This window comes from Sciurus carolinensis, chromosome 19 (assembly GCF_902686445.1).
Source record: "Sciurus carolinensis chromosome 19, mSciCar1.2, whole genome shotgun sequence".
Classification (NCBI taxonomy): domain Eukaryota; kingdom Metazoa; phylum Chordata; class Mammalia; order Rodentia; family Sciuridae; genus Sciurus; species Sciurus carolinensis.
Window position 1 is genome coordinate 14181436 of NC_062231.1, and position 114454 is coordinate 14295889.

At 48.3% G+C, this 114454-nt stretch overlaps 1 protein-coding gene across 1 annotated transcript; it reads right to left on the minus strand.

Moving 5' to 3' along the window:
* Positions 1-25719: 25719 nt before the first annotated feature.
* Slc6a1 (solute carrier family 6 member 1) lies at positions 25720-69462 on the minus strand. Its single transcript, XM_047534898.1, has 16 exons — positions 69298-69462; positions 44272-44327; positions 42969-43298; positions 42056-42187; positions 41497-41597; positions 39767-39876; positions 37437-37569; positions 34321-34455; positions 33983-34086; positions 33511-33635; positions 32590-32702; positions 32083-32214; positions 30632-30734; positions 29768-29868; positions 28673-28840; positions 25720-26659 (listed from the first exon to the last, which is right to left on the minus strand). The coding sequence occupies exons 3-16, from the start codon at positions 43204-43206 to the stop codon at positions 26555-26557; spliced, it is 1800 nt and encodes a 599-aa protein (XP_047390854.1). The 5' UTR covers positions 43207-43298; positions 44272-44327; positions 69298-69462; the 3' UTR covers positions 25720-26554.
* Between the last annotated feature and the right edge of the window lie 44992 nt (positions 69463-114454).

Below are 114454 nucleotides of genomic sequence, written 5' to 3' on the forward strand. Positions count from 1 at the left end.
AGCAAGGCATGGTCTCCAGTTGGGGTTGCAAGACAAGGATCCACTTGAGAAGTAATTTTTGTTGTAGTTGTTGTTGTCTGTATTGGCACTGAACCCAGCAGGGCTTTACCACTGAGCTATATCCCTAGTCTTTTTTTGTTTTGAGACAGGGTCTCACTATGTTGCTGAGGCTGGCCTCAAACTTGTGATCCTCCTGCCTCAGTCACCCAAATCACCAGAATTACAGGCATGCAACCAGCATGCCCAACTTAAGAAGTGTTTTAACAGGTAAAATAAACAAGGAGTGATGACTGGATATGGAGAGGGAGGATGTCCACCATCATGTTTGGGTTCCTGAAGTGGGAAGCTGAGTTGGAGGGGGAAGCTGTTAACTAAAATTATGAACAACTATTGATTCTATCTTCTTCAGGATCCCCTCCTCATTTGAATAAATCCCTCTCTAGGAAGCAGAGATAATTAGCAGACCTCCAAATGGCAGGAGAGGTTTAAAACCCTTATAATTTATGGTCTTTAAAAAATTATGCCAGTTCAGGGGGCTGGGGTTGTGATTCAGTGGTAGAGGGCTTTCCTAGCACTTGTCAGGCACTGGTTTCAATCCTCAGTACCACATAAAAATAAATAAATAAAATAAAGATATTGTGTCTATCTACAACTAAACAGTTTTTAAAAATTAAGCCAGTTCAGTAGCATAGAGCAAAGAGATGGCGGGGGAAGGAAGGAAAAGAAAAGGTACTGTGGAATGAGATTGATCAAATTGTGTTATGTACATGTACAGATATGACATAAGGAATCCATTATGTATAATTATAATGTACCAATACAAATAAAAAGATTAAATCAGTAATAGAGGTTCATTGTGGAAATTCTACAAGCAGTGTAACATCTATCACTAATCTGATTTTCCTGAATACTTGGAGGCTTGTGCTTCCCTTCCCTCTTGGAGCCTGGCGTGGGCCTGTGATGAATTCTGGTTGGTGACATATGTATGAGAGGCAGTGACATATGTCACTCCCAATCAGAAGCATTAGTTGCTGTTCCTCAGATTCTCCTCACCCTCTCCCCTTGGCTTAAAACCTCATATGAAAAATAACAGCATCATAATTTGGTGGCCCCTCTATTAGCTGGACCCCTAGGGAAGGGCCACTACCCAATCTGGGCCAGATCTTTAACATATAATGTGAGCAAGCAATTAACCTTTATTGCTTTAAGTCACTGAGATATGTTGTTATTTTCCACCGCAGCATAATCTAGGCAATCCCGGTGGGTATAAAAACCTATAGTTTATTGAGCTTCTACTTTGTGCCACAACAACTAGAATTCTGTTAATATATAAGTCAGAGTCATGTCACACCACTGCTCCACCTCCACAGAGGCAAAGCCTAGTTGCTTCCACCATGATTAACAGGTGGGTTCACACTGAGCTCATCTCCCTCCTACCTTCCTTCACTCCAGTCCTGCTGGCCTCCTTGCTTTTCCTTCTGCCTAGAATATGGCTCCTCTGTGAATTCTTGTGATTTTCCTCCTCATTCCCTTAGCTGTGGCATTTTCAGCAAAGCTTTTCTTGGCACCTAACTCTAAATGCCCAACACCCTGACAACATATTCCCGACCTTCTCTGCTTCATTCTTTCTTCCTCTTCACTTTTCCCTAACATAATACACACTTGATTTTCCTTGTTTACCTGGTGTCAAAACAGAGCTCCTCCAGGAGAACATGCATTTGTGTAAGCCCCACCCCTACAACCACCACCTTTCCACCCAAACCCCAGAGCTTGGCAAATATTAAGTTCCCAAGAAACACTGTAGAATGAATGACACTGATACTCAAGCTCATCTGATAACACCAATAGCTTCTGAGGAAGGGATGTGTAGACCCATCTTCAGAGCAGGAACCAAGATATCATTTTGCCAGGGATCACACCACTAGAAGTGAACAACAGGGCTGAGAGTTGAAAGCTGGCGTGTCTCACTGCAGTGCAAGAGCAATAGTGTGAGATTTTTCACCTTTAAAGCCTCCCACCCAGGGGCTCCCCAAGCTTGGTGGGCCTGAGCAGCCAGCTTGTCCTGCTCTGGCACCTGCTCTGGGCAGCAGTGCCACCTGCTGGGCACATGGTTGATTTATAGGAAGGAAAAAAAAGCACACCCTGGGGCTTAGCCTTGAGATCCTTGTCGGGTATGTTGGTCTTTGGTTGAAAGATCCAGAGACTCTATCCTACCTTTACTTGTGCATAGAATGGCTAGGAGCTCCAAGAATGGTCTCTCACAGACCTGGGTTCATTCAATTCCTGCCTGAACCACTTCCTGTGTGACACTGATCAATTCCCTAAGTCTTGGATGCCTCACCTATAAAATGAGGATAGAGTACCTACCTCTTAAGAGTTGTCACGATGATTAAGCAAGTAAGGCTCAAATATCACCTCCTCAGTGAAGCCCCCCCCCCCGATTTTTTCCATCTGAAGAGCTCCCCCTTCTCCTTCAAGTCATTCTCTATCCTTTTACGTTGTCTTATTTTTATTTTCTTGACAGCACATTTTACCATCTGACATTTAAAAATTCCCTGTTTACTGCCCCTCCCACAAAAATGCCAGCTCTATCATGGCAGGGGCTTTGCTCACTGCTATATCCCCAGAGCCTCAAGCAGTGGTTGCCACAGAGCAGAGTTTTAAAAATACACTTATCTCTTGAAACACATTGCACAATGACTGGCACATACAAAGTATTTAAGAAATGCTTTCATTATCATAATTATGCATGCATTTATTCACTTATGCATTTATTCATTTGCTTATCTCTTAGTTGATTCACATTTCTATTTTGGTAAAATATACATCACAAAATCTACCATCTGAACCATTTTGAAGTGTGCATTCTATGGCCTTCAGTGCATTCACACTGTTGTGGGCCATCACCACCATCTATTTTTAAAGCTTTTAAAATCTTCCAAAGCTGAATCTCTGTATCCATTAAACACTAGCTCCCCGCTCTCTTTCTCCAGTCCCTGGTACCCACCATTCCACTCTTGATCTTTCTGCATTTTACTGCTCTAGAGACCTCACATAAATGGAATCCTAACAATACTTGTCCTTTCGCCACCTATTATTATGAAGCATCTATTACACACATAGGGAGGGAGTTTTGTAGAGATAAAGTGAAGATCAACAAGAGCCATGCAGGTAAAGCACAGGGCCAGTCACAGAGGAAGAGCCCAGATGAAATGGGTCCCATCCTCTGCAACGCCCTCTCTAAGGCTATTCCACCCTGGGCAGAGAAGTGGCTGCTATACTCTGCAGAGACACGAGATGGCAACCTCGTACCATAGGGATGCTCTTGGCTACTGCCAGCAGAGGGGAGCAGAGAGATGCTGGGGAAAGAAAGTGCCTCTGTGGGGGCTCCAGGGCCAGCAGGAAAGGATTAAGAAGGTTCTTGGGAGTGGGGTACAGGAGACTAAGTCCTTTGCCACTTTTCTGCTGCGTGTTATTTAATGAATTTCTTAACCTTTCTGAATCTCTGGAGGGTTGCTGGGAAGAATAAGTGAAAGGCATGCTAAAGCTTGTGGTGCACAGCAAGCCCACCATGTTGATTGGCACCGAATACAGAGAGGCTTCCTCTGTGACCATTCCAGAGCCAGGAGGTAAGGGGGATCTTCCTTGCTCACTGTTCAGTTAAGGTCACTTACATTATCACTACAGGCTCCTGAGCTGTACGCTTGGTCAATCACAGGTCAGCACGTTCTAAGCTCATTTTTATTCTCCTTCTACAGCTCTGGAGTCCTCTTACATGCTCCTCAGACCCACCTGCTTCTGGGAGCTCTTGTATCTTCTAAACCGGGGCAGGCAGGGGCAGGGGTTTTCATATTCCCATTTTATAAATTCCTCTCTTGACCTCAGAAGAAAACTAGTCTTTACTGCCTATAAGAAGTCCAGTTAAGGGCTGGGGTTGTAGCTCAGTGGTAGAATGCCTGCCTAGCATGTGTGAGCACCGGATTCAATCCTCAGCACCACATAAATATAAATAAATAAAGGTACTGTGTCCATCTACTACTAAAGATATCTTTTAAAAAGTCTAGTTTAACCAGTCAGATGACACAAAAGGTCACATTATCTGATTATATTTTAACAAAATGTCCAGAAAGGACAAATCCACAGAGACAAGAAACAGTGCTTACCAGGTCATGGGGGAGGGGAGGGAGGGGAGAAACTCCTTTAATGGGGTTTCCCCTGAGGTGATGGAAATGTTTCAAAAGTATATAGAGTCGGTGATTTTACAACATTTCAAATAAACTCAATCTCTGGAGGGTCCCAGAGATTTGATTATTTCACTTTAAAATAACTAATTTTAATTTCCCCTTTCAGAATATGTTACTGCTTTTGAGACAACTGGGGATGTGTCAGGTAGAGTAACCGTCCAAACCCTGAAATCCAAAAACTGAAGCTTTTCTCCCTCTGATGAGAAAAGGAACAGCATGTGCCCATCTTTCTGTGTGTCCAATCATTCACATACTTATCTACCCATTTTTCCATTATTTATCTATTAGCCTATATATTCTATTATTCATCCATCAATCTATTATTCCTTCTGTCTACTCACCTACTTGTTCACCCATACACACACCTACCCATTCACCTACTTATCCAACCACCCATCTATCCATCCATCCACCCACTCATCTACCAACACACACACACACACACACACACACACACACACACACACACACACATATTAATCCATCCGTCCACCTGTCTACCTATCCATACATCCACTACCCATGCAACCACCTGCCCACCCATCCACCCAGCAGATCCTTTCTTACCCTCTTTGCCTCAGGCACCATGATTTTAATAATAAACACCTCTAACTCAGTCCCTGTCCTCTAAGAGGCCCCTATGTCCAACAGAAGAGAAACACTCTTAAATAAGACAACATCTTATGGTATGCACTCAGTGAGGGAGGTTTAGGAGACTGTGGAAACACTCAGCAGGAGCAGCTAGATCAGTTTGGAGTTGGGGAGTGTTGGGTAAGTTCCCACAGGGAAGCAATATCTGCATACAGACATGAGGACTAAACAAGAGAAAACCAAGGAAAATAGCTTTGGCAGTGAGGTGGAGGAAGGAATGAGAAGGAAGCCTCTTATAAAGGGAACTGTGTGGTCATATGCCCAGATCAGAGCAAGTACAAGATTGTTCAGTGTGACTGGTATAAGATATGGAGAATGACAAACCCAAAATAGTGTGACCTGGGAAGAGGGAGTGAGGAAGAAGGCAACATATTGATAACATTGATCCTTTCCCAACACTTTCTTTCCCAGTGACAGGACAACCTCTGGGAAAGAAGCAAACATCATCCAGTGACAAGACAATCCCTGGAAAGGAGATATCCAAAAGCTTAAAATGACAGTCTCTGGAAGGAAGCCAAAGCACTGATCCTTCCCCAAATAAATCCTTTCCCAATGACAGTACTTTGGGACCCTCAAGGGCAAGATAAGCACTGAACACTGACCCAGAGCCTCCATTATTCCCCAGGTAAAAATATTGCCCAGTAAAAACAAATATCAAATTCTCACAAACTTGTTTCCTGAATGCCCAAACTCTGTCAATAATTAAGTCCCCTCTCAGTGTAACATATAAAAACACAGATTCCTCCTTTGGCCAGTAGCTCATTTTCCATCGGGAAAGTGGGCCCACCAGAGGCATGACTCCATTGCTGAATAAAGACTCTGCTGATCCATGAAGTTTGTATGCAGCTCCATCATTCTGTGCTAACAACTGGAGCTGACTATCTGAGCCATGGTCAGAAAGGTTGGAAGAGGGATGAATGACAGTCCCAGACCAAATGGACGGGCACTTCATGAGTCATAGGGGAGTTTGGACTCTGTGGGGGACAATAGGGAGTAATGGGGGTTTTATCCCAGAAAGAAACCTCATCAGATCTGTATTTCAGAGTTTCCTCCATGGCCAGATTGGAAGGGGTGGGGTAGGAGGTAGGAAATGGGGAGAAAGCAGGTGCAAGAGGAAAGGGCCCTGGGATACAGGCAGTACTCCAACAGGAGTAAAATGGTCCCGCAATGGGTGTTCTTATTGGTCCCTTCCAATCTTCAGCTGGCTTAGCAGGGAACATCCCTTCCTGACACCTTGAAGTCCAGGTCTGTTGGGATGTATTGCCCTAGGGGGCTCCTACTTCATCGCTTGGCATTAGGTGATGGCTTGAGCTGTGGTTCCTTGCCTCCAGGGGCTCTAGGTTGCTGTGGAAGAGGAGGTAACGGAGGAGGGAGGGGGCTGTCTATTCAGGGGCAGGGGTCCAGGATCACCAGGGGACAGACCTTTCCTGGTGTCTCCTTCCCACCCTATGATCCCTTCCAAAGACTTCTCTTGCACCTCTTATTCTGTTGCTGCTCTAGGAAAGAACCAGAACAGGTTTATTAATCTATTTCACAGACGAAGAAGTGGGAGCACAGAGAAGCAAAGTGACTTGTCCAAAGGCACCAGCCTGCAAAGCAAAGGAACTGAGGACTGAACTCAAGTGAGCCTGATTTCTGAGGCCCTGTTTGGCCAACTCTAAAACCACTCCCCTCATATCCACCATCTTAAAAATCTTTGCTACAAAGCACCACACCTGTTTCCACATCTGCATATCCATATCAAGAAGCAGAATAAAACAATGGCCAAACATGTGGGCTACAAAGCCACAGGGCCTAGGGTGAATCCTGGCTCCTCTAAGAACTGTGTGACTTTGGGCAAGTTACTTAACCTCTGTGCCTCTGGTTTTACATCTACCAAAAGGGATGATGAAGGCGATTATCACATGGGATACTGGGATGGCTTAATGAGTGAAGCTGTATAAATACTAAGTGTATTAACAACTGCTATATTCACTGAGTGCCGGCCATCCTCACAATAGCATGTGATCAGTCAGTTTTCCACCACTAAAATGCAATTCCAGGCTATTCATGAACTACAGAGAGGTTTACTTTAGTTTCACATTACTGCACATTCAAGTCCAAGATTTGGCAGCCCCAGATGTTAGGCCTCTGGCAAAACAGGAAGAGAGGGAAAAGTCAGTACTGGGGTCCTAGGATCCCCTTCAGGGACATGGCCCCAGTGACCTAAGAACATCCCAATAGCCCCCACCTCTTAAAGGTGCACAGCTACTCTGAGGCCCAAGGCTTGAACACACAGACCTCTGGGGGCACTATCCATATTCAAATAGTAGCAGTAAGCATCACTATCATCCCAATTTACACATTAGAAACGGGTCAAGAGGAGAATTAGGTTGCCCTCAACCACGCAGAAATGGATTCACACCCACAAAGACCAAGCTCCAAAGTCCAGGTCCTTAGGATGCATCCAGGAGCAGAAGTTATGAGTAACAGATGCTCACTATAGTGACCACCACCACTACCACCCATCTTCCGGGAACCTCCAGTTCTGCTGCCAGGAAGCCATGTGAGCCACACACAAGTCAAGTCCTTCTCTGTTCTGGGCTGTGGGACTGTGAGAAATTGGCTCAGGAGAAGTGAGCAGGGTCCTTCTTCCTGTTTGAACAGGCTGGTCCCTGGAGCAGGAAACATGAGGGAACCTGCAGGCTCAAAGCTCAGTGGAGCCAACCCAGAGCTCCATTTCCAAACTTGATCTGCACACATGCTCCCCTCTATCCACCCTAACAGCTAGTGTTAGCATGGCAGTGCTCTCGGGGGTCCTGGGTTCTAATTACCAGGGCCATCTGACATCAACTGCCCTTCCTCAGTGCAATTAGCAGGCTCTAGTCCTGCAGGGGCCTAATGAGAAACATAGGGGTGGGAGGGTGGCTCCCTCCCCACGCTCTGCCAGCCCTGCTCTACCCGCTCCTTTCCTCTCAAGGACACCTCCCTGGACATCTTCCCGTCTCATCAGAAAGGGGTTTTAGAGCTGTCTTGATTCTCACTTTAATTAAAAGAAAATGTCCTCCTGGAGCTATTGGGCTGGATTTGCTTTCCCTCCTTGGAACATTTGTTCAACCTCTGAGCCGGAGCCTGGTGCCTGGTTAATTGAAAGTTACAGATGAGCAAGGACATGGCCCTCTTGGGAGGGAACAAAGAGAAACACAAGCTGGTGCTGGCTCCAAGCTTTTCCGGTGGGGAGGGGACACCATTCCCCAGGCTGCTGGGGAGAAGGTAGGACAGAGGTCTGTAGATGCCACCCCCAATCAGAGAAGGGCCCCAGCCACTACAGACTCTAATAGAAACCCCAGGTGACAAACATACTCAAATTCTAAATAACTCATGGGCTTTCTACAGAAAAATTACAAAAGAGAACAAAATGAAGGACCTGGAGTGTGACTGTCCTCCTGCCAGCTGGAAATAATCATCGTTAACACCTGGGGATGTACAGCCTTCCGGAACTTTTTGGACACTTTGCACAAACAAATTATTTTTATTGCTTCCTCCCCCATCATGATTATAAAAGTCATAAATGCTCACTGAAAACAGCTTGGAAAAGAGTTTTTAAAAGTATGCAAACATTTTTAACCATCTACCCATAATGTCATGCCCCAGACTGTGTGTAGGAGGTGCGGGCATAAACAAGGGCTCTGGAACCAGACAGTCCTATCCTGGGCATGGATGTCAGTCAGCTTCCCATTACTATAAGGAACACCTGAGAAAATCAACATAAGAAAAGATTTATGCCAGGTGCAGTGGTGCACACCTGTAATCCCAGTGGCTTAGGAGGCTGAGACAGAAGGATCACAAGTTAAAAGTCAGCCTCAGCAAAAGTGAGGTGCTAAGCAACTCAGTGAGACCCTGTCTCTAAATAAAATACAAAATAGGGCTGGGGATGTGGTTCAGTGGTCGAGTGCCTGAGTTCAATCCCCAGTACCAAAAAAAAAAAAAAAAAAAAAAAAAAAACCAAAAAACCCACAAAAGATTTATTTTGACTCCCAGTTTTAGAGATTTCAGTCCATGATTGAGAAGAAACACTGCTTTTAGACCTCTGGTGGGGAAAACACATTATGGCAGGAGTATGTGGTGGAGCAAAGTCATTCATCTTATGGTCAGGAAGCAAAAGAGAGGCAAAGGAAGGGACTAGGTTCCCAACATCCCCTCAAGGGCATGCCTCTCACTAGACCCACCTCCTAAAGGTTCCACCACCTCCCACACATGTGAAGCTGGGGAACAAGTCTTCAACACATGAGCCTTTGAGGGGCATTCCAGGTCAAACTACAGCAGTAAGAAACTCAATTTCCTGGACCTTGCGGGTCCCATTTGAGGAATAAGAACCAAGCGACAGCAGCTATGTCAGGCTGTTTATGAACAGAAATGACATTATCACGTATCTTGCCTACCTGGTATTGCTGCACACACTGATAAATCCTGGGGCAATTTCCTTCCAGGTGCATATCAATACAATACAATACAATACAATACAATACAATACAATACAATACAAATTATACTGTGACCTGTCCTAACTTGAAAATATTGTAAGTTAAAAATGCATAGTCTCTGTACAGGGCTTGGGGAGGCTGAGGCAGGAGGTCGCAAATTCAAAGCCAACCTCAGCAACTTAGTGAACACTGTCTCAAAATAAAAAAATAAATAAAAGAGGCTGGGAATGGGTTTAGTGATTAAGCACCATAGTTTCAATCCCTGGTACAAAAAGAAAAAAAATGCATGGAATACATTTAGCTTATTGAACACCCTGGCCTCGTAACACAGCACACTGTAGCATCTCAGTGGTTACACCCCACTATCATGTGGCTGACTGGGAGTAGCAGCTAACTGACCTGCCCAGCATCACAGAAGGCTATCATAGTGAATAGTGCTAGCCCAGGAAAAGATCCAAATTCAAAATAAGAAAATTCAAAATATGGTTGCTACTAAATGCATACTGCTTTTGCATCATTATAAAGTTGAAAAACCATAAAGAACAGCCATCAGAAACAAGGGGCTATCTGTATGTACAACTCTGGACTTAACATATACTCATCAATGAATTTGGGACACTTGTAGATAACTGCCATTCACTTTTCCTTTAAAACATCACTGTGAATGGCCAAGTATGTTTCATGGGCTGGGAAAGTCATCCTTTGTCCCACAAACCCTATAGTTGAACTTCTGGATGATTCCTTTCTCGTTTGTATTGTTATATGTAATACCGCAATGAAATTTCTTGGATACAAACTCTAGCCAATTAAATAAATATACATTCTTAATCTAAATTATGTCCAGAAAGTTTTGAAAAGCAGTTTTTGCACCTTTCCTGCACTTATTAATATGTTTATTTCTCTACAACCTTGCTGATACTGCCAATTATGATTTTTTTTATTGCTTATAGATTTAATGGTTGAGAAAGATCTGATTACTTTAGTTACTAGATGAAAAGAATGAGTTTTTGGAATTTGGTGATACGTTGCTGACAGCTGAGACAGCAAGTTTCTCATCTCTGCACATCCAGTTCCTTCCCAGTAAACTAAGATAATACTAACATCTATTTCATGGGGATGCAGTGAAGATTAAATGAATTAATACATATGAAGCTTTGAAAGCGCTTCCTGGTAAATGTCGATTAAACTTCAGCAGGTGGTATTATCTTTATTGTTGGGACTGACAAACTCCACAAGCCTACTTTAGATTCTGTCTTTTGATGGAAAAAAATGATGTGTGATTTTACTTAAGTCTCTGCCCTCTGTGGTTATGAGTTTCTTAGATCTGTCCACTGGGGCTGAGAAGGCCCATGTTGCCTGCCTTGATAGGCTGTTGGAATAGCTGAATGAGAACCTGCCTTTTCATAACTGGGGATGTATAAGGGTTTAGTGCCTCTTTTTTGGATGGATCTCAGGCTCTAAAGAGAGGTGGGTATACTCTAAGAAGCGTTCCAGGAAGAAGGGCACCAAAGCCAAGACCTGAGAGAGAACTCGAAGTCAACCAACTAGAGGGAGTGATAGGTACTCTGGGCAGAGCAAACAGCATGTGCAAATGTTGAAGGGCTTGGAGGAACTAGTTATAAGATTGAGCCTGCTGTGACCCAAGTAAAATTGGGTTTCATTAACAAGGAAGAAGAGAGAATGGCTAATGGTGGGCAACCCTCAGGGTCAGTCCACACTTGTTCTTATAAACTGATCAAGACTTCCTGATCAACATTGCTAGCAATTAGAGAAATACAAATCAAAAATACACTGAGGGGCTGGGGCTGGGGCTCAGTGGCAGAGAGCTTGCCTAGCATGTGTGAGGCACTGGGTTCAATTCTCAGCACCATATATAAATAAGTAAATAAAATAAAGGTCCATCAACAACTAATAAAAATATATTTAAAAAATTTTTTTTTAAAAAACTACACTGAGATTCCATCTCACTCCAGTCAGAATGGCAATGATGAAGAATACAAGCAATAATAAAAGTTGGCAAGGATGTGGGGAAAAAGGTAAACTCATCCATTGCTGGTAGCACTGCAAATTGGTACAACACTATGGAAAGCAGTATGGAGATTCCTCAGAAAACTTGGAATGGAAACACCATTTGACCCAGTTATCCCACTCTTTAGAATATACCCCAAAGACTTAAAATCAGCATATTCTACAGTGACACAGCTACAATGAAGTTTATAGCAGCAAAATTCACAATAGCTAAGCTATGGAACCAACCTAGGTACCTTCAACAGATGAATGGATAAAGAAATTGTGGTATATATACAAAATGGAATATTACTCAGCCTTAAAGAATAATGAAATTATGGTATTTTCTGGTAAATTGATAGAACTGGAGAATATCATACTAAGTAAAATAAGTCAATTCCAAAGAATCAAAGGCCAAAGTTTTCTCTGGTATGTGGATACTAATTCACCATAAGGGGGGCCTAGGGAAGAACAGAGGTACTTCGGATTAGAGGATAGTGAAGGGAGGGAAGGGGACATGTGGGTAGGAAGGACAGAATGCATAGGACATTATTACCCTATGTGCATATATGACCACATGACCTGTGCAACTCTACATCATGTACAACCAGAAGAAAAAGAAGTTATATTCCATTTATGTATGATATATCAAAAAGCATTCTACTGTCATGTACAACTAATTAGAACAAATAAAAAAATAAAAACCCAACTTCCTGAATACCTTGATCTCCAGAGATTCCAGCTTTATAGGAGTAGGTGAACTGCTCAACAATGAGAACTAACAACCTGGTTGCCAGATGCTTGGTAGAGGTAGGTGCAGGGAGGAGAGGGCAACCTCTTGGCCTTGGAGTGCTGGCCTGGGGTGCAAAATAAAGGTGCTGGTGCCCCAGACCTATGATACCCCTCCTCTGTATCAAGCAAGCCTGCATCTGCCTTCCTATGCCTGTTTCCCCAACAGTAAAATGAAGGCTCTGTACAGATGGACCATGATTGTGGTCCTATTCAGCACCAGCAAGACCTGAGCTTCCCTCTGGCCTTCCCTGTCTGCTCAGTTGGGATCCTTCTACCTACTCTACCAAGCAAGGGCATCTGCCATCTAATACAGAAACCCAAGGGCACATCAATGTCAGGGTCGACAAAGTCATTGTTAAGGGTCCAGGTTTCATCTTTCTGGTCTGCAAATTTGGAGGGTTGACTCATCCCCTTGTAGCCATAAGATGAGCAGCAAAAACTCCAAATATCACCAACCCACCCAGTTGTACAGAGAGTCAGAGATGGGGGACATTTCCCTGTAATCATGTACATCTTAAACTCTTACTGAAGTATAACAGACATAAATAAGAGTACAAAGTTCAGTTACTTCTCTGTCACGAGCACCAGATCAATAAGCAGAACATGAGTTCCTTTTGCTCGCCCTTCTGGTCATTATTCTTGACAGGCATAATCAATACCCTGAAGCTAACACCAGAGTTCAGCCTGCTTATAAGCTTCATATTGTGATCATATACCACGTACTTTTAGAATCTTGGCCCAACATTATATTGGTGAGATTCACCCCACTATTGTGTCTAGTTGTAGTTTGTTAATTATCATTGCTATATAGTATTTCACTGTATGAATACATAATAATTTATCCATTTTTCTATTGATGAACATTCCACAGTGTTAAGCTATTATAAATAATACTGCTATGATCATTCTTGCACACAACTTTTGGTGAACATTAAGAATGTATTTGTACGGGCTGGGGTTGTGGCTCAATGGTAGAATGCTTGCCTAGCACACATGAGGCATTGAGTTCCATCCTCAGCACCACATTAAATAAATAAATAAAGGTATTGTGTCATCCATGATTAAAAAAAAATTTCACAAAAGAATGCATTTTTCAGGTATTTACCTTACAGTAGAACTGTTGATTCCATGTTGATGCATGAATTCAGCTTGGTGAGATACTTAGGCACCATTTTTTCCAAACATTTTATGATACAAATTTCCAAACACATAGAAAAGTTAAAAGAATAGTGTAGTGATCACCTGTATACCTATCAGCTAAGACTCTACCATTAGCATTTTGCTATGCTTGCTTTATTAATGTCCATCAAACCATCCATCCATTCATTCTTTTTTATTTCTTCCATCCAGCATCTACTTAAAAGACCAAAAGACATTGCAGCTCCATGCTTCCAAATCTGCCTCTCACACCTCATTGGCCACAATTACCCCCTGCACAGGGCTCAGTCACTCACTGTCCAGGAGAGCAGAATCACATGATTGGCAAAGATCAGTCAAGATTCACTCTGGTCTGGAGCAGAGCCCTGCTCCCCTGTAGCATGAGGTTGCCTGGTATTGAGGAGGAAGTGAAGAGAGCGGGGAGCCATTCTTGGTTCACCTGTCAACTATCTTTCACACCATCTCCACAGATCAAGTTGGTAGGCAGGAAAACAGGCTTTGTGGGAACAGAGCATCCCCCAAAGCAAGGGAGCATCTCCTATATGGATGCAAGCGGGGAACCAAAAATTGGTTTCCTCTGCCTCATTTGCTCCTCATTAAGTCCCCTAGGCCCAGGGAGCTCAGGCAACAGGGTGCAGATATTCATCTTCCATTAGGGCATGTGGGGAGCAGGACACCTGGCCCAGCTGACTTTCTTAGAGGCCAGGGGAATTGAAGCTCAGGCCCCCACTAGGACCCTACCATACAGAAGGCTGCTGGCATGAGTTTGGAAGAGGTCGGACTAAGCTAAGAAGCCTGCTCCTGAGCACATGAAGTGGAACACACCATAATGCTCAATAAATACTCAGTCAGATCCGTTTTTCTTAAAGACTGATCCCAGGCTTTGGGTAAATTACTGCTCCTCCCCAGATCTGTTACCTGATCTATAAAAATGGGAAAGTAAAGAAATAGGAGAAAAAAATGATACAGCAATCTCTGTCCCACCCTCACAGGGCTTCCTGCCATACCCACCTGTCCCACCTGTCTCTCTTATAAAGAACCAGTGAGAAAGAAGACCTCAAGGTCTTCCCAAAGTGCAACCCCATCCAGCGCAGCAGCATCACCTGGCAACTTATTGGACACACAAATGATCAGGCCCACCCTGAGCTCCTAAATGAGGTGATTACAAATGTCCCTCCTGACAGTTTACCAGAAGAGCAGTTATTTCAGTGGGAATATACAAAGTGGGAGAGGTCTCAGACCACAGCCATGTGTCCTCCTCCATCCCCCAACCTGTATAGATCTTTTCCTACAAAGCTGACATCCCCATTCTTCCCAAATTGTCCTGTGTTTAAGTAATGCTAGATTTAGAAGTCACAAAACTAGTAGACTGAATTTATGTGTGCTCACAACTCAGAGTTCTCAAATGGTATTTTTTCCACATTTGCCTGTTTTATCATTCTCTCTCTCTCTCTCCACGCACTCAACATTTATTTGTGTTTATCTGTTTCTGAGTCACTGGCAATTAAGTTGTAGCCATGTTATTCCTTACCCCTGCACACCTCAGGATGCACTTCCTAAATGCAAGGACATTCTCTCCCATAACCACAGTGCACTGATCAAAACCAGGATATTAACACTGAAACAATATTATTACCTCACTGACATATCTTATTCAAATTTCACTAATTATTCTGCCAAAGCCCTTGAGAGCAAATGAAAAAAAAAATTCCTCCCTGATTCGATTCAGGAACATGTGTTACACTCATTGGTTATGTCTCTTTAATCTGAATAATTCTTCAGACTTGTCTTTTAGGACCTTGACATTTTTCAAGAGCACAGGTCAGTTGTCATGCTGACCATCCCTCAATTTGGGTTCCTGGATTGATCTGAACAGCACATCTGGATGTGATGGGTGGCTGACTCTCCCTCAAAGGCTTGGGAGTTGTTAGAATGCAATTTCTGGGCTTTAGCCCAGACTTTCTGCATCTAAATGACTGGGGTGGGACCTTGGGACAGCTTCCTATCCAGGATACTCTCTGGTTCTCACATGCACTGCTGATTTAAAGCTTTCTTATTCTGTATACACAAATAAGGTTCTTCAAGCTCTGGTCTCTGGGCTGGTGCTTCCTGGTCTGGTCCTGGTGAAGTCTGCTGTGCATCTCTATTCTGGAGACCACTGCAGGTTTGCTGGGTCAGCTCAGGGCACTCCAGTGGGGCTGGCAGAAGAGATGGGTTTTATCCCAGAGGCTCTGGAGAAAAATGAGTGAAAGACCCTGGGTCCTTGCCATGGGCTTTTTTTGATCTCCCTTGCCTTAAACCTTGGCTGGGTGTAGCTCTTCACTTTGTACACTGTGCTTTGTCTCTACCCACAGAGGCAACTGGGGTGTAGAGGAAAGATCTGGACTCAGTCATCCAGTCCCATGACTGGCAGCTATGTGTCCTTGGGGTGTTGCTTTCCCCGTCTGGACCTGAGGATACTCATCAAGTAAAGAAAAGAGTAACATATACCTTTTGCAGATTTGTGGGGAGTTAACAATATTCCATGATAAAGCAGGAAAGTACTAGGGTCTGCATATTCTCCAGGGTGACATCCCTTTAATGATAGTCTTTGCACCAGGAGTCCCCATTGGTCTAACTGAGAATGTCCCAGCACTGCACCATGGTCTAGGGGTCTTCCTACCCAAGCTGTTTCCTTCTCCTTTCACAGAAGCTCAACAAAATGGCTGAGTACCTCCCTGCCCACTCATGCCCCTTTTTTCCTTTGTCATTTAAAGGAATCTACCTCAAAAAGCTCTTGCAATGCTACTTCTGTCTTCTGCAGTCCCTAGTGGACGTGAAGTGATAACTAACCTCAAGCAAAACACCAAGACATTCTCTTGAAAACATCAGGTAAAAAACACCCAGTGGAAACACAGCTGCAACTGTGGATCTCTCCTGAGACATGTTAGATATTATTAGAGTTGTCCATCATCATTGTCTCCCCACTCATGTCCGATTAGCATTTTTTATCACCAGAAAACTTTCCTCCAAAAGCAAAATAGGCACAGTCTTAATTGTATGTGCATTGCAATGAGACATTCTTGTCAGTAAATTGTCCTCCTCCACAGTGGCAAGCCTGTGAGACTTTGTGGGTTTTATTTTTTAAAAAATATAATTTATCACGTATTTATTTCTCATTATAAAAATAATACTCATACCCATGTCTGCGACAGATAGAGAAGTTGGATATATGTCAGAATGTTCATCAGGAGCCAGTGTGCACAAAAATGAAAATGAAGAAGGAACTGAGGGGATACGGCTGGAGTGCTAACCTGGGGTTTGTCTATACCCCATGAGGCTGTCTAAGGCTTAAGAAGGGTATACTTGGGAAGTGGCTGGTGAAGGGCCTCAAACTTAGAAGGGCCTCAAGGAACAGTTATTGTCACTGTCATGCCTACTGCCATTACTCCAGTACCCCACACCTTCAAGCAGCCCTGACAAAAATTCAGTGAGTCTGAATTGTGTCCCAGGGAAGGTTGTAAGAGCATAATAAACAGGTTGGTTTGTGATGACACAGGAATGAGCAGCTTTCACTATTCTGATATCACAAGTTGCCACAAAGGCCCAATCTGAGCACTCACTGTGTACCAGGCCCTGTTTAAGCACCTGACACTTGCTAAGCCACCATTCCTCTGTCCTGTTAGGGAGATGCAATAAAAGGGAGCAAAACTCCCACATTTCCCACTACTAACACAAGATTAGAAAAGGAGATGGCTGGAAATCTTGAACCACTAAACTAAAAATCCATGTCAAACCAGAAAAGGGATGGAGCTGAAGATGCCAACTGGGAAAAGATACATTGGTATTAAAAGGAAAGTGAAACACACGCAAGCAGCACAGAAACCAGGCACAGAGATCCATAGTTAGGAAGCTTTATTTGTCAGTCACGGTCTGACAAAGGCTATCACTCAGAAGAAAGTGAGTGAGGCAGGCAAGGCTTAACTTTAGGGTATTTTATAGGGCAGATCTGGGTTGCTTGTGTAAGGACGTATGAGTTGCTTGCATAGAAGCTTGTGGTTGGATTGTGGTGGGTCGATGGGACAAATAAGGAGATATGTCAGTTAGGTTGGTTAACAGGTGGCAAGGGGTACAGGAAGCTATCTGCTAACTTTTGTTTCCTCTGTAAGCACCTCTCTAGGGCAGAAAAGTGAAGCTTAATTTATAAAATAGCAGTAAGGATTTAAAATGGTTGCAGAGCTGTTAAGCTTTGGACCTAAAAGGTATACATGTAATATGTATGTACATACAATATACATATATATATGCATCCTGTGATTTTTTTTAACCTAAGATTTAATATGTATTTTCAGCATAGGTAAGATAATGTTAATTTCCTCAATATATGCTATAGTTTGGATCTGGAGAGTCCCGTGAAGGCCCATGTATTGAAGGCATGGTCCTAGCCTGTGGTGCTAAAGGAAGTGTTTGAACCTTCAAGCGGTGGGCCTAGAGAAAGAGAGTTAGGTCATTGATGACAGGCCCTTGAAGGGATACTGGGACCTGGACCCTTCATGTCTCTTGGTTTCCCTGCTGCCATGAGGTGACAGGCTTCCTCCACCACACACTCCTACCATAATGTACTATGACACCACTAGGCCTATTAACCATGGACTAACACTTCTGAAATATTAGTTAAAATAAACCTTTATGTTAATTATCTTAGCAAAACATAAGGAAAAAAAGATGTCTATGATCTATAAATTCACTAAATAAAAAGAGCAGAAAGAACATAAAAAAAAATCCATTATCACTAAACTTCAAAGAACTGTAAGCTCACATTTAAGATATCTTTAGCTGTGCAACTGAAAAAGATCTTTCAAAATAATGAGATATGGCTTGGAAAAGGCATAGGGGAAATTCTTCCTGCCTTATATTTCTGGGGGAGTAAAAATAGACACAACTTTCCTGAGGGCAACTCATTACAAAGTATGAATGAACTTAAAAATCACAGTTTCAGACTCAAGTGATTCGGTCACTGCAAACGTATCTTAAAGAGAGAGATGTGAGCCTTAAGACCATAAGCCATTTGTGTGATCTCTTCTGTTAGGTGGATCAAGAATTGTGGTCAATGTCTGTCCCTCAAAGCAATCTACATGGCTTTAATTTTAAAGAGGAGTACTATTAAATCTTTAGTCAAACTTTTTTTTAATAAACTTCTTAAAATATTTCTTTTAGTTGTAGATGGACACAGTACCTTTATTTATTTTTATGTGGTGCTGAGGGTTGAACTCAGTGCCTCACACATGATAGGCAAACGCTCTAACACTGGGTCACAACCCCAGCTCAAGTCAAACATTTTGTGAGCTGAAAGAGCTGTAGATCCTGAGGACCTAGACCTGTGAGAATCTCTGCAGAGATCAATAGGGCATCTGGAACCTCTTTTTATTTTTTTTATATTAGAGAGACCAGAGGAAATCACATAATCACCCACCATCAGGGAAAGTTGGGAACCCAAAAAGCCACATTTCTTTGCTTCTGCCTGGAATGATATCAACTCAGTGCTGTCACCCTGGTTACCTCATGCTAATCAGAAGCTCTAATTAGCAGCCACATCTGATTAATAATAAAGGAGGAGAGAAAGAGCTTAATTATTAAGTGACAGTTTGATAGACAAAATCCTTCAAACCATAGGACCCTGGATGGGGGATGGATACTGATTAAGAGGAACATTCCAGGAACCAGTGCTATAATAACACCTGCTATTTCCCAGTACTGAGTTTGGGACAGGCACTATGTTATTGTCCTTTCCTACTTTTAACCACTGAACTTTAATAATTTAGTGAGGACACTGGGGTGCCAAGAGATTTAAGTAACATGTTCAGGGTGGCACAGAAAGTATGTGGCAAAGCCAAAACTCACAAGGTGGGGCTGTCTGACCCCAGAGTCAGTGCCCTTGATAGCTGTTACACTGCCATTCCCTGTCCACCCACTCACCCATTCATCCCTGCACTTACCAGTCCATCTACCCACCATTCACCGATCACCCACTCACCTATCCACCTACCTGCCAATCCATTCATCTATTTACCATCCATCCATCCAGCATCTATTCATTCATTCACCATCCATCCAATATCTATCCCTCTATTCATCCATTCACCATCCATCCTCCTTTATTGAACTTGTACTATGTATCAGGAACAGCAAAGATAAAGGCTTAAGATCTCCCTAATGTAGAAGAGCAGGTATTGAAGGCTCAGACCTCTGTGTTTCAAGCCCCTGCTGTCTCTCTTATCAACCCTTGCTCATGCTTTAGCTGTGGGCAGGCTTGGGACCACATTTTGACCAAAGTTCCTGTGACTAAGTCATCCTTTGGTTCCCAACATAGGTGGCTCCTTCTTTGGCAATTCCAGGTCTGGCCATTCAGTACATTTTCTCCTCCCAAACGTATCAATTAGGAGATGGGCATGTGTCACAGGCTGGTTGAATGAGACCCAATCCCAGAAGTGTGATGGCCGTATTAGGGACAAAATACTTACTGCTTAAAGCTGCTCAAAGACCTTTTGTTTTCCCCATCATTAAAAGTAAAGACAATATAAGGGTAAAGTCAGGGAAGAGATGAGCATAACTGAGAGATGGAGAGAGAGACTGATTCCCAAAGCCATCCTTTGAGCACCTGGATCCAGCTATATCTGAAGTCAGTCCCTCTGGAAACTTTTATGAATTGACAAACTCTCTTTTATGCTTTACAGTCTGAGTTAAAGATCTGCCAGTTTCCTAAGCAGGTGGCAAATTCCCTATGAGTATTTAAGAAGAAACTGGATGGCTCTTCTTTGACTCTTTGTTATGTAAAGTGCAAATAAAGGACCATCAGCAACACCTGAGCATCTGTGAGAAATGCAGAATTTCAGATCTCATCTCCCACCTACGGAATTAAAATCTGCATTTAGACAAGCTCCCCCAGAGGATGTTAATGTGCACTGCCATTGGAGAAATGCTTCCTTAAAAACAATTTAAGCTTCAAACAGAAATAAATGTCTTTTAAGATTTCTCCCTAGCCTGAACCCTGTGACCAGTTTTCAACTTTCCTCCGAAAAGAGGAAAAGAAGCTGGGAAGAAGTGTGGAGAAAGCACCTTGGTGTAGGACACAGTGACCCTAAGGGAAATCACTGTGCTTCTGTAGCAAGGTTCCCACTTCAGAATTCCTTTACAGTTTGAGCTTAAGTACTTATGGTTCTGGAAAGTAAGTCCAGGAGAGAGGAAAGGAGAAATAACCAGAGGATGAAAGGTAGGCTGCCTACCTTCTAGGAGGTGGTTTCTTTAATTTAAACCTTTGTTTACTCGGGGCGGGGGTAATGCCCACATTTTTAATTTAACCCTCTGTTTGCTGGGGAGGGGCAATTTTTGTTTTAAATGCCCACAACAATGTTCTGGCTTTTGTTTCAGATAAGAGCAGAGGGTGGTAGAAAGAGAGAGGTCTTGCTACTTTTCATTCAGAGACTAGAGAAGTGGTGAAGTGGTGGCAGTAGTAGGGAGCTGGGGAAGAAGGGCTGAGTTGCCAGATTAATCCTTTTCCAGTTCATGAGGCTGTGTCTATTTTGTGTGGCAGATAATAAGTGCTCAAAAATATCTGCCCAGGACCAGTGTAATTCCACATCATAATCAACCACAAGAATGGGATCCTAATTAGAATAAGTTATATTCCATGTATGTAATAATATGTCAAAATACATTCTACTATCATGTACATCTAAAAAGAACAAATTAAACAATTCTAAAAAATATCTGGTGAGGGACACAACAACTCAGTGTAATGTGTGATACTAGACAGTGGATCAGACAAGTCACTATAATGGACTTTACTGAGACAATTCTAAAAACTGGACACAGAATGTAGATTAGACAATAGAACTATTGCAGCATGAGTTTCTCTGAATTTGCAAACCAATCCCTGTTATGTAAGGGAATGTTCTTGCTTGGAGAAGACAGGCTCATTGTTAGAGGTGCAGGTACAAATGTCAGCAAGTTATTCCTGAATGGCTTAGCAAAATAGTAACAATAAGCTGGGTGCCTGGCGCACGCCTATAATCCCAGCAGCTCAGGAGGCTGAGACTGGAGGATCACAAGTTCAAAGCCAGCCTCAGCAAAAGCGAGGTGCTAAGCAACTCAGTGAGACCCTGTCTCTAAATAAAATACAAAAGAGGGCTGGGGACGTGGTTCAGGGGTCCAGCAGTCCTGAGTTCAATCCCTATTACCCCCCCCCAAAAAAAAAGTAATAATAAATAAAACTTCTGCTGTGCCTGTGTAGGACAGAGAAGGAAAACTAAGATTAAAATTGCATTTCCCAGCCGAGTGCAGTGGCGCATGCCTGTAATGGCAGCGACATGGAGCCTGAGGCAGGTGCATGGCAACTTTTGAGTTCAGCCTGGGCAACTTAAAAATAAAACTACACACACACACACACACACACACACACAAAAGGCCCCGGAAGTGTAGCCCAGTGGTAAAGCTCCCCTGGGTTCAACCCCAATATCCCCCCACCCCAATCCCGCCCCAAAGAAAACGTTTCCCAGAATCCCCTTCTCTGTAGGGCTCTAGGTGAGAAACCACCAGTGGGAACTTTTGCCCACACTCTGGACGGCAGAAGTGAAGCAAAAACCTTACTCAGGGGATCTCCGGCGTCCCATGCAGGGAGAGACATGCTCCCTGAGCCGCAAGAGCTGTCCAGCCTACCTTTGCTCACCCCAGCTGATGGACAGAGGTGTTAGCTACCCAGAGCCCTGCCTGTGTTACCTTCCCACCGCTGGGGCCAAAATACCTAAAAAAGTCAACATAAAGGAAGAAAAGTGTGTTTTGATTCACGGTTTCAAAGGTTTAAGAACGACCACGGCCTTGGGCCTGAGGCAAGGCAGCGCAACATGGCGGCAGCGCAACATGGCGGCAGCGAAAGGCAGAGAAAAGCCTGTGCCTCCAGGCTGGAAAGTGAGAACAGGACAGGAAGGGGCGGACCCTGATGGGCGTCAAGGACACGCCCCCCAGTGACCTCACTTCCTTCCACTAGGCCCTGCCTCTTAAAGGTTGCACCGCTAATGCCTGGGGTTGGGTATCAAGCCTTTAGTGCGATAGACTGGAAGACCGTGAAGATTGAAACTATAACTCTTGCCTAGACTCTTCCCTGGGTCAGCTACATAAATTGCAGGATCCAGTGCAAAAGGAAAGCGCGGGGCATCTTGTTTCAAAAGCAAGGGGAAAAATTGCTGTTACAGGTACCCAAATATAAAACTTTCTTTCCGCCCATGGTCTTTCTCTGCATTGAGCTTAGTGTTTCTTTATTTGCTATTTAGTGTTCTAAATAAAGGAAAATTTAAACTGGTATCATAATGCTTCCAGTTCATCTTTACAATATGCAAATACATATATGAGATCATGTAAATTATTTGTGAATTACAGTATATGTGTTTCAAAGCTTGTACATGAATGTGTATTTCATTCTTAGGAGAGCAGTGAAACTTTACACAAAATTAAGTTGCTCTTCTTGATAGGCACACATTGTGCCAGCACTCATTACCTTTGGCTAATTGATATGTCAGAAAAATAAAGTGTGGGTTGCCCTCTTTTCTTTTCCTTCACGGCTATGCCATCATTTTCAGTGTAAAAGCTACACAGAAGTAACTTGCTGTTTTAGTGTGTTTCCTTGCTATAATGAAGAACCAGAAGCTAAGTAACTTATAATGAGAAGAGTCTTAGTTAACTCACAATCCTGGATGCCAAAAGTTCAAATAGCTTGGTGCTAGCTCTGGTTAGAGCTTCATGGTGGTTGGCATCATGGTAGAACCAGGTAAGAAAGAACAGATCACACAGCAAGATAGGAAACCAGAGACTGGGGAGGGACCAGCCCTTGCTCTTTTATACTAACACTCCTGGGAGAAATAATTAGGTCCCCATGAGAATGACATTAATTCCTTTTGAAAAAGGTGACATTCCCAATTACTTAGTCACCTTCCACTATGTTCCACCTTTTTACACTGAGGGACCAAGATTCTAGTACATGAACCTTTGGAGTATATTCTCAAACCATATCCAAACCATAGCACTTGCATAAAAAGAGGATATCAGAGGGTTCCTTGGTTGTTATGGTTCTTAGCTGCCTTCTCTCTGGCAAGTTGAAAGCAAGTTCTTGATCCCAATGGAGAGTGTGACCTCTCAGGATTCTGGGGAGGCCCCAATAACTCTTTGTGGACATAACGTGCTTACCACATCCTAACTTTGAGTGTCGCTCAACTCACATGCATTGTGGACCTAGTGGAATTCTGTATTCATTCGGCATCTTGAAGGCAATCTGCAAAAGAGGTGGCAAGGAACGTAGGGGACATTTGCTCTGATCCCCCAAATTCCCCTTTCAGACTCTTGTGTCTCACAATTGTCTAAGGTCTTGTCCCTGTAACAAATCCCTATTCCATAATATTTATAGCAGTTCCCCTTTCCAGGCTGAACCTTGTCTGATAGAGAGGAGAGAGAGTGTAAATCTTAACAATTGGAAAATCTGGGTGAAGCATATACAGGCATCCTTTGAACTATTCTCATGACCCCTCTGTAGAGGTGACATTTTTCAAAATAAGATCGAAAAAAATTAAAAATTTTGAGGAATGATTCATGAGTGAACAAACATCATTGTTAATTAAGCATGCTACTACCACCCTTCAGTTCCTTCAATTTTAGATCTTTATTTTGTTGACCAAATGCCCCTCCTGTATATAGCTCAGAGTCATTTTCTGTCTACTGGTTTTAAGACTATGGGGAAGTCCAGTTCCATTTTACTAAATTTTGAACCCAAATCTCTCCCTGTTAGGGGGGAATAAAACCAATTTTGTATGTTTGTGCTGTTGCTCTGATTAGAGGCTATCCTTCCCGCCCTCAAAAGAATTGAAGGTCTGATGTTGTATATCATAGAACCTTTATTATTTTTCCTCTAAATTCTTAGAAGCGTACATAACGCCCGTGCTCTGGTTATGACACCATTTATAGACATTTAAAATGTATCTTCATTTATAAATATTTTACATTTGGTCCATAGAACAGATAATTATACTAAATAATACTGTAATTTTTTTTAAAACAGGCTCTGTATATAGTTTGAATATGTATATATTACATATATTTTTATATAGAGATAGATTTACTTGGTGTTCTGAGAATAAATCCTTATTGCAAAAAAAAGCATATATGATAATACAATATCTTCCCCCCCCGGGCAAGTACTAAAAAAAAAAAAAAAAAGAAAAAAGAAAAAAAGTTACACATATTCACAGTTCTCACAGTAAATGTACGACACTTATACTATTGTGCTCTATAAGGTAAGTTTGGATGGAAATCAGTTAGGGGATTTCTTGCCAAACATCTTAGTTAGAATTGCTTACAAACATTACATATGCTTAGAAAGACTCGGTGTCAGTTTCACATTGAAGAACAAAGAGAAGGTTAGAAGCCTCCCTGCCCTTATGCTAAAGGAACTCACACATGGATGGGGTGGGTTGGGACCAGGAGACACAGTGCAGGGTCCTTTCATTCTAAACCTAGGACTTATACATATGCAGCTTGAACATGGCTTTGCCACTCGGCATCGGGGATGCCTTAGCAATGAGACTATTTTTACACACAACCTTCGGAGAAGGTTGTAGATTTCCTACAAAACATCACATGGGACCCTATGTGCCACACGTGAGGATGAGTGTGCATGTGTGTGCATTTCTAGGTGCATACATATTATTATTCTCTACAATAATGTGCTTAATACTCTGAGGGTAATACCTTATTGCAAGAACTGGTATGCTGGTCACTTTCAGATGAGAATGACAAGAGATTAAAAAAACCCACAGTCACAGTTATTTATCATAGTTATTAAGGATTAGTCATAATAAAACAGCTAACGAGCTAAGGAGCTACGGGGCACGACATACGCTTTGCTACATGGGAACCCATCTTCCTGGCAAATGCAAAAGGCTGAGCTGCTGGAACTTTCCAGACACTGTCTTCACCCGCTTCGCTGCCAGCACCATGGAGCCAAAATTCCAGAAAGGAATAAATAACACTTCCCAATGAAGCACTTTTAAATCTCGGAAGCACATCGTCTGGGCATCTGGGGGTGGGGGTGGGGTGGAGTCTCTGGATTCATACTGGCTCCTTGGTTGGTTCATGGGCTGGGTAGATTTGAGTGGCAGTGAGGAGACCCCTGCTGAGGAAATTCCAGGAAAGAGAGGAGGTGGCAGCTTGGAACGGGGTTGGCAGTGAGAGTAACAGTTTAAGAGGGAAACGGAAGGACAATTGGAATGGTCTCAACCCTCCGACACACCCTTCACCTTGATTTCAACTCTGCAGTGGTTTTTGTGCTACGTAAAACTGGGCTGCTTGAGAGAAACTAGAGATTCTAATTGGGGAGTGTCCCCAGGGAGGCCTCGAGTTTTCCTAGGAATGGTGATCAAAAGAAATGAATTGTGCTCGAGGCAATTTTTTTTTTTTTTTGCCCCAGCAAGTGGGTCCTTCTGGGGCCTAGATGGTAGTTGGCCCAGGTCCAATCAGAATTGCCTGGCTGGCAAGGACAGGGACAGGGACATGGAGATGCAGAGATGTCTATTCCCTTGGGAAAGAAGGGATGCTGTGCGTGCTACTCATGAAGCAGCTCTGGGAATACATACAGACTGAGGTCTTTGGGGGTTGTTGTTTTGTCCAGCTGCCTCGGGAAGGAGGAAAAAAGAAAAGTCAGAGTTCCGCTGGCTCCCTGCCACCTAAAGTAAACTCTCCCTGGCAGTCCCCATGATACAAAATGCCCTGTCCTGTGACCAGAACAGCGTCTGGTGGAACCGACCTCCTGCAAAGTCCAAGATAACAGTCACAGGGTTCGGCAATAAAACAGTCAGGAATACGACTAAAAGCCAGGAGTGTGTGTGTGTATGGCCTGGCCGGCTCACACTCACTGGCGGGATAAAAATGAGCTACCACGGCAGTTACAAATGTCAACGGACCGCTTGATGCTTATGGGGCCCCGATGAGAAAGGTCACCAGCCCGCCGGATGCTGGAAGCCACTGGGTTACATGGTCCATGGCAGGGCCCGCCCAGGGGTTTGACTGCCCCCCCACCGCCCCTCTCTTGGTGTGGTGATGGAGTCTGGACTCGCCACTTGAGGTAGGTGGAGATAGAAGGTATCTTCAGTCATCAAGTGGTGGTCGCCTTCAACCAGGTTGGGGGGTGACAGTGTTGGGTCGGCGAGCGGCCCTGCGCCCCTAGATGTAGGCCTCTTTGGTGGCTGAGCTGCCGGCCTGGGGCTGCTCTGGACCGTTCTCTGGGCGGACGATGTCTTCACTAGGCTGGATCATCACCTGGATGCGCTGTGGGTACCAGTGAGGGAGGCGTTAGGCTGGGATGGTGGGGGATGGGCTGCTGCCTCCTCTCCCTCTCCACCCTCACTTATCCTCTGGCCACACTGTTTTTCACATACACCAGGTATGCTCCTGCCTCAGGGCCCTTGCACACACTCTACCTCTACCAGGCACATCCTTCCTTTCAGGTGGTTCTGCAGCTTGCTCTCTACCTCCTTAGCTCTGAGCTCAAGTGTTTTGTCTCCTCACTTACTTTTTTTTTTTCTCCATGGTACTTACTCCTATCTCATTTCTACTTGTTTTGTTAATTGTTCATTTTCCTCTGCTACACTGTCAGCTCCATGAGGGCAGAGCTTGTTTGTTTTGTTCATGGCGGTGTCCCCAGCACTGACAGAAGGGTCTGGCACATTGCATATTTGCTGAGTGGATGAATCCCTGGCTGCCTTTACCACACACATCCCCTGCAGCTCTGCCCTGTCAGCTTTGATACCCTGACCCTTCACCTTTTCCACCACTGGGCCTTTGCATGGGCTGTGTTTTCCAATGCACTCCCTTGGTTTCTCTGCCATTTCAAGACCCAATTACTCTTTGGGCTCTGCAGTGGAACGTGGAAAACAAAAGCTTCGGACTTGGAGTCAGAAGAAAGGGCTGCATGCCCTGGCGCTGTTAAGAACTTACTGCAAAGGCTGGGTAAGCAACTTCCTAGCTTGAGGCCTCAGTTTCTCCATCTGTGAAAAGGGGAGGCTGGCCCAGCAACTCAGGGTCTGGACCACCACCCACCACTCATCTTCCCCAAGCCTTTGGCGGTGGAGCTCCCCCTTCTGGCCACAATTGGTAGGTACAGCTTCCAGGGGAACCGCTTGACTGGGCCTACGGTCTGCTCATCCCTCCTCCTGGGTTAAGTGAGCTCTGCCTACACTATCCCACCAGGGTCTCTTTTCCCTGTGCACCTCCAGCAGTGCCTGACTTTACTCAGGAATTCAATGCAATTCAACAAGACCCGGCAGGGATAGAGTTTGTGTTTCACTCATCTAAAAATCTGAAATCGGCAATGCTCCTGAATCTGAAACTTTTTGAGCACTGATGTCACACCACAAGTAGAAAATTCCACACTTGACTTCATGTGACAGGCCGAAGACAAGGCACAGGTGCACTAAAAATGTTGTATAAGATCACCTTCAGGTTCTGTCTATAAATACATGCATATGAAACCTACATGAATTTCACATTTAGACTTGGATCCCAACACCAAGATATCTATATATCTATGTGTCTATATATCTATATCTACATCTATACCTATATCTATATATGCATATATTCCAAAACCCCCCAAATTTCTGAAATTCAAAACACTTCTAGTCTTGAGCAATTTAGATAAGGGATCCTCAACCCGTATGTAACGATGGTGATAATGTACCTTTCCTTGAGAATCAGACTACATTTCCTATATATCAAGCCCACAAATGAGATCTAGAGAAAAGCCCTCAGTAAACTTGAGCCCACCCTTTGTTGGCTCCTCATGATCCCTCAGGATGAAATCTAGAGTTCTTGTCCTGATTTTCAAAGTCCTTCATGATCTGACCTGGTTTTCATACATCCCCAACCTCATCTCTTATTGCTCTTTCCACCCCTCCTCATTCTTCCCTGCTGCTAATGGATCTGCCTTAAGTTCACCAAATGCAGTTTATACCCCCAGATCTTTGCACATGCTTCTTCTCTTCTCCTCCCTCCCTTTCCCCTTCTAGAAATATTCTTTCGCTTCTGTTGCTGTTTGGTCTATCTTCAGATCTCCCCTCTTTCAGGAAGGCTTCTCTAATCCTCCTCAATCCAGAAAGGGCTAAGTAGGGCTACTTGCTCCCATCTCCTTCCCATCTCATTCCCCAGTGATGACCCTCTAACACTCTCATGACTTGTCTGGGCTCCTCAGCTAGACCTTGTGTTCCACAAGGCCTCAGGCTGTGTCCAGTACAGAGGGAGAAGAGAACTAGCAATTAATTCTAAGAGTAGGAAAGCACTTACCTGTTTCAGGGAGCCCTTTAAGGTGAGGAACATGTAGGCCATGTACCCCGGGATGAGGACCATGGAAGACAGAGCCATGAGCCAGCCCACACCCTGGCCCCACTTGGGGAAAACATAGCTTCCCATGGTGAGAGGAGTCATCTGCACAGCACTGAAAATGAACACCCCCTGGGGAGGGTGGAGGAGAGGGAGCAGTCAGTTACCCAGACCAGACAATCAAGGCTCCTCCCTAGACCTTCAAGCCAACTGACTCACTTCCCTCTGCCCCGCTCCCAGGGCTGACCCTTACAAAGGCCCAGCATCCTGGCAGTCCTGTACCCAAGACCACTGCTTATCCACAGGATGCCTTTGTGCATAATAGAAAATGCACCCTCTGGGCTGGGGCTGCAGCTATAGCTCAGGGGTAGAGCACTTGCCTAGTATGTGTGAGGCACTGGGTTTTTGATCCTCAGCGCCACGCTAAAAATAAATAGATAAAGATATTGTGTCCATCTACAACGAAAAACATATTTTAAAAAAAAGAATGAAAGAAAATGCACCCTCTCTGGAGAGGCCAGTGGGAAGTCATGTCCTCTGAGAAGATCCATTAGAAAGGGGGGCCCCTCCCTCCAGAGCAAGGGTTAGGTGTCAGCTCCCTGCCTGCCAAGGCTGGGTGCCCCTGTGCAGGCACAAGGTACACAGTGGCCCAGCCTCCACTTCAAGGACCTGGAAGTGGCTTCTTTCAGGCCACCTGGACCTCAGCTCCTCCTCGTGGGAGGGAATGAGAGCAGCTGAAAGCAACAGGCCTCCTGGTGCCAAGAGCTTGGGCTTCTGGGTCAAGCCGAGCTGCTTTGAACCCCAGCACCAACTGGCTGAGTGAGGCTGGCTGGGTGAGCCCCGGTTCCCTTGGTGGTGGAGTGAGACAGTAATGCCTGTTTCACTGAGGACATGAGGGTGATGTCAGGTCCCAGAGCAGGTACTCAACAAATGGTAGGGAAAAGGGGTTCCAGGGCCCCTTCCTCCTGCCTTTGCCCACAGAAATTTCCCTCTGGAGTTGCATTGTCTCTAGACCCAAGCTAGCCTCATCCTAATGGGCCGGTCAAGCCTTGTCCTTACCGCCACGATGATGGGGGTGAAGAAAGACCAGCAGAGTTTCCACCAGATACAGGGTCTGGAGCCCACCATCTCTTGGATATTGTCGTAGAATCGGTTGACACCTGAGATATTCAGAGCAAAAGCAGGAGGGGTGGATGAGCTGTGGGACTGCAGGTTCAAAACCCAGTTCTACTACTTTCGTGCATTGTGACCAGAAGTCAATCACCTAACTTCTCTGAGCCCCAGTTTCCTTGTCCAGACCATGGAACTAACGCTATGATTATTGAAGCATTTTTCAATAGTTGAATCCCTACAGCAAGTAAGAAAGCAAGACACATGAATGTGAAGATATCTACCAAGAAAAGGATACTTAGAAAATGTGTCTTCCAGTCAGGCATGGTGGTGCATGCCCCTGTAATCCCAGCGGCTCAGGAGGCTGAGGCAGGAGGATTGCAATTTTGAGGCTAGCAAGGTCCTAAGCAACTTAGCAAGACCCTATCTCTAATTAAATATAAAAAGGGCTGGGGATGTGGCTCAGTGGTTAAGCACCCCTGTGTTCAATCCCTGCTACAAAAAAAAAAAAAGAAAGAAAGCAATAAAATGTGTCTTCCCTATTCTTAATGTCCCTCCTATTTGACATCCCTCACAGTCACTTCTTCCATGGTTTTACTGGGTGAAGAAATGTTGGCTCCCATTAGAAATGAATTTATTTGGCTGTTCTTTTCAAATCTCCTAAACTTGGTGGCCTCCTGTGCTAATCTCACTGAATGGTTGGGAAGACTAAATCAATTACTGCGGAGAAAAGGGAGTTGGTGTTCAAATTGTGCTGTTGAGAGATGACTGAAGAAAGGAATGAATGAATGAGAGAAGAGGGATGATACTCACCGTAAAACCAGGAAATGGAGACACATTCAAAGAACACGAGGAACAGCAGGCTCATGCCACTGGCAGAGTAGTAATCAAAAAGTTTGAAGACATAAATGCCCCCCTGCAAGAGGAAAAGAGGGTGAGTGCAGATCCACTTCCCCCAAGCCAGCACTAAGTGCACTCAAGCCCCGGACCCTGGAGAGGTTGGGATTAGGCTGCACTGCAGCAAGAAAGCCCAAGGGTAGCAAGGACTAAGGCCCTTTGAGCATGACAGGATGAGGATGTTCAGTTTCTGGGGATTGGGAAGAAAATGTCCAGGTGGTAGAGAGATGCCCTATTTCTGGTAGGGCTGGAGGGCAGAATGAGGATTAGATGACTAGAGCTATCTTTCTATAAAGAAAATCAGTCATGCCTCTTTCCTGCTTAAAACCTTCTCTGGCTTAAAGAAGACAATAATATAACATAAATATGTGAGATATCAATTCAAATCCAAATGCCCCTAAGGTCTGGCATGGTCTAGTTCTGCACCCCCCATCCACTGCCCTCACTCCCTCTGGGTTCACTGTGATGACCTCCTCCCTGTCCATCAAGCTTCCCAAGCCCATTCCCACTTCCTGGTCTTTGCACATGCTCTGCTTTCTTCCCCCAAATCCTCCTATACCCAGCTCTTTCTCACCATTTAAATCTCAGCTCAACCTTCTCTGACCACCATGTTCCAAGTAGAGTCCCACTCATCCCTTCTGGTCACTTTCTATCCCATTATCCCCTTTTCTCATGGTATTTACTCTCTGGAATCATCTCATTTGTGTGTCAGTCTTGTCTACCAAAATGTAAGCTCCAAGAGAGCAGACACAGCAATGCCCATCATGCTAATGTGCATTTCCAGAGTCACACCAGGCCCATGGTAGGTGTTCAGCAAATACACATGAGTGTAGGAATGGGGAAACAATGACTCTGGATCAGAACCACGTTTAGACCCAGGGGTGGTTTGTGGATCACAGATGAGTCCCAGAAGCTGAGCTTACAGTCTTAGAGCCATTTATATTTATTGTACAATTCACCTGTTATGTGTCTATCTCCCAACAAGACTGGAAGGGCCTTGACTACAGAGCACATTCTTCATTAACATCAATTAAAAAAAAGAAAAGTGATAATGAAAGGAAGGTTTGGGTAGTGTCAACCTCAAAGGTCCAATTCCAACTTGATTATTTCATTAATGAGGGCCTTTCACAACTCAGCTCCAGGAAGCAGATACTGGTGCCCAGGACAGGTGAGGTGCTGCACTCTCTAGCTTTTTCCTACACTTTCTGGCTCCATGCCTGTGTCTGTCACCAGCCTGGGGCCCCATCTAACTCATTGCTCAGTCCGCATGGAGCACAATTGAGCACAGATGGAAGATGGGATATGATGGGCTGGTGATGGACGCTCTGGGACAGTTCTGGTGTGTGTCAGATGCCCACTGAGACTACCTGGGTGATGTTAGACAGGCCAATTAGATAGGAGATGATGCAGACAGCAGCAATGAAGAGCTCTCTGCGGTTGCGGAGGAGTCTGGGGTACTCATCCACCAGGGCTGTAATGAAGCCCTCCACAGTACAGAACTGCAATGGAGAATAGAGGTCAGCTACCTGCAGCAATCCCAAGCCCCAACCCGCCCAAAGCCTAGCCCTGGAGGAGGAGACAAGAGGCCCAGTAGCACAGAGACAGCAGGGCCAGAAGGTCCCAGGATCCAGCCTGATTCTGCCTCTGGCTCACTTCACAAACTCAGGACGGCATTGTCCCTCTGGGCGTCAGTTTCCCTTCCAGGAAATGGGGGAGTTGGCTGAGCTGTTTCCTAAAGTCTCATACGATGGAATATTCTAGGGGTCTGGAATTTTTGGTCATCCTCACGGGGTCACCTCCTTTCTCTGTTTTTTTTTCCTGGACTTAGGAGGCTGCACGTGGGGAGGGGGTGCCCCTGAAGGGGGAGCTCTCACCTGGCTGTCAATGCCCAACATCAGCAGCATGGAGAAGAAGAGGATTGCCCAGAGGGGAGAGATAGGCAGCTGGGTCACTGCCTCTGGGTATGCCAGGAATGCCAGTCCGGGACCTGTGGGTTGGAGGAAAGAGCAAACAAGAGAAAAGGGTATTGAGCACCTACAGGATACGCACACACACTCACTTTCCAAGTTTCGTATCATTCATTTTCTCAGTGAGTGTTGTCAGCCACTTAGGAAACAGAGTAGGTGAACCAAAGCTGTGGTCCAAAGGTAATAGGATTGGTAAGGAGCTGTGACTAACATCCCAATGAAGGACTGCAATGATCTGGCCAGCTGCAGGGATAATGTAGGTGCAGAGAGGTGGCAGATGGAGAGATAGTGAGGAGGCAGGGGGCAGGGTAGTATTGGTCCTGGTAAGGGCTGGCTTGTGGGGTGAGGAAAGAGTCAGGGATGATGCTGAGATTTCTGGTCTGGGCACTGGATGGTGGGACCCCTCTGGGATGGGGAACAAAGGGAAGATAAGATAGATAAGATAGGGGAGATGAGAACCTCGGCCAGGAACTGTTCCTTTACACATGACCAGCCTAGTTCTCTAAGGGACAAGTTCTGTGTGTCACCTCCCTGAGTCTCAAGGACCTCTGTAGTGCACACAGTGAGACCCTCTCCACTGCTTGCGCAGGGAAGTGGTGGGGTCGCCTGGGGTCCTCTGGCCCTTGCCATTGACAACTGTGTAGGGAGCAGAATAGGCACAGTCCACGTGGTGAGAACATTTTTCAAGCCAGGACAAAAGCATGAATTTGAGGGACTTTGTATCACATTCCAGGTGGATCAAAGTGTGTATTCCTAATGACCACAAATGCCAGCGGGGTTAGGTCCTCCTTCCCCAGCAACCAGGGCCCTCCACAGTGTGGCGCTGACCTGAGGCTGCCACATCAGCAATGGATCTCTTGGTGACATGAGCCATGAAGCCCACGATGGAGAAGATAACAAATCCGGCGAACATGCTGGTGCACGAATTGATGCAGCAGACGATGATGGAGTCCCTGGAGAGACAGAGGGGCGGGGTCAGGGAGGGCGAGGCTGGCAAGAAGGCGGGGCTAGTGGGCTGCCGTTATCCAGGGGCAGGGGAGGAGGGTACCTGGGAGGGTACCTGCAGGTTAGGGTGACCCCAGAAGCTCAGGTCCCAGAGCAAGCCAGGGTAGGGCACAGCCAGAAGGGTCAGGGTCAGGGAAGGGTTGAAGCTGAAAGGGGTGATCATGAGGGACTGTATTAGAAAGTAACTGAGAGGGCAAAGTGGTCAGAGAGGGACCTCACAGACCACCACCAGGGGGCGTGGCCACAGGTGGGCGTGATGGTCGAGGGGCGTGGCTGGGAAGGAAGGGGTTCGCACCTGTAGACGTTGTTGTGGAAAGAATTGTAGCTCCCAAGGGCAATGAGGGATCCCAGGCCCAACCCATAGGAGAAGAAGATCTGGGTAGCTGCATCCAGCCACACCTGGGAGCAGAATGATCAAAAATGGTCCACTTACAGTAATAATTACAGCCAGAGCGCCCCCCGTCCCCCGGGGTCTTTTTCACTGTGCTCACCGACCTGCGGTATCTGACAACAACCCCAGTTTGCAGGCGCCCATCAGAGAGGGACGGTAACTTGTAAGCGGGGGCTCAGATCAGGTTCGCTCTTAACCCCGGGGTTGTACCTTCCAGCAGCCCCGCCAGGAGTGCAGCTCACCTCGGAGTCTGACAGCTTGCGGAAGTTGGGGGTGATGTAGAAAAGGATGCCCTCCTTGGCCCCGGGCAGCGTCACTCCGCGGAAAAACAGGATGATAAGCATGATGTAGGGATACGTGGCGGAGAAGTAGACCACCTGCGAGGAAAGTGACAGGGTCACGCCTGCTCCAAAGCGCCCGAGCTTCCACCCACGTCACTTTGCCTACATGGCTACCTGTTCTGGCTCGAAGCTTTGGGTCCAGTTCTTCTCCCAGGAAGCCCTCCTGCATTGCTAACCTGCTCTGCGCAGCCACTTTTCTGAAGCCCCTCCTCACAATCGGAACCAATCAGATCAGCACCTAGTTTTTCCCTTCTGTCTCCTTCTGGTTTTTGAACTGTACATTATCCAAGTAATACATGTGATGTAGGGAACATTTTAAAATTACACCCCGCCCCCCCCCCCCACACGTTGCCTTCAACAGCCCCAAGAATAAAAGTTCCATGAGAGACAGGATTTATATTTTCACATCTCTGCTCTCAAATACCTAGTAGACACTCTATAAGTGTCTGACAATTATGTAGAGGTATGGTTGTTAACATTCTATCGGCCTCCTGTGCGACTCCTCTGTTTACATTTTCTTACAAAATGAGACTCAAATTTTGCAGTTGACTGTTGTTCGCTTAACAGGTTTAAGGTTAAAAAACGCAGTCCCTACAGTTTGTTTCACTGTTTCATGAACAATATGATTATTCATTATAGAAAGTAGTCCCTGGGGAAATCTATCCATTTTTTTAAGTATGCCCACCCCTGTTGTTATCATTTAGGCTACTTCCAATTTTTTGTGGATCTAAATACTACACTGAGCATCTCTGAATATAAATCTTGATTTACAAAATTATGATGCCACTCTTAGGAAATCTCTCTAGCAGTGGAATCACTGATAAAAAGGAATATGCTTCTCTAAGGCTCTTGATCCATCTTGCCTGACTGGTTCTAGAAATGGAATTCTATTCAGCATTAGAGAGGCTTCCTGGCAGTGCCCGCACTAAGTAGACTAATATTAAAAATTATTTTTGTCAAATTGATAATCAAAAGGCTAATGCTGTGTGAAATTGCGTTTCTTAGCTCACTAGCATAGAAGAGCAATTTTCAAGCTCAATGACCTTTGGGTCTCAGAGTCTGATATGACCCTATTTCCATATTAGCATGGGTTGTTTTCTGTACTACCTTCACCTCCCTGATTTGACTCTAGGATCCTTCAGGATTGGAAAGGCAGTCATGATGCTGTAGAAAAACCACTGCATTTTGAGTTAGGCAAAGGGGAATTCAGAATCATTTGTAATACCTACAGTCTTGTGTGACTTTGAGTTGAATAAATCTTATCCTCTGATCCTCACTTTGTCTTGCCTGGCAAATGGGTATCATCACCCTTGCAACTCAGAAATGTTGATTGTATGAGGACATACAACACCTTTAAGGTATGTTGGCTAGATCTTGTACTTCCCTGTGTCTTCCACGTTCAGTACGGAGCCAGGCACATAGTAAGCATTTAATAAATGCATATTGGCAACACCTCCAAAAGATGCAGCTAGGGGGCCCTACTCTCTGTCCCCAAGAAATACAGTTTTCTAATGTACAGGTAAACAGGAATACTTTTCCCCCCAATATTGTAGATCAGCCCAGGGTGTTGTGCATGCTGAGAAAGTGCTCTACCACTGAGCCACACGCTCAGCCCTATAGCATGAACCCTTGATACCACAACCAAATGATTATAATTAATACCATGTGTTGAGCGTCAGCTATATTCTAGGCCTAGGCTAAGCATTCTGCACAGATTAGCTCTCCCTTATGACAACCCTGTAAGATACTGTTATCATGATCATTTTAATAGGGGAGGAGACCAAGGTTCAGAGAGGTCAAATGACTTGCCCAAGAGGACAGCACTAAGAGCAGGGGGACTGAGATTCAAATTCTCTTCCAAAGCCCTACACTCTACACTTTTTTGCTTCCTAAAGTGAGACTGGGAGATACATGTGTCCTCCTCTGACCTCCCTAGTCCTAGGAACAGAGCAGAAATGTCTGACATTAGCCTTGGATCTGAGGACCTGGTGGGTTCAAAGTGTCCACTAGACTGAAACAGGGTAATTTTATTGGGTGTTGCCCAAACGTGGAATTTGCAAAGCTTCTGTTTTGCTCATTTCCAAGACCTCTTCCAGAACCTCATATCAGCCCCTTACATGGTTCTGATTTTCCAGTGGCCTGATTCAGTCGAAACTCCTTCTCTGTCCTTTACTGTAAAACCTCAGCCCACACACTGGCCCTCCTGGTTTTCTTCAGAACAGGGTCAGGGAGAAACCCATCTGACTTCTGTCCCTGGATGCCTGGGGTGGGGCTTGGAAAGGGGAAGGGTGTGGACTGAGGCCAGTTCCTCTCCTCCCTGTTTGACTGGTCAGCGCCCAACGCCCCCCAGCTGGACACCCCAGTTTGGCCTTGCTCTGCACTTGCTGTGATAAAACAAAATGAATGATAATTTCCCTCGTTGGAAATTTTGCTCTGAAAAATTGCTGGTTCCTTTGGTTCTCATATGGATAGGCATTATTATTAGCCCAATTTCACAGAAAAGGAAACAGAGGTGCAGAGAGGCAAAGTGTTTTGCCTGAGGTCATGGGGCCCACAGATAGCCAAGTCAGACTATTTGAATACAGAGCCTGAATCCTTAACTATTCATGTATCTGTCCTGGGTCAGGATGTGAACTTTTTTCTCTGGGGTCCCAGCACTGAGAATAAGGCTTGGCACAGAGTAGATGCTCAGGAAAAGTGTGTTCAATAGTCCTTGAGCAACATATGGCTCCTGTTTTGTGACAGCCACCAGACTCATTGGAATCTCGTGGGACTCATGGTGAAGATGAAACTGAGCTACAGACCGGAATTGCATCTCTGTCTTCAACGCTCACAGCTGATCTAGAAGGTAGGGGATCTTATTATTCTCATTTCACAGAGAAGGAGACTGAGACCCAAAGAGCTAAAGGGACTCCCTTTTGGATGGAGCATCCTTGCCCACATCACAAATCCCTCTGCCGACCCGTCTCTTGTCCCGTTCCGTCCCTCCATTCCCTCTTTGCACCCACATCCCCTACCTTTCCAGTCCAGCCAACACCCTTCCAAATACAAAAATACACAAGGATCCAGGCAATGGCCAGGGTGATGGCCAGTGGCCAGCGGATCTGACCTGGCTTATCCAACCCATCCGTCATCTGATGCATGTTGCGCCTGGTGGAACAGAAGAGGGAAGAGAAATCACATGGGATGGAGGGAGCTGGAGTGACCCAGGGGTGCCCTGGGCATAAGCACAGACAATATCCTCCCTGGTGCAGACCTGGTGATCCCTGTGATGTGGACGAGGACTATGAAGGTCATTACAGAAATTACTAGAAAACTGCTGTTTGGTGAGGAAGTCAAAGAGAGCAGGACCTGCCAGGGCCTTACTCAGCAGCCATAATTGCTCATTGGGACCTGGGTCCACTGCAGCCTTCTACGGGGACCTGAACTTTGCTTTCACTCTGCCACCACTGTGGCTCCAGGGATCCTTCTAAACTACAAGCCTGACCATGTCGCTCTCTTGCTTAAAATCCTGCAAAGAATAGCTCCCTCTTGTTCAGAGAATGAAGCACTAACTCCCGGGAGGCCTCCCAAGGTCATGTAATCAGCCTCTGCTTCCCCTCTGGTCTCGGCACTTACCACCCCAGCTTCCCCCGACCCCCATCAGGCTGAACCCCCTGTTATGCCCTCTCTAACCTGCCCTCTGCCAGCACCTGCCTGGCCAGCACCGTGGGTCATACCACTCCTATCCCAGGCTGGTCCAGCAGCTTCCCAGGGACTCCTGCACATCCCTCCCCTCGGCCCCCATCCTCAGGTGCTGCTGTTTCCTGTTTGTGTATCTGGGTCTATGATACACATAGTAGGTACTTGAGAAATGTTTAAGGAATAAAAGGTTGAACTGAAAGCCGGTGGAGCAAAAAGACAGTCAGGGTAAGTAATAAATGATTGGGTCAGATAGAGAAGATGGGGGTCAGTTGGAAAGGAAAGGAAATCAAAAGCTAATACCTCTGGAGCCCTTCCCCCTCCTCCTCCACCTGTTGCCAAGGTTACCTGCCTACTGGGACCTCTTCCTCCTGAGAGAAGCTGTTAATGAAGTACCTCCTGGGCGGCTCCTTTCCTGCCCGTTCGGGCAGACACGGAAAGGCACCCCTGGAAGGCTTCCTTCCCCACCTTCTGGCCCACCTTTGGGTCACTAGTCAGGTAGGCAAGATAAGGGGAGAAGAAGGGGCCAAAGAATAAAGGAACTCTGAAACCCGGAGAAGGGGCAGGACACCCCCACTTCTTCAGACACCCAGTTCTGTGGAGAAGCCTATCTCTGTTTGATCCTTCAGATAAAACTTGCTTTCTACGCTTGCCTCTGCTGCTCCTTCTTCACAGCTGGGGAAATGGCCCTGATTGATTCTCATCACCGACATCAGAATGAAGAGCCTAAGGGATCTGAGAGAGCTCCAAGCAGGAGCTGCTCCAGGACCAACCAGAGCAGGACTCGGGTTTTATTCATAAGGAAAGAGGCTCGTCAAGGACGTCGCCCCGCAGAGAGACCGGCCATTGCTTGTTCTGAGGACACCTTCTGGGAACAGCTCTTTCCTTATTCCTGGCATTCTAGAACCTTCTGGGTTGCTCCCAGGTCCTTCACAGAGACCCAACACAGGAGCTTCCTTTACCCCAAAGAGATGAACCCAGGGGTTGCTGGCCTCTCCAGGTGACTCTTTGGGCTAGCTCGGTCATTCCCTTCCATTTATCTCTCTGGATCCACTATCCGATCTTCTCTGCCCTGCTCTGTGCCCCGAGAGGCACATACGGGGGGGTGTCCCCTTGCCCTCTCGTTTCTCACTGGGTTGTCCAAGGGGAGGCACTGGCAGGAGATGGGCAGACTGGAGGAGAGAGAATGGGGGAGTTATTCTCCCTGCTGGACCCCGGCTTTGTCGGACTTGGGTTATCTACTGCAGGTCACTGGTCATGCCAAGCGGGGTCTGGCGTCCTCTGGAGGAGGAAGCAGCTTCAGCTCCCTCTGCTCCGCCCACACCTCTGAAAACACTGCTATGACCGGGCTCCTGCATTACTCTTTTTTTTGGGTTGGGGGATGTGCCAGGGATTGAACCCAGGGGCACTCGACCACTGAGCCACATCCCCAGCCTTACTTTGTATTTTATGTAGAGACAGGGCCTCACTGAGTTGCTTAGCGCCTTGCTGTTGCTGAGGCTGGCTTTGAACTCACGATCCTCCTGCCTCAGCCTCCCCAACTGCCTGCTGGGATGATTGGTGTGCACCACCGCACCCGGCTTGCATCACTCTTTTGAGGGTGCCTTTGCTGCAAGGCCCTGGCTGACCCTTCTTCCCCCCACCCCACGGACAGTCCTGTACTCACTCCCAGAACTCCACCACGGCGCTGGTCATGTTGGTGGTGTTGACCATGCTGTAGTTGGAGAAGCAGCGGTCCGTGTTCCAGGGATTGTCGCACTGTTTCCAGGGCAGAGTCTGCAAGGACAGAGCCATGAGGACAAATCTGAGGGCTGACAAAAGGGGTTCGCTCCCCCTATCCACCCTCAACTGTCCCCTGAGCCTCCTCAGAGTCATCATCCCACCTCTCATTCCCAGGTTAGCCTGTGATTCCCATTTTATAGATCAGAGAGGGGCAGCAATTTGCTTGAGATCACACAGCTACTAAGTATCAGAGCCAAAATCTGAACCTCTTTCTGCTCACTCGGAGAAAGCCTTCCGAGCTATACCGTCAAGTCCCTGTGTCCACCCTGGAGTCACTTCCCAGCTATGCAACCTTGGGCAGAAGACCTTGTCCATCTGATTCTCTGCACAGTCATGATAAGAGCACAGCACTTGCTCTATACCAGGCCTGGCTCTAGGCACTTGGCAGGTATTTGCTCCTTAACTTTCACAACAACCTAAGGGGGTGGGTTTCAGTTTTTCTTTTCTTCCAACTTTTGTGATACAAATACATGTCACAGAAAATTATTTGCCATCTTGATCATTTCTTTCTTTTTCTTTTTCGGTACCAGAAATTGAACTGGGGTTGCAGGGGGTGCTTAACCACTAGCCACATCTCCAGGCCTTTTTCTTTTTTATTGAGTGATAGGTTCTCATTAAGTTGCTGAGGCTGGACTCCAATTTGGGATCCTCCTACCTCAGCCTCCCAAGTCACCGGGATGGCAGGTATGCACCACTCCACCTGGCCCATCTTGATCATTTTTAAGTGGACAGTTCAATGGCATTAAATACACCCAAAATATGGTGCAACCATCACCACCCTCCATCTCCAAAATTCTTTTCATCTTGTAAAATTGAAACTGTCTGCATTGTACACTAACTTCCCCAGACCCTGACAGCTTCCATTCTACTTTCCATCTCTATGTGCATGACGATGCTATGAACCTTAGACAAGGGAAAAGATACAGCATTTGTTCTTTCGTGATGGCTCCTTTCCCTTAGCACACTGTCCTGAAGGCTCAGAATTCCCTTCCTTTTTTAAAAAAGGCTGAATGATATTCCACTGTACAGACATGCTACATTTTGGTCACTTGATGAACAGGTGGGTTGTTCCCTCCTGCAGGCTCTTGTGGATAACATTGCTGAGAACAGGGGTGTACAAAAGCATCTCTGAGTCTCTTTTGAGATGCTGTTGTCCATTCTTGGGGTATTCTAAGCATTGTTGGATCATCGTATAATTAATTCTATTTGCTGATTTTTCTTTTAAGGAATTGAGGCAAAGATGTATCCCTACTTTATAAATGGGGACAGCAAGACACAGAGAGGTTAAGTCTCTTTCCTGAAATGGCACAGCCAGTACAGAGTAGAGTCGGGATTGAAACCCAGCTTGGCCGGGGTCCATACAAAATAGGCGGACGATACTCCTTCTAGAGGCTTGTCTGGAGGATTAGATGTTGGCCCCCCAGGAACAGTCTGACCAGAGACAGAGCAAAGTGCACAGCGGCTGTACCGCTGTCAGGAGACATGGGCTCTGGAAGCCAAACCACGCCCTTTACCCCTTGAGGAACGGCCCTGCCTGCAGAATGGAGGTCCCAGCGGACAGAGGAACTCTGATTCCGGCTTCTGCAGGAGTTGGTGGTGAAAGGGGCCACTCACCGTGGTGAAGGAGTTGTACAGGTAGTAGAGGGCCCAGGAGATGATGACGATGTAGTAGATGTTCAGCCAGAAGGACAGTACTGCGGCGGCAAGGCCCACACCTGGGAGCAGAGCACACGGTCACCACCTCCACTTCACACATCCTGACAGCACTGCCCAGCCTGTTCCACAGGCCTGAGGACATCACTGACCCTGGAGTCGGGCCTTATGGCCTTATGGGGGACAGCGAGGTCAGAAGAGAGGCCGTGACTGGCTGGAGGTCACATATACCTGGAAACAGGGAGCCAGGACCTGTGCAGGGTCCAGAACAGACTGCTGGCAGGTGGTGCCAGGGTGTTGGATTACCAGGCCCGGTGGGATCCAAGGCATGGCAAGCATGCGGTTCCACCAGTGACATCAGTTGTCACTGGGCCCCTTGCAATGGCCTCCACTCTGCTCAGATGTGCACAGAGCAGCTCCCTCTTAGCAGAGGGGCTGGGGGTGTCTGCAGCCTCCAGCTTCAGGTAGGCTGCAGGCAGAAGCATGACCACACCCCCACTACCCTGCTGGGGACACTCACCCTTGAACATGGGGGCCAGCTTCCACACACCCAGGCCCCCGATGGACGTGTACTGGCCCAAGGAGCACTCCAGCAGGAAGAGCGGGACTCCAGCGAAGATGAGCGTCAGGAAGTAGGGAATGAGGAAGGCCCCTGTGGGATGGAGAAGACAGACCCTCGTGGCCCTTAGGCTTTGGGGAAACCATCTCTCAGTGGGAGCATGGTGGTCCCGGGTTCCCATCCAGGATTGCCTTACACCCTGCCTCCAAAGCAGCATCCAAAGCCACACGGACACTAAAGGGTGTCTTTTGCTGGAACTATATCCCTGTTCTTTTCAAAATTAAAAGATGAAGGGACGGGGATAGAGCCCTTGTCTAGCCTGTGTGAGGCACTGGGTTTGATCCTCAGCACCACATAAAAATAAATAAATAAAATAAAGGTATTGTGTCCATCCACAACGAAGAGAGAGAGATTGAGAGAGAGAGAGAGAGAGAGAGAGAGAGAGAGAGAGAGAGATGAGGGCCAGGCACGGTGGCACATGCCTGTGATCCCAGCAGCTAAGGAGGCTGAAGCAGGAGGATCCCAAGTTGGAGGCCTGCATCAGCAATTTACTGAGGCCCTGTCTCAAATAAAAAAAAATAAAAGGGCTTAGCATGTAGCTCCGTAGTAAAGCGCCCCAGGGTTCAATTCCTAGTACCAAAAAAAAAAAAGAAAAAGAAAAAGAAAAAGAAAAATTAAGAGATGAACTTTCAATGTCATAAACACAGGACAGTTGTTCTTTGGGAATCTGTCAATAAACGGGAAAGAAGCAAGAAATGGGACCTTGGGAATCTCCAGGGAGCCTTTCCCTCTAAGAATGACCCAGAAAATGCCTAAGCGGAACCCTGTCTGGTAGGTCTAGTCCCAGCTGGGAGCTCACCAGGCCACCACCTACCCCCGCCATTTTTCCCGCACAGATAGGGGAACCTCCAGACGTTGCCCAGGCCGATGGCGTAGCCCACGCAGGACATGAGGAAGTCGAAGCGGCCCTTCCATGTGTCCCGATCGGGAAGGTCCCCGGCCTTCTTCTGCACTTTCACCACCAGGGTTTTGGGCTTATCATTGGCCATGGGAGCCTCGCTGACTTCAGTGGAGATCTGCCCATCGGCCACCTTGCTGCCATTGGTGGCCATGTCTCGGAATCTGGACACAGGGGTCCTGGCGGATGGACGTGCGATGTCAGCCCCGGTCCACGTGGACAACAGCTTTGCGGCTGAAGGTTACTCTAGGTGGTTTCAAGCAAAGATAAGTAGTAAGGTCCTGGAGTTTTCTTGCCCCCAAATAACGGTAATGACATCACCCCCAAATGAACTGGCAGCTGCAGCAGGGTCTCTCTGAGCCCTCTTCCTCCCGCCAGGCCCTGCTCCTGGAGTTTGCAAAGGCAGGGCAAGGAGTGGAGGCAGGGTCTGCCACTGTCTCCGGCACAAGCTTCGACTCTGGCTACCTGTGTCATGTGCACCCTCCCTTATGGTCCTGCTCAGGAGAGAAACCCAAGGCCACCAAACTTCCAAACAGAAATGTTTGACTATTAAGTGATTCTTATCTTTGCCTCCAAAGAAGGTTTGTAACTGCCGTGATTCAGGGCAAGCGATGGAGGAGCTCCATAGGGAGAGGTCCTGGCTGCAGGTGGTGGGGAAGTGGTGGGGTCTCGAGGTTAGCCCTGCTCACAATCCACTTTACCACTTCAGAGCTGTGTGACTTTGAGGAAACTTCTGAGTCTCTCTGTGCCCCACTCTCCTATCTTTCAAAATAAGGATGATAATAGTACATCCTTTGTTGGGTTGTGGAGAAGCCCTGAGTCTGTCTACAAGAGGAGATTTTTTACACTGGAGGCCCAGCCCCAGTCTCTCACCGGTTTGGAGGACCCTCTTTCTTTAGCCCCTGGTCATTCCCGGGGTATTCCAGCCAACTCTGTACCCTTCTCATTTCTTTAAATTCAGAGGCAGCATGGGGTAGAGGACAAGAGTACAAAACCAGACTCAGATCAGTCCTGAGTTCAAATCTCCCGTCTGCCTGACACCACTTAGTACTTCCACTCGATACTCCTATTACATTCTTTTCTTGTTTGCTCTGAACCTCAGTTTCCCCACTTATCAAATGGGGTCACATCTCTTGGGCTAGTAGAGTTGTGGTGAGAAAATGAGCTTTCAAGGCTGTGAGAGAGTCATCCCCCTGCCTGGCTGGGTGGTGGACATTACCTGATGGTTTTTTATGGTGGGTCAGCTCCAAAAAGGCTCCCTCGGCAGGAGAAAACCTGCAAAGCAGAGAAGAGGGGGAGGGGAGAGAGGGTGAAGACACAGGCAGGGCTGAGGGCAGCTCCAGGCAGAGGGTGGCAGGGGCACAGGAAGCTGCGAGGGGATCTGGGCTGTGCACATATCTGCAGAGTGTCCCCAGCCAGGGTGACCACAGCTGGTTCATGCAGCACAGTGCTGGCCCATAGCGTGCCAGGAACATGCAGGAGGGGACCCACTGCCCTCAGGACAGCCGTGAGGGTGGACTCAAGGGCATGTGAGGAAGACGTTCCATAATTTTATCAGAAGGAAAAGAGAAACCAGCAAGGGGGTTGCAGGTCCTCAGACCCCACTAGGAGTCAATGAATGCAGCTGATATTTTTCTTTTTTAATACATTAAAAGTTTAAGCTAACTTTTTAAGCTTTTTGTAATGGGGATTGAACTCAGAGTGATTAACCCCTGAACCACATCCCCAAGTCCTTTTGACATTTTATTTAGAGACAGGATCTCGCTGCGTTGCTTAGGACCTCGCTAAGTTGCTAAGATTGGTCTCCAACTTTCAATCCTCCTGCCTTAGCCTCCAGAGCCGCTGGGATTACAGGCGTGTGCCACCATGCCCGGCTTCAAGTTTAGTCTAGCTGATATTTTTTTCTGTCCTCCATCCGGATTTTGCAGAAAGGTTATACAAGACCATGTAAGAACATGGGGAAGAGCGTTACAGACTGAGAAAAGCAGATTTTGAAAACTTGTTTTCTTAATGATCCTGTTTTGTCCTCCCCTACTCCTGCACCAGATCTGTTCATTAAAACAAACAAACAAACAAAACCACACTGGCAGGATATACCCAAAGATGTCAATAATGATTCATTTCTGAGTGATTTATTTTTTTCTTCCTGAGGTTTTTTTTTTTTTTTTCTGATTTCTAGACTGTTTGAAACAAGTTATTTTAATTAATAAAATCACAAAATAAACTTATGGAACCCTCAGGACCAACTGGAACATGTGGAGGAAGCACTGCCCTGTGGATTCTCAGATGTAGTTAAGCCAAAGCAATGTGTGCCACGGGCCCTGGGCCCTGCCCCAGATAGCCTCCTCCCCTTGGCTCCGCCCCAAAGGGGACCCCCAGTTTGCTGTGCACTCACCCTCTGGCCCTTCACATGCAGAACCCATTACCAAGCACCACTGTCTCCTCCTAGGGTTCACGGAGACCCTGAGCACCTCCGGCCGATCCATACTGTACAGCCACCCCTGTATCTCGTCCTCAGGGATCGCCCACTCAGTCTCAGCTCCTCCATGGCCCGCAGACTTGTTTTGGACACCCATCTAGATCCTGGTCTGGGCATGGCCATGTCAGAGAGAGCCCTGGGCTCTGCCAGGGCCCACCCCTCATGCTCAAGAATAGCAGGAAGTAGGAGGCAGCCGATCCTGGGGTCCACCGAGGAGCCTTGAGATACGCAGGAGACAGCAGTCTCAGGAAAGGGGAAAAGGCAAAAGTGGAACCCTTCTGGGGAACAGGGTCATCCATGAATTGTCATAACCATGGTGTCCTTAACTGTTCCAACCATCTAGTCTTGTGAATTCCAGTGGCCATATTTGTTTCAATTGATCCAATCACCTCAGACCAGGGCTGGTCACCTGACTGAGGCTAACCAATCAAATCCCTTCTCTGGGATTTTGGCATGTGATTAAGGAAGAGGCAGGCTCATGAGTGACTCTGGAACTCTGAGGCAGCCATCCTTGACCCATCAGAGTAGCAGAGAGAGTTGGTCAGCTGAAGAAGAAGAAAACAGAGATCAATGGCAGGCTCATGAGTGACTCTGGAACTCTGAGGCAGCCATCCTTGACTCATCAGAGTAGCAGAGAGAGTTGGTCAGCTGAAGAAGAAGAAAACAGAGATCAATGAAGAGACTCTTGAAAGCATTCTGGTGTGCAGCTCCAGGTTTCCTTGAGAATGGCTACATGCCTGCTCTTGGATTATATAAAACATCCCTCCTATGGGTCAAAAAGTCATATACTGGAAAGCTAATCCCCAGTGCAAAGTGCTGACAGGTGGGACATTCAAGAGGTGATTATGTCACAGGGAAGACAATGGATTAAGGTCTTTATTTGTGAGAGTGGGTTTGTTACAAAAGCACTTTTAACCTTCTCTTGCTCTCGCTGTCCTGCCCTGAGATGAAGCAGTAGGAAGGCTCTCTTCAAATGCTGGTCCCTCCATCTTGAACTTCCCAGTGTCCAGAACCAGGAGACAAAACATTTCTGTTCATAATAAATGACCCAGTCTGTGGTACTCTATGATGGCAACAACATACAATGGACTAAGACCTCCCTCATGATCATACAGTACATTCCCCTCCTTGCTTACACTGGATTTTAGATTCCTGTTACCATCTCGAATCTCTGCCTGGTCCCTCTGGTGCACTGGCAAGTCCCATTCATGAGTTCTTCTCAATACCCCCTCATGCCAAGCCCTGAGGGATCAGAGACAGCAACAGTTCTGAAGAGCTCCAGGTGAGGGGGACACACGTGTGATCTCCAGAATATGGGGACATGTATTCAGATTCAGCCAAATGCCTATTACCCCATAGCAAAAGCCACCCAACCATGCATGCTGTATTCCTTTTAGAAGATGCAGCATGAATGAAGATAGATGACATGAATCTCTGAACAAACACAACTGATACTTCTGTGAGGATCTGGGATTGAGAAGGCTCTTCCCCTTGCCTGGCAGCAGAGTTGCCTTGGTGCTGAGCCAGGTGACTGAACCTGGCTCCCTCCAGCACCTAGTAGTGCTGGGTGAGTTGCTTTGCCTTGCTGATCCTCATCAGTAAAATGGGAGAATTATAATAACCACATCTCCCTCACAGGGACATAATGACTGAGTGATGTCACAAATGTGATGCATGTTAAGGCCTGGCACCCTGTGGGTATTAGGAAATTTCAGCCATCAAATCTCATCAACGTCATTGTTATTGTTACCCTTGATCTATGGATGGGTGGTTCTCAAGCCAGCATGCCTAGCTTTTCAGAAGGCCGTGAGCAATTATAACAATAACAGCAACGAACATTGATTGAAGGCTTATTACTCAGCTCTCTTAACATGTTCAAAACCCCAATGGGAATCATTCTTTTAGTCCCCATGGGGAACACTAGTGAAGAAAAAACATCTCATCTCTTTGGGTAACTTTCTACCAATTCAGAAGGGTCCAGCTCATCACTGGGCTAGTCAGAAGTCAGGAGGGGTGCACTTGTGTGTTTGGTTAATAAAACAAAGAATGATTCTGTTTTAAGTTTGTTTTTTTAAAAAATTGGGTCCATGGGAAGAAAATGACAAAAGGACCCTGCTAGTGAACAAACCCAGACCCCATTCTTCTATCGAGGGGGTCCCAGGAAGTGCCAGGGCAGAGCTAGTTGGGAATTTTAAATGCTGATTCTAGTTAATGTGTCACCTCCCTTTCTTATGAAAAACTGCAGGCAGAAAGCAGAGGTGTATGCAGGTTCATGTCACATCAAGGCAATGTCTTTCTAGAACATTCATTATCTCAGAGGCAGAAGAAACTTTTTTTTTCCTTTTTCTTCTTCTTTTTTTTTTATGGTATCAGGGGATTGAACCCAGGGGTGCTTTACTACTAAGCCACATCCCCAGCCCTTTTTTATTTTTTATCTAGAGACAGGGTCTCACTCTGAGTTGCTTAGGGTCTTGCTAAGTTGCTGAGGCTGGCCTCCAACTTACAATCCTCCTGCCTTAGCCTCCCCAACTGCTGGGATTACAAGTGAGCATGGCTGCACCCAGTCAGAAGAAACCTCTTTGCAAGTTGTTACTTCCCTCTTCCCGAGACACAGCTCTGTGACTGGTGGCTCTTGGGGACAGTGTTGCAGGATGGCTCTGGGAGCCATATGCGTCTTTGATGTCCTTATCAGGGTCAGGTTGTGACCCTTCTTGACTTGCAGGTAAAGCAGTGGGAGGAACACCTCTTGCTTCCTCATGACTGGCACGCTCCATAAGACCTGCTTGCAGAGTCTTCTGTTTTTTCTCATCAGGCGACAACCTTCTGAAGACCAAGAATCTGCCCACAAATTCCTCCAGGTGCTTAATATACCACCATGGACTGAATTCCACCAAAGCAGCATTCGAAAGGTCACTGTTAATATGAGACCATTAGTGACCAGTCCTCTGCTCAGTCACCAACTCAGTCCCTCCTTCATTCATTCAACAGGTCCTCACTGAGCCCAGGGCTGAAATCAGAACAGTTTTAAAAGCGTTTTGTGTTCTGAGCTACACCTAGGTCACCAGAGTTTACCTCAGCAAATCGATAGCTGCCAGCAGGAAGATTCATTCGGTGTGTATTTACTGAAGGCCTAATATGTGCAGGGAGCTGGTGGGGACACATAGGGCATAAGGATTAATAGGACAAGGTCCCTGCCTTTAACAATGTCATGGCCTCAAAGGGGAAATAATTCTGCAAAGAGCTTACCATAATATCCTGTGATTGATTTGCTGCAAGAAGTAAAAGAACAAGACAGTGTGGGTCTGGAAGGAGTTAACTGAGTGAGAGAAGGGGACTATTTGAGCTGGGTTTTGAAGGCTGAATAGGAGTTCACCCAGCTTCAGAAAGGGAAAGACGCCCCAAGTGGATGGAAATGCATGACAAAGATGAGAAAGTGTGAAGCTCGGAAGCTCAGTTGGTGAGGGGCCTTGAATGCTGGCATAGGATGGGCAGGGCCGATAAAGTGATCAGATTAGGATTCTAGAGGAAAGATCACTCAGGGGCCTCCAGGAAGGATGGAGTTAAAGAAAGAGAATAGAGTAGAGGAAGGGGATCAGGGAGAAGAAGGAGGTCCTGGGGAATGAAACTGACCAAATGATATCGTTACATTGTGTGCATGAACCCATACCTAACAAGGAATCCTACTGCTCTGTGTACTTGCACAATACATTAAAAACGTTTGAGGCTTGGGGTTGTGGCTCAGTGGTAGAGCGCTTGCCTAGCATGTGGGAGGCACTGGGTTTGATTCTCAGCACCACATAGAAATAAATGAATAAAATAAAGGTCCATCGACCACTAAAAAAATTTTAAAAATGTAATCCTTTCAGATAATTTTTTAAAGTGTTGTGGGGAGGGGCAATATCGATTTGAGCCAGGGAGGCAGTAAACATCCCCATGACACCTCATCTCATCTTTCCTCCGTGGGCACTCTGTGACCAAGTCCTAAAGCCATTGATCAAAATGGGGCCTAACCAAGCAGAAAGAATACCTCTGCCACTCCCTGAACGAGGCGAGGTTTTGTGAGGAAAAGAAAACATGTGGAGTTTGGAAGACCCAGATCAGAAGTGGCAAAATGGGTCAAAATGGGCCCTTGGGCTTGTTTTTTTTTTTTTTTTTTTTTTGACCAGAGCCAAAAAAAATATTCAGTTTGAATTAGGAACCAGAAATATGACACTCTGGGATACAGCAGAGAGGACAGCAAAACAGCAAGTGCAAAGGCCCTGAGGCGGGAGAAGGCTTGACATGTTTGAAAGACAGCATGGTCAAGGTGGCTGCAGTGCAGTGACAGAGGGAACAGATCTAGTCAGAGGCGGTGGGCCCGCAATGGAGTTAGGATTTTATTCTAAAGGGAATGGGAGATGTGACTTAGCTGGAGGAGTTTCACTCAGGCTGCACAGAAGAGGCTGCAGAGGGGCAAGAATGGACGCAGAGAGGCTCGTTCAGAGCTTTGGCATGCAGGCAAGAGACAGTGGAGACTTGGATGGTGGAAGGCAGGGTAGAGGTGCTGGGGAGTGGCCTGGGGGGTCTCTTAGGGCTCCTAGACCTACAGTCCTTGCTAGTGGGCTGGCTGTCAGCAGCCCAGCCCTGGGACAGATGGCAGGCCAGGGGAGGAGGGGACCATATGGACAATCTCTCTCTCTCTCTCTCTCTGTCCCATTGCATCAGAGGGACAGACGACTGCGTGGGGTGGGGGGACCTAAGCAGAGGCTGAAGGGTCAAGGCCTGGGACTCAGGGCTGCCATTGTCCCAGGCCAGGACAGGGCCTTGGAGCGGGAGGAGCAGAGGAAGAGGGGGGAGGGGCGGGGTGGAGTGGGGGAGGGGGCGAAGCCCGGGCGAGGAGCCCCGCAGCCTCCCGCTTCCCTTCGCTCCCGTTCTGTAATTACAGAAATTACAGAGGCTTGCTTCAGACTGCAATCGCTCCACTTGCCTTTATTTCTTTTTGAAATGCGGCGGTTCAAGGGAAAAAAAAAATTTAATATTGGGTCTGGCTTCACGCCAAGCGGAAACATAATGGAGCCTATTCTCCGCTTTGGGGGAAAAATGCTTGGCTCGATCCGCGGCACGAGGCTTCATTGAGCATCTGTTGTGTACCCAGACCCGCGCCAGCTCCTATCAAAGGAGAAGAGCTAGCATGTATTGAGTGCCTATTGTGTGCCTGGCACGTCACAGATGCTTTATCAACGGGGCCTCGTGCAGCTCTGCAAACCGAGAGCCGCTTCACTGGTTGCACAGATAAGAAACTGAGGCCGCCAAGCTGCAGCTGTCGTGAAGGAGTCTCATCTGGCCTAGCAATTCTCTTCTGGCTTGCTAGCCCAAGTGCGGTTCTCTAAGGGACAAGGACAGCAGCCGTGCCCCTCCGGGGAACCTATCAGGAATGAAGAACCTTAGGTTCTTATCCCAGATCTATCGGTGGTTCGGGTCCCCACAGCAGGCTCTGGCGGTGAGATGGGATGACCCAGAGTATTTCCCAGGGCTTGGCTCCTGCCTGTCAGCATGGGCTGATATTTAGCTTGCATGATATCAGTTTCCTTTTCTGCAAACGTGGTCCTTGGAACTTTGTATAATAGGCAGTAGAATCGGAAGCAAGATAATGCCTGGGAAGGGGCTGGCCAGCGTGCAGAGCCTGGCTCACAGGAAGTGCCAAAAAAAAAAAAAAGGCAGTTCGGGCTGTCATTCAAAGAACTGAATGGCCGTGCAAGTGCTTTGTGGTAGAAAAACCGTGTGCAAGGCTGGGGGCCCATTAAGAGCTGAAGATCAGCTGCAGAAGGTTTGAGAGAGGGTTGAAGTGTGGCCTGGGGGGCCTTCTATCACTGTGCCCTGCAAGGCAGGGAGGACTCTGTGGAGAAGCACAAGGGGCAGCTGGAGAGAGTCTCTAATGCTAGTGTCTGAACATGGCCTCAGAAGTCAGCTAGGAGTGGGTTGGGGTGCAGACTGCAGGAAAGACAGCTGGTGGTCAAGATGGGAGGCCCCACTCTGGGACCCATGTGTAATGGGACCCAAGCAGCTTCCTTCCTGTCCAGACTTGTTCCATGCCACACTGAGGCACCTGGTCTACATCAGCAGTTTACAAGTGAACAAAAAGGCTCAGAGAGGGCTAGCGACTGACTCAAGGTCACACAGCAAAAGAATAGCTTGATCCTTCCAAACACCCAACTTCGTGCCCCGCTCCCAGTCCACTGCATGCTCTTACTCAAGGGATGAAGGGAAAGACACTCCACACCTCTCTGCAAGGCTGAGCTGCCTGGACCCACCCGAGAGGTAACTGCAGACCTAGGTGCATTTCTTACTCTTATATGCAGGATGCTAACTCTCCATAGCACCTCACTGTGACTTGCAAGTAATTCACCTTTTTTTTTTCCTCAAGAATTTTGTTCCCCTATCAATGGGATCAACAGAATCCACTTCATACAGTGTGCAAATTTTCTAGCACTAAGCCTAGCCCAGTAAGCACTGAATACACAGAAGCGAAAACAATCATTACTCTCCCATTTTGCAGATGATATGAGGTTCAGAGAGGCCACATGACTGCCCAAGGTCACTCAGGATTCAGAGTCTGGTGGATCTGCTTACCCAGCACCTGCCTCCCAGGCCCTGGCTTTTGTGAATTCTCTGAAACCATTAGACTATGTGACCTTGTGACTTAGCCGAGCCTACCCGGTGGGACCAAAGCGGCAGGGCCATGAGAGTGTGACTTGCTGGGCTCCACCACCTGGGGACAGGTGGGGAAACTGAGGCTCCAGCTCTTCCCATCCGCTTTCAGCTTCTGACAGCCTGGAGGTTTGGCTTTTCTAGAACACCTCCAAAAGCACAATATAGGAGAAGCTGCGGGCTCCCCCACCCCAACACCCCAGGGCAGAAACATCACCTTTCCAATCCCTGATGCCTGGCGGGCCCCATCCACAACTGCAGGAAAACCCAGGGCTCTCTTTCTTCTGCAGCTGTATCCAGATGAGAATTCCTCTCATTTTCATCAACAATGATGAACGAAATGGAAGAGCTCAGAGGACCCCGGAGGAGGACGTGCCAACATGACAGGCCCACCCCCCACAAAACGCGACAAGTTCGTTAACTTGCTATTATCAATGCACCCCCACTTTAGTGATGGGTAAACCGAGGCACAGAGAGATTAAAGCGATTTGCCAAAGGTCTCCAAAGGAAAAGATAGGAGCAATAAGACTTGAATCCAGCTGGGCACGGTGGCCCATGCCTGTCAGCCCAGTGGGTTGGGAGGCTGAGGCAGGAGGATCGAGAGTTCAAAGCCAGCCTCAGCAATGACGAGATGCTAAGCAACCCAGTGAGACCCTGGCTCTAAATAAAACACAAAATGGGGCAGGGATGTGGCTCAGTGGTCAAGTATCCCTCAGTTCAATCCTTGGTACCAAAAAAAAAAGACTTGAACCTAGGCAATTAGGCTGCTGTTGGTATTGCTCTCATGGGGGGCTCTGCAGGCACCCCACCTTTGGTGTGTGCAAAAGTGACCCAACCACAGCAGGAGGCTTCCTCCAGGACAAACTCTGCAAGGACAAGTCTTGCTGGTTTTCTTTTTAAAGTCAGTCTTCCTTCCTTCCTTCCTTCCTTCCTTCCTTCCTTCCTTCCTTGGTATTAGGGATTGAACCTGGGGTGCCCAACCTCTGAGCCACATTCCTAGTCCCCTTTATTTATTTTTTTAAATATTTTAAAAGAAATTTTTAGTTGTCAATGGATCTTTTTTTTTAAATTTTATTTACTTATATGCGATGCTGAGTATCAAACCCAGGGCCTTGCACATGCCAGGCAAGTGCTCTACCACTGAGCCACAACTCCAGTCTCTTGCCCTTTATTTTATTTTCTATTTTGAGACAGTGTCTCACTAAGTTGCTTAGGGCCTCACTAAATTACTAAAGCTGGCCTCCAACCTGCAATCCTCCTGCCTCAGCCTCCCAAGTCACTGGGATTACAGACATGCACCACCATGCCCTGCTGCTCCTAAGAAAACCAAGGGGCTGTTGGCATTCATGCCTCAGAAATATGGCTCCAAAAAGGCTCTCTCTTTTTTGTTAGACAAACCATGCAGGTGTCAGAGGAGTCTCTGCGAGTCCACCTGAGATTCTGGCCTAGCAGGCTGTGGTGCCAGAGGCTCTGGTAAGCATCTCGCAGGAGCCAGTTTGCCCTGGGGGTGGTGCTCCCCTCCTGGAGACCCAGCTCTTCTTTGACTGCAGGCCTATGCCTTGTAACAGCAGGACCCAGTCTTACAGGCATTTCTGAGGGAAAAATGCTTCTCTGGGACTGAGCTGGGAGGATCTTGAGATCCTGGAGCCCCACACACAGGAGTCTGAATCCTCACCTTACACCTTCTTAGCTGTGTGGCCTTACATGAGCCATGTCCCCAGTCCTATTTTGTATTTTATTTACAGATAGGGTCTCACTGATTTGCTTAGCTGTGTGGCCTTATGTCAGTGCCTTGCCCTCCCTGTGCCTTGGCTGCCTTCTGTGTGCAAGCAGAGGAGCTGAACTCTGACCTCTAGCACCTCTTCTGGTCTCATCCTCTTTGTCTCACTCAGACCACCCATGGCTTGCAAGCGTCTGTGCTGGCTCCTGCCCTGAGTGTCTCAATGCCAAGCAGCCACTCATCACGTGGTGGCAATTTTTAATCCCATTCAACCTGCCTGGACTGTGCACCTCCAGGGAATCAGGTTCCACCTGCTCTTGGGACAGCGGGAAGAGGGACCCCTGACAAGCACCATCTAAGTTCTTCCCCCGGACTCAGAGGAGAGGAGGTGAGCTGGAAACTCTAACAGGCCAGGGTTCTCTTGAAATGCTTCATGTCCATTAACTTGCTATTATCAGTACAGCCCCGTTGTAGTGATGGGTAAACCAAGGCACATAATCAGAGCTGGAAAAGTTGCTCTGGAATCCTCACTCTTAGCCACAAAACCTTACCTGCCTCTGATCCATGCCAGGCAGAGGGAATAGATGCAAATACCTGAGTATCTAGAGACAGCAAGGAGCCAGGTGTGGCTGGCCAGACTCTGGGGTGATTGAGGGAGCAGGCCTGGAGCTCTAAAGAGCAGTGAATGCGGGGGGGTCAAGGGGCGGCAATCAATCCTGTGTTGAGAATGAGAATCGATGACGTCATAGGTTCACCACGTGTTTGACTGGTTGGGTGCATTTCATGGCTGACTGCATTTCATTCCCAACCATGTGGCACAAAAGAGGAAACTGAGGTGGAAAGCAAGCTGCCCTTGGTCCCCGATCCACAGGGGAAGCTTGATTACAAGGTCCTTGCTCCTCACACGTTCTTTCCCTGGGGCCGAGCGCTGGTGTGATGCCTATTTGGTCACCTGTCAGCTGTGGGAAAGGGAGGCAGGGAGGTGGGATGGGAGGAGGCTGTGGTAACAGAGCTGGGAGCTGGGAGGAGGAAGACCTGGTTGCTCCACATGCCTCGGCGTCCATTTTGACTGCTAACTCTCTTCGGTCTCGGCTCCCCAGCTATCCCCTCACCTCTGCACAGACGGGACTGGGTGTTGCACCTACTGGGTGTCATCCCCCACGGGAGCGCTCGCAGTGCTAGATACATGCGCGCCTTCCTGAGTTCCGCCCCAGGGGGTCAAGGTATTGTGGTCTCCAAAACCGATGTGCTACTAAGCGTGTAATGACAGGTCCTCGGGAAATGAAACGAAAATTGCAACTGGTGGCATCAACTGATTCTCGTGGAGCAAACAGTCCCACCTGGGCTGATTCGAGATGCTAAAGTGAGGTCCTAGCGTTGGAAGGAGACGCGATCTTTGGCTTCTGATGCGAGTCTTCTTGCGCGGTGAGGTGAGTTCTCCGCGAGTATCCGGAGACCTCTAGTTTTGTACTGATCATTTCCTGTAAGGAGGTTCCGGGAGGACAGACGCCTCCTTGGCTGGCCCTGGGTCCTGCGCTGCAGCCCTCCAGGGTGCCGGCCAGGAAGCCCCGCTGTCAAACTGACCATCAGCATCCTGGGATCAGACAGGAGGCATCTGGAGGTGTCAGGCCAGAGCCAACATCCAGGATGGATGTGGAGGAGGAAGGAGTGGGAAGGGATGGGAGACAGAGGAGGCCGGCATGGGAGGGGGAGGCCAGGGGAAGAGGCTGGGGAGAAGGAAGACTGGAGGAGGAAAAAGGCTGGGGAGGGAATGAGACCCAGGGAAAGCAAAGGAAAGGGAGGAGAAGGAGATGGCCATGCTTTCCATTTCCTGTCTGCTGTACAATCTTCCTAAGAACCGGGAGGCAGGGAGCCCACATTTTTTTTTTTTTTTTTTTTTTGTACAGGGCACTCAACCACTGAGCCATGTCCCCAGTCCTATTTTGTATTTTATTTACAGACAGGGTCTCGCTGAGTTGCTAGCATCTCTCTTTTACCGAACCTGGTTTTGAACTCTCGATCCTCCTGCCTCAGCCTCCCAAGTGGCTGGGCTGACAGGTGTGCTTCCCCACGACCCATGGAGCACAGGTTTTAGCAGCAAGAAGTCTGAGGTTGGTAGAAGCCCAGGTCACAAGCAATGAGGAACTGGGATTCCAACCCAAGCTGCGAGGCGCCTGTCAGCATCTTCCCTTTTGTTGGTTGAACGGGGTTTGTGGGGACCAGCCCCTCAGTCTCCACCTTCCTTGCACACGTGGCCTCTCCAAACCAGCTCAGGCATCTATTGAGGACAAACCCTGTGCTGGGCCCAGCAGGACCACAGGGGAATGGGTGGAGGGTCCCGGCTCCTGCACCCACTTGGTCCTGTTCAAGGTTCCTTCTTCCTTGCCTTCCTGTAGCTGGCGCCAGCTTCCAGGGGACTTTGGTTCCTGGGGATGCCTTACAGCTCACCCAGCCAGAAAGGATTCATTCAGATCAGGACATACGAGAGACCTAAGGACCACCTGTCATTCTTCTACATGGCTCTTTGCCTCGTAAAACACACTTGTAAGAGTCCCCTGTGGCTTAAGAACCTTTCAGTCCTGTTCAAGATCTGCCTGAAATGCTCTGGAGGGCATTATGATAAAGGCCCTTTAAGAACTCAAGTTTGGGAAAAATAAAAAATAATACTGCCAGGGCTGGTTGAACTAAATGCTGACCTTTAATAAGTCACATGCAGAAATGCATATGTATTGCACGTCACTGAGATGGCCCAAATAGAGGGTTGTCTCAGCAACACAGAGTGACACACCAGTAACAGAGGCACACCAGGGACAGAGCTCTGGGTTTTTTTGTTTTTGTTTTTAATGGTTCTGGGGCTTGAATACAGGGACTCTGTACCACTGAGCTACATCCCCAGCTCTTTTTATTTTTATTTTTAATTTTGAGACAGGGTCTCGATAAGTTCTGGAGGCTGGCCTCAAACTCAAGATTCTCCTGCCTCAGCCTCCTGAGTCACTGGGATTAAAGGGGTACACCACCGCACCTGGAAGCTATGGGGTTCTTTAGCAAGAATCTACACCTGGAACCTCATTTTCTCTTCCCATAACTCTGCAGGTTTTCTCAGCCCATTCTGCAAAAGAACTCCTGAAGCCCCAGAGATATACTCCTTGGAACAGCATTGCACAAGGTCACTGTAAGAGCCACCAGGGATCTAGAACCAGCAGCCTTTGGGCCAAATGTGTTGCAGTTGAGTGGTTATCTGCTTTGAATTTTAAAACGAGAATTTGCATGCTTTGGAGAGGAGCGTGAGTATTTTCCTGTTCGTTCCAAGCTCTGCCATGACTATCATCTTGCCCCTGACCTCCCTCCTCATTTGCATGACCTGCCTGGCTCTCGATGGCAGATGGCCAGTTTGCAATCCTAACATTTTGGGCACTGTCTTAGTCACTCAAGAAAGCACTTTCTCTAGAAGGTAGAAGAAGGGCAGGCAACGATAGTGTGACCCCTGGGGCATGTCAATCTTCATAAACGTGAAGTTTGTGAAGCATATTCAGTGTTACACTTTTAATATTTGGAAAACAACAAATCCTACTGTTCTTTTCACAAGGGCTCAGTGGATTTTAAAGAGAACGTCTGAGAGAGACACTGCTGTGGAGTGTTTTGCAAGGACGAGGGGGCTGTGAATTTTCAGGGTTGAAGGGCCACTCACATTCCAGCGTTCAAAATATTTTCCCACAAGACAAAACTGGTTTTAATTTTATAAGACTCAAAGGCATGCTTTACTTTCACCAGTGCATCTGTTCCTGATTTCTTCACTTAGGTTTGAAAAGGAAAAAATTTTTACAGTATGTATCCCTTCGTTTACATAAAAGCAAAAACACTTAGGTGGCAAGAATCAGCTAAAGTAGACCAAATTACGCTATGTGCAGGCACGAGCAGATCACAACACATTCCAATGTCATATATGACTATAATGCACCAGTTGAAAAATAAATAAATAGAAGACCAATAGAGTCGAGGAAGGAGATCAGGGGAGGAAGGAGGGGAAAATACTGTGGATTGAAATGGAGAAAACTATGCTATATGCATTTATGAATATGTCAAAATAAACCCCACTACAATGTATAACTTCAATTCTCTAAAAAGTTTTCTTAAAAATTAAAGAAAGGAGGAAGAAACAGAGACATGACGAGTCAATTCTGAAGAGGAAAGGAATTAAGAATAAGGTATGGAGGGGCTGGGATCATGGCTGAGTGGTAGAGCACTTTCCTTGCATGTGTGAGGCACTGGGTTCGATTCTCAGCACCACATAAAATGAATAAAATAAAATAAAGGTATTGTGTTCATCTACAACTAAAAACAATTTTAAAAAGAATAAGGCATGGAAAGAAATACAATGTAACTTTTATTAATAATACTTAAAAATACTGATTTCTGTTACACTGCAGTCACTGTTTTGTTAATTCTTCAATAATAAATAATTTTATTTTATTATTATATAAAAGAGATTTAATTAAACATGATTACAAATCATAAAAAATTTACAAAATCAACTACACATTTGGGAACCAGATTTTGGTTGGGCAATTTTTTTTTTTTTTTGCACTGGGGATTGGCACTTAAACACTGAGCCACATCCCCAGCCTTTTAAAAAAAAAAATTATATTAGAGACAGGGTCTCACTGAGTTGCTCAGGGCCTCGCTAAGTTTCTGAGACTGGCCTCTAACTTGTGATCCTCCTGCCTCAGCCTCCTGAACTTCTGGGATTACAGGTGTGTGCCATGACACCTGGCCAGTTGAGCAAATTTTCCTAAGTCTCAAGAACAATAAGCAAACCTTGTAATGACTTCCACTTGAGATGTCAAGGGGCGATTTGAGGTTGATTTTTCATAAGTTACAATAGGGCAGGCAAAAGGAGTCCGTGGTCAAAAGCCTTGGCCCTCAGAGTAAGGAGATCTGGTTTTGCATCTCAGCTCCAATACAATCCTGTATGATTCTAGGTTAGTCCCTCACCTCTCTGTTTAAAAGAGAGGTGATCATATCTACTTTTATGACTCCAATTAGAATTAAATGGAGGAATAAGGAAAGTGGGGTTGGGACACAGTAACTGCTTGATACCCACACAGGTATTATAGTCAACAACCTGACTATAGCTAGCAGTAGTTATTTTTTTGAGACAGCATTGGGGGAAAAGTCCTTGGCGGAATACCAGCATTATCTTAAACTATAGGTGGTTGATACAAGGGAACGCTAGAATTTACTGGGAGATGCTGATCAAATCAAATTTTTACAGCAAATTTCATGAAACAGGATGCCCCCAAAGTGGACCTGCATATGCACCCTGCAAACAGCACATTTGTTAAAATCCTGGTTAACTGTCAACTGTCTTTATTTGTGTGCTGAATGAGTCTCCCTGACCCCTCTCTCCGGCCTGCCTGGGACAAAGGTGTCAGGATCCAAGTCTTTCTCTGGCTTGTGGCTTTGCACCCTGTCATCCAGCCCCCCTGGAATGGCTAGGAACAAAATGTCCCTCTGTGTCGGGGGACCCTGGGACAGGTCTGCTATCTCAGGGGCTGGATTTGCTCAGACGGGTTTAGTAGAAGCAAACAAAATGGTTGCTTGCATCTAAATCACCAGGCTCCCGGCTCTCTCTACTGCCTTGGAAACAGCCAAATGCCTGGATCCAGAACCCTCTTTCCGCTTCCAAAACGGAATAGGCTTGTCTGCCAGCTGGCCTCTTCACCAGCATGCAAATGATGCACTTTGGGGTTTCTCAGGGTGTTAACCCCACATTCTCTGATCCCCAACGCGGGAGGTAAATGGATTTTGCCAGCTGTATAGGAGAGAGAAATAAAGGCTGTGGGTGAGAGTACTTATTATCCAAAGGCGGTTTGCGGTAAGGGGTCGTTTAGAGAGCAAAAAAGATTTCCCCCAGGGCCGGGAGCCCATAGGCCAACGGGTGCAGGGAGGTGCACACATTCACGCTTTCCGAAGGCAAAATACCGATGAATATTTTTTGGTGATGGGGGCTGTTCATTTATTCCACTGCTCTTTCCCAGCCCAGAATGAAGAGTCCCGTTGCGGGACTTGCATTTCCTTTAGCCACTTGCCCTCTTTCATCTCCACAAATGACAAGCTAAGGCATGCTCTTAGAATCCCTCTTTGGGTTGAGTGACGGCTGGGACGGGGCAGGGTGCTTCACCTGCCTTCCCTGAGGCATCCTCCCGACCAGCTGAAGAGGCGGGTACTGAAACCCACTCGGCAGATGAAGACACAGAGGCTCCGAGATGCAGTAACGTGTCCAAGGTCACCCACACGGTTTAGCTAGAGGCAGGGAGGGCTCTGACTCTGGCTCCTGAGCTGGTGACTGCCAGGTCCCTGGTCACGCTGTTTCCCCTTCCTCTCGAGCTAGACTTTGCCTGGCCCATCAGGGTCTCCATGAGCGCAGCCTGGAGTCTTTACAGAGGTCTAGTGGTCCGAGTGTGGGTCCTTACAGCTGGCCCCTTCTGAGCCCCTGTCCCTCAACCACCCCGCCTGGCACTGGAGCGGCTGGAGGCTCAATGGCAGCTCTGCCTCTTGGTCATGTGACCTGGGCCAAGTCCCCCCTCTTCACCTGACTCCACGTGTCCATGAAGTGCAGGGAAGCTTCCCTCTCCGAGGAGGCTGGAGAAGGAAGGAGCGAGATACGGCGGGTTTCCCGGCAGCCCTCCCACCCCCGCGGTCCCACGCTTCCTTCTTGCAGAACCTCAAATCCTAGACACCGTCTCTCTCCTCTCTCTCTCTCTCTCTCTCTCTCTCTCTCTCTCCTCTCGCTCGTTCGCTCTCGCTCCAGCGGCTCCCAAATCAGCATTCAACACACATCACTCTCCTTGTGCAATGCCATTATCTCCCGAGGACACAGGCTCCGTTGTCACGGCAACCGGAGTCCTTCCACCAACTCTATTTAATAATTTCTCAACGGTGGAGCTGGGCCGGCTTGGGGCAGGGGGATAGGTTCTGGGTCCTAGCACCTGCGGGGCCTGGGACTCCTTGCTAGGCCTCAGTTTACCCATCTGTAACACGGGTGTTTGCGATGGGTGGGTTCTGTGACTTTCCCAAGCCTTAAGAAAAAAAAAAAAAATCCTGAGAAACAGTTCCGTAGTTCCAGGAAGAAGGAGCAAGGGACCTGAGCTACTGGAGATGGGCGGGAGACGTGAACGGGATTTAAATTCATAGGAAGAGTTGGATGCTGCCTTTCGTGACGGAACTCTCCATGTGCTTAGATTGTCCCCACAGTGCCACTTGTAGATGTTTATGCCATCACTGTGACCCTCCAGGATTAGGGCTGGGATTGGTTAGGCGACATAGTTTTGCCCAAAGCCGGGCCAGCCTTCCTTCTCCCCATTCTGCAGATGTGCAAACTGAGACTCAGTTCTTCCTCAGAATCCAGTGGCATGCTTTCCAAGAGGGTCAACTTGCAGTTTCCTATGGAAGAAGCCCCTTGCCCTATCCCTTTGCCCCCTCAGCCCACAGCTCATCTTGCTGTGGTCACCACCTCTGACTGTCACTCAAGGAAGCTTGCCGTCAATCAAAAGTCAGAGGGAAATAGCTACTCTGTGCCCCTCTCTATGCTAGGCACCTGAAATTCCACAGCATACTGTTTTCCTAGTCTTGGCTGTTAGCAGCTCTTTATAGGGCAGAAACGATGCCAGGTTTATTATCTTCATGACCCACAGGAAAGCCTGGCACACAATAGGTGACTCAAAGTTTTATTTGGTCCATTTGTTTGCCCACATCTGCCCCTGAAGAGAACTTGTGTAGCCCCCTGAGTGGCCTCTAAGAAAACCTCCCGAAGCTGTCACGGGTCGACGTCCACAGAACGGTTGAGGACCCAGAGCTGCGGAAAGGCCCTCAGCTTTGTGATTCCTGTCTGGCTCCAAGGCTGGGGAGGGGGCCATTCTTCCCTGGCCCGGGCTGATGGCAGCCCAGCGACACTATTGACCTCCTCCTGGGCTGGAGTTTTCATTTAATACCCGCTGCATAATTAACAGTGCAGCATCTGCTCTGTCATTAGTAGCATTCACTGCCACTTGCAGAAAGGGTTCTTATCTTCCCCAGTCATTAGTCTCGGAGACTATTATGGTGAAAATGGAGGAGGAGAGAGGAAGTGGGGTGTGCAGCTTCCCTCCCCCCAACCCCTGCCTCGAGTGCTAGCACTGGAGAGCACGGAGAGCAGCAGATTGTCCAATCCAACCGCCCAAACCTTTTGGCTTTAGAGACCAAGAACCTGCCCACGGTCCCCTGCAGACAAGAAGCCAGGCAGGAGGTGGCCTCTCCCACCTCTTTCTCCGGATTGCAAGCTTTGGCATCCAGGTCCTGCAGACCGGGATCTAATGAGTGCCAGCTCTGCCTTAGGTCAGCGTTACAACCTTGGGCAACTCCTTGAGTTCGCGGAGCCTCACTTTCCTTATTGAGGATCCTGGGGCAATGCTCCATAGTGCTAGGCTCAGCATCTGGGTCACAGTTCAACCCTGAAGGATGTCCATATCTGATCACTCTGCACAGCCCTGTGGATGCAGCAACCTGTTAAAAATGTCCCGTGACACATTCATGCCTTCAAATTGCATCTTTATAAAGTATGCTTCAGAACAACCACTTCTTTTCCTTTCTGAGCTCCACATTTTTTTTTTTTTTAGTACTGGGGATTGAACTCAGGGGCACTTAACCACTGAGTCTCATTCCCAGTCCCTTTTTAAATTTTTTTTTGGGGGTGGGGGAAGATACCAGGGATTGAACTCAGGAGCACTGGACCACTGAGCCACATCCCCAGTCCTTTTTGTATTCTATTTAGAGACAGGGTCTTGGTGAGTCGCTTAGGGCCTCGCTAAGTTACTAAGGTTGGCTATGAACTCATGATCCTCCTGCCTCAGCCTCCCAAGTCGCTGGGATTACAGGCGTGCACCACCACACCCAGCCATAGGAGGGTTCTTGATCTCAAGATATTGAAATACTCGACTTAGGCACTTAGTTGGCTAAAGTCCCAGTCAGTTCAGGCAGCAGACGAGGCAGGACGGGGGATTTGAGCTCAGACAGCACCTGGGAAGCTGGTGTTTTTCTGGTTTTGGTCACTTTTGCATTGTTTTAACTTGGCCTCAGTCCTTGCATGGTACAGTTAGGAACAGAAAGCAGCAAATGCAAAGAAAAATTCCCTGTCTTCCTGAGTCTCCCTGCACTGTTATGACGACTCAGGTATTTCTTGGAAGGGTGAATGGGGTGGAGAGTACCCAGGAGTTGGCATCAGCAAGATGTAGGTCAAAACTTAGGTGCAACCTGGGGTGAGTGACTCTACTGTCCTGAGCCTTAGGGTTCTCCGGCAGCTGGAGAAGGTGTAGCAGCCCTCTGGCAGCATCCTCAGCATCAGTGAAGTAAGACTCACTAGCCCCAGCCCAGGCTAGTGCTCCAGGCTCAGATCCATCCAGGCCACTGGCCAAGTTCTCTCTTCACCTTGCAGCCAGAAGGTGAGACACTCTCTCCTGACTCTCCCTGTACCCCAGAGCAAAGCTCCTAAAATTCATGATAGGTCATGAGCTTTACCATGACAACAGTCTGAAGGCGGAGGGGAGCGAGGAGGTGACTGGACTGGGCGGTTTGCATCCTCACCCTCTTTGCTCAGCACCACTCAGAACCACACATCTGGCTCCTTTGCTAGGTCCCAAACAATCCCAAGACCCACACATGAACACCTCCCCACACCCTTCCTGGTGACCAACCCCTTCAGATCCTTCTACACGTGCTCACGGGGCTCTGGTGTTCGTTTTCACCCGAATTCTTCCAGATAAACATGTTTGCAAGCAGGCAGGTGTGTCTGAGTAACCAACCTCTCCTCTCCCTGCCAAGTCTGGCTACTGCGGGATGCACCCTGACCAAAGGATCACACTTTGGAACCTCCAACTCTGGGCATGACCAAGGAGATACTTGCCTCTGGCCAGAGCTCAGATAAGGCTTGAAAAAGATGCAAACCTCAGGGCTGTGCTTTCCAGGACTGTCCAGCAAGTCTCAGTTCCTGCACATGATGTGTTCTGCTTCCTACCAGAACTGGGCTCTTCTGGGCTCCTTCTAGTAGGGCTACCTGGCAAACTTAGATCTGGGCTTGGTAAAGGTGATTCCCATTGGCTGGGAGCCAGGGAACAGAGATGAAGTTTCAGGATTCTTAGCCTCAATTGCCTCATCCAAAAGATGGGGATAAGAATAGTAATAATAATGATGATAATCACTGAGAGTTCCCAGGGTTGTGGCAAGCTTCCACGGAGAAAACACTCTGAAAATTATGAAGTTCTATGCAATTGTTAAGTTCCAAAGGGAACTCATTTGGGTCAAGGTCATTCTGATTTGGGCTTATGAGAAAACTAGCTTAAGCAAAGTCTTTCCTTGTTTGATAGAGAATTCTCCCCTGGAATCTCAAGGATTACACCCTTGCACATGCACACACACAATACTTCACACAGGATCAAAAGATAGAGTATTTGCAAAAGCTTTCTTTTTTTTTTTTTTTCTCCAAACTGTAAAGTGCTGTTCTGATGCCCGAGAGCAGCATGGTCTCACTAAGTCCTAGCAAACTGTAATACTGACAACCAAATGTCTCCACTCACCTCCTTGTGCCCGCTGCCTTCTCTCTGCACAGATCCTCTTTATTAAACAAATAAGGCCACGAAAGCAACCTGCTGTCGATGTCTTTCAGGGCATCCTTGACCTTGAATGTCCCTCTGGTCAGGGCTACGTTATCTCAGGAGCTGGCATGAGACACGGATCGTGCAGACACCAGGCAGCCGACAGGTGGGGAGAGCTGCAGGCCACTGTCCCAGGCAGCCACTAACTCCTGCCTCCCCCAGCCTGGCTTGTGAGCCAGATCGCATCCGGCCCCAGAAGCTGGGGGGCCCCTTTTCACAGCCGAGAGGGCCCTGGTATCCTAATGTGGTCTGTTCCACCTAGCTGCGCATCCCCTGCTTCCAGAATGCCACAGCCAATCACTCTGCAAGACCTGGCCTCCTTGTAATTTCCAATTTGTGAGAAATGTAAAAATAGAAGGCCATTCGCTGCAGGCAGCTCGCATCAAATCGGATGCCACTTTTTGTGTCATGTCGGATCACGGTAAACGGAGCTGATGGCTTTGTCAGACAGCTTGGAGCGGCTTCTCAAGCAGCGGGACGGTGGGGACAAATTAGGAGGTACCCGAGAGTCAGGGAAAGGTGGGGAACATCAATGCCAGCATTAAATGGATTTTAAGTCTAGGTCACAAATATGTTGTCACAGACTGGACACTTGGGTTCAAACCTAATTTTACAACTCAGTAGCTGAGGGACTTTGGGCTCAAGTTCATCTCTCTGTCCCTCAGCTTTCCCAGTTAACAAACAGTGGCTATCATGCACCCGGTGTCCCCGAGCCGTGGCAAGGCTCAATTGATGGCACAATCGGGGAAGTGCTTTGTAAACTTTGCAGTTCCTTAAATGCGGGAGCTGTGGCCACTGCCAAGTGAGTGAGGCCCAGGGGCCTTCCTGTGGCAGGAATCTCAGCTGGGATTTACCACGGCGGTGAGGCTCAATGGCCATTGACTAGGCTAGCGATCTTGTACAAAGTGCCTTCACTGCTCTGTCAATATCTTCATCTCTACAGAGACAATCACAATACAGACCTCATGGGGTCTTGTGAAAATGACCTGCAATCACATAAGTAAAGCACACAGCACATCATCAACCTGTAAGAACTGACCGTTGTTATCGTAATTGACAATATTATCATTGGAACGATATTGAGTGGGTATTTTTTTTCCTCCTGTTTGTGTCTGAATTCTAGCTCTGTGCCGAAATGTCACAGCTTGCATTCACACCTACAGCCTACGCCAAGAATCGCTTATCTCTGCTATTAGCTGGCTTCCCACTGAAGCCTCGTCCCCCTCCCACGGGCTCTGAAGGTCTTCAGGTGGGTAGGGAATAGAAGAAGGTGTTGAATATCCAGCAAGCTCATGGAGACGCATTTCCCCGGAAGTCCTATTTAGGGGTTCGCATCTGATTTCCCAACCTTTTCCCTTCCCCTCCACCTCCCTTCAGAGAAGAGGATGAAGCTGGCAGAAAGAAGTACCTAGGCGGTGCCAAGAAGCCATGGATATGTGGCGATCTCAACATCTGGGGTGGCAGTGGAGGTGGGGGATGTGCTTTACAAATGGAATCGATTCAAGGTTGCTTCCCTTCTAGCGGGGGCTGCACCCTGCCCACCATTCTCCAGTCACAGAGATGCTCCTGCAACATTGAAGGGGCAGCTCTGGCATGGGCAAAGACGGGCCTGCTGCCACTTACAATGGAGAGTGAGGGATGAAGGGGCTCTCGCTGGATTGGCATCGGGGCTGCAACAGAGGGAGAGGGGTGCTGGGTTGATGTCGTGTGGGATCCAGGGGAAGCTGAGCACACCCTGGGCCAGGCAACAGGGACTGGCTCGGGCATCCTGCCTGCTCCCAAGGACGGGGGCGGCGGGGGGTGGATTTCAAGATACAAGAGGCTGGAAGTGGCAGGCAAGGCTCAATTTACTAAGTGGGGTTGCACTCTGCCTGTGACCCACACACAAGCAAAAGAGGGGAAAGAGAAGATATCTCCAAATTCCAAGTGGCTTGGGATGTCTCTAGAGTAGCTGCTAAGCTCACAGCCAAACCTAGGAACCATGTCTTTATGGGATGGCAAGAAGTCATCTGAAATTTATGATTTACTTAATGTTGCTCTTGGCATATCAAATGCTGGGAAGGTAGAGGAACAGCCATTGCTCAGATAGCACTCAGAGAGCAGGTCCAAGGGGACTCGCTGTCAACCATTAAATTCTGTCCTCAATAACCATCCCTCGACCCGCTACCTCACTTCAGGAATGTGAAAACTGAGGCCCAGAGACCCACAATAGGGCAAAGTTGACTTGGGAATGACAAGAGCAGAGTTCAAATCCCTGTCCTGCCTCCTCCCAGCTGTGTGACCTTGGACAAATCGCTTTCCCTCTTGGTCTCCAAGTTTCCTCGCCTCTGAAGTGGGTATTAGAATAGTACCCATTGTGTAAGGCTATTGTAAGAATTATAAGCCTGGCACACTGAAAGATTTCAGCACTTCATTCCCTCCCTCCAAAAGGGACTAGAACTTAGCCAAGGTCACCAGGCCAGGAAATAGCAATGCCCCAGCTCAAAGCAAACCTTCCTATGGGGCTCATTCAGTCCTGGCTATGGACTTGGCAGTGACATTTTATTGCTTTCCTGGCCTAATAAAACAGGTAGGTTTTGCAAGTTCCATCACCTTCCATCCAGGCAGGCTTTATTCTAAGACGTTTATTGAGTTCCTGCTGTGTGCTGGGCCATGCGGAAATAAATTCACAGCCTTGAAGCTCCTGGGTCACCAGGCATGTAAAATCCAGGGTAGACAGAAGACATACAGCTACTGTGCATCTTTCAGCTTTGATGAACTTGGTTTTGCCTGGTTTTTATTCTCTCAACTGCCTTCTCCCTACCTTGAGATCCTCTCTTCTAGCTCCATCAAGTCTCTGGGGACCCACTTCTCACCAAACTTAGACCCCTGAATAAAGGGTTCCACATCAGGACAGACCGTTCTTGTTTTGTCTCACACAGGGGCTGCCCCTCTCTTGTGCAGCTCTTAGGGAACCCCACTCTTTGGATGCTCCACTAGACAGGCCCAGCTGTGTCTCCCTGCCTGGGACTCACTGTTTGTCCTCTAAAGACTGACCACTGAGCCAGCGCTTGGCTGGAGACAGAACACTTTCTTTGTTTGCGGCTGCCTGACGATTTATTTCTGAGACTCAAGGGAGGTTCAGCCATTTTGGCCTGACTGCTCTGGGAAAAGGTCCCTCCCACTCCCTAGGGGCTCACACCTCTGAAGGGCCACTTTTCTTTTCCCTCCTCTGCTTGGGGGAGGGTCTGAGGATGCTCTGACCAGGACCTAAGAGGGTGGGCTTAACCCTTCCCAGAGGAAATGCTCCAGAGAGAAAAAGAGAGAGGCAGAGAGACAGAGAGAGAGAGAGAGAGAGAGAGAGAGACAGAGACAGAGACAGAGACAGAGAGAGAGAGAGCGCTTGCAAAATAGGGTAGTTTCCACTCACCTCCTTTGTTTTGGAATTTGGAACTTGGGGTAGACTTTCCAGGCTCCCTTGTGAATGCATTCCCCACCCCAAAGTTCTCAGTGATAGAGAATCTAGGCAATATACAATACTGACGTCTCCTTTCTCTTGTCAAAACACCCACCTTGTGTGTCACAGAAAAAAACAAGGTCTACCCCAAATCCTACTCAGCCTGACATAGTCTCTAATTTTTGGGTGCCATCAAAGCTCAAGGAGCCATTTATCCCCTACCCCAGCTTCCTGGGAGAGGGAGTGAGTGCTCCCACCCCACATCCAGAGGAAACTTGGCATTATCCTTTGGCTTTTTAAAAATCCAATTTTCTCCTTGGGGTTCATGTCTATTTTGGGAGGATATTAGCTCAGGCTTGTCTACAGACCAAGCCAAGGGAAGAACAGGACATCTGTGGGAGCCCCCCCAACCCCACCCGGGGGGAACGTGCAGGTACAAAGGGACAGTGGTGCATGGCGACCTCATGATCACTGCCTACCGGGGAACCCACTCTCGGACAGTGTCGACCCTACTTCTTAAGGGGCCGAAAGGGTTGGAGAACCCGGTCTCCCCGTGGCGGCAAGGAGACCAGGTCCTCCAGGTCTTTGAGGCACTCTGGCACTCCACATCCCTCGGGTAAAGTCGGGGTAGCGCGGCTCGAGGTGTGTGCGCTCAGCCCCAGCTGTCGCGTGCTTTTAAGACAAGGTTTCTTGAGAGCTTGAGATGTCCCAGGATGGGAAGGAGGTGTACCATCCTCAGGTGGCCCCCAGCCCCACAGTAGCACTCGGAGAATAAATGAGGCGCACAGCACTGCACTATCTCGACTCAGGCGACGACTCAGAGAGAATGGGCAAGTGGCGCACAGTCCCCAAACGCAGTTCACTCCCTGTCACCCCCGGTGCCCTAAGGAATGAATAGGGCGCTTCGACGGCTCCAGCAGAATCCAGACCAGCTCCTGGTCCAGGAGGCACTGCTACAGGGAAGGGACAGACGGTTCTTGCGACCCTCATTCGAGCCCTCCTGCATCCCTCTCGCGCGCCCCGGGGATGGCCAGAAGCGCACGTCGGGGTCTCAACGACGCCCGGGCTCCTTCCAGTGGCCCTGGGTGAGAAGAGGCTTAGGGACTGGAGTCTCCGAGAGCCCGCCCCCGCTCCCGCCCGGCCGTGGGCGGCGGCTGGGGGCTCTGGCCCATCTGGCCCCGCCGTCCCGGGCTCTGCGCCCTGCGCCCCGCGCCCCGACGACGGCCGCCTGTTCCTACCTGCGGCCGGGGCTGCGCGGCCCGCGGCGGGCGCTGCGCGGGGCGGCTCGGCCGCTCCGGGGCGCTCAGGGCGCGGGGCCGCTCCGGGCTCGGGCCGCGCTGCGCTGCCGGCTCCTCAGCTCCGCGGCTCCGCGCAGCTCGCCCGCAACCTCGCCGCTCGCTGGGTCTTCGAGGGCGGGAGGAGAGACGGCGGGGGAGGGCGGGGCGGGAACAAGGGGGAGGTGCCAGGAGGCGGGGCCCTATAGCCTGACACGCCCACTCGAGGGCGGGGCTCTCCGCCGCCCCGCCCCGGCCGCCCCGCTAGTGCGGACCAGCGCAGCGCGTCTTGCTGCTTTGCCCAGGCACCCTGGTCCTCTCCCTTGAACCTCGCCTCTTCATTGCCCTTCCTCCCAGAGTCTCCCCTTCCATGTCCCCTTCCCATTCTCCCCTCTCCATCTCCCCTTCTTCTCTTTCCTCTCTGTCTCTCCCAAGGCCCTTCCCCCTGTCTTGCTTTCTTTCCCTCCTTCCTTCTCTTGCAGTCTGTTGGCCTCCTCCCTCCCTTGGTCTGGGATGGCCCGCCCATCTGTCTGTCTGGTCGGGTCCCAGTCTTTTTCAACATGGATTTCCTGTTTGGCTTTTACCCTGCCCCGGTTGTCTTTTGGTTTCTCTAGCTTCGTCACCCTCTTCTTTCTTTCCATGATTGATGCCACCAGGAGTTACCAGACTGTCCACTGCAGGGGCTGGTCAGGGAGACATAAGTAGCTGTGTATCTCTGTGTGTGTGTGTGTGTGTGTGTGTGTGTGTGTGTGTGTGTGTACAGGTAGTACACATTACCAAAAAAAGGAAAGACGACCTTGAAAAACAGGGAAGGCCAAGGACTCAGACGCCCTCCACCTTCCAGCTCTTAAGGCTTGAGGAACAATCTCACTGAAACACCCCTCCCAGTCAATCCCAGTCTGAGGATTTCCTCCTTTCTCCTGTCAAAGCCCCACACTCTTCCCCAAAGTTTTCTGGGAATACCCACTACTGCCTTTCCCTCCAGATTCCCCAAAGACTCATAGAAAAGAGTCTTTTTGTCCAGATCTGACATAATCTGACCTCACACCCTTATCCTCAGGACTGGCATTAGCCAATTGATACCCCATGCCTCCACTTTACCTCCCCTTCCCCTCTTATCTGATCTGGGGTCCCAACCCCAGTGCTCCCCAAGATCATCCTGACTTCTCTTGTCTCTTTCCCCACACTTTCACCCATAAACATGGATTCCTGGATTCTTCCTTGACCTGTCTACCACTCCCTCCACAGAGGTCACCAGGTCCATGTGCTATATGACTGCCATCAGTAACTCAAACATTTTTCTGAGCTCTTTCTATGTGACAGGCACTATCCTAGGCTCTGAGACACTGTGTTAGTCAACCTTTTGTTTCTGTGATAAAATACCTGAGACAGTCAACTTAAAAAGAGAAAAGGCTTATTTTGGCTCATGGTTTCAGAGATTTCAGTCCATTGATCACTTGGCCCTGTCACTCCGGGCCTGTGGCAAGGCAGCCTATCATGGTGGAGAGTATGTGGCAGAGGAGTCCTGGAAGCAAAGAGAATAAGAGGTAGGGAATGGGCTCCCAATATCCCCTTCAAGGGCATGGCGTCATTGATCTAATTTCCTTCCATTGAACCCCACCTACCAAAGTTTCCACCACTTCCCAATAGTTCCATCAACTGGGGACCAAGCTTTCACGATGTGAGCCTTTGGGGGGATATTTAAGATTTGAACCATAGCAGACATGGTGGTGGACAAGACAGACAGGCACAGACCTCAAGGTTGTCCAGGTCCAGTGTGAGAGATGAACTTTCTCAAATAACCATAGGAGGCCAACCTGACCAGCTCTTCCAGGAGCACACAGGCAAGGGTCCTGTCCATCTTACAATAGTGCGGGAATTTTCCCTTAAGGAAGTACCATGGAACTGAGAGCCAAAGAATGAATGGGAGCTCTCTGGATGCAGATGTGGGCATAGCTTTGAGCAAGAATGTGAGGGTAGCAAGAATGGAGGGTTAGGTTCACTTGCCTGACTTTCATTTGGACTTTCTCAGGTGATGGCACCTCAGTTGTTTACTTCAGGACTTCCCTGCCTTCACTCACATTCATGTGGCTGGGTGGACATGTGTTTGAGGACACAATCAGAGCACATCACCCTGACTTTGGTGACAGGACATGTGACAGATTTTATGCTAATGTCTTTCCCTGGGACTTTGCCCAAAACTTCTATCCAAAGAAGCTTGATCTCCACCAGGGTTCTTAAGCTCAGAGCTGCCATGCCTGTGACAGTCATCTTTGCCATACCTGGGGCAAACCCTGCCTGAAAATGAAGCCAACATAAAGGAAGGCAGAATCAAGAGGACAGATTAAGTTCTAGGAACATTGTTTGAGTTCCTAGATCCAGCCATGCCTGAAGGCAGTATCAGTTATCTAAATCACCAGGCTCCTTCATTTTTGCAATTTTGAGTTCAGTTTACTTTGCTTAAAACCAAAACAGTTCTTATGAGTCCAGTGTAGGATTGAGAACTATGAACTGTTATATATACAAGAAAAGAATAACCATCCTCATCCCCTTTTCTTTCTTCTTGTTTCCTCTATAACCTCACTTCTAATTCCATCTACATTCTTGATCAGAAGTTAATTCCCCTCTCTTCATCTCTCTAAATTTGTTTAACCTACCTATGAAATCCACCTGTGTGTCAATTTCCTAGCCATCTGACACTTGAATTATCTCCACCACATTCCCCACTCCCCACCTGACCCCTCCGTAACTCTCCACCACCTGTCTTCATCCCTCTGGTGATGGGGAGCTCATTATTCCACCAGGCAGATGATTTCAAACAACAAACTCTGAGCACAGTAGCGTTCTGAGTTCTGTCTGGATGGCAGTGGAACTTCAGCTAAGGGTCGCTATGTTGGGAAACTGAGGTGGCTGCATGCAGGGTCTCTGTGTCCTTCCAAAAAGCCTGGCTTAAGATCTTTCAGAGAACTCACGTGCATCTCCCCGTGAGCTAGAATTGCAAGCTCCGCAGACCAGCATTTCCAGAATATAGACTGCCAATCACTGGCAGTAGCCAGGAGAATTTTCGGTGGAATGACTTGGGGTGAAAATGCTCTTCCTACCATCTCCCAGTCATCCTTTTGATCTCTACCAATGGGCAAGATTCAGGTTGATGCTAACCAATATTTAACACCTCTTCAAAGAATTGACTAATCCCATTTCAACAAAGAGGGGGCAGTAAGCCCTGTGCCTCCAAGCTTGATAGAAAACAGTATCCAATGTGCATTAAATGCATTTCTCATTTGTCCTTGTGTTTATTTTCATGGAGACCTATTTCTGGCAAGTAATACTGGTCTTCTAGTGACAGTGTGATGTAAAGTTTCCTTTTGAGATATATTTATTTAATCTAAATAAGGAAAATATTTAAGTAAATAAAAATAGACACAGTGCACAGATTTTTGCAAAACCCTTGTGGCTGGTTTGCAAATGACTAAAGTTTGAGCAGTCTAATTCAGCAAAATAGTTCATGTGTTCATTCACTCAACCGATGTGCATCTCCTGAGCACAAGGCATGGAGGACTAGACCGAGGGACACCACGGTCTCTGGAAGATTCCACTGGAGCGGGCAGGTCTGAGCACCACATTTAGGGATTGAACCTTGACCTTGAGAAGCAGGATGGGGCTGCTGAATGTTCTGAAGCAGAAGAGTAGGATAGGGCTTAAGAAAGCTGAGACTGGTCATGTATATAGCATGGATTGAAGGGGAGAAGATTGGGAGTCAGAAGACGAGATGGTGGTGGTTGTAGTATCACAGATATGAGGTGTAGAGTCACCTGAGTGCCCAGCACATGGTCCATACTCAGTAAAAGATTGACACTATTACCATTATTATAATTACTATTATCATTATTATAATCCTCTCCCTTTCTCCACTTGGGAGAATTGACTTAGAGACTCAAAGGTCATCAGACTGAGAATGGTCTTTATAAAATACCTAGTTGAACACTTTGATGGGTAAACTGAGGCCCAGAGAGGGGCAGTGACTTACCTGAGGGTGCCTGGCTATCTGATGGCAGAGCGAGGACCACTAGGGATGTTTCTGAATTCTTTCTGCATGTTAGTCACTGACAATTGGGAAAACCAAAGCACAGAGAGATTGAGTCACTGGCTCAGAGACACACAGTAGAAAATCAGAAGCCTTGCCACCTCCAAAGCTAGGGTTTGGGGCCAGTAACTTTTTTTTTTCAAACTTATTTTTGTAGTTGTAGAGGGACAGATGCCTTTATTTATTTGTTTATTTTTAATGTGATGCTAAGGATCAAACCCAATGCCTCACACAGCACTCTGCCACTGAGCTACAGGTTAAGCCCCTGGACCAGTAACTTATCAGTCATGTCCCTGAACTTTCTCACCACCCCAGACTGCCTCAGGCCAAGTTGCTGCTGTGAGAAGAGACTTGACTTGGAAATGCACAAAGCTGTAATAAGCCTGCTGTGTGACCTCAGGCAAATCCCTTTCCCTCTCTGAACTCATTCCCTTACCAGCAAATTAAAAGACTTGCACTTCTTTCTACCACCTCAAGTCACCATACAGCTGGGTGAGATACTCTGTGGGGCAGGCCATGCCTATAGTCTGTTCTCCTACCTCTCATCTGGGCCTCCTCAGGACCCCTATCCGCTGCTCATAGCAGGCTTTGTCTCCATGACAACACACAATTCTATCTTCCAGACTTGCCAAAATTATTGTAAGATGGAGGGACCCCCCTCCAACCTAAGAAAATCTCTTCTGTTGGGAGAAATAGGCCTTGTGTTCTGTTTTCAGAAGGAATGCTGTTACCTCCACACAGTCCCTGCAGGCAGAAGGGTTACTGCAGTAATGTGTGTAACCACTTGAAAAGCCACAATAAACCTCGCAGGAGATAATAGAACATAAGACCATTTCATTATCCTGTCCCCGAGTCACACTGGGGCACATCCCTGCTGGCGACGGCTTATGGCTGACTGTTCAAATATTTGTGCACGCTAGACCAGGCTGGAATCAGTACTTAAAGACTTCAACAGGCTCCCAAAGAGTCGATTCCCCCCAAATATGACCCAGGATCAGTCCTAGAGACAGCCTCCCCTTCCCCAGGGGACAGCACTCAGCATTGAGGGTAATGTACAGACTCTGGAGCTAGACAAACCTTGGGCAAGGGAAGTCACTTTTCTGGAAGTCACTTTTCCTCACCTGTAACTTGAGAACTAGAGTTGTATTGACCTCACAAACTTGCTAGGAGAAAGTCCCATAAAGCCCTGCTATGTGGCAGTGCTCAGTATGTATTTATCATTCTGCTGTCATTTGCAAGGAATCCCATACTCACCATGCTCTACCTCCCCAGGTTCTAGTTGAAGGTCAAGGTCATCCTCAAATGTTGCCACCTCCAGGAATCTTGCCTGATCTTTGCCCAGTGGCATGTGATTTCTTCTCTCCTGGAATTCCCACACAAATCTTGGTTTTGCCTCTCTTAGGTACTTAGGTATCTTTGGTGGGGATAGAGACCATCCTCCCACAGAGAACTGTACACAATAGGGCTTCATACCTGTTGACCTTGATTCCCAGTGATCCTGGGACTCTTGGATCCCCTTCCACATACATTTCTGGCATGCAGCCCTATGAGGTTACTTTCAGTGCCCTTCAAAAGGTTCCCACTCTAGGGAGACTGAGGCAGGAGGATCATGAGTTCAAAACCAGCCTCAGCAAAAGTGAGGTGCTAAGCAACTCACTGAGATCTTGTCTCTAAATAAAATACAAAATAGGGCTGGGGGTGTGGCTCAGTGGTCAAGTGCCCTTGAGTTCAGTCCTCTGTACCTCCAAAAAATAAAAAAATAAACTTAGGATGTGACTCAGTGGTAAAGTGCCCCTGGGTTTAATCCCTAGTACTAAAAAAATTAGAAAGTTATAAAGCACATCACTGCTGACAAACCTGAGTCCTGTGCACCCCATCTCCATGGAAATGAGGATAGAATCACCCCACTGACTTAGAAGCCTGCTTACTGTCCTCAATCTTTTATGTGAATAAACTCTTTTAACCCCCACAAGATGTATGTGGGAGGTCACACCCTTGTCCATTCAATATATAAAAAAGAGATTCAGTGAAGGGAAGTCCTGGCCCTAGGTCACACTTTTTTAGACAGGGTCTTGTTAAATTTTGGTGAGGCTGGCTTTGAACTTTCCATCCTCCTTTCTCAGCCTCCTGACTACCTGGGATTACAGGCATGCCCAATTTCAAATCCACACTCTCTTAACCACAGTCTTGACCTTGATGCTATCCTGTGTCCTGTCTGGACTGAATTTGGAGAAGCAAATCCCCACCAGACCTCCATGCCCAAGTCGGAGGGTTATAACCAGAACCAGTGAACTGCTTGGTGAATAGACAAAAACTGTGTGTCCAAATGCCACCCTTGGACTTTGGACTTAATCTTGGGAACCCTGGAGAAGGGTGCAGATCAGATCTGAATCTTAGAAAGTTCCATCTAAGAGGCATGTGGTTGGTGACTGAAATTTCATTAGAGAGTATCTGATTAATGGAGTCTTTGTTTGGGCTCACTCAGAAGCAGTCCAAAGAGAACTTGGATACAAGTGGTTCATTCAGGATGCAGGAGAACATGGGTAGGGGAGTGGGAAGGGAGATCGGGAAGAGAGGGCAGCCATAGAGGGTACATGATTGAGCAACTGCCAGGGTAGGCAACTAAAGCTTCATCCTATGGGGGAAACTCTAGGAAACAGTGCCTTACATGCCTCAGAATCATCCTGTCTCCAGGGACAAGGTAGCTGGGCATGTGGGTCAGCTTTCTGTTACTATAACAAATACCTGAGATAGTCAATTTATAAAGAAGAAAGGTTTCTCATTGCCTATGCTTTCATTGGTTTTTGTCTATGGTTGGTTGGCCCTTTTGCTTTTGGCCTGTGGGGAGGCCACACATCATAGCAGGAGGCACATGTGATGGGACAGTTTCTCACCTCCTGGCCACCAAGGAGCAAAGAGAGAGGAGGAGAGGGAGACCAGCATCCCATAATTCCCTTCAAGAGCACACCCCCCCCAATGATCTCACTTCCTCCCACTAGGACCCACCCCTTAAATGTTCCACCACCGCCCAATAACAACGGCATGTTGGACCTTTGAGGGATCCTCCAGATCTTAGCTCTAGAGTGTGGGCACCACAAAGTTTACTCATTTTCTGGAATTTCTGCCTTCCAAGAGCTGTGGGCAGTGAACTATAGAGTCAAGAATCCAGATCTGGGAACCAGAAGTCCTGGGTTCGTCCTGGGATTTCCCAGCTGGGGGTTATTGCAGGACTAGGTTTCTTCCTCTCTTACGTGGACACAGCCATGACCACCCGGCAGCAGTGTAGACAGGTGGAAGGGATTCATGACACAGGGCCTGGCATGGAGCAAATGCCCCATCTGGGCTTGCAGCATCTGTATGCCTCTATCTTCAGAAGTCCACAAACAGCAAGTGTGAGCGCTGCTCTCATTATTTGCCATCAGAATGGCAGCCAATCACAAAATCATTATTTATGAGAAGAAAAAAATACAGATTCAGCATTTTCATTCCAAGCGGAAGCTATTGATATTCCTAGAATAGCTCTGGGAATGGGAAAGCCCATCGTTCAGCGCCCCTTTAGAAACAATTTGCAATCAGTGGGCCAGGCTTGGGGCCAGCCATGTGGGCCTTCGTGGCTCTCCCTGATAAGGGGAGTAAAGGAGGCCAGGGCAGGGGGCAGGACAGGAGCTGCAGAGCCCTTGGAGTGTAGCCAGTGTGAAGGGGCTGGAGAGATGGCAGATCAGGGAGGTGGGACACCAGGTTTCTGCCCCTGCTTCCTCCCTCTCTCCCGAGCTCTGTACTTCCATTTTGCCTTCTGTTCTCTCTCCTTTTTTTTTTTTTTTTTTTTGGTTCTGGAGATTTGAACTCAGGGGTGCTTAACCACTGAGCCACATCCCCAGCCCTTTTTTATATTTTATTTAGAGACAGGGTCTCACTGAGTTGCTTAGGGCCTTGCTAAGTTGCTGAGGCTGGCTTTGAACTCATGATCCTCCTGCCTCCGTCTCTCTTGGTTCTTCTCTTCTTTTGTTCTTCACTTTCCCTCTTCTAAAGCATGCACGCATTTTATCCCCCTTAGAAACTATTACAATATTGAAGACAGAAGTTAATTTTGATCATGGAACTTAATCACTTAACCACCATGCCTGGCCAACAGATCATCATAATCCCCCTAGATCAGATGATCCAAACCCAATTCCCAAAGGACCACGACTCAAGAGTCCCCAACTTCAGCAGCAGGGAAACGGTGCTTTGAGGGAGGGGTGCAGAACAGGCCAGCAGCCCTGTGGGCAGAACCAAGCTCTCTTTGTGGTGCATGAATGGGATGCGTGAGCCCTTGAGAGCTGAGAGGTGGGTGGCAGCCACTGTCCCACGTTGACCCAGTGACCTGTGTTTCACACTTCCAATGCACCAGGATGGGAGTGTGGGTGTGGCCCAGGAGGAAGAGGAGGGCCAGGTGCCACAGCTGCTATTTCATGAGTAAAAGGTATGAGGAACTTGGCCTGAATTTGGAAGAAGAGGAGGAGAAAGAAGAGCAAAGGAGAAGGCATGGGAGAGAACCGAATGTTAAGATGCAGTATCTAGCTAGACTTTTCTGTGCATTATGGACGCTTTTGGCATGCTGGTGTAACATGGGACCCCTCCTAAGAACGATGCTTTCAAATGCATAAAATACAAGACACAAGATGGCAAAGGAAGACAGTCTTCAAACTATTTTAAAAATTGAAACTGTGACGTCACACAAATATACCCTTCTGTTAATGCATTAATCCATGAGACCTAACATTGAATCTAGTCACTAATGGCATTTCTTTTTCTTTTTCTTTTTTTGGTACAGGGGATTGATTCCAGGGTTCCTTAATCACTGAACCACATTTCCAGTCCTTTTTATATTTTATTTAGAGACAGGGTCTCACTGAGTTGCTTAGGGCTTCACTAAGTTGCTGAGGCTGACTTTGAACTCACAATCCTCCTGCCTCAGCCTCCCGAGCCACTGGGATTACAATGCACCCCCAAACTAGGCCACTAATGGAATTTCAAAGCTGTGATGAATGTAAACATATTTGAAGAGATTTCTTCAGCAATCATATAGTGATACAAAAACATCTGTGATTTCTATTGGCTGCAGGTACGGCTCACATGTCCGTGGTTTGTGATCTCATTCCTACTGGAAAGCAATGAATGTAAAAAGCTATAATGTTTTCCCATGCAAGTTCACAGAACCCTGAGTTCCCTCTGCATTGTGGCCTGCAGGCAGGAGTTCCTGGACAGGACATACAAGCACCACTGTGAAAACTGGAGGGGTCCCTCTGCAGGACTTGCAATGGGGCTCAGTCCCTGGTGGCTCAGTCCAGGTCCAGGGAACAGGTGTGAAGGAGGGGTGAGAGGGCACTTTCTTGTCCTCCTGTGTGCTTGACCTATAGCGCCTATAACACTTTATCTTATAGTTTAAAAATGACTTGTGTTTCTCAAGATAAATCTATTGCAATCCTCAAATTACAGATGAGGGAGCTGAAGGCACAAAGAGAAACAGAAGAAAGAGCTTTATCAAGGTCACACAGCTAGTGAATGTTGATGCTAACTTAGGTTCTTAATCCAGCATCAAAAGGTGGAAGAGATGAGGCTGAGAAGCGGAACTAAGGAGGGACCATGGGGAACCTTGAGTCCTAGGCAGAGACATGAAGACAAAGTCTTCATGGGGCAGTGGGGAGCCAAGGAAGGTTCTTGAGCAGGAGAATAACTTGAAATCCTTGGCAAAATTAATCTGGTGACCATGTATTGTGTGGGTTATATTGGGAGAGAGGGGGATGGGGACTGAAAGGTATCACTTGGCTGCAATTATTCGGGAATGAATGATGACATTGCAAAAAGAAGCAAAGGGCTCAAGCTCCATACAACTATCCCCTCACTATCCACTTGGGTGGGTCACATGGACATCTTGTCCTGCCCATCTCCAGGGTTGCTCCATGTACAATGGTGCATGTCAGTTAGTATGTGGGTTGCCTGACTGAGGAGGTGAGTGAATCTGAATCTAGTCTCTGCTCCACTGGCCAAGCCAAAGAGTGGGGTTATGCCAGAGGAGGGTGCTTTTCTGATTTAAACTCACTATAGGTAAGTGCAGCCCAGCCAGTACCTGTTCTTTCAGAACCACCCTCCACCTTTCCAATATCATGTGGTTTAGGTAGGGCTGGATTCACCTCTGTCCCTTGAGATGGGCACATGACCAATGCCTGGCCAATTATCTTCACCACTACAATGATTGGTTCAGGGAAGAGCATGTGACTCAAGCTGGCCCAATCAGAATGAATCTTGGGGATTTTGCTGATGACACTGAGCTATTGCCCCCATAAAAAGGTTGCCTGTCTTGAAACAAGGCCAGAATAGTGGCTAATAGCAGTTGAGTGTAGTGAGAGTGAAACTCAGTCATAGTGAGTCCTAATGATATCTTCTGATTCCCTGGATCCAACCATGCCTGAAATCATCATGGACTTTCATTTACATGACCCAAGAAGTCCTTTTGCCCTAGACAATATTTATCTTAAGCTTGGTTGGCTTTGGAATTCTGTTGCAGCTATCCTAAAGTGTCCTGACCAATACACCAGAAGGGCCACCTAGATCAAAGGTTAGCAATCTATAGCCCATAAACCAAATTTGCCTTACTACCTGTCTTCGTTTGTTTGTTTGTTGAGGTTTTGTTTTGTTTTGTTTTGTTTGGTGCTGGGGATAGAATTCAGGCCCTCCCACATGCTAGGCAATGGACTTTACCACTAAGCCACACCCCCCAGCCCTGGTCTACTACCTTTTTGTTTTAAATAAAGTTTTATTGGAACATGGTCATGCTCTTTGCTTACATATTATCTCTGACTTTTTTTGTACTACAAGTTACAATTGAGTAGTTGTGACAGAAATGATATGGCTCTCAAAACTGAAATATTTGCTGTGTGGCCTTTCACAAACCAGATCTTTCATCTTTAACCTACATTAATCTCTCTTACCTTTTTGAGGTGGAAACTGGGGCACAGACAAGGCCTTGCCTACTAAAGTGGGGGCACACGCTACCCAGGCTTTCTGATTCAAGGTCTAGAAGTCTTTGTGTCTTCTCTCCTTGTCCCTGAGCCTTCTGAAGGTGCTTGATTCACTTGGCAGCTGTCTCCCTTCACTAGGCCCAGACAAAATTCTTTTCTGAAGCCTCCCTGTGATGCTCCTGATAGACGCAGGAGCCAGCCGGGGAAATGGAAATCCATAAATAACTGAGCCTCACACCCCAGTCAAACCAGCCCCCTCTGCCTAGGGATCTGCAAACTGGAGCTTGGAGCCAGGGCTGATATGGAGATGAGTATCCTGAATGGGACCTTATCCAAATCCCACGGATGCCCTCCAGCCGTGAAATTCACAACTGGAAGAAGGTCCAGTTGCAAATTGCTTTATCCATCCTCTGAATAAGACAGGGAAGGAGTTTTGAGACTCCTTTATCTAATGGAGCCAAGAGAGGACTGGGGCATAGAAGCTAGAGGCGTTCAGAGGCATAGGCAGCCATAGAAGGCTTTCTAGAGGAGGCAGGCTACAGCAAAGATGACACTAAAAAAAAAAAAAAAAGTCCACAAACCCTTTGCCACCTTATTGGTCCTTCACCTCTCCTAGTTCTTTTCACTCCAGTCACATAGGTGACTGCCCTGAACATACCAAACCCACACCTACCTCAGGGCCTTTGCACTTGCTGAACCCAGGGCCAGTCATCCCTTCTCTGAATTTTGCATGTCTGATTCCTCCTCATTGTTCAGGTCTCTACATCCTTGTCATTTTCCTTTAATGGCAGCCCCACCTGACCCTCCCTCTTCTCTTCTTAAATTTCTGACCTCTAGAATAATCCCTGATTATTAGGGCAGTTAACAGGAACTTACTGTTCATTGGGGGACACAATTCCCTGTGGAGTGAGGCAAGCTATCCCACATTCAAGGCTGAACCAGGTTGGGGGTTGAGCAGGGACACAAAATGAACCACAGGCTTGGAAGGCCTGTTTCAAGGATGTATTAGAATTAGAAAGCAAAGCCCAGGGAGGGACCTGGGCCAGGGGATGCTCTGTCACTGAGAGTAAGGATGAGGTGGTTGTCAAGAGAAGAAGACAGGGTCACCTGGCCTTCCTGCTCTGCTTCTCCCAATGTCCACCCCCCCCCCCCCGGCTGCTGTCCTGCCACAACCCAGGCTGGACATCTCCAGGATGCATGTTGAGAAGGCTTCCTGGAGGCAGCCTGAGCTACCTGAACCCATTTAGAAGGTCTGAAGAGAGAGGTTTCCACACAGCCTCACTTAGGCTATAAGTGCCCTGTGCTGGACTGGGCACCACTCTGGGCCTTAGTTTCTTCATTCATCAATGGGGAGAACTGTCTTTTGGGTTTCATGATCCTTCAATGAGACACCACATCGATTGCCGGACACAACAGCCTGTCAGGGGTTCCAGCACCCAAGGACAGGAGCCACCCTTTCACTGACCATCAGGGCTGTCTCCTGGCTGGAGGGCCCGAATGGGAGGAGGGAAAATGATGCTGAAAGTTTGGGGGAGTCCAGAGCATTCTGGAGACCCCCAAGTCCTCTCTGGAAGAGACCTGTCTTGGTGAAATTCCAAGACTGGACCTGCCTAGACTCCCGGCTCCCACTTCTGTCCCTCAGTGTCATCCTAAGACTGGGAGGGGGACTCCTATCTGCAGAGTTGGTAGCCGCAGACCAAATCTGTGCCACAGCCACAGAGTGCAGGCCAGGTGGAGACAGCCACCATGTGGGAGGTGACAGATGGCTGCAAATGAGGGGTGAAGGAACCCGCTAAATGATCAGCTGGGAAATTGAGCATCTAGCCGCCCATCTGTGAGAGACTTTTCCCCGTGGAAAGCAGCGTGTGTGGAGGTGGAAGTGTGGGGGCCAGTTCGTGTACATACAGAGGGGCCCAGGCCGTGCTGAGACTATGCGTGCGCAAGTGCGCATACACGCATGCGCAGCCCTGCGCTCTCCTCACCACATGCATGTTCACTTCTGTCTATTTGTCCCCAGGCTCTTACACACACCTCTTGCCCGATTTCATGCATCCGGAAATGCCAGCCCGCTTGTGTCCACAACCAGAGGACAGGCACTCCAATAGGAAGATTGGCACACCTGCACCTTTTCCCACAAACCATTGCGAGGGAGCTGCATTTTTTTCCTTCCCTCCTCTCCCCTCCCGCCACCCCTCCCCTCCCCCTCCCTTCCTTTCCCATGTCCAAGTAATTGTGCATTTGCCTTGGCTTCTTGTATGCATGGAACACCAGCGGTTCTGGCTGGGTTCTGGCTCACAGGTCTCTCCTACTCCTCCCCAGGAGGGGAGATGACACGTCCCTTCATGTTGGAGCCAGGCTTGGCCACATGTCAGCGCTGGCAATAGAAGAGCCGCTCGCTGCTGTTGGGCAGGAACTTGAAGAACTGGTCCGGGCTTCTTCCAGTTTTCCTTGTCCTCTTTCTGCCACAGTGAGAAGCATCCTTCTCCTGTGGAATCTGGGTCCCAGGGTGCTGTCTGCAGGAAGCAGAACCACAGGTGTCCTGCAAATTCCCTGGTGACCTGGGGCAGTGCTGACTGTGTCTAAGAGCTGAGCCCATCTCCTTGAGCACATCCATTTGCGGGATCCCCACAGGAGTCCTTGGAGGACACGTCTGCATCAAGGTGTCATTTTCAGACCTCTGTGGGACTCACAGCCTGACCCCCTTTATAGACTGGGGCCCACAGCAGGAGGGGGCGAGAGCAGTCATGGGGTGTAGTGGTGTTGGGATCCTGAGGAATGAGCAGCCCCTTTCTGGGGGAGCTTTGGGCAGGTGTCCCCTGGGTACAACTCTCAGAGTTGTTCTTCCAGCTATTTGTGGAGGTGTGGCATTGATGTCAAGAAGACTCAGATTCAAGTCCCAATTTATTTATTTCCTGGCTGTGGGACTTTTAAGTACAGAACTTAACAAAACAAAACAAAACTTGACTTTGCCTCAGTTTCCCCATCTGCAAAATGGATATAATAATCATTACGTTATTTTGAGGATGAAATGAGAAGATGCTCAGAGCAGCCCCAGGCAGGGCGGGACCAGTCTGCCTTTTTTCTGGAAGGTCCACATCTGATGCTTCTCCCTCCAGGAAGCCTGCCTTGATCTCTTCCTTCAGATCACAGAGCACTTGAGTCCTGATTCAAACACCTCTTCATGCTCCATCATGGACTAGAGTCTGCTCATTCATCAGTCTGACAAGCCCCTTTGTACCAGGCCCTGGGCTGAGGGCTGGGTGCGAAGTTGAATATAGTGAAATTGTTGCCAGATTTGAGCCCTGCTGACCCAGGATCAGGCTGAAGCTTGTGACTGTGCTCTGTCTCCCCTTGTCCTTCCTTCTGCCTGGCATGCTGGGCACATCAGTGTGCACCAGGGGCTGGGAGGCCTGGAATTCTGCTCAGTGCTCACCTCTTGCAGGCCCACAGGGTGCCTTTGCAAGGGAACTGAGGGAGAAGCTCCGGACCGAGCCCTCAGGAGGTCACCGTGTCTTCAGAGTGGCTTTCATTAGCATCTGGGAGCTGATCAGCGTTGGCGTATTAACAAGTCATTGAGTCAGAGCCAGTTTTCCAGTTGCTTTTTTTTTTTTTTTCTTTTTTTTTTTTGATGAATTAATCACTTCTGACAGTTCCAAACAGCAACTCTGTGCTCACCCAGAGCAAGAGAGAGATGGCTGCTGGCTGGGCCACCAGGGCCCAGGCCAGTCATGCTGCCCGCAGCACAGGCTGCCCCATCGGCATGTCCAGCAACCCAGCCTGGACTCTTGGCCTCCTCATTAGGGTCCGGCCAATGTCTCCTTCCCATTCACTCTCCCCTGCTCCCTAATCCACTTATCACATGCCAGTCCATCCAGCCTCCCCTGCTGGAATGTCAGCCTCTTCCTCTATTCCTGTCCCCCAATTGAAACAAGCAATATTCTTCCCTTTTTTGCAGGGGTGGGTAACAATGTATAGAAAATCACATCCTCTCTACAGCCTGTTTCCTCCCACAAAAGACCTACTTTATTCAGATGAGTATTTGTATGCTGTTTTTTGCAGGGGGGTGGTGGGATTGGACATAAGATCTCCAATGGGAATGCTGGACTAATTGCAACTTGAAGGATGCTAGCTAATTGAAGGCGGAGTGGAACTTGCTTCAGTAGTAGGTGAGACTTTAAGAGACCATGTTGGGAGACAGGCGTGGTGGCACACACTTATAATCGCAGCAGCTTGGGAGGCTGAGGCAGGAGGACTGAGGGTTCAAAGCAACTTAGTGAGGCCCTAAGTAACTCAGTGAGACCCTATCTCTAAATAAAATACAAAAAAAGGGCTGAGGATGTGGCTCAGGGGTCGAGTGCCCCTGAGTTCAATCCCTGTTAGGGAGAGAGAGAGAGAGAGAAAGAGAGAGAGAAAGAGAGACCATGTGGGAGAAAAGAAGAGACCAGGGCACTTGGAGTTGAGCGAGACCTGGTAACTGGATATCAGATCTGGGGGCCCAAGACAGAAACAGCCCTGATATCTTCCCCTCTTCCAGACTCCTGTGCCAAGCCTGACCCTGCCAAGGATTCACAGAGTATGCCCCACATCAGAATGTTAGATGTAGGCAGGATCAGCCTCAGAACACAGAGCCCCAGCTCCATCCCTTCCCCTCTCTGTGTTTTTAGGCAGACGACTTAACCTCTCTGAGCATCACTTTTCATATCTGCAAAATAGGCCTACCGAGGGTCGTCACATGGATTCAATAAAATAATGAATAGGAAGCCTTTGGATGTGTATCTTGTCTGTAGATGCTGTTCACTGGAGTCTTTCATCTCTTTTCTTCTATTCCCTGTCATTCCTTGCTTCTTCCTTTTCTCATTTTCCTCCTTTCCTGGAAAAGAGAGAGAGAAAACATGCAATGCTTAGTTCAAGGGAACAAATGCTCTACTGGGGGAATTTCAGGCATTTGTCAGGCACATTTTGAACTAGCGCCCTGCAGTTTGCTGTGTGGGAAGCTGTAGGTCTCCTCCCTTTGAAGCAGGGATACCCTCGCCGTGTGTTATCATTTGGGTACCTGTGAGCTCATGCGCTGTCCTATTGTGAAGGAGTATGAAGGTCTGGGCCTACTGCCCGGGGCTGCGGGAAGATGAGAAAGCTGCCCAGGACAGCCTGGGGCATCTTGAAAGCTGTTCTCGGAATGAAAACAGTTGTCACAAGGCTTCTGATCATCTTCTCTGCGTGGAACTGGCTTTCATGTCTGTGATCACACCAGCTGCCTGGGGTTGTGCCGGCGGGCGGCAGGAGCACAGGGGCAGGAGGACAACGAAGACCCAGGGAGTCCCACTTCCCGCCAGGTCCAGCTTCCTGTCTGCTGGGCGCAAGTCCAGACTCCTCTGCAGCGAGCTTGTTCCACCAGGGTCTCCTTCCTACTTCTTGCCTTCTAGCTCTCCATTAAAGTAGACAAAACTAATTTGTGAAAAGGAAGCCAGGTACTCATTCATCCATCCATTCATTCATTCATTACTTTCTTTTCAACTCAGTAGCTAAAGAGATTCTGTTAAATATCAATCAGAACTTATCCCTCTCCCAGTGAGTCCAGAGGCTGAGGCAGGAGGATTGTGAGTTTGAAGTCACCCTCAGCAACTTAGCAAGGCCCTAAGCAACTCAGCAAGACCCTGTCTCTAAATAAAATATTTTTCAAAAGGGTTGGGGATGTGGCTCAGTGGTTAAGTGCCCCTGGGTTCAATTCCTGGTACAAAAGAAGGAGGAGGAGGAGGAGGAAGAGGAGGAGGAGGAAGAGGAGTAGTAGGAGGAGGAGGAAGAGAGAAAGAAGAACTGGTCCCTCCTCTGCTCAGAAGCCACCTCAGAATGGAAATTGAAGACCCTGCAGGCCCTGTGTGATCTAACCCTAACCCCAAGGAGACCCACCTCTGTTTCTCAGCCCCTCTGGTCCCTGGCTCTCCTGGTCTCCACTCTCTGGGCCTGCTCCTGCTCCAGGGCTCTGCCCTTTCTGTTCCCTCTCCCTGCTACTTGGTTCCTTCAAACAGTCACAGAGATGCCTCCTGCCCTTGATTCCTTCAAGTCTTGATTTAAATGCTGTCATTCAGGGAACCCTTTTCTGATCACCCTAGTTAACTTCACACCCTCCGCCTATTTCCCCAATCCCTTGCCCCCCATTATTTTTCTACAGAGCATCTATCACCTTTAAAAGCCTTAAGTATCATCTGCTGGTCTTCCTCTAGAATTTAAGCAGGGATTTTAAGTTGCTTTGGTTCTCCTATTGGCAGTGAGGCATTAGGGGAGTTATGTCATCTCTGCACCTCAGTTCCCTGGTCTGTCCAATGCACAAGGCAATTTCCACAACTTTCTGGGGCTTTGTGGAGATTGGGAAGGGAAGAAAGAGTTCCACATTGATGCTGACAGTGTGGGTCACAACGTGGTCATGAACGGCACACACACCCAAGGGGGTTGCATCCCGGGGCTGCATGGTTGACAGTGCATGACAGCCATGGTGTTATGGGCAGCTCTGCCTGCAAGGCTCTTCACTATAGCACCAAGGGATTTCTCCTGATCCTCAGGAGCATGCTGGATTTGCTGGAACTTCTCACCCCTAGAAGCAGCCCTTGGTCCATGTGGGACGGGCATTGGAGGATGAATACCCAGCTTCCAGCCTCCTCTGTGGGATGTGTGGAAGTGCACCACACTGGAGGGATTGATAGTCGTCCACAGCACCAACGTGCTTGGCTATGGACCATTCATTTACTTCCTTCCTGTCTCCCCTCTTCCCATGGCTTTACCAGGGCCTCCTGGGATCACCTCCCAAATAAGTTGCATGCCTTCCAATTCTTTACCTCATGATCTGTTCCTGGGGGAACCTGACGTGAGGCAGGTGGATTCTTGAGGCAAAGTCTTGATGGGAAACCTCTGCCATGCCTTCTTTACCAGCCCTGCCAAGTTTGTCCAGTTCTCCCTGTGGTTCTTGGAATTCCCCTTTGAAATTTTTCCTTTTTTTTTTTTTTTCCCATGGGGATTGAATCAGGGTACTTAACCACTGAGCCATATCCCTGGTCCTTTTTTTTCCCGTATTTTATTTAAAGACAGGGTCTCATTGAGTTGCTTAGAGCCTTGCTAAGTTGCTGAGGCTGGCCTTGAACTTGATCCCTCTGCTGTAACCTCCCGAGTCACTGGAATTCCAGGTGTGTGCCACAGTGCACAGCTTCCTTCGAAATTCTTCCTCTCTCTCTATTGGAACTTGGGCCATGTGGGAGAAGAATAAGTAAATGAAAGTAAAGAACTTTCTTCCCTCCCAATAGAATTATCATAGGTCATGGGAGGTGTGTCTTTGGTTGAACAAATGTCTTATTTGTTGGGGCGGGGGTGGTAGATTCTTCCACAGCACCCTTAGACCATACATGGTTCGGGGGTGAGGGACTTTGAGGAAATAGATCAGGACAAAATACAGGGAGAATGCCTCTAGCTCATGAACCAGTGCATAGACTCAAGAGCTCATTCATTCATGCAATATACTACCATCAAGTCCCATGTGTCAGGATCCAAGAACACAGTAGGGAACAAGACAGACATAGGTCTACAACATCTAGGATGCTCAGAGCTACAGCCGCCGCAGGACTCAGGGCTCTCCAGAGTTGGCAATCTATTAGATTTGGGCCCTAGCTGAGCCCCTGAGGGTCCCTAGTACTGCTCTGGGCAAGTGGCAGTACTAATCACAGTTTGTGCCCTTGGCTGGTGGTATTGGCGCCATCTTGGCCCCATTAAGGAGGTTTTTTTTAGTTCCTGGTATTTCAAGGTTTCCCAGTTGCCCTGTGGGAAGGGGCAATAGAGTTTTTTTTTTTTTTTTTTAGTTGTCAATGGATCTTTTATTTTATTTATTTATTTATACGTGGTGCTGAGTATCGAACTCAGGGCCTCATACATACCAGGCAAGCACTCAACCACTGAGCCACAACTCCAGCCCCGCAATAGAGTTTTGAAGAGATTTACTCATCCAAGAGAGAGAGCCTTTTTTTTATTCAGGGGCTGTGTTTCTCAGAGGAGGGTCAAAATTGCAGAGACCAGAGTCTAAGAGGGTAGGGAGGCCTCCAAGTCTAGCTAGTTGGCTGGGTCTCCTTAGAATGAGGGGGTGTAGGGAGGGAGATAAATACAGATGGAGAGAGGAAGAGAGCAAAGGGGTGGGGAGGGGGAGATGGCATGGCAATAGAAATGGAGATGAGGAAGGAGAGGGGGAAATTCTTAAGATGTGAATCAGAGAGCATCTCAGACCCAATGGGCTGGAAATAAGAAGACCTTGGGGACCACTTAGGTTCCAAACTTCACTCGTAGAGCCAGAATCTCCTACTGACAACTCTCTCTGGTTGTCTGCACTCTACAAAATGAACTGTGTGTGTGCGCGCACACACACACTGAAGTTGGCAGGAACTTTTGCAAAAATTTACTCCCATCCCCAGTCTGTCTCTGGGCTTCTCTGAATGTTGGTCTGCTGAATTCTGGAGCATGGATGTCGGGAGTCTGAAAAGTGATGTGTGGAGCTGGAAAGAGGATGGGAACAGGAGAAATAGGATATGGGGACTTATCCAGGGTGACGGTGATGTCGTCTCAGTTTATCTTCATGACCATTCTTTGCGGTGGATGCCCTGAGCAATATTGTCACATGCATCATTGAACACTTAGCATGGAATAACCATTTCACAAGTACTCTGCCATGTAAGTATATCATCCTCACTTATAGACCTGGAAAATTTAAGGTCAGAGAAGGGCTGACCCCGACACAGCTGAATATACTGGAGTTCATGCCTGTGCCCTCCACCAATGATGAATGAGAACTGAGTGGAAAAACTTTCCCAGTCTCCTCCGTGGTTGACTGGGGAGAGCTCTGGAGCATGATAACCTGGCTTGATAATGTGTCCTCTGTTGGTTTTGTTGGCTTCCATCATGTTGCTTTTTATTGAAGACCACCTCTAAGATGGTTCCTGGGGTCCCCACTGCCTGTTCTTCAATCCTTCTGGTGTTCTCACACAGTATCAGGGCTGGTCTTTGTGACCAATAGATAAAAGTGATGCTATGTCATTTCATCTCTCTCTGTCTCATAACTTCCTCTGAGAAGTCCTATGGAGAAGTCTATGTGGTGCAGAACTACTATGTGCATGATTTTGGGGGTGGACCCTCCAGTTTCCACCAAGTCTTTCTATAACTGCAGGCCCATGTGACAATATGATTGAAACCTCAAGAAAGATTCTCAGCCATAACCACCCCATTAAACCACTCTGACATTCCTGACTCAGAAGCAATTAGATAATAAGTGTTTGCTATCTTAAGCCACTACACATTGGGGAGTAATTAGTTATCCAGTAGGTATTATTACTATCGACATTTCATGGGGTTGCTTCCCAAACAAACTATGGAAACTCGAATCCTGACAACCCCAACTCAGACCCTTGCCCAAGGATGCTTAGACAAGACCAGAGCACATGAAGTGACTACCCAAAAACCAGCAATGGGTATATGTCCATCACTGCTGGCTTCAGCTTGCAAATGTCTTGGTGAGAGGAACCAGGTCTTGGTTCCCTGTGTCCTCAGGACTCAGATCAGTGCTTCCACATATGAGGTACTCAATAGATGTCACTTCCCTTCTGTTTCCTTCCCTTTATCATGGATGTTTGACTTTATCAAACATAACTTTACTACATTTGAGGCTTCAGAACATGAACTGTGTATTTAAGCTTCTTATATTCAAATCAAGTTCTGGAACTCACTAGAAAGATGACATTGGGCAAGTTATTTAATCATATTCTTCCTCAATTTCTTCTTCTATACAATGGGCATATTAAGGGAACTTACCTAATAGTGTTATGGGGAGGACTAAAGGAATGTTCTGGTCAACTCCCAGCACATATTATGCAAGTGCATATAAAGGTTGATTTTCTGTGATTTGTTATATCTTTCCCAGTCTTCCTGAATGCCCAGAGATCAGAAGAGTCATTGCCTGCCATGATTGAGAAATGACACTGAGAGATGTAAGAGATGATTTCCTTCAATTCCCAGAGCTTGCTAGGTGCCCTTCCCAGGCATGTCACTTAGAATAAGTTCTCTTCTTTTCTTGACAACCCAGAAAGCGAACATCTTTGGGAGTGGGAAAGTGGATGAGGGAACGGGGGGGTGAAGAGGACACTCTATGAACTCCAATTAAGTTTTTTTTTTTTTTTTTTTTTTTTTTGGCTAAGAAGGAATCCTGGCTCTTTTCCCAGCAGGTGCTCAGTAAATACACATCAAAGAGATGGATTGGGAAAATGCCAAGATGAACACTGCTGCCTTGAAAACAGGGGTGGGTTTTACACAAAATAACACTTCCTGGGGACACGTACATAGTCACAGCCCCAAACACATACACTCAGATTTCCTGCACTTTTCTTCCTTCTGACCTGGCGACCTCCACCTCCTGGCTGGTGTCAATATCTCCACTGGAGACCCCAAAGGGACCATGATTCACTCTCATCTCCCAAGTTGGGTTAGGAATCTTGGCCCATTTATTCTCTGATTATGCTAATTAACTGTTTTTTTTAAAGGAGACAATTATTACCTTCAGTTTGACAGCTTCTAACTCCATTAGCAGTCACAGCTGCCAAGCCCCCCCCCCCAAAAAAAATGGTGCTGATTAGTTACCTCAGATTGAAAGACAATTACCCTCACACAGCACTCCAGCCACCCTTGCTGTGGAGGAAGTTGAGGTGTGCAGGGGGTCCTGCGGTTTCCACGGTGAGCTGGAGTCTGGGAATTCATGGCTGCAGCTGGTGGGGGTCTCAGGTTCTGACCATGGCATAGGCAAAGTCAATCATAGTCGGAGCAGGAGGCCCCTGTGCTAAGGGTGGTTGTCCTCTGAATCAGAGGATGCATGGTGGCAGGAGGAGAGAGATTTTAGAGTCATGCTTCCTGCTCCCCAGCGGCCCCACCTAGTCCCTGCACCTGGATGAAGCCTGGCCACCATGCTGATGACCGGCTCCGCCTTACCTGTGTCGCTTTCCATGGTCCTGAAATGCTACTTGTTCCAGGAACAGGTCTTCCTTACCTGTGTTGCTTTCCATGGTCCTGAAATGCTACTTGTTCCAGGAACATGTCTTCCTTACCTGTGTCGCTTTCCATGGTCCTGAAATGCTACCTACAAGGGACCTATGGTTTCCCCTCATTCTTGACTCCTGGATTCTGGGAAGCTCATGACCAGCTATTCCCAAGGACCATCATAGTTCTTTGTCACGTTTGTTGTTCGAAGTTCTTTATCGCTTGATAAGCATTTATGTTTCTTTTATACTGTCACGGAATAGACCTGTGACATTAATAATTCATTGGCACGAGTTCATTTACCTTTGACAGTGCCATAATGTGTCTGACAGGAACACACTCTATTTTTGTCTCTGGGAGTCTGGAAGGGGGGCTTGAGTGCTATAGCTGCCTTCCTCAATTTTCTGCCTATGAGTGGTGGGTGAATGCAGGGGAGGGCTTGGACAAGGTCCCCACGGGTGCTGCCATCCATCTTGGAGAGGTAAGGAAATGGGGTTGACTGGTACCAGAAAAGAGACAACCCAGAGGGGAGGGTGGGAGTCTGGACCCATAGACCTTGGGCCTCATCTCTTACTGTCTTAGTTAAAAATCATTCATTTGAAACTACGTTCTCTGTGCCAGGGACAAGGCTGGAAGCATACCACGAGCAATTCTTTCAGACACTAGTAGAATCTTGAGGGGAATCATTTGTTTCAGTTTACAGAGGAGGATACCAAGACTTAGAAGTATTCAGTCACTTTCCCAAAGCCTGGGAGTGGTAGACCTAGGATTTGAACTTTAGAGTCTCTGTGACTCCCCACACAACTACATTCCACTATCCTGTCTATAAAGAGGGGTTATTGTCTCTACCCCACAGTGTTTGAAGGGACAAGAGGAGGTGACATTTGCAAAACAGTGGGTACCAATGACTGAGCTTTTTTTTTTTTTTTTTTTTTCTTTTTCGGGGTATACCAGGGATTGAACTTAGGAACAGGACACTCAATCACTGAACCACATCCCCCAGCCCTATTTTGTATGTTATTTAGAGACAGGGTCTCACTGAATTGCTTAGTGCCTCACCATTGCCGAGGCTGGCTTTGAACTCACAATCCTCCTACCTCAGTCTCCCAAGCCTCTGGGATCTTTTTTCAAAACACTTTTTATAACTCTATTTTGCTTATTATTTTTTGTGGTGCTGAGCATCGAACCCAGTGCCTCACACATGCTAGGCAAGCGCTCTACAACTGAGCCATGATGCCAGCCCCCTGAGCTCCTTTCCTGCTCCCTCTCACCTACTCCATCCTTCCCCCGGACTGTCTCCTCTCTCTTGCCACTGGCTCTCCCTGGGATGGACTGGCCAGGTCTGCAGTACAGAAAGGTGCTACAGGCCTCCTACTGAGAGCACCTAGAATTCCTTTGCCTATTCCTAACTGCAGGTGTGTTGCATGAGAGTCCTGAGGCCACACCCAATCACCATCAGGAAGTTGTCAAACATGTGCCTGTTTATGTGTGGGCTTACACACTCGGGCATGTGCCCTTGGGCAGGAAATGGTCATCATGCAGGTTTATGATTTGAACACACATGTGTGGGGCATGAGAATGCAAGTGAACCTATGAGTAGACAAACACTTGCCTCTGAGCCCCCAGATCCATCATGCACTGCTCTGGGTGAGATGAAGGGCAAGTGGTGGGAGACCATGGAGATAAGGGAGGGGTCCAGACCAAGGTCAGGGTAAGGGGAGACCCTAAGACCACCTGGGGAGCATCCAGACTTCCCTCCATGCCTGTATCCCCCATTGCCACTGGTGGACAGTCACAGAGTCACACCTGCTCATGGAACAAGCAAGAAAACTATGTCCCAGAGCAGATTATTGGCCTGCAAAGGCTCATTCTGTGCATAGATGGCAGATGCAAGGCTAGATCCCAGGCTCTTTCTTTTACTTAACTTCATTGCTGTGACCAAATAACCTAACAAAACCAACTTGGAGGAGGAAAAGCCTATTTGAGGCTCACAAATTCAGAGTTCTCAGTCTCCAGATGACTGACTCCATTACTCAGGGCCCATAGTGAGGCAGCACATCATGGAAGAACAGCCTGGTGGAGGACAGCCACTTGGTTTATGGTGGGATCAGAAAGCAGAGAGAAAGGGGCATGGGGGGAACCACAGAAGATACACATGGTTCCAGGGCAGACCCACAGTGACCCGCCTCCTCCAGCCATACCCCACCTACCAACAGCACCTGGTCAGTACATACAAACTAGGATGGACTACTTAGGTCACAGCTCTCATAATCTAATCATTGCACCTCTGAAGATTCCTGCATTCCCAGGAGATTTGGGGGACTACTCAGATCCAGACCATAACTGTTCAAAAACAGGATCAGTTGCCCCAGACTTCAGAATCAGAGCAAGGACTTGTGTGGGAGGTGATGCCCAGGAGCAGGAGCAAGGAAGCCCCAAGAGTGAGACAGGAAAGGAGAGAAGTTAATATAAAAGTGCAGGGTCCAGGTTGCTGTCATGGCAGCAAGCACTCAAATCTGCCAGGATCTTGTGAGGGGTACTGTCCAACAGCTCAGATCCCCCATATTTTGAGGGTTGTGGGGGACCAGGGCTCCAACTCCCTTGTACTTTTGAGCTGCTTGTGCATGAGGTACTGGTGAGATTTGTGGGCACCTCTGCATTTAGGCAAAGACTCCAGCATGCCCTTGATCATGACCCATCAGTGCAATGTGGGAATCTGCCAGCCATGTGGCCTGAGAGCAGAGGGGTCACTTGCAAGTGAGCCAGGAGCAGAGGTATCAGATGCATTCTGGGCACCAAAACACATCTGCCACTAACATCACCCTCCCTTTCAGTCACTGTGTGGTAATTCAGCTCATCTGTGCTCCTCACCCCTGGCAGGACTCTCACTGGGTATCATAGTGACATGCTAAGGTTTTGCCATGTGCCAAGGCCTGCTCTGAAACCCTGCACAAACAGACTCATTTAAACTTGAGGTCAATGCACCGTGAGGTCAATACAATTGTTATGGTTTAACTATAGTTTAAATTTATCCCTCAAAGGTTCATGTGCCAAAAGACGGTTCCTCATTATGATAGTGATGAGATGGTGGAACCGTTAAGAAGTGGGGTCTAGTAGGAGGCTATGAGGTCACTGGGGACATCACCCTTGGCATAGGTTAATGCAGTTCTCACAGGACTGCATCTGTTCCTGAGAGAATGGGGTACTGAAAGGGAACCTGGCATCTCCCCTAAATCCCTTTCACCATGTGTGTAAAAGCTCCTGCCTCTGTGATGTCATCTGCCCACAGGCCCACACTAGATCCAAGCAGATGCCAACACCAAGCTCTTAAACCTCCAGAATTGTGAGCTAAATAAACCTCTTTTCCCTATAAAGCACCCAGCCTCAGGTATTTTGTTATAGCCAGACCCAATAGACTAAGACAACTACTAATACCATTGCTTCCATTTTACAGATGAGAAAACTGAGAAACAAGGAATAAGAGGTGATGGTTGGATACAAATCTAACTCCATAATCTGACTCACTAATTGCTCTCCTGTGACATATTACTTCCAAGTTGCCCAACCCTCCAGAAGAGGTTATGAGATATTTCTATCTCAGCAGCACCTAGATCAGGTCTATTTCTAAGGAGGGCTTTGGGGTCTGGGTGTCCCTAGCATTGAGGTTTTGGGGAGAATGAGCTCCCAACTTGGCAGTATCCCTTTTAACTTCCCACAGGCCTCCTCTGGGACCTCTCCCTGCAGACCCCTCCTGGTTCTTCCCCTCTACCTCTGGCCAAGAGCCCAGACTTGGGTCTCAGCATAGCCTGGTCACCAGGGTCTGGTGGGAAAAGGCGCTCACTTCCTGGAGATATGGGCACGAGAGCTCTTGAGAAATAGCCACCCAGATCAAGTGGCCTCCAGGCTTCATTTTGAGCAGCTGTGGCAGAAGAGGAGCTGGGCCACGGGTAGCTGGGAAGCTGGCCAAGTCACAAGTACCTCTGATTGCTTCTGAATGGCCGCTCTCTGGAAGCGCAAGCCTGATCCCTCAGGGCAGCAGCCGAGGCTTATCAAGAGGGGCGGAGGCAGTCAGGGAGGTGGTGTGGGGTATCGAGCCCCTAGCCTCCCTCCAGATCTAGGTGACTTAGTTCCAGCACCCTCCTTCAAATCCCTCTGATGAGCAAAGGGATTGAACTAAGTCGGACATCGCCACACAGAGTCCTGGAGATGGGGTCTCGGGCCAACCTGTACTGGGATCATCTGGCCCCAGAGCACATAAGTCTTCTTCCCTGCTAGGTCCCAGTGCCCTGCTTGCAGTGGATTGATGGATGAGCACGTAGTGAATGAATCCACACATCACATCCGATTATCATTATTAAGAGCTCTCCTGGGCTGTAAGTTTCCTCTGTACCAGGTTCCATTACGAACATCTTCACGTGTGATCTGAGGATCAAGAAGCCCAGGAGGCCAGGGTCTCCCTTTTACAGATGTGGAAACAGAGTCAGAGAGAAGATGTGCTTCTTGTCCCAAATCACATGGTTAGGAGGGGCAAAGCCAGGATTCCAGCGAGGTCTGACTGACTCCCAAACCTAGACGCGTAGCCTCTGTTACCTTAGAGTAATCCCAAGTAGGCCCTAAGTCAGGATTTTTCTAGAAACCATCTCATTTAACCTTTGCAGCAACCCATTTGATGGGTGAGGAAACAAAGGCTTGGAAGAAATCAAGCCAACACACACTAGACCACTCAAGTTCGGACGCGGGAGAGTTTGGTGGGTTTGGAAACCTCTCTCGGGGGCCCTAAACCTGTACTATTTTGGCCACTGCACTGACTCCCGGTCCCCCCACTAGATGAAGTCAGAATAGGTGGGTGACAAGCCCCTCTGGGACACCCAGCACAAAGTCACGGGTCTCCCTTCAGTCCTGTGCTGTGTGCCTGGCCGTTCAAACCTCCCTCTTCCCACACAGACAAGAGGTAAGGGAAAAAACGGGGCCGAAAGCCCAGGCAGGGGAGGGGAGACTGCAGGATGATAGTGGCATGGCCAGCGGGACTGTGGGCAGGAGGGTGAGCGCCCAGGTCGGCGCTGACCCACTTTGGGACCTGTGAGCTCTCTAAGCCGTGCTCGGGCCCCTCCTCCTCCTCTTCCCATCAGGACTGTGTGAGTGACTGGTCCCTCCACCCATGGGGCTGCTGGGGACTTTGGGGGACCCTTCTCTCTCTGCCCCTTTACCTCTGCTGGGGAAAGCACGTGCCTGGTACCCTCGGCTGCAGCCAAGGAGACCTGCCTGAGAGATTCCGGCATGCCCATCTGAGCAGGAATAAGGAGGCAGTTCTGCCAGCAGCCCTGGAAAATATTTGGGAGCCATGATAAATGACTGGGTTTTTTTTTTTTTTTGGTCTTGTTTTTTGTTCTGTTTGTTTCTCTAAACATCTAGAAGACAACGATGAAGGCCGGGTTTGTGGCTCAGTGGTAGAGCACTTGCCTAGCATGCATGAGGCATTGGGTTCAATCTCCAGCACCACATAAAAATAAATAAAATAAAGGTACTGTGTCCATCTAACAGCTAAAAAAATATTTATAAAAAGACAGCTATAAAACATCTGCCACTGATTAAGCACACACAATGCACCAATAACTTGCCATACATACATCACACAGATTCCTGGCAATGGATGGAGGGATTGGAGTTACATTCAATTTCCCCTTTGAACCCTCAGAGAGGTTCAGCAACTTATCCAAGGTAGCACAGGGAGTCTGCTAGGATTTAAACCTGGGGCTTTCTACTTCCAGGACCCCAGTTTTCCCTTCTAGCCTATGGAGAGCATTGCTTGATTCTAGAGCAGTGATTCCCAATCATGAGGAAGCTTGTTAAAAATCCAGAATTTCACTGGGTGCAGTGGCTCAAGCCTACGACCCCAGCAGCTCGGGAGGCTGAGGCAGGAGGACTGTGAGTTCAAAGCCAGTCTCAGCAACTTAGTGAGGCTTTGAGCAACTCAGCGAGACCCTGTCTCTAAATAAAAAAATAAAAATAAAAAAGGGCTGCGAATGTGGCTCAGTGGTTAAGTACCCTTCGATTCAATCCCTGGTACCAAAATAAATAAATAAGCAAATAAAAATTAAAAAGTCCAGAATTTCCTGGGAGATTCTGAACTGGTAACTCAAGGATAGGTGGTGAGAGCCTGGGATTTTTAGACATTTCTGGTAGAATTGGAGCTCCTTTTTAAGGAGAAGCTCATTCTGAATGTGGAAGATAAATTCTAGGTTGGCGGTGGGGGGTTCCTGGTAACTGGGACCAGGTGTCTTTCTGTCCTCGCCTGGGCTAAACTCCCTGGATTGGGGAACAAAATGGCAGACTTCCTGGAATCCCAGCTCTCTTGAACCCTCTCCAGGTCCTGGCAGGTGGGCCTCAGATGACGACCTGCGGGGTCCCACATGCCGGGAGAGCAAGGAGGGGCTGTTTTTGCAGCTGCTTCTTTGAACATTCAGCCGAGGCCCAGGGTGGCAGGAGGACTCAGGCCTGTGACCTGGGATCATGCTGACAGGTTCCCCATAGCAACCGTCCTGGAAACAGGGACAGGGTGATGACCTCTTGGTGCATCTCATAGTAGGCTCTCAATCCATTGTAGGAGTGATGTCCAGTTATCCAAGGCAGACATCAGCTCACGGGCGATTTGGTTTTCTCCCCATCCTCCTCCCGGCACATTCCTCCCTGGCCAGGCCCTGCCCGGTGGGCTGAGCTCTGTGGCACTGTCTCTTCTCACTCACTGGACTCTGGAAGTCCTGCCTCCTTTTGGATTTTGGACCAGGGATCTGCATACACCTGTTTTCTTCTTCATGGGAGGCTGCTGCCTGGCTCCATGTCCCCTGAGTCTTCTTCTAAGCAGCCTCTGTTGACCAATCTGTCAGGTGACCCACCAGCTATGATTCCAGTTGCAGGACCGCTTTCCAGACCACGCCATTCCCATAATTTTATTTGCTGATGGATATCTGCCCTCTCTTGCTTATTTAAATTTATCTACTCTAGGAGGCAAAAGCACGCACCTAGCACGGTAGTTGGTTTGGAGTGGGCACCTCTATAAGCTTTTGTTCAGTGAAACTGGTGCATGATTCATGAAGGTTCTCAACCCCATGGGACTAACTGGGGATGGGGGCGGTCTCCACTCCTGCCCTTGTCTCACTGTCATTTTTGGACGTAAAAGAGACTGACAGAGTACACAGAAGTCCTGACCGAGATGGCAAATAATGGTTCTGTGGTGAGTCCCCAAGGCAAAGGCTGTGGTGAAATCCTTCATCAAAATCAGGAAGGAGAAGCGGCATGACCAGAGCGAGGGGCTGGACAGATAGAGCCACCGCAGGCCATGGCAGGGAGGCCCTCACTCACTTGGTACAGTCTGGGGATCCTCCTTGCAGATGGGAAAACCTTCCCTGGCCTGGGCCTTGGAGAGCAGACTCCTGATGGGCACCCTACACCTGCTGCCCTCCTCTCAGCTGTGGGCATGGAGTCTCCTCAGAGGCTCGATGGTCACTGCCCACAATGTCAGAACCGCCTGTGTTCCTTGGCTGGACTGGGAATGACCATGTTTGAGATGAGAACAAGACGATAGAAACATTTTAGGGGGAGAAGCAAGACAACCATCGTGCACGTGTGTGGGGGGCTTGGGTTCATGTGCACTCGAGTGTATAGGTGCACGCATTTCCTCTGGACCTTTGCTTTTCAATCTCACCTTCCCCTTTAGAAAACCTTTACAGGAAGCTCCCTCCAACACCACCCTCCTCTGAACAGCCCAGGACACTGGGCAGACAATGCCATGATGTTCCTGCCGAACCAGGCAGAGCCCGGTCCTAGCAAAGGCTGGGCACAAGCACACACCTCCTGGGCGTGGGAGATGAACCACACTGGGTGCTTCCACATGCACCTGTATATGGGGCTGAGAACGGGTCCTGAGATGATGAGCCACATTCACAGAGGCTCTGGGGTAGGGGTGACGGGACTGAGCATTTCCTCATCCTGGCAGATGAGAAAACAGGGCCGGGGAGCCGAGGGGTGGTCCCAGGGGCAGAATCTGGCCCATGGACCTGGAATCCACTCAGCATGGCGCCCTGAGACCAGCCCTGGGCACTTACACAAAGCATCCACTGTGTGCTCTGGGTGAGTAGAGCCCCTTCAGCTGCAGCTCTGACTCTAGGGAGCCCCGTCTGGCCAGGGAGGTTGGGCGAGTTCCCTGTCAAGGGCTCAGAGCTTCCATGCCAAGGGCAGCTGGGGAAGGGAGTCGGCAGGGCCTGGCGGGTGGTGTTGGTTGTGTGTTGGGGCCGGGTGTGCCCCATGTGGGGTTAGAAGTGCCATGACCAAGAGGGGCAGGGATGAGCGCCAGGCTCCAGGCCAGTGACTCTTGTTGTGTGTGGGGTTGTGTGTGTCTATGTGTGCACTGTTGTTGCTAGGTCCCCTCCAGTAGCCATGATGGAAGTTGAGCTGGGGGTTGAGGGCTGAGCCAGGAGAATGGAAGAAAAAGAGAAGTTGAGAGGAGGTCACTGACTCGAATCCTCACTGCAGTCAGAAAGCACAGACCCCAGGTGGCCATCGCCCTCTTCAGCCTGACGCCTGTCCCTGTCCCAGCAAGCCACTGCCATGTCCTTCCTCTTCCCAAAGACCCAGGCAGCTCTGAATCTGAGCCCTTCCCTCATTCCCTCACTGTTAAAACCATTTGCCAGGCAAACATCGACCCCAAGGATGGAGCGGCTGGCCAAGTGGGAACTGAAGAAGCAGCATCCTGCGGGTAGGGATGCCTGGGTTTCCATCTGGCTATGGCTGACGCTAGAGGAAAGCAACAAGAAGGGAAGAAGAATTCCTTGAGGGCCACTCTGTGCCTGGCATCCAGGGACCACTCGTACTGCACCCCCCATTTACTTTTCACAGGGAGGGCTAGCTGTCATTCAAGCCTGTCCACCTGTGTGGCATCTGAGGCTCAGAGAAGGAAAGGGACTTGCCCACAGTCACACAGCACGGTGGCAGAGCTCAGCACTGTGCTTATCCGACTCGCCTTTCATTCCGCATCTTCTCTCTAGTGTTCTTTTTCCACTTGTAAAACAAGGGACTTGGGGCAGAAGGGAAGTAAGAAACAGGTCCATCATGAACACCAGCTCTGGTGTGTTGCTAGAACTGCCTGACCACTGGTGGATCCTGAGGCTCGGCTTGGGCTCTGCGGGAAGGAACCAAGTCATTGCTGAGCAAGTGTCTAGCTTGGGCTCAGGAATTCAGGGCTGTAGCGTGCGTGCTCTGTGCTGGGCGACTCCGAAGGAACCTGTGGCTCTGATGCCCTGCGGCTGGGTTGGCTGAATCCACATCTCAAGTGAACTTGGGCAAGTCCCTGCTCTTCTTGAAGGCTCCAGCGTTCACTGTGCCTCACTGGGACCAGCTCCCATGGGTGCCTTTGTGAAGGACAGAGCCAGCTGCTGCAGCCCTGCCCACCCCTTGATACCCTTAGTAGTGAGCCGCTGTTGCCTAGCAACGGGGTGAGGGACCGAATCCTGGGATCCAGGCGTGCCTCCTGCCTATGTCCCACGTCTCACACATGGGCCTTGGAGACACCATCCCAGTCTTGGGGTTGGGGTGCAATGCCAGGTAATGGAGGGGTTCAAGCTCTAGTCATGTGGGACACACAGAGACATGGGTCCCCCTTCCTGAACATGGGTTTCTTTGTGTGTTACATGCAGTAAAGTTGCTGTGGTTGGCTTCATCATCAAGAGGGTTATGAAGATGATTGGCGTGAAGCTGCCTGGGGCCCGCTCGTCCCCCTGAGGACTCATCTAGAAATACAGAGAATGCCTCGGGTGTCCACCTGCACCCCAGATGTGAAGCCTGGGACATGGCCAGTCTCCAACTACCTATTAAAGGTACTGAGTACCCACTGTGTGCTTGGCCTGGTGCTAAGTACTTTGTGATGCCTTAGCTCTTTAAATCCTGGCTGCAATTCTGGGAGGCAGGACCTAAGTTCCAGAGAGGTTAGGGGATGTGCCCAGGGTCACACATCCAGGATTTGAACCCAGACCTTGCACTCTTGACTCCGAACCTTACGATTTTTTCCCCTGGGCCCTGGCTTTGCTTCCTCCACCACCACAAAGCCTGCTCCTGAACCCCAGGGTGCTCTGCTCTGCACCAAGACTTCAGGGAAGAGATTCTGTGGGCTTGAGTTTGCCTCTTGTCCTTCCTTCTGTAATGGTGACATTCCAGTCCCATCCCCAAACAGGGATGTTAGGGTTTTTGAACTACCTGGATAGCAGCAAAGGACTGCAGGGTTTAAGTCCCCTGCCCCGGGGACCTGTGGACTGACAGGGTCATTTTTTTTTCCAGACCATTTGCAGAAATATCCTGGCAGGTCCTAACGCTTGCAGCCCTCTTGGGTCTGGCAAACAGATGGGAGAGAGAGATGCCAAGAGAGATGGGAGGTGGTCAGACCAGGAGGGAGTATGACGAAGGCCAGAGGGAGAGAAGCAGAGGAGGGCGAGGGAGAGAGGAGAGGAGGCTGCAGAGGGAGAGGGATTGGAGAGGATCTGAAATGCTGCAGAGGAAAAGAGGACGGCAGACAGAGGAGGGAGTCGGAGAAGGATGTGGGGTGTTGGGGAGGGAAGGGGGCCTCAGAGCAGCAGAGAGGGGAGGAGAGAGAGAGAGCGTGAATCTGCACACTCTTCAGAAATCTCAAGGGCTGTGAAACCCTGCCAAACCGGGGAAGTGGGGACAGGTGATAGTTTCACATCCCAGTGCCGTTAGGGACCCCAGGGGCCAAGCGGAAAATCAAATGAGGATTTTAGTCTCTGAGCCAAAGTGCTGCAGGCTGACAAGCCTTGGCTGAGGCTGCCTCAGATTCTGGGGACCAAGATCTGCTCTCTACTGCACGCACACTCCCCAAGCCCCTGGAGGGCAGGCTCACTTGTCCTGGAGAAGCAGAGGCTGTCCTCGGTAGGGAGAAGGATCCAGAGCTCAGACTGAAAGCAGACATCCCCTCCGTGAGCTCCTTCTAGAGAGATATGCAGAATCTTGCATTCTCTATATGGGGAGCTTATTATCCCCAGGGCAGCCCAATCCTTCTCAGGGTATTTGCTAGAAATGAGGTTTGATCTGTCCAACAAATGGGGAAGAGATAAACAGAAGAGGGAAGAGAAGGTGCTCCTTGCAGAACAAAAGAACAGTAATGCAAAGGCCGTGGGTAGGTAGACAGGTACAGAATGTGTTGAAATCTAAAATCTAGAGAAGACCAGATTTCTCCTGGTTGCAAGAAGAAAAGGGATTTAGGCGTGTACAGTGAGGCTGGAGAAGTGGGCAGGGGCCAGTTCTTATGGAGCCTCGTGGATCGCAGTGCAGGGTTTAATCTTTATCCTTGGACCAATAGGGAGCCACTGATGGTTTAAGCTGGCAGGGGAGGGAGGGTTGGTGTTTCATTTTGCATTTTAAGCAGATCCTTCTATCTGCTGTGTAGAAAACGGACCAAAGACTGCCTTGGTCCAGGTGTGGGATAATTGGGGCTTGGGCTAGATGGTGGGTAGCACAGAGAGTGTGAAGAAATCATTTAAAAGTAGGTGTTGCATATGGCTGCAGCTGTCGGGGAGGGAATCTGGGGCAGGATTGATTGATGCTTAAGATGACCAGTCAGAGGAAGGCAGCTTTCCCCAAAGGGAACCAACCCCTGATTTTTCAATACCCACTGTCACCTGAACAATGTCTTAAAATGCAGAAGTGTGGGTTTGTCCAAGACCTCCTGATTCCAGATTTCTAAGGATGGAGTCCAGAATATGCATTTTAAAAAATGTGCTTCCGGGTTACTCCAAGCGTCAACCCACCCAGCAGAGGCCTTAGCCTAGAATTTGGGGTACCCTCAAATATCTCCACTGGCTTCAGGTCCTCAGCTGCAAGATGGGCACAAAATGGATGTCTCAAAACAGGATTGTGGGGTTTGCATGTGATCATGTGCCCAAGGTCAGTGTCGCATGCTCTGCATAGGGAAGGTCTAATTATTAAGCTCCATCCATCCTGAAGTGCAGTCAGACACGTGGTCGGTATCTGTGTGTCTCTACAAGTGTGCATACGTGTGCCCAAGTGTGTATGATGGGATGTTTTAAAGAATCACTACCCTGGCCAGAGATTTAGCACAGGGTCTGTAAGCCCACCATTAAAGCCCCCCTTTCCCACTGTTTTGTCCCTTATCTCACGTATTCAGAAGAGAGGCTTGCAGGGAAGGGAGAGAGACTGTCCCAAGTCCCACGTGGAGGTGGAGGCAGAAAGAGGACACCAGCACCCCTGACCTGACCTGGTGGTCTCCCGGGTGGAGGCGGGGCCTTGTGGGGGGAAGGAACCAGGAGCATGCGCTCCCCACTGAGCCTGGGGAGGGGGCGGGGTGATGCGCTCGCCACCTAATCAAAGCGCAATCAGCGCTAATCAGCGTGTTCTTGAAATAGACCCAACTGGATGGGGAAGCGAGCAGCAGCCGGGGTTTGTATAGCAGCAATCAGGGGGAGGCAATTTTAGATCTGCGGGAACAACAGCTCTTTGTCCGCCCGCCCGGGGACTCTGCCGAGCTCTGCGGAGCCCACTGCGGCTTGGAGATGAAAACACCCCATCGGGCCTGCAGCTGCCCTGGCTGGGAAGGGGGGCACTGGAGCAATGTGTCCAGCTGCCTCTGGGGTGAAATCCAAACTATCTAGCACCTTGACTGAGCACCTACTATGTGCTGAGCACACAGTCAGTTGCTTTTTCTTTTTCTTTCTTTTTTTGGTGAGAGGTGAATTCTATTTTGCAGGGGCAGGGATAAAGGTTCAGAGAGGCAGGGTCACTTGACCCAACAGGTATGTGGCTGAGCCTGGGAGGGAATTCAGCCTGTTGGACTCCAGAGCTTGTGTCTCTTTGTTTTCTGGGGCCCTATGATATGCCATTCTGGGTTCACATAAGCCAACACTCCAGTGGAACTTCCAGGTCTTGCAAAAGACGTAGGAATTGTGGGTCCCTATTTGCAGATGAGGCAAAGTGAGGCTCAGGGAGGTGAAAGGACTTATTCAAGGTCATACAGACAATAGAAGTGGTAGAGCCATGATTCACACCCACAGCTTTGAGATGTCAAAAGCCCACTTTTTTTTTTTTTTTTTTTTTTGTACCTGGAACTGAACCCAGGGGCGCTTAACCACTGAGTCATGTCCCTAGCCCTTTTTTGTATTTTATTTAGAGACAGGGTCTCACTGAGTTGCCTGGGGCCTCACCAAGTTGCTGAGGCTGGCCTTGAACTCATGATCCTCCTGCCTCTGCCTCCTGAGCCACTGGGATCACAGGCATGCACCACGGCAACCAGGCAAGGCCCACATTCAATGTCACTAAGTTCTGAGCTTCTTTGAAGCCTCACACCTTTCCATGGTCCCCTTACCCACTTGGACCTCTTTGGCAACATGGCCCACTAATCGTGGAGCTGGCCCTGGGGACTGGGTAGTTTGGGGAGTGGACAGGGATGGGGGCTTTGGTGACCTAGAATCAGTTAGACTTCTCAGCCCCCAATTTCCTATTATGTAGGAACTCTCAGGGACCCCGGTGGCCGTCGGGAGTGAGCCAGGGAGTGCTCTGGGTCCACCCTGCTGGGCGTCAACAGGTGTCCAACGCCTGGCTGTAGGTGCTGAGGGAGGGCGCAGAGGAAGAGGGAGGCAGGACTGGCAGGTGAGGAGTAGGCTGTGGCAATGGTCCAGATGGCAGACGGCCCAGCACAGTGGCTGGGGATGGAGGGAAGTGAGCCGGTTTGCAACTCAGAGGAGCAAGAACCAACGAGACTCACTGAGGGATGAGTGGGGCAGCAGCGGGGTTTTCTCACCTGGCTGGCCGGCCCCACCCTGTCATCCTCGACACCTCTCCACACCCCACTCTCAACCCCCCAGGAAATCCTATCTACCTTCAAAATATCCAGAATCAGCTCACAACTCCCCTTCTACCTCCCTGGCTCAGATGCTATCATCTCTCTCCAGGACAACAGCCTCCTCAACCAAACCCTCCAGGGTAACTGGAGTGGTCTCAATAAAACAGAAATCAGAACATGTCCGTCTTCTGCTTAAAACTTGCTTGTGGTTCCTGCTGTTCTCTACTCACATCTACACTGGCCCCTGAGGTCCTTCCTGATCTGCCCATCATCTCCTCCTCCTCTCCCCTGGCTCACTTTACTTCTGCTGCCCTGGCCTCCAAAATGTCCTGTGAATGCTACAGTGAGGCTTCTGCCCCAGGCCCTTTGCACATGCTGCTTCTGAAACCTGGACTGTCCTTTTCCATCAGCCACAAGCTCCCTTTCTTGCCTTCTCAGTGTGGCCTTCCCCAGTCAACATATTTACAATTCCATCCACCCCACCCTCACTCCCTGGCTTGCCCTGTGCCTCTTCCCCACTTTATTTTCATCTCTTCCTTTTATTTATCAGCTTCTGCCACAGGGTATACTTTTATTTTTTTTAGATGTTCATTATCTTGTCTCCACTTGCTAGAATGCAAGCTCCGTGAGGGCAGGGTCACAGTGGGTGCCGCACTGATATTTGCTGGATGAAGGGGGTGGTCGGATGGTGGTGTCATTTATTGAGAGGGGGAGCGACAGACCAGCTGTGGCTGGACGTGGAGGAGATGAAGTCCGCTGGGAAAATGGGATTTGAGATGCCTGAAGGAACATTCAAGAGGAAAATTCCAGAAGGCAGTGAGCGATGCAAGCACATGCCTCAGTTTCCTCATCTGTTCATTGGGCTGCTGATGTCAGCTTCCTCCACTGGCATCTGCAGGGAGAACTAGCCCAATGTGCAGATGAGACAAGAGGGAATCGGGACCGAGCACCTCGTCAGCCATTGGCAAATGGGAGCTTCCTTGTTTGCTTCCTGCTCTCCTTCTCTGACAGCTATAGCAAACCAAAAGCTAGACCCCCAGGAAATGCCTATGGATGGCGTGAGGAGTTACATGGCCCAGAGGAGGAAACCAGAGCCCAGGACAGGAGGAAAGTGTTCACGGTTAGCAGGTCACACCTCCTCTTCTCTCTCTCTTGCCCACTCCCGCTCACCATTTCTTTTAACCCTAAGAGGATCATCATTTCTCCTTCCCCTCAGAGTCCTCACTTGGGACCAACCTCTCCGTGGCCGAGAGAGGATTTTTAAAAACAGCTTCGTTGATGTTGCATTTTGGAATGTAAAACCAATACAATACAATATCAATTGTATCAAAAACAATACCAATACAATAGATTCTTCATTTAAAAAATTATTTGCACAGGCCGGGTGCAGTGGTGCACGCCTGTCCTCCCAGTGGCTCCGGAGGCCGAGGCAGGAGGATGGTAAGTTCAAAGCCAGCCTCAGCAACTTAGTGAGATCCTGCCTCAAAATAAAATATAAAAGGGGCTGGGAAGGTGGCTCAGTGGTTAAGTGCCCCTGGGTTCGATCCCTGGCACAAAATTTAAAAAAAAAAATAGGAGAAAACAAAAATCAGCCCCAAACTTCTCCCCAAGAAAAAAAAGTCACCAACTCCATTTTAGCTATGGGTTTTCCCCTCTTTGTCCCTGGTGGGCACCCTCATGGATTTTCACATCCAAGTGGGTTGGAGACAGGGCTCTGAGCACAGAGGTAGCACGCAGGGCCCGGCTGGAGGGGTTTGTGTGACTGCTGGACACACATCTGTGCCTTGTGTCAGGTCAGTGCCGGATGGGCTGCCCTGGGGTCGACCTGCCTTACCACCATTCACGTGTTCTCCTCCCCAGTCCCCTACGAGTTTTAATATCTCCAATAATCACCTTTCCTGTTCATTGGGAGCTTTAGACAACAAATGTCGTCTGGTCACAGTGTCATTTAATTCTCAGTATAACAGAAACACAGAGATCCTGCGGTTAGCTTTGTTTTACAGATGAGGAAACTGGGGCTGAGAGAAGCAAAGTGACCTTTTCCCAGCCAAGGCAAATTCAGAACTAGGATTGGGGTCTTCTGATACTGGCCAGGGCCCTTTGGGTAATGATGCTGAGCAGTGTGACCTGTAGTGGGAATCACATTCTTCCCGGGTATCAGACACTTGGGTGCATTCTATCATCTCATTTAATCCAGGGGGACTGTGTTAGGGTTTAGATGTGAGGTGTCCCCCAAAAGCTCATGTGTGAGACCATGCAAGGAATTTTAGAGGTGAAACGATTAGGTTATGAGAGTGTTAACCTAATCAGTGCATCAATCCACTGCTAGGGATTAACCGGGTGGTAACCTTAGACAGATAGTGTATGGCTGGAAGGGGTGGGTCACTGGGGGCGTGTCTTTGGGGTTCGTATTTTGTCACTGGTGAGCGGAGCTCTCTCTGATTCCCCATTACCATGTCCCGAGCTGCCTTCCTCTGCTACACCCTTCTGCCATGATGTTCTGCCTCACCTCTCGAGTTTTCAAGGGATGGAACCAATTGTCTATGAACTGAGACCTCTGAAACTGTGAGCTCCCAAATACACTTTTCCTCCTCCAAAATTGTTCGGGTCAGGTCTTTTGGTCACAGCGGTGAAAAAACTAACTAAAACAGGCTGATTCTGTCCATTTATATAGATGAGGAAACTGAAACCAGAGAGGTGAAGTCATTTGCCAAGGTCACACAGCCAGGAGGTCGAATTCAGAGCTGAACACAGGTGTAGGTCTGGCTGCTGGGGTAGGGGTTGGGCAGTATGAGGATAATTTACACCCTTGTGTCAAAGGCAGCCTTTCTGTCCTTCAATGGGGCACCCAGATGGGACCTCTGAACCCTCTAGTCTCTTGAGAGGGTCCCAGCTTGGGTTTAGCAATAGCGCCACCTGGTGGTTGTTTTTCTGCAACCTGTCTGCACACAGAACTCTGAGTGGGAGGGCAGCGAAGAGGAGAGGTTCAGGACTGACTCTTCCCTGCTATAGCCCCTGGGGCCAAGTCTAGTATGACAGAAAAAAAGAAAGGAAAAACCAAGGGCCGTGGGTTTGATCACCTGGCTTCAAATCCCAGCTCCATCTGCATGATATTGGGGAAGCATCCCACCTACCTCTCTGAGTTGTTTTACACATCTGTAAAATGGGAACAAATCACAGTTACAGTTGTTTTGAGGCTCATGGGAAATGCCTGGTCTTGTCCCAGGTAAATGATCCTTTAAGTGATCAATAACTGATTCCTCTCTCACGCTACAGTTTCCTGTCGCCTGTCTCCACCCTCTAACCAGAGACCCAGAGAGAGATCAGTCCCCATTGCCTTTGATGAGCTTCCCCACAATCTTCCACCTCTGGAGGTGCCCAGCCTCCTGCTCAGACCAAGCCACATGAGTCTTCTGAAGGAATGGGTGGCTTTGGAAGAGATGCTCAAAATGCAGGCAGAGGAAGTCCCTAGGAGAATATGGAACACTAGCCTGGGCAGGGGATTCCCCAGGAAGACCAGGATTGCACCCACTCAGGAAGGTCAATGTTGTGGACTCTTAGACCCACCCACTACCTCAGGGTGGTGGTTCTGTCTGGGCCTTTCCATCCTGCCAATCAGGCATCCACCTTCTACATTTCTATTTACCCCAGCTCTGCTCACAGCCTCTGACAGTAGGAACATTCCTGAGCTCTCTTCCTCCCCGCTCCCCAGTATGCATCCTGCAAGATGTTCCTCAGAGGCAGGACCATCACCACAGAACCCCAAGTGCCCCTAGAACTTCAGATGGCTGAAATGCCTTTCAATGATGACCAAGGACTCTGAAGATTTTATTACCCTGATGGCCTCCAGCAACTCCTAAAAGCTCCCCAGCCATTCTCCCTTTCTTTCAACAGCCCCTTACAACTCCGGTCCCTCCTGTCCCTCAAGTCTCCATCACTCATTATGACTCCGTGATTCTATTGACTTCCCAAGACCCTGAAGCATCTTCCATGTCTCCAGGGGCTCAGGTGGTACCTTCTATCCTCAATGCTTCTTGCTGGCCTCAGATATCCCCTTGTTTCTCTCAGCAAACTCCAGTGGCGTTCTATCATTTCTGGGAAATTATGGAGGCTTCAAGAGGTGCCTTGTGTGACCAAAGGATTTTGAGGATGCTGAAGACTCTTAGGGCTTCTTTCTTAGCTTTTCCATGGCCTTGATGATCTGTCCCTAGTGATAGTTGGGTTGGCACTCAGAGGTTCCCCAAAGTGGTGTGTGAGGGTCATTCTGTGCCAACTTGACTGGGTAAAGGGATGCTCAGATAGCCAGTAAAACATTGCCTCAGGGTGTGTCCATGAGGGTGATTCTGGAAGGGATGCACATTTGCATCTTGGTACCAAGTAAAAAAGACTTCCCTTGCCAATGTGGGTGGCAGCAACATCCAGTCTGTTGAAGGCCCAGGTAGAAGAGACAGGTGGAGAAAGGGTGAATTTGCTCTCTCTGCTTGAGCTGAAACATCCATCTTCTGCTCTCAGTCATCAGAACTTGTTATGGTTTAGATATGAGGTGTCCCCTAAAAGCTCATGTGTGAGTGCAAGAACATTCAGAGGTGAAATGACTAGATGATGAGAGTCATAAGTCCATCAGTGGATTAATCCCCTGATAGGGACTAACTAGGTAGTAACTGAGGGCAGCTAGGGTGTGGCTGGAGAAGGTGGGTCACTGAGGGCATGCTTTTGGGGTTTATATTTTGTCCCTGGTGAGCAGAGTTCTCTCTCTCTGCTTCCTGATTGCCAGGTCCTGAATTGCTTTCCTCCTCCATATCCTTCTGCTTCACCTAGGGCTTAGAGCAATGGACTTGGTTGTCTATGGGCTGAAACCGCTCAAAGTGTGAGCCAAATAAACTCTCTCTCTTCTAAAATTGTTTGTGTCAGGTATTTCGGTCATGGCGATGAGAAAGCTGACTAAAACAGGGCTCCTGGTTCTCAGTCCTTCAGGTCAGAACTGGAGCTACATTGCTGGCTTTCCTGGTCTCCTGCTTGCACACTGGAGGGCCTCCCAGCCTCCATAATCATGAGCTCATCCTTTGTAGCGAATCTCTTTCTATACATCTTTATACCGACATCCTATTGATTCTGTTTGGAAAATCCTAATGCAGCTGTTCTGTGGAACACATGTGGGCCTTGGAGCCAGACATACCTGTGGCTCTCCCCCTAGTTCTGTGACCCTGGGTGGGTAGAGTTTTCTCATAGGTAGAACGTGAACACCATGCCAAACCCTGAGGCAGCTTAGGACGCGATCGCTCTTATGAAAGGGCCCACAGAGTAGGCCTTTGATACTTATTTATTTCTCCTTGCTCTGTCAGAGAGATTGGGGAAGCTCATCCCAGCCTCAAGGCAGGTGAAGTTGCACAAAGGGTTATAAAAAAAAACAGCTGCGGAATGGAGAGGACTCTGGTTTCCATCTGCTTCTACCATTCCTCAGGCCATTCCTTAGTCCTGAATGCCCTTCCCTACCTGACCAGATCTCCTTATCCCTCAAGGTGCAGCTCAAGGCCCACATACCTCGGATCCAGGCAGACCCAGTAAAGCTTGACTTAATCCCTCCTCCACCTGCCTGATGTTTCCTTGGCCAAATTATTGACAGTTAATGATGCTAGTCTCCTCCTATGAAAAATGGGACTACTAACACTTACCTTTTAGATTTGTTGTGAGGCTCTGATGAGGCAATGCAGGCATGACCCTGGAACACAGTAGCTCCTCAATAAATAGTTGTCATTCCTGCCTCTGGCACTCCCTGAGCACCTGGTAGTTTCTCGTGGTGTGATCCTGACACCTTGGCTAGCCTGGAAGCTCTGAGAGCAGTGCATGTGTTTGTCCTCCTAGTCTCCCCTACAAAGTGCACCTAGTCAAAAGTGAGAGAGAAGTTGCCAGAGTTAGCAACAAAGACTGACTTTTTCCATACTGGGCGATGAGGTGGTCAAACCTGAGGGTTCATTTCTTTTTTAAAGGCCTGAGATGGTGCAGGGGTCTGTTTGTGACATGAGGGTACGTGGCAGTTCTAGGGAACCTTGGGCCAGCTGTATGCCATCTCTGGGTCTCATTTCTTCACCATTCTACAGATGGGTAAGTTGAGGCCCAGGGAAGAGGACAGACTTGCTCCATGCCATGCTGCAGGGCTCAAACCAGCTGGACAAATTTGGGAACAAAAAGGCAGAACGGCTCCTCCCCATACACCTACTCCTGTTCAGAGGGTTTTGGACAATTCTCCTCTTGACTAAAAAGGGCAGGAACACTCAAGGGAAAGGGCTATCCCACTTGTCTCCATATCCTAGTCTTAGATCCAGGCCATGGTGGGTGTTTACTAGTAAAGACCTGCTAAATGCATGAATGGACCCAATGTTCCAGAGTTTGTAGCTCCTAGCAAAAAATGCCTCCTTTTTGGTACTTGGTCCTCTTCACCATCCCACAGGAAAATTTAGGCCTGAGAGAGGCATTGACTTTGCTTCCAAAACTCCCCTCCCTTTTTCTGGTCATTTATAATGTCTAACAGAGCTAGGATGCAGAAGCACACTTGGCCAGTAAGGGGTGCTAGCTCACATTGCAGCCTGAGGCTCTACCAGGTAAATTAATTCCTCGTGTTACTAATTCTGTAGGTTTAAAGTCTATCAATCAGATTTCCTGGCAAGTAGAGAGACCCACATTTCTGATTCAGCCTCTTGTCTTGCTGCCCACGTGTGTTTCAGACATGGCAGAGGGGGAGATGGCAGGGAACAGATGATTGTAGCAACCCCTGTGGCTCTAAGAAATTATGAGGTCCTCAGAGACTCTCTCTATCATGTCTGTGGGATGCTTTTCCTGTGAGCAGATATTACTCCCTCAGAGATGGTGAGAGACCAAGACAGGTTCAAGTGAACACTGAGATCAAGGATTGGAAGGAAAACAAATTACAGAACAGGAATGAGCAGACACTGTGAGATGATTTGATTGTACTATGGACAAAATGTGCTCTGTGGTCTTGAGTGGATATCTGGAAATCTCAGACACAAATTTAGAGATTTTCGTCTAAGTTCTAAGCAATATCACAAACATTGTTGGAGCTTGGGAACTATTCCTTCAGGATAATAGCCAGTGTAGACAGAGAACTTTACCAGTCAGCTGTGAGCTTGAGTGGGCAAATGGCAGAAGACCTGCTGCTATCAAGTGGCCAGCTCTTGCTACATGAACAGTGAACATGTGAACAGAAAGAAACGGCAGCTCTGATTGTTCCCACTTTGTAATGCTGACCATAAACTCCAAAGATGGAACCAAGATGGTTTTGCAGGCATATCATGGGAGTAAACCAACTATTCTCCCCCAAAAAACAATAACCAACAATAACAACAAAAAACAGGAAGAAAAACTCAAAGAATACCACCCTGCTGGGAACCAGAACATGGTAGTTCACTTCTTTAATTTTTAAAAATGAGTAAGCAGTCTTGTGCCCTTTGGATCCCCAGTAAAAACGTTCATTATGCAAAACAGTACAACCTTTTTCATTTTTTAATAATACCGTAAATATCTCAGAAAGGATGTATTGTTTCTAATGAATATCAAAAATGTCACCACAAGGATGTGTTCCCCCCACCCCCACGCTGCCCACCCCACCCACCTGAAGTTACCCAAATACTAGTAGGAAATTACAAAAAAAAAAAAAAGAAAAGAAACAAAACCCCCCACACCCATCGCCTCCCTCCACCCTGCTCAATGAATAGTGTTAAGAGTGTCAAGTGTTAAGTGCCAGATGTACCATGTGTGTCTGTAATGACAGATCTTGGAGATCTGTCAGTCTGTCCTTGAGGGAGTTGGTGGTGGAGGACAGGTAGCAGCAGTGGGAAGCCCCCTCCCTGGACTACTAGGAGGACAGCAGTTGAGGACCAACACATGCAGGCCATCTTCCTGGGTCCACTGGGCCAGAGGGCTCAGGGTGACACTGGCCTGTCCATCAATTAATGGGCAGGCTTGGGTTGTATGCACAAGACTGGCTCTAGAACAAGGTGCCCCAACCTGCGCAGAGGAGGAGCTGGGCATCCCTCTGAGCAAATTTCCAGTTTTAGATGGGGGTTGGTCAGAGCAGAAAAGCTGGGAGTTTGGAAACTTTGGGGGTGAATCCAACACATAGTCCCCTGTAGGAAAATGCAGACTTAGCTAGGAGAAAGCTTAGATTTCCAACAAATCAAATTGGGCTCTTAAATTAAAAAGGAAAATGAATGCACCTTCCCCACCCCCAGAAGCAGAAGCAGAGGCAGAGGCAGAGGTTTGATGTGAGATCTAATGAACAGGGAAGTGGGTATCAGCCAGGGAGGCCTGGAGCCAGGCTGGGAGGGTGCAGTGCCAGCCTCTCCTACAGACCCCAAGTCCACACTGAGGGAAGAGCCAGTGGGGATGCCCAGTTGTCCTTTCTAGCAGGAGATGCAGATAGAGGCAGATGGGATGGCTTCTGGATAAAGGGTGGGGAAGAAACCTCCACACAAGATTCTCCAGGACAGTTGGAATGGGAAGCATGGGGGCAGCAAGAGGGAGTGGCCTGGGACACAGAAGGGGCTTAGGTTGAAACCCGGCTCCAAGACTCACTGGGAGGCTGTAGGAGGGGCTTAAACCACAGATTCTGGCTGGAGCAGCTGTAAGGAACAGAGATGGCTGCCTCCTGACCCAGAGGAGTAGCCCCCATGACTCCAGGTAGCCCTGCCGGGGATGGAGGGACAGAACTGAGGGTGAGAGCAGACAACTTGGAGATGAGGAGGTCCAGTAGGGAGGAAGCCCTGCTGGGGACCAGCCAGTCTTCAGGGAATAGGGATGAGATAAAACCAGAGTTTTTGGGAAAATACACATCGCCACATTGTCCCATGATACATCTGGTTTTAAGTAAGCAGGCGGGGCTGGGGGTCCAGCAGGGAAGATAGAGATGGCTGTGGGTCTTCAGAAGAAGCTGATATCACTGGCCGTGAGGCAAAGAGATCACCTACTCTAGCTCTTTCCCCAACTTGGGAGATGGGGAAACTGAGGCCCAGGGAAGGGAAGGTAGTACCCAAGATATCAGGGCAGAGAGGGGTCCTACAACCCAGGAGTCCTTCTCTGCCAGGTGACCTTGCAGTCTGCAGACCCCATGTCCGT

Excerpts from the sequence above, each read along its gene's own strand:
- Slc6a1 (XM_047534898.1), bottom strand. The coding sequence starts at position 43,206 with ATGGCCACCAATGGCAGCAAGGTGGCCGATGGGCAGATCTCCACTGAA. Across the intron at positions 34,456-37,436 it reads GTGTTGGCTGGACTGGAAAG|GTGGTCTACTTCTCCGCCAC; the intron begins GTAGGGGATGTG and ends CTTTCCTCGCAG. Across the intron at positions 30,735-32,082 it reads GCCTGTCTAACATCACCCAG|GGGGGCATTTATGTCTTCAA; the intron begins GTAGTCTCAGTG and ends TTCCTCTTGCAG.